Genomic DNA, 119,049 nt, shown 5'->3' with positions numbered 1-119,049 from the left:
TGCTTGACAGTGATACAGCACGGATGGCTTTGGGTCTGGACTCCCAAGACGTGCTGTGGGAGGGGGACAAACCCTCAGTCTGCTGTGAGGCGAAGGCTGGAACACATCCTTCGTGTTCAGATCTGGTTTATGGATGTGGTCCACTGTGAAAAAGGCTGTGACTGGGCGGCAGACCTTGTCCTGGCTCCTGTGCTCCAGCACAGCTGGAACTGCTCTGGGGAGAGGGAGAAGGTGCAGCTCTCTGGAGAGCAAGGGGCAGGCTCTGCTGGAGAAGGCTGTGGGGACAAGGGTGGGTGCAGCAGCTATGGCAGAGTTTGCATCGTGAGAGCAAGCCAAGAAGCAGGAAGCCTGCTTGTGGCAGGGACCGGACTTACAACCAAGCCTCGGAGGTGATGGAAAAATGGAGACTTTCTTGGGAGCCAGAGGGGACCGGCTGGCACTTGTGCAAGCCTTTGAACAAGCCATTGAACCTTCTTGGGTTGCAAGAGATCCCCATCCCTCCCTCAGAGATCATTTTGGGTTTTCAGTGCTTACACCGTTTAAAGAAGCAGCTTTGAGTGCTCTTGCTCTCGTTCAGCATTTCCGCACTCTAAGAAGACATCAGTGTGGAAATGGGGAATCTCCTGGTGTCCTTGCTGCAGCAGGGTCCTGGCCAACTCAGGCTGGATGACAGCAGCCTCAAGGCTGGCTCTCAGCATCCCCGTGCCCTCAGAAATGGGTGCTCTTGTTTGTCAGAGTGTGACCTGCTGTCGGAAGGGGGATGATGCTGTGCTGCCCTCGAACTCATGGGGACCATCCCTGCTCCACAATGCACCGCACATGTGAGCGTGTGATGCATTAATCTCAGAGTAACCTTGGCCAGGCCAGCTGAGGTCAGCTGTATCCCATATGCAGTTACAGCTCCTCTCAGGAGCTGCTGTCAAATGCTACCACAGTTGGGTTGGGGGCTGCATGGAGTCTGACACGCTCCATCAGCCAAAGCCCCGTCAGACAAAGCACTAGAAATGGGAATGAGGGAGATTTCCAGAAGTGCCTAAGTGCTCCTGGGGACAGTCGAAGGGATTAACGGTTGCAGAACCAGACTTTCAAAGGTCCCTAAAGATACAAGAAAGCTCCAGCTGGCAGTTCATAAATGGGTTTCTGGCCCTTGAAACTAGTGATAGCACACACTGGACTGGATGTCCCAGGAGCTCCACTCCCAGCAAGTCTCAGTCCCTCACTGTAACGGGTGGGACCGATGGCCCAGACGTATGGATGCCCACTTCCCCAATTGCTCTGAGAGAGGTGGGCAGCTTGGTACTTCCAAGAGTTAGGAGTCGAGAGTAAAACCAACAATCAGAGCTGGAATGGGCAGAACTGATGTAAGAGAACGGAAAGAAAGTGGGAATTGTGCTTCAAAACTGGAAAAGTATTTTCAAAAAATTTATCCCACATAATTTCAGTCCTCTAAATACCAGGCTGTCCTCTCTCCTTTGCACAAGAAGTTGTTTTCACAAAACCTGTTAAAAAATCTCTTGCTACATTCTGAGCTTACAAGGATGCTGCCCAGACCTCACTTGTGCTTATTGCCAGAGGAGTTACTGAATAGACTTGTGCCCTGAACTGACAAATTTTAAGCCAATATTGAAGAGTCTCAGCAAGCACTGATGGACACCTACAGCCAGGTGTAAGCATGGGAGAAACCTGTTTCCGAGTACTGCCTGCACCCTTCAAATCAGGAGGTCCACTGCACGTCCCGGGGCCCGGCAATGCCGGTGGGAAGGCTCCCTCCAACTTTAAATGGACTTTAATCAGGCCCACGTGAGCTGTGTGCATGCATGCAAGACAGTCTGGATTTGGACTATCAAACACTTGCAACAAACAACTCACTAATAAGCTGCAGACCAAGATTTTCTTTTTTTCAGAGATTATTCAAAAAAAACATTTACAAAAAACAACTTTCTCTGGGAAAAATCCAGCCTTTTCATACAGACAACTCGCATACTGGAAAAAAGGCAGCATTACTCACATAAACTATTCATTACAAATTACTCACCCGGTTCTTGCAGCCAGTGGTGCTTTTCCTATACCTGGAGCTGTGAAAAAGCCAAGTTAGCGTCACTTCGCAGAGAGGGGAAGGGTCGTCACAACCAGCCGTGTGACATCCAGCCACGAGGTGATCGTGGGACCTCCTGACACAGCGCTTGCCATCAGGATGCGAGGTTGGTCCCCCCCTTTCCCCTTACCCCCTCCAGCACACCTGGGCCAGCAGAGCGGACTAAGGCAGAGGGGCAGCTCCCGAGTTCAGCTAAGCCAGGCTGGACGGCTTGTTGGAGATCACGGGGCAACGCGGGAGCGTTGGCAGGAGAAGGCACAGCTCTCACATTTGCACTGCGCTGCCAAGTGAGAGAAGGGTTTGACATGAAAGAGAACCTGTGGCTGGGAAAGGGACTAGCTCCGCTCTCGGCTCCTTCTCAAAGCTAGCTATTTTGCAACATTAATAAAAACAGTAAGTCCATCTTTTGCCGTACATGTTCTATTTTCTCTAGCAAACCCAGCAGTAGACGCTCTGTGACTGGGGCATCAGTGAGGCTTCTTCAGAGCTTTTCATCTGCAGAGGAATGAGCAGGTGCAACTGAAATGAACAATAAAAGGAAAAGTCACAACGCAGACTGCAGAGAGGCGTTCGGGGAGTAGCTAAAGGTATCGCACAAGTTCGTGGAGAAATGCTTCACCAACGCTGCACCACTTCTGTGGGGCTGGGGTGGCCTCAGAGCAGCGACAGACTGGGTCTACATCGATACAGAGATGAAGGCATCTTTGGGACCCAGTGTGGGAGCTTCCTCGCTGCCCCTTCTGTGAATCCCACTTGTATAAGGAAGGCACAGGGTGCTACTGAAGCCACTGGACGGTAGCTGGTGTTTGTGTGCATGATTGTACACAGACACCTTATTTTGTACATCTACAACGCATTGTTGTGCACCAAAATCCTCCTTTCTTGCCCAGCAGTGGTTTGCCTGCCCACCTCTAACCTTCCATCCACATCGAAAGGCAATCAGAAGCAGCCATGTAACATGTTCCCAGCACATCATCATAAAAAGAAAAAAAAAAAGAAAGAGCAGGCAGCATCAACCCGGGTGATAAAACACCTGTTTATTGAGAGCTTCCCAAGGGTCAGTGCGAGCAAAGCAATAGGACTTCATTGCAAAACAGAGCAAAGCTTTGTAGGTTTCCCCTTTGAAACACAGGTTATCTGCAAGCAGTATCATCCACATTTACTAGAATAACATTGTTCACTGTCAGCGCCAAACATAACAGAAAACAAAACAAACAGGCTGTGCACTGGCATGTCACAATGTCCATCTCCTGGTCGATTTGCTGAGCTCCTGTGTACCATCGATGACACGAGGCATGCCAAAGCTTCAGTGCAAACACAGACCTTCCTTGGGGTCACAGCATTACGGTGCATTAGGATTTTATAAAACAACAAGGCTTGTATAATTTCGGAACTGTATTCTTCCTTGTTCGTGCATCCAAAAATGTCTTATCTACTACCATAAATCTATCACACACGTCTTCCAACCGTGAAACTCCTAAGACAAATCCTCCCATCAGGTAACAGTCTGAATGCACGACAGTTGAGGAAACCATAGAACCAGGTGTTATTCTGCATCTGTTGTCCTTCTGCATTTCTGCAGTGCAGCCACGGTCAGGTCCTGCAGTGTACGTGGGTGTACGTGGCTGCAGCTCCGCGGGTTGAGTGGAGCCTGGGCTGAGTTCTGCACGTAAGACAAAGCAGCACGTCATTATGTACCCAAAAACAGGGCACACACTTTTCTGACTGACAGCTCTTCTTCAGTGTTAAATGATTATTATTTTTAGCACTTCAAGTGTATACTTTAACTAGTTTAAAGTAATTACTGGAAGTGAGGCAGTTGTGGACTTCAGCATTTTTATTTTGTCTTGCCCTGAAGCTCCCAACAGAACAATGTGGACTTTCAGACTTACCAGACAGTTAAGATCCGTGTGCCACGGGTGTACATGAAATCCCTTTTGAGGAGACTAAATGTCAGTTTGAACCAGCAATTCCTCGGAACTGATGTTCTCCTTTGGCAGAGGCCCCTCCAGCAGAAGACACGAGTGCACATTCCAGTACATCTGTTCCAGCAAGCGACTCTTCTTGCCATCTTCCTCCTACTTTCGCATCTTGCATCTGCTTGAAATTGAGAGGCTGATTTCGCAGACCTGACTTTAGCTCCTAACAAAGGCGTTCTGACTTGTCAATCTCTGCAATGGCTGCTGCGAGAAGCCTTGATAACAACTTGGGTCGTATCTACTCTTAGAAGCCAGCGCCTAATGCTAGGCCATCTGGACACTCACAAAGTGCCAAACACTGTCGTTCTTATTTAGTCCGGCTTCCTGCTAAAGTCAAATGGTATTTTGATGAGTGACTGCTAAAACGCTCAGGATTTGACCTTCGCCTGTTTGCCTCGCCGTCTCCAGGCCCTCTCCAGCAGTGATGATGGTCTGCTCATCAGCTGTTGACTCAGTTTGCAGTAGAGCCAGCTGAAAATTTTTCAACAGAGCAATTTCTCATCCAGTTAAGTCTATTCAAAAATCAAAATATTTCTCGGCAGTTTGTCAATTTCAATGAAATTTTACAACAGGAGTATGTCAAAACATGGTGTTTCATCACCGCTGCAGTGGTTCTTTTCAATGGCATTGACGTGCTTCTTTTCATTATGGTCTTTTTGCTTCCACTCCTGCACATAGTTGAATATTGAGTCAAACCATATACAGTTTTTATGTTTTGCACTACCTAATGTCTTGGTTTTTCCATTTTTGTAAGAGAGGAAAGTAGAAACAAGACCAAAGTCATTTAAATAAGGCTTTCTTTTCCAAATAGTTTCTGAATTTACATTTCATGGGAAACTTCCAAATTTCACCTTTTCATCTCGATTCATAACAAAAAGAACTGGGGAGTGTCAGAGCTTCTCCTGGAGTGGAAATTCCACCTTCTGACCAGGTCTCATTACCACTCAGCCCTCACCCAGCCGAAACCCTTGGCTCTGTGGGAAGGTCCGAGGTAGATCTGATTCACAAGCCTAGCAACAGCCGGAGAACACAACTGGCAAACCAGCCCTTTGCGAAACTCAGTGAATCATCGTGGCTTTGATGCAGCCTGCCCTCCATGCAAGGAAAATGTACCTCAGCAACAGAAATAAGATCTTAAATCAAATCAGATGCAGCCTGAAATATTTATCTACTGTTCTTCTGGGAAGATGAATTGTAGTGGAATAAATCCTCGGAGTTATTTTACTCCTAAGATGGGAAAAAAAAAATATTTCTGAATGTAGTTTGACCAAAAATGAGGGACATACAGGAATGTGAAGAAATTCAGGCCGCTGAAGTAATAATACCATGTGACACTGGACAGGCAGCCTCCCACAGGCTTTGGCTGAGGAGCTAGAACCCAGACCAGATCCAACCACAAGCAGAGGAAACCCTTCTTGGAGTGAGGCACATCACAAGTGCTTGTGAAACATGAGAAACACTAACTGCAGAGGGGCATGTCTGGGTGAGATTCAGCCAGTCTCTCCTCTTCCAAAGGAGCACTCCTTTGGGCAGAGATGCTCCTTTCTCTCTGAAGGTACCTTTTTGACTGCTGGAACTCATCTGCCATTTGCTCAAGTTTACTGGTTTCAGATGATGTAGCTCCTTCCTGTGTATTGGGTGATCACCTGACGGCGCAGTGAAGGAGAGCGTGGGTGGCCATATAGGCTGGTGCAACACAAAGTGAAAGTCACCTGCAGAAAGGCAGAGGAAGCGTGAGTTGGCAAGATGAGATCTGACCCAAACCAATGCTGACAAATCAACCACCATTTTCCCCTTTGCTTTCCTTTGTTGTCCTTGCAGGTTCCACACTTCTCTAGAGGAGCCCTCCCAGAAACCCAGTAGTACCAGGGGAGTGTTTGCCTTAGAAAAAAACTTTGGATCTGTTCTAAGGGTTAGGACTGTTTCTAAAATCACTTGTAAAATGACTTCACCTCTACAAGGCAAACCAAGGGTGATGTTGTAGTCCTAAGAGCTGAAGGATCTTGCCCACTGTTGGTAAGAGAATTTAGAAGATCAGGTAGTTCCAGGCTGATCTTGACCAAATTGTTGCAGTTCCCTCAGCCTTTGCTCTTACACCCACCAGTATTCCGTCGTACCTAAACTACAGCCTTTGGATCACACTCTAGTAGAATGTGTCCACTCTATGACCTACTCTTCTGTCCGCTTTCCTGAGGGCTCTGCAGCCTTTTCCGCTTGTCATCGAACTGGAGATGAGTCCAGTTGCAAAATGACCACACTCCCATCACAAGAGCAGGTCACTGAGTTTTTCAGCCCACAGATGCCCACCCCCAGCCAAAGGGTTACAAACTACAAGGTGAGATCATAAGTAAAACAGGGTGGGAACTTCCTAGCAGAACTAGGAAGCTTCTTAGGGAAATTTCAGTGCAAGTAAACAAATCACAATATATTTCAAATGTGACTGATGTGGAGCCCCAAATATTTGAGGCTGGCTACCCTCAAGCAGAGCCCTGAGGACCAGAGGGTTCCCCCCCCTCCCCAGAGCGCTGTGATTAGAGTGCACTGACCACGTACAAGTAGGGAGCAAAGAGACGGAGCCAGGCTGCGGTTTCGCAGCTGCACGGCGCTGGCCTGGGGCGATGAAATAAGGCCCAGACAGGAAGCAGTTTTCCTCAACAGTAAGCTGCTATTTTTACCCATCTCGCTTCTCTAACCAAGGAGACGCTTGAAGTCAGTGGGCTCTGCTCTGCTGCAAGTCACGCCAGCACCAAGCTCCGGAGGTGTCCCCTCACCCGCTGCGAGGCTGGGCAAGGAGCACTGCTGGCTCCCCGCTCTATCAACACCCCTCTGACCATTAGCGTTGCCTCCACAAGTCAGACCGCTCAAGCCAAAAATCCAAGTGGACGTATCTGCCCTGTGAAAGAGGAGCAAGATGGGTTGTGAATGATCTCCCATGGGTCAAATAGCTCACAGTGAGCAGAAGAGCCTGCGGCGGGGCAGCTAGAGGTGTGATGGAGGCTGCTCCACCGCCTCACCAGCCACCGACCCTGCTGCTGCACCACGCAACAGCCGGCATTAGCCGCAAGGAATTACAGAGGAGGAGCTGCAGGGCATGGACGTGTCCAGCGCTTCACTATTGCAGCTGCTATGTGAATATCTCTGAATATTGCTGTTTATACAGAGAGGCGATGGTTTCCTATAGCTTCCCGCACGCTCCTGCCCCTCGGTCACAGCCCTGTCCCCACCCCGGGGGCTGCGGCATGGCCAGGCGGTGGAGGAAGGCTCCATCTCCCGCTTCGTGCAAGGTGACAGCCCTGTTTATTCCCCATTTCTCCTTCTCCCCACCCCCACGGCGGCGATGCGGGCTGAGGGAGTGGCAGCACTTCCCAAATCCCAGAGCAATAGATCTGGAGTGAAGTCACAAATAACTGCAGCTTCACGGGAACGAGCTGGAAAAAAGAGCTACGAGGGGGGAACATGCTGTTTATGCCAGAACCACTTGACATCTCGTATCACTGAAAAGTGAGGAGGGAGAATATTATCGTCCCTTCCTCAAATGGCTTATTTTCCCCCTATTTCAGTGCCTGGGTGTGGGAAATCTGAGCTCGGCTGGAATAAGACGGAGCGGGACGGGCAAGGGTTTGCAGCTTTGGCCAAACAGAGCCCCTGGCCCAGACTCCTGCAGAGGGATGGTCGGTGGAGGCTCCCGTGTGCAGCGGAGGCAGCTCGCTGCGGATCTGTGCCATCCTCCTCCCCGCTATTCGACATCACGTGCATTATTTCAGCGCTTTGCAGCCTTGCTTGCTGTATCTGCACGTGCAGTGACCAGGACGTCGCGTCGCATCGCCGTGACACAGACAGTCACTGTCCTTTTTAAGCAGGAGATGTTTCACTCGAGAAAATGCTCTGATCTCAAACACTCTTGCCAAAGCTTTGGTCCCACCGTTGTCTTCCCTGTTCACCGAGGACCCTGCAATGCTGCACACTGCACAGACAAATCAAGAGGCTGAAGACTAGACTTAATGAAAACATATAAATTAACATATGCCTCCTAGGGGGGTTGTTAGGCTTAGCTCATTAGCGGTTTAAAGCATATCCAATGCTCTATGTTATTTGTTTGTTTGTATTTTTGCAGCTGTCCTTAGTTCTCTTAGGTCAAGTAGAGGTGTGAGGTCCAAAATAGCATCAGGATAGCTGAGCTTATGTTTCCAGCCCTGAAAAAACAATGAAGTGATAATAAAAAAAAAAAAAAAAAAGCCTTGTGAGAAAGATTTCACTCCAAAGCCCTTCACAAACAACACACACAACAACATGGAAATGCAGGAGCCTTTGCTCCCCGGGGAGGGGAGCTGCTGCCAGCTACTTTGGGAGGAGAAGTGGAATCTCAGTGGCCTGGGGAGGAAATTTTGGACACGGATACCAGAGTAAGAGAAGTGACTGGATCTTTGCTCCTTATCTGCAGCGTTGCAGCTCGGCTGAGCGGCTGACGTGTGGTCAGAGGAAGTTGTCCATCCGATCTGGCTGGTCGTTACCAGGGATCCAGTTCTGCCTGCACTGGTTCCCCACGGCTCCATGGGAGCATCTCCAGGTCCTGCAGTGTCTGTGCCTCTCTCAACTGGAGACACTTTAGCCCAGGCTCATTCTCAGCACATAACCCAGTGAGGGGGTGCATGCTCTCAAAATATGGGGAGCACGCTGAGGCTACGGGGAGCAGCTCTTCCCCGAGAGAGCTGCTTTTCCCCCATCACCTTGTCCTTAAAGAAGTTCTCAAAGCAGAGCCAATCCTGTTTTACAGTGTTACTCCTTTTTCCAGCTGAACATAGCAGTACAGGTCTGGAAGTGCATGTAAAGGCATAAGTAAGGATTAGAAGCCTCAAAAAATGATGTAGAAGTGCCGTCGCTCCTCTCTGGAGTGCATTGAGAGCTCAAAGCAACTCCTGTGCAGTCTCTGAAAGTGAAAAGCTCTGATTCCGTCTCCAGCTGGTGATGTCGGAGCGGACCTGCATGTCTGCATCCTCACATGGACAAACATCAAACCAGAGAAGATCCACACTTCTGGAGGGAGCGGGGCCACTTCTCCAAGGGGCTTGGTCTTGTTTGGATGGGTGGCTGCATGTCGCTGGTTTGAGATCTGCTGGATGAGAAGCAGCGCTGTAGGGAAACAATGACTCAGAGCGGGCCAGGGCAGCATCGAAATGGCGTGCTAACTGCAGGGCAGCTCACGGCTCTGCGCGGCACATTCACCATTAGATGATGTAAAATCAGACTGAGTGTTAAGGCAAAGCCTGCACACCAACAGAAAGGTTACATGAGGACCTCTCCGCTTGCTTTGGTTAACTCCATCAGGGACGTGCCATCGTTTTTTAGCAAAGAGACTCCACTGAAAATGAATGAGCCCCTCGGCTCGTGATGTACTCGCCGTTCCTGGGTATAAACATTGCTGGGAGGTGATGGAAGAACAAACCGCCAAGCAACACTCCGATGGAAACCTTATCCCTGAAGATTACCCTGGGCACAGCAGGACTACTGCTCGGTATCCTGCCTTTGAGAAGAGCTCAGGGAGAGTCTTTCCACAAGATCCTGCTCTTCGTCATTAAACGCAACCATCTTTGCCGTAAAGAGAAAAAAACTGCATCTTTAGAGCCTCAGAGGTAAAAGCCAGCCTTTCCAGAGAGGGTTCATGGCAGTATCTAGTGTGGGGTGATTTCTGAGCAGCAGTGAGGCGCTTGGACCTTCCAATTTAATAACGGCATCTTAACAATCCCCTTCCCTCCCCAGGCATTCCTTTCATGGATTCCTCCTAATGGGTTTAATCTTAAAAGACACTAATGGTGAACTCAGCCCGGGCAAAGCCACCAGGACTTCCAGTTCCTTTGGTGGAGCCAGAACCCCACCAAACATATTTAGGATGGGGCAAGAAGAGGTTCGCTTCCGAGCACAGGAGATGCCGTGCGGTTGCAGGAGGAGTTGAATGCAACCCCAGCCAAGGCGCGTTCGGGGGCTGCACACCCAGCGAAGGGGCTCTGCCTGTGCACCTGGCCGCTGAGCCCCGTTCCCGCATGCAGGACAGAAGTCGGAGGCAGGGTTATCTCACGCCAGTCAAACTGAAGCCCATTCCGGGAGAGTTTTGTTGTTTTGTTCCTTCTTCGAGGGAATGAGCTCAGATGAAACTGAAGCAGGTGCTAATTAAAACCAGGACTATTCTTCAAACTGGGCTTTTAATTACTGTAAAAATATGTCAAGGAAAGTTGCAAAGGGGAAGAAAAATAGTAATTTCTTGTGCTACCTGCCATTTTCACTTGATTACCATCACACTTCTCTGTAGAGCAAAAACATCAGTCCTTCATAACAAACTCCTCTCTTGGGGGCTAGTGTGAATTGAGAGCTGTGAGGCCCTGCCATGGGTTCCAAAACTAGCAGCATAATGTCTGTAACAGACATGCTACCTAATTAAATTGTTAGGGAACAGGCTTTTATATCTTTAACACCTAATTTACTATTGTTTCTTTGAAAGTGTTTGGCTTCCCTGTGGTTTTTTGGGCCTCCCTTCTCAGTTTTATGATGGCTTTTAAGTTTTTCGTGTGTGTTTCAACTAAATAACCATTTTGGAGGTTTTGTTAGGGTCCCAGCTCGAGTCGGACCAAGGGAAACAGGGGTTTGTTTTACTGTTGTTCATGCTGGGCGAGTTACCACTACCGTGCTAATTATGTAATTACCCCATTTTAATAGCTATTGTATACTGCTTTATTGCTAACAAATCTTATTTCCTCTTTCTTTGCTCACTGATCGAACGGTAAAAGTATAAGGACACACACAAACATTATACTGCGCTATAAACCGCAATACAAGCCTTGCAAGAGTTAGCAGGGCTCTAACCGTGAACAAGCATCTTCGAAGCAGCAGCGGGTTTATCCAAATCTGCACGACAGTAATGCTGATATCATTTTTGCTTACCGGGAAGACACAAAATCGGATTCATTTCTTAAATACCAAGCACTACGCTGCAATGGCCATCAGTCTCTTAATGTGAGTTTATGTGGCACTCACCGCAAAAAACATGGATTAAACCTAAGATGTTTAGACTGTGCTGTACCAGAAATGAGTAATGAACATGTTAATCAATTACTTCCTCCCTGATATTTGAAGCAAAATGAAATATTTGGCCCCGGAGAGGTGGAGGAACATATGTTCAAAAATATGCCTGAATTCTGCGTAGTTGTTTGTAGCCCATGGCTGACAGGACGCGGTAGGGTACTGTCCAACACACTGACGATACCAAAATGCAGTGGGGCAGGATGAAAAGGGGAAATGTTACTAAATTCCTAGGAGGCATCCGAGCACCACTGAAATCAGAAGATGTGAAGAATTATGCTTGAGGTAGGAAAAGATGAAAAGCAGCAACCCAGGGTATGGAGAGGAGAACAGAATCCATGACAGCATCTGTGCTTAGCAGGTCAAACCAAACCAGCTTGCAGGCTCAGACAACTAGGACAAGAGCTGGAAACAGCTGCTGAGATTATACCAGAGGCCAGCACAGCCCCGGGAAGAGTTAAATATCCTCACAGAAGGTGCAGGTATTTAAGGGAATGAGCTGCAGGGTGGTGGAAAGGGGGCATGGAGAGCTCCTGGGGGCTTCTCCTCCGGGAGAGGAGGCTTTCATGGCAGAATCCAGCCCAGGCAGCTATCCCTCATCCTGGGCCCATTTCATGGAGTAAGAGCAGGAAACACATCTGGGGGGAGCTAAAAGGTCTGGAGGGCTGAAATCTCACATAAAGGATGCTGCGGTGTTCCTGAGACGGTACCAAGATAAAGCAAAAAGCATGAGGCATCTGGCACGCACAGCGATGAGAGAGAACCTCTCTGGGATGCAGCATGCAAGTGGCTGGCAGGGACGGAGGGGTTTCGCTGGGCATCGGAGACCCCGGCACGTAGGGCTGAGGAGTGGAACCGAGAGAAGGACACTGTCCAGGGAGGAAATTCGCTCGTATCTTGATTCCTGAATGCTAGGCTCTGCCGTTATATTCTGTATTTGTAAATACATATATGTACTGATGCTGTGATCTTTTAAGCTTAAAACAAGTCTATCCCATACGAAATTCCATCGTTACAGCAAAACCTTCTTATTTTTCTCTCTCCTTGTTTTTCCCCACAGCCAGCTCCAGATCTCATCCCCCCAGTTTATCTGAAGGGCATCCAGTCTCCAGGCAGGTACAACGCACATAGAATTCAGCTGGACTTTCACCCGCGTGATGCTGGTGTCGAGCACTGTACACCATTGCGCCTGCTCATTTCCAGTGACCCTGACGGGCCCCAGTGCCTTCCTCCAGCCCACCCTCCACCCCGGGATGATCTCTGCAAACAGCAGCAAGATCCGCCGCTTCACATTCCTCCTTAAATCTGTCCTTTGCCAGCATATCTACCGAAAAATTGACAGCAAAAAAAATTGAATTAGGCTGCTGGTGTGCTAAGACCACTGTCTATCATGCTGAGCAATATTGGCTCATCGTCTCCCTGCGCTCGCTCTCTGTCTGCACCCATCTGCTGCCTTTCCTCTCCTGCTCAGGCTCGGAGCGCTGGTACTGCACGTCGCCTAGGTCAAGGACAAAAGCTTTGGGATGCTGTGGTGGTAGCAATAAAGACAGAGAGGCACGCACACATGTATATGTATATGTATATGTATGTATATATGTGTGTATGTGTATGTGCATGTGCATGTGTATGTGTATATTTCTATTTCTACTTCTGTTCAGTGACGTCCAGCCTTTGATAGTCAGTGCCTTGTTTCTCCTGGCTAGGTGGGAAAAAAAGAAAAAAATCCCATTAGAAAATGGGACTTCACTGAAATAGAAATATCTGCAGAGTGCACTCTGTTTGAGCAGTTTCTTCCAGCAGGAAAATCGAAGTTTTTTTCTTTTCGTGCTGGACCAAGAGACACTTCCAGCCATCACGGTGGCTCTGGAGACACAGTGAGTAATGTCAGTGTGCCCGGACGTAGCACAAGGTAATGGAATTTGTCGAAGCTCTTTGTGTGACCAGAAGTTTCAATATTCTGAATTTTCCCTGCACGTACCTACTGGCATCTCTTTCAGCATGGCGACTGCAGCCATCGCTCCTCGGGCTGCGGACAGGCTGGGCTGGAGAGCACGAGTGTGAGCTCGCCGTCGTGCACCCCCTGCCATCACGAGGCGGGCAGGGGAGCGGGGCTGACTCTGCCCTCCCCGCGCAGCACCTGTGCTCAAACCTGCAGAGCCAGCCTGCAAGCCTGACCTATCATTCCGTTATTAAATTGTCCTGAGCAGGACAAAAAGCTGGGCTCTTGAGAAAGTCAGCCTTGATCAGGAAAAACCTTTTTAACGTGAGTTTCACCCAAGCAAGGGCTGACACCGGATCCGTGGCACTGGACATGGCTCCAAGTGCTTTGGCAGAGCCGTCGGTACGGCGCTGGCTTTTCACCCCAGGGTGGCTTTTTACTCACTTGGTAACTGTGTGCGTTAAGGACTATCCTGGCTTGCCTTGGTAACTGTGTCCGTTAAGGACTATCCTGGCTTGCCCCTCTGACCAGCACATCAGGAACAGTCCACTATCATTTAATGGCTGTATGAGCCAAAACACACAGTGACAGCCTATTAACCTGTGGTCATTAGTGATCCAACCTCATTCGTGCTGGTATAAATTCAGGACTACGTTAATTTTGAGAAGTGCCAGGCTAGCAGAGCAGAAAGCAGAAGCTGATCGCCTCCGTCTCCATTTCTGATACCCAGCTCACTCTCAGCCACTGTCACTGCTTCTAGGACACATGGTGAGTTTTCAGGAGAAGGTCTGGAGTCCTTTACTCATGGACTGTCTCTGTCATCCAGCCCAAACCAGGTCAGGAATTGCTGGAAGCCACCTTTGGAAGACCCAAAAGGCAAGAGCTGGTGCATGGAGCCCAATGTTTCAAGCCTTTGGCCAGAAGCATCACCTCTGTCTGCTCAGGGTGCTTCTCTGCTTAGTGCTTTGCTGCCGAGGCATTTCGTACAACAGCCTCATCACCCCATTTTGGTCTGCAGGGCATCACCGCGCTGACAGCCATGCCATCAAGGGGCAAAGCCCCATCCAACTTTACCCAGAAGCATCTGTTCTGAACTGATGACCACATCTTGATAGCTGACCACTATTTTGCAGCTGCTGGCCCATACCCAGGCATAACTCTGCGGGCTAGTCTGGAAGAGCAGCTTTCCACCAGCTACCGCTGTGACAACATCGACCGAGCTCTGCCTGCAACCTCTGCATTTCAGACCCCTCTTTCATTTCCCAGCCAGGCTTTTAGGATGCCCCTCAGAAGGGTCAAAACCTGATCAATTTGTCACAACCTGTATTCCCAAGAGCTGTATGGATGTTAGGTCTCTGAGATGCCACCTGCAAAGCGTCATTCCCCATTTCACAAATGATTTCCACTGGCTTCTGCCTTCCACCCGCACATACTGCCCTGAAAGAGTTAAGAAGAATTTACAATATTTTTAACTTATATTACTCACTTGTATTGAATTATTCTTGGATCAGATATTAAATGGAGATTTTCCATATAATATCTGTCACAGATGGAAAAAACCCCATCATCTATGGATGAGTGTAATCCATTCATTGGTTTACGGATACAGCCCTCTCCAGGGATTGTCAGAAATAAACACGATGTCCCTGTTTGCCGGATTTTTGCATTTGGATTGCTGAGCTAGCTGAAAAAATGTGTGAAATCGCATGTAAGCCGACAGCTCCCTATTGACTAGGCATATGAACAAGCTCCCATGTGTTATTTATTCCAGCAAGCCCACGGACTGTGTCGTGCACATGAAATGCTAGCCCGCTCTGAAATTCGAGGGGATAATAATCAATAATGCTTTGTTCGTAACGCGGCTTTCATCTGCAAAGCCCAGAGCGGTGTCGGGGGGCATGGGCGCCGGGGGCTTGCAGGGGAGGAAGCTGGCGTGGAGGGGGGGCTTGAACAGACCCTCACTCAAAAGGCAGAGCTGGAACCGGTCCCTCCAGCCCAGCAAACACCAGGGGCAAGCTGCGTGCTGACAAAGCACCTTCGGCATCTCTCAGATATGCAAAATATAGGGATTTTTTGTTTGTTTGTTTGTTTGCTTGTTTGTTTGTTTGTTTGTTAAGGAAACAGTCTCTGCCAGAGCATCTTTCCAGTTACCTGCTATAATGCACTGCAGCGGTTAAAAGCTACTTGTTCTTTTGGGAATTCCCGGGAGGAATTAAGGATAGCGGTGTGTCCAAAGCAAGGGTACGGCGAGATGGGAAAAGCCAAGCCTGTTTCCACCCCGGCCCCGCTAGCACCTTGCTTTTATTCCTGCAAGCAGGGTTTGCAGCAGCATCCTCTTCCCAGGCGGCTCACACCGTGTCCCCACGGGTCACCCCGAAACGGCTCACCCCGCTCTCGCCGAAGCGATGCCTCCACTCCGCGGCATAGCGTGGCACAGCTCCAGGATAGCATCGCCCTCACCGCACAGCTACCGGCTTGGGGGATAATTAGTATCTCCCCCATCTGCTAGATTAGCTTGGGGAGGGGAGGCAGGGGACCGCTGCCAGGGTGCGCTTAACTCTTCCGTCCTCAGGCGTTTCTCTGCTGCTCCCCCCTCGCAGGCTCCGCGGCAAACCCGGCCGGACCCGGTGAGCACCAGACTGAGCAGGTCTGGGGAAGGTGTCCAAATCCTGCCCTGGGTTAGGGCTGCTCCCGCCTGTGGCACCGAAGGGGTGCGGGAATGGGAAGGGTCCGTCCTGCTCCCGAGGGGGCCACCCCCAAATCCCTGCCAGAGCCTGTCTGTGGCAAAATACCCAACGTTGTGCCCACCACCCGCAGTCCCTGTACGAGCAGATTTGGGTTCCTCAGCTGGAAACCCCCTCCCAAGCCTGGCCCCCCTCCAGCCGAGGTAGGGGCCATGTGCCCAGGGCAGCATCCTCCGGGCACTGCTTTAAACGGGGCGCTTGCGTTTGGGAGACGAGGGAGGATGCTCACGACTGCAGCCCAAACGCAGACGCAGGATTAATGTCGCTCTCGGCAGCAGACTCCTTTCCTGCATTAAAGTCAACACATCACCCAACACTTACTTCACACGCTCCCTGGGGTGGCCGGAGAGTTCCCTTCATAAGGTTAATACCTTCTCCTCCCCCAGCCCTCCTAAAGAAACAGGATATTTCCTAGCTAATTTGTATGTGTCTAATTTTCATATCAACAAAACCAAAGTCATGATTCGGGGCTTTTTCGGGTTTCCTTTATTTCTCACTGCATTCCTGCTCCTACTGAGTCCGTTTCCATTCCTCTGCTCCTTTCCCAGATTCCAGTACCCACAGGTTTCTGGGTTAACAACAAAATAACACAGGCTGGAACCTGTTCAGATGATTTTATTATCTATCTATCTATCTATCTATTTATTTATTTATTTTCTTGCTTGGAAAACCTTTTCCCCTCTCTTTCACCCTCCCCGCTGGGGAGTTCAAAGGGACATGTTCGCAAACAGGGGCAGCGCTCTCCACACCCACACTTGCCACCTTGAGGGAGGGAGCGGCACGAAAACTCGCTGGTGAACATTTGTGCAAATATTCATTTGGCATCTGCTAATGTCAAGTCTGGCTGGATTGGGGCTAGGAGCTGCAGAAAAGCATAAATGAGTCGGGCAGACAGCAAAAGCCGAGCTACTTCGTTATGCAAACAGGAGCCTCTCGCAGCAGCTCTTGCTGCACAGAGAAGGGGCTCGTGCTCCGTGTCATTTCTTCCGCGCTCTGTCACGATGACTTTTCTCATGCTAAGACCCTGGTGTGGAAATGTTGCACAAACCTCCAGCCCAAAAAAAAAAGCTTAGTCTCAGTTAACCACAGCGCAAAGCGGAGAGCTTTGCACCCATGTGCAAGCAGCAACGGGCACCTGGATGGGGGCTGCTCTCGCCCCTGTCCTCATGTCTGTCGGCTTTATTGCTCTTATTGCCACGTAACTCTGCAAAGCCTCGCAGGACTGAGTTCCTATGAAATGCACGGTGCCACGTGGCCCTGCCAGCTCCCCGGCTATGGCAGGCGATGCGCACCGCCGCTCTCCTTTGCTTGCAGAGCAGGTAGCAACGGAGGGCTCGCTGCCAGCGTGAGCAAAACATTCAAACAGCAGCAAATAACCCCGCTATCTCAACCCCTGGCATTAACGGGGCAGCCACAGCTGGGCTGCGTGTCTCATTAATAAAATGTCCTCAAGTGATAACAGACCCAGGCCTAGCTACAGGGTGCAACCGAAAAGGCTGGAGTCAGTTCCCCAATCTATAATTTACCAGTAAATGAAATATGACCAGTATTGCTTTCGGGAAGTGATGCCCGCAGAACCAAGCACGTGGGTGCGGGGGTCACAGCACACCCTGCTCCGGGGCTTCAGACGGGCAGTTTGGAAACAGCCCAATGGCAACAGCTGGATTGGCCCATGTCAACCCGGTCCTGCGGCACTCACAAGCTGAACTCCTCGCTTGCGCCCTGCTCCGTACGCGTGCCGCCCTGCCGCGGGTGATGCAACGCTGGCGGCAGGAGGTGAGGGCCTGGCACTGCGCTCCTAACCACGGGAAGATTCAGCATTTCCATTTCAAAATTTACGAGCTGAATAATCTGTGTTAGAGATGGCTAGATGTTTCCACACATTTACGGATAAGCAAAAACTTTGCATTAAAGGAAACCTTTATTTGTGTCACAAGTAGAAAAACTGGGACCTGAAATGCATTCTTTTCACATTTCAATATTTCTAGACTTTGCTTCTAGGCTGGAAAAATGCAAAAAACTTTCCAAGAAGAAAAATCTGATTAAAAAACACAAAACTTAATCCTTTAGCTGTGCTTTTCAAGGCAAAAAGGACCAAAAAAAATCCCAGTCACATTTCACCAAACCCCTAGCTAATTCCTGATTTAATGTTTAGTCCTTGTTTTACCACCCCAGTCCAATCCCAGATTCCGCTCTGGCCTTGACGAAGGCATCTCCCAAGGTGGGTGCCAGCACCAAGCCAGGATGCCACTGCGCACCCCGGGCTGGCGGTCGCTGGGCGCACGGCAGGGCAGGAGGCTGCTCCAGGGCGCAGGCTCCCATCTCCCCGCGTCACCCCGTGAGTTGCCAGCAAGAAGAGATGCAGGCGGCAGCGACTCCCCCAGTAACTGGGGGTCCCTCTCCGCTCCTGTCACCCTGTGCAAACAGGGAGGGCTGTGGCAGAGCTCGGAGGCAGCGTGGGCTTGCCACTGGGGATGAAGAGTCAATGCAGAGAAACCACCTCGTTTTCCAGCTTTGCAAAGGGAGGATGCTGAGGAGGTAATGCCACTAATAATATTCCAATTTTGGGGTTGGAAAAGCCAAAAACAGGCCTGCTGCATTCATCATGGTGCCGCATGGGAGACTCCGAGCCACCTCCTGCACCACATTGCTGATCCCCATCGGCGCAAGGTTCTGCAGCGTCAGACGTGAGTCAGGAGGCTCCTGCCCCAGAGCAGCAGGACACAGCCCAGACGGAGAAGCCCTGGTAGAAAACCCAAGCTGCTCCAGCGTGGCACAGGGTAGGTGTCGTGCTGAGAGCAGAGGCTGGTTGCTTAACGATGCAAACCACTAACAAGCCTGTGGAGCAGGACAGGCGGACAAGGCGAGTCTCCCGTTTTCGCCGGAGCATCGATCCCCAGGCTCCCCACCGTCATGCCTCCCCACCCCGAGAGCTTCCACCCAAAGCAGCAGGGTCTTGGATTCCTGGTTTTGACTGGAAACATCAGGGAGATGAATCTGAATTCCTTTGCATCAGCCTAAAGACTTCTTTATTATTTATGACTGGGAACGATTCCCACCAGAAACGTGTAGCTGGTTATAATTTAAATGTTTCTTCTAACTCGGGAAATTTCCAGGAAGGTCTAATAGTAAACACAATAATGTGCCCACAAGTTACTAATCAGCGGTCCTGTTTGTTTAATTCATTTGCCCAGAAAACTAATTAATGTAAAACTGATGGTGTTTTTTGTTTGTTCCCTAAAACAATGTTATCAGTACATGCCCTCAGTGCATTTTTACTGCTTTTATAAAGGTTTTTCCAGCTGGAAAGTGAGTCGGCTTAACTTTTTTCTTTTAAACTAATGACCATTTAATGTCAGATAAAAGGTTTAGAGGAAAGGATTAAGTACCACTTTCAACAGAGATGGTGGGAGATAATTGACTCAATTTATCCCTGACATCGGTTCAGGGCACCCACACGTGTGTGTTGAAATACGGCAGAGAGAGGGACCCCACCGGCGACCCAGCGCTCTCCCCACGCGGGTGGGCGCTCACGTTTTCCCCTCCATCATTTGAGCGCATCCGACTCAGCATCTCTAGCAGGTGTCCCTGTGCCCTCCGGGAAGATGCAGCTATTTCTGGTCTGGAACTAGCAACACGCTTCAAACAGCAGAGAAGTTGCAGGACAGATGTGAAGCCGATAATAACACCCCAAAAAGTAGATTTTTGGATATTTTCCAGCAGATGCAGGCACAGCCCTCCCCTGATTCTCCAGCCTCTGGCCACAGACGCATTTTCACTCACATCCACCACTTCTCTGGAAACTTCCGGACCAGCTAACTTCTGCTAATCCTTCATCTCTGCATGGTCCTTTGATCCATTTTTCTTTCCCCTCGTCGCAGCCAATTTCAAGGACGTGGGGTGATGGCTTTTGCCATCTGCCTGCACGGGCAACCCCTTTGCGCAGGACGGGCTCCTGCAGCAGGGCTGCTCCAGGTGCCGATGCTCCCATCCACTTGCTGCCAAACCTTCCCCGGAGGTTTATCCCCACGTCCCAGGGGACAACGTGGCCCTTTTTCCTCTGGCTGGGAAGCTGCCAGGAAAGGCTTTGGTTGCTGTTCTGGTGTCCGAACCGCTTGGCGTGGGTGGAAAGGTGTTTAATGAAGCACATACCGTAAGGGTATGCACCCCGTCACAAAGTCCTGCTCCCGGCTCCCTTGCAATGCAGCGCTACACAGAAGCCACCTATAAATTTACATGCAATGACTTCCACCTAAAGGCAGGGGTTTGGTGTTTGTTTACTTATAAATGGTTTATTTATTATTGGTCAGTCACTTTTCAAATGCGATCCCTGCCTCCCAGAGCAGCCGTGAGCTGGTATCTGGCTTGTCCCACACATTTGGAGAGCGATTCCCGGGGCAGGGAGAAGGGCTTCTCCAGGGCTTGTGGCTGAGCCGGCAGTGGTCGGTCCCACCACCTGAGCAGAGCCACTGTCTGCTTGGTGAAGCCAGCTGGGAAGGGTGAGGGTCTGTTTTCGTTGCCTTCTTTCAAGAGCATGACGTGATCTCAGTTCACACCTTGAAGAGGTACAAAGCAAACATCCAGCCCTGAATCACTTGGCTGCTACAGCAGATGGTAGATTAGAGCACCTTGGGCCGGGTTCAGACCACCTACCGCGATGTCTGACGGCAGCACCCCACAGCTGGGCTGGCCAGGCCAAACCTGCTCCCCATGCGGGCGATGGAGAGGACACCCAGTTACTCTGCAGCACCCCGGAGCTTTCGGAGCCAGACTCGCCTCCCACCCGGCAGCTATTTGTGATGCTTCCCAGCAAATTGCGCCTTGCAGCCGTTCGGGTTCTCATAGCAAAGGGCCTGCTGCATGCATGGATCTCCTCCTGAAATCACGGGAGAAATCTGGCTACAACATGCCAAATGGATGGGACTTGAACACCCAAATCCTCCAGGCGACGAAAGATCTCAGCCCGAATGTATGCGAGGAGCTTGTACAATCAGGCTCCGAAACGCGGAGCTCAAAACTTGCCATGTTCAAGATCAAACGAGTAATCTCAACTTCTCCACCCCTGGAACGGGACCGCTTGCACTTAGTTGCCTGGCATGGCTGGTATGAAAGGGAGCAAGGGCTGGAGAAGACCTGGGTGACCCTGCGAAGGCAGGGGCTGATGGTTCTCTCCAACTCCAACCAGCTGGAGCGTATGGGTGTGTGGAGATGTATGGGTGGCCATACAGCACTGCCACGTGCCAGCGCTGGCACTGTCTCGGGGTGAGCAAATGGGATGGTGCTGGTGCAAAGTGGAAGGGACTTCCAAAAAGCAAGCTTGGGTTTGCAAGCAGGGTGGCTTCCACCTGGGCACAGGTCTCCTTGGGGAGAGGTGCCTCTGGAGCTTCTTGTAGGGTTGGAAAGGTAATGGGGAGAGGACGGACCCTGCAAGGGTCCTATGAGGCCACCACAGAGCGTCTTTGCTGCTTCTTCAGCCAGCACAGCAGTGTAAGAAATGGCCAACCTATGTGGTAGGACCAGGAAAGGACCCCAAGCACACCTGGAGGTATCTTGTGCTTTCCCCAGAGCTGTTTAACATGGATGAAACAAGGACGAAGCACCATGGCTTTCGCTGGGTGGGATGGGAGAAGCACCAGTCCGTAAGGGGGTACACTGCCCAAGGCCCTTCCCTCCCGAGGCCGGTCTCCAGGCTCTCATAGTCTGAACTCAAAGGTTAATCGCCATGCCGTATGCTAATTTTCCCAAGTCAAGAACCGCTCTCTTTCACCAGTTTTGAAGTTTGCTGCCTTTCATTGAATTTCCCCGCCTGTGTTAGGAGAGCAGGTGAGCGGGAGATCCCAATTTACTTTCTCTGCAGTCTAGACTATTCATTACTTTCCTGTCTCTAAATGAAGCAGGCGCAGTCCTTTCAATACTTCCATAAAGAATTCCCTCACCAGGCCTCTAATCATTTTCATTGTCAGCCTCTGAACACTTATTATTTCCACTATATCCCCTTTTGAGATCAGATATCCAGAGAGGAGCTCGGCATGTTAGCAAGGGTCTCCTCCGGATCTCTGCTGTGAGCAGGCAGGCTTTCAGGAATATTTTACATCCCTCTCCTTAACCATCCTCATATTTTGTTTTACTTTCCCGACAGCAAAAAGGAAAAAAGGCCCTGGAGTCGTTGCGGATAGCTCAATAAAAGCGTAAATGATTACAATTAATTTGGAGCCCAACGACGTGCGTGCATAGCTGGAATTATTCCTCACCGTGCCTTGCCTTGCAGTCATCAAGGGTGAATTTTATCTGCCATTGTGCTGCCCATTCACCTAGCTTTGTGTGGTCTGACAATATCTCAACCCAAGGTGGTATATGGTTGCAGGCACTGCCGCTCTCGTTATTTACAATGGCTAATTAAGATCCTGCTACAACCTTCATCCCACCCTTAATTCTTATGAAGCAGCCAACAAAAGGTTTTGATTTCCTTTTTGGCTGGAAGACCTTTTGGCTTCTGCAAAAAGGGGATTAAGAATGAAAGCACATAAAGGTATGTGCACAATCACAAAGTCATAACAGCTCTCTGAGTGCAGTCTCCCAGGAATGAAACGCAGCATTAGCAAGAAGGGCTAATTGGGACCGGTTTAAAGAGTGCACATTGTGTAGCCGAGTCCGGTAACACTTTTGATCAGGCAGACAACACAGCCACAAATTGCTTTCTTCCCCCTCCAAAATATCTTACCCCGCAGGAAACGGTGTTTTACCTTTCCCAAGCAACCCAGACAGACAGACAGGCAGATGGATGGTGCCCCCGCGCTGGGTGAGCGCCGTGGGTCACGCCAGCTGCTCTGCAGGGCACAGCCCGGGCGAGCCCAGCTCTCTGCGGGCTCCGGGCAGACGCAGGGTCCCCGTCCCCCCCGCGCGCAGCCAGCGTCGCTGTTGTTGTGCCTTTAGGATCGGACGGAGCTGTACGCACGCAACTCACGCAGACTTTTCTCTCCGGGGAGTGTTTTGGGCACTGCCGTCGGCTGCGGGTTTCAGAGCGATTGCTCTCCATCACCTCTTTGCCTTCAAGCAGAGGTGGGCGCAGTTCCTCCGTCTCAGATTGCCTCCAGAGAGCCTCCCCATTGCAAACCTCGCTCCGGAGGAAGCAGCCCTCCCTGCTGCCCGGTCCTCCTGCGGGTGGGCACCCACTGTCTGCCCAGCGTGCTCCAGTCCCCGGAGCCTGTCCCCAGCCCAAAGGCCTCCCCTCTCAGTGCCCGTGTCACCGAGCCAGCTCTGCGAGCCAAGCTTGGGAATCTGGCTCGTTAGCTCTTGGCAATGCCATCCCCCAAAATGTCATGGCATGCAGAAATCTATGAAAACCAGAGACCCGAGACATGTGTTTTTGTTTGTTTGCATGTGCCAACATTTCCAATGGCTCAGAAATGTGTGCCTGTGAAGGCTGCATGTGTGTTATTCATTTAGGATCATTTTCAGCCCTTATAATAGGAGGCTCATTTTATCCTTTTGAAAGCTCTCGAGCAGAGATGATCACAGCCCTAAAGCCTGCCATGGCTGTAAACAACATTTAAGCTCCACATAGCTGTCTCTCCTTGGAAAATAGTCCCACGAAGGAGTGGAAGGGTTTTCACTATGTGCTCGTGTCAGATACATAGCTAGATAGGCAGCTCATTCCTCTAGGCTCCTTTGTAAACCCCAGCCAAGATTTTTACATTCTGATTCATGCAAATACGATCATATGATCAAAGTAACATGTGCTACCTCCCAGGAACTAATGCACTAATCGTTGGTGTGCCGCAGGCCATGGCCTATCTCACACCATCGCTTTCCCTCCTTGTTCCTGACGCTGCTTCCTCCTGTCCTTGTACACAACATCCCTCAAGCAGACAGCTGGCTCGGAACCAGCCGGGATGGGGTCTGCTTCGAGACAGCTCTCCACACAGCCTCACAAAACACTCGGAGAGCCTTCCCTCACCTCCTTTCCGCTCTGCCCACGGCAAAGTTTCTGACGGTGCATCTCTCCCGGCTACCGATGGAGACGCGGTGTACCCCAAAATCGGTGTGTGTCTCCAGATCCCCCAGCTGGGAAGTTCTGGGGTGAAATCTTCCAATTACAAATTTATCCCACGATTTCTATAGCTCCTTGCAGTTACTCAGGGTGGAAGCAGATTCAGAATTGCCTCTTTTGGGGGGGGGGGGGGGGAAAAAAAAAAAGCCCTTCCAAGCCTGGGACTGCACAAAACGGTGGAAACGCGACCCCGGGAAGGAGCGGGTCCTCGGCACCCGGCTGGGAACGGGGAGCTGCAGCATCACCTGCGGTGCTTCCCCCGGCCGGGCCATGTCCTTCACCCAGGACATCCCTCGAAACGCACCGGGAACCTCACGACACTTGCACTGCTCAAGCAAGGAAGAAACTCCCATTAGAGGCTTCGATGCGGTTACATCTTGTTATTCCTGGCCGCCGCAGTTGTTTTTTTCAAAACAAAGGCAGTGTTTTCTATCCTTTAGGCCCAAGCAGACCAATTCACCTCTCTTCAGATCGGTTTGATGTGGCTTGGGAAACTCAACCGGTCGTTTCCCAAGCCCGGCATACCACGGTTATGCTTCCTGTGGCTCAGCCACGGGTCCCCCAGCCTGGCAGACACCAGGGATGTGCAGACAGTTACCCTTCTGTCTGCTCCCAAACTGGAAATCAGCTCTCGCCCGGGGAGGTGTCGGCCACCTTTGGGCTGCCCTGGTTGGACTACAACTTTCCATAACTTTCTGAGTAGAAACAAGTCCTACCCAAAACAAATATGGCCAGGTACTGTGGCGCTCGCCACCAGCCCAGAGCTCACGGCTTGTCTTGTCTCTGCTGGTAACCGCTAAATTCGTGGATCTTCCCTGCCGGGGACACCCCGGTGCGTGCCAGACCTTGCTGCGGGACAGGGACTCTGCAGGTGACACACCGAAGGGGATGCTCGTGGTCTATGCCTCCTTGGGTTGGCACCTTAACGAGGGTGTTGTGAGCTTAAAATGCCATGGGAGGAAAAAAAAAAAGTGTTATGAGCTTTTTTTCCCATCAGGCAGGATTCAGCCTCTGGAGAACAGGGGGTGGCAGCAGAAATGGGTAAGACATGATCAACCTGGAGAAGGTTTGGGCTCTGGACCCCTCAGCAGGCTCCGGGGAAAGACGGTGGGAGTCATCACCCAGGGCCTCAGCCAGCGGAGCAAGGTGGCGTTTGGTAAAGAAACAGTAAACTGCCGCAGAAGTGGGGTTTTAGAGGGGGGCTCAGATCTATTCAAAGACTTTGAAAGCAGTGTCAACTGAGAAATAGGCAGGCAAGATTTTTTTTTTTACATATCAAATATTGCTTTTTACTTTCAAAGTGAAGCTTGTCATTTCTCTTTTTTTTTTTTCTCCTTTAAAATTACCTATATTGAAAGAGATGAAGTAAATTGTGAAATAGGGTGAATTAAATGTTTTTGGTAAACCCAAGTTTCTCCACCCAGTACCTTGTCTCACTTAAAAAAAGAAAAAAGTTTCAGTTTGACCTGATTTTTCCTCCCTAATTTTTCAGCTCACACCGTTGGAAATAACAGAGTCTACGTAGGTTACATCATTCGTGAGGAATCTCCTCTCATCCGTCTCCAAATGAATAACAACAAACATTCAAAAAATAATTGAAGTTTTATATATATCCCTTGGCCATTCAGGTGGTATGGCTGGCACGAGACATAGGCACTTTAAACAGCTGTTGTGAATCTTAAGTATAAACTTCCACCCTTTGGCACTACACCAGGAAATTATGCATAGGAATATACCTGCTCTCCCTTGCAGCAGACAAAAATCACAATGTTTAATACCTTGAGAGTGGACAGGAGAGAAATGCTTTTTTCCTGGGGGACACCCACACTTTGGCCGCCCCTTCCAGCTACGTCGGACGAGCGGGAGCGAGCGGGGCTCTGGGCCGTGCCGGGACAGGCGAAGGGCTTTGCGGGGGGTGTTTACAGCTACACCGACATACACGTGCCTCCTCCTCCTCCATCGGCAGATACCTGCCTTGTAGAGTAATTCAGTGCCCTAAAAAAGAACCACCACCGCTCCACACGCACACTTTAATGCAATCTTATTTTTTAAAGGTAGGTACGGTAACATCACACGCCCTTAGAGCCAAATTCATGTATGTTTTCTGTTACCCACCCTATCCCACCTAGGCCCGACTCTGTTTGCTCAGTCAGCTCTTTGATGGACAAACTCTCCTAGACAAGATAAACTGCTGAACCATCTTCTCCAGCTGGCGGCTGAGGTCCTGGCTGAAATCTTATTCCACTGCTTTTGTGAAAGTACGGAGACACTAAAATGCTCAGTGAAACTGGAAAAGGTGACGGACGTTCACGGGGCAACGCATTGCCCATAGCACAACGCACGTGCCTGTCAAGCCTTGCTCCAAGAGCTGGCATAGGCTGGGCGTTTGCTTAAACCAGACCTAACTTCCACCTTGCCGTGTTTTTGTGAGCCAAAGTAAATAAGCTATTGCAAAGACCAAGACGGTTCGGGGCGGTGCACGCAGCAGGGGCGAGCCAAGCTCAGGCCTCACGGTGCCTTCCAGGATGCTCCCCAAGCTCTGCTCCGCTCCTGCGTGCATCTCCCTACAGACGCGCCAGGATCACAGGCACTAGAGCACCCAGCTCGTTTGGGCTATGGCCTTAACTCCACAACTCATGGACGTAAAAACTTGGTCTTCTCATCACTGGGCAGCATCCCTTCCCCAGGCTTCATTGTTTTTGTCCTGATTCCTTCTTCCTCACCTTGTGACATTTATTGGAGGGGTGTATCAGTTATGCTCCCAAAAGCTAATATTAATTGTGCAAATACCAATCACATGGGTGTGTAAGAGGTGATGTAGCATAGGTAGGCAAGTGCACTTGCAAATGCCCTGTTTGCAGAAGGGCACAACTAAAACAGCGAGCGTGCTCCTGGAAAAGGCTTCTCCACTGCTTCACATCTGCAAAAAGCTCATCCCTGTGAACCAGCGCTACGGAGATGATCCTGAGCTAAACAAGATGGCAAGGACAGCCCAAGAAAATGAGCACCGAGTTTCATGTGCTCGCATTCCTGAAAGACACGTTGCAAAAAGCCGACTGTCGGCAAGAGGGGTGGATCAGGCTCAAATGGGGCAGATCAGATGCAGCGACAGCCCGGCTTCACGGCATGGAGCCTGCAGTGGCACCTGCATTTGCATTCAACAGGGCAGAGGCAGGAAAAAAACTACTGGCTGTTGAGCAGGAAAGACCACACCAGCTTTGGGGGTCCAGCTGCAGGGATGTCAACTTGGTCAACTGCTCCCACTCGCTGACAGCTCCATCGTCCAGGAAAGATCCCTGGTGAGCTGGAAGACACCTTGCACAGGGACCAGGACACTCTGTCTTCTCAGCCAGTGGTGAGCCCCACGCAGGTCATGACAATGCCATGACGAAAGGTTTGTCCTACTTGGATCAGCTGCAGAGCCTGGCTGAGCTTTGACTGCCAACCCTTCACCACCACAGGAAGAGCATGGGACACCCACCACCTGGAAGGTCTCAGCAAACAGTGGTCTGGTTTGTGCAACACAAAGTATCGACAAGAAACTTCCCTGGACCTGCAGAGCTTCCCTCCTGGATGGACTCATTTTGGTGTGCCCGGCAGCACCTGCGCCCAGCTTCATGATAAAGCCAACCATGGCGTTATCACAGCGTGCCACTATCTGATCTCAGCTATGAAAAGATTGCTACAAATCTAGCAGTATTTCTGAAACAGTAGCTACAATATGCTTTTATTAAATCAAATTAAGCAGTGTATTTGTTTAAAGTGTGCCCACCCAGAGCTCCAGACAGATTAATGCCATCAGTTGCTTCAAGCAACCCCTCACTGTTGAGGTTATTTCCACAATAGTAATCAAATCCTCATTAACAATTTTCACTTATAAAGTAAATCAAATGTAATAGCCTACATGGGGAATCTCAGCTCATATTCAGGGAGCCCAGAGACTTTCTGAAAGGAAGAAATGTTAAACACCACAGACAAGCTGCTGCTTTAGTCTGGAGGCCAGCAGAGAGACTTGTCCAACGGGGATGTTGACAACCACTTGCAACCTCTGGCCTAACCACCAGGCATGACCCAGAAACACCCCGTGCCTGGTGGCCACAAGCACAAGGCTGTCCACCACTGGGCACGTGATGGATTTCCCCTATTTCTGTTCATTTCTTGAACGTCTCCTCCCCAGAGCACCCTTTTGCCCAACGTGAAGGTGCTCTGAAGGGAACCTGGTGTGAATTCTTCTCATCTTTGCCCCTGATTTTGTTGTTGTTAATAAAGCCCAAAGAGCAGATGTTCAAACACGAATATTCAACACATACCATTCTCAGCCAACAAACCTCTCCGACGGCACCTCACCGAGGTGAGCACCACATCTCCTCACCACACTGACTTTTCACAGCCCAATGAACCCTTCTCACTGCTGCCCAGTAAATATTCTTGTAAACCAACACCACAAGTGCCAGAGGCCCCTTGTGACAATTGCACGGCCCCCGGTTCCCACGTGCCAGTCTCCAAACCCAGTGGGCATGCAGGACAGGCAGCAGCTCCTCCCTGGTTGCTCTCAAGCTCACAGGAGATCCCTTCTGCCCAGTCTTCTCCAGCATTTACCATCTCCACCCCTTTGAACTACCCTGATGGCAAACCAACCCTGTCGTTCTGACAGTGAAACCATCAGTGCCATGGGCCATGGTGATATTTCAAGTAGAAAAAAGGCACCCATAAATCCTTTCTCACGCTGGAAATCAACAGGGTTTCTCCTCTTGGAGGCACTAACACAGCAAATCTTCAGCCGCTCCCAATCCCACACCCCCAGCGCTCCTCTGAACTTTCCCCAAATCTCTCCCACATGAATCAATCTGAAGGCAAAGCTGGCAAAGCCTTCCAGCCCCCACCAACCAATTCCACCACCACGCCATCAGGTCCTGCTTCCGTGCTGGTCTCCAGGTGCACCAGGAAAGCAGCTCCCAGTATATTTACTGGGAGAGTGGCTGCTCGAGCGACCGCCCGTGTGTAGCTGGGGTGAAGGCATCACCTGTAACGCTGCCCAGCTTTTTGTGGAGCAGCACGAAGTGACCCTGTTCAGCACTGTTCATTTTTCTCTAGGCTTGCGAGGTTTGGAGATTGGTTCAGATAAGCATCCTCAAGCTTGCATGCTTATCTGCACCATCTCCCAAATGGCTTTGATCTGCAGGATTTGGCTGCAGCACTCAAAGTTATCTTGAGAAAGCTTGTTCTGGGGAGAGTCGTTCTACTGATTAACAAGAAAAAGCTTTCTTAGTGGTTTTGAGCATTTTTAGCCCTGGCTGGAATCAGGGAGTGTAGCAACGTCTGCACACAGAGAGAAGGAAAAAGTCAAGCGAGTGTCTTCTTGAAGCTTCACTTGGGGTCAGTCGTCATTTCAGCTAAAATTTGAGGACAGTTATTTCATCATCCTTCTTTTTTCCCCCACTGTTTAACGCTGTCTCACCCAACCCACCGCGTGGGTCACTCCATATACAGATTCACACCTCGTGGCTTCGCATCGCCCAAGTCCTACGCAGAAAAGCTGGCTAGACAACGAGGAGAGCGAGTCACCGGAGGGCCGGGAGACCTACGCAGGGCCAGGGATTTGATCAGTCTAGGGCAAGTTTTAAAAGATACAACATTGAATTAAATAGCTGAAACAAACAGCCCCTCTCAAAACCTCCAGTGAAGGAAACACAAGCCACGTGTAAGTACGTGTTAATTTGAGTCAGAGGTTAATTTTCCAGTTTACCTTCTGCTTGGCCAAAGCTCTAGGAAATATTCGTTCGACTGAAAAGTGTCAGATTTAACTCCTGCTCTTAAAAAACAGCAGCGTGGATTCCCCCACTCTCAGCCCATCATCACCCCACGCAAGATTTCCTCCTTATGGGAACAACGAGGGAGGAGGAGGAAGACTACCGTCTTAAGGAAAAGGAGGAATTACAGAATTAGCAATGAAGTTTGCAGTGGGGAAACTACCCCAAACATATCCTGCTGCCCTCACATAAAAGATAAATATGCGTTAAAAAACCACTACTCAGGGAGGGGAAAGAAGTGTGAGCAGCAAAAATATGTACATGTGTTTTAAATAATTTTTTTAATTGTTGAGGCAGTAATACTTGGTTCATGGAACTGCAATATACAGAGAGGTGAAATAAATAGCTTATATATATATAATATATATAATATAGCTGGTTTTAAAATATTCCCTTATCATTGGTGTACTAGGTCATCTTGTAGTCACTTGAATGTATTTAGCAGCATTCTCCAGAACTGAGCATAATGCAGGATCACGGAGCCGTGACACCTTATGTCGTCAGAAAGGTTACAGAAGATCGATGCGTCGAGAACTCCACGGAAACTCAATCACTGCGGCACACACCATCTTGTCTTGGGCCGGCGTGCAGCAGACAATAAATAGAGTACTGCAAAACCGGCACTTTTCGGGGCAGGGTCTCAGTAACTTTGGGAAAGAACTTTGGTTTTCTTTGGTTTTATTTTTTAATAATTACTTTTTTTTTTTTTTCCTCCTCTGGGGATATGCTTGAAAAGTTGTCCTTTCCAAAAAAGCGAAATAAGCACCTGTGTGTCATCAACAACAAGAAGTCAATTTAAATAGAGCAGTTCATTTTGTTTTTCAAGTCACAATAAATCCCTAACAGCTTTTCCCCAGCGTTTGCCATCTAGTCTTTTATTAATTTTTTTTATTTTTATTTTTTTTTTTAAACACAATGTACAAAAATAGAGCTTCTTCCTTATTTTTAATGTAAAAATATTCCTCTGGAGCAGTTTTTTTTTTTTCTTTTGTGGTTTATTATTGTGACACTGTTTTTGTCTATTTTTAACTGGGGTTGGTGGGTCGTATTCTCTTAGTCCTCTTGGTGACTGTTGTGTACTTGAAAGGTTTCTGTATCTCCACTTGCCCCTTTGGGTACCGCTTCATAAAATGTACATCTTGCTGGTTTTCCCGGGTCTTGGGCCCTTTCCGTGGCCTCCCTTTTTTGGTGAATCCAACATACCAGCCTGAATATTTTGCTGACATCAGTGCCGTATAGTTGTTTTCTAGGACTTTTTCAATGAAGACACACTCCTTGCTGGTGCCATCAGGCTGAAAAAGGGAAAAAAAAAAAAAAGAAAAAGAAAAAAAATTCATTATCCAAATGCAAGCTCAGTGACCAAAACCCAATTTGGCATCAATAAAATCATCACATCTGGATCTTGTTTTTGGTTCAAACATTGTTAATAGGAGCCGTAACAAACATCAGCTGAAACAGAAATGAATTTAAAAAAAAAGCACGAAAGCATGAGGTCATCATTTCATTTTTTTTTAAACACTCCTATCCAAGGAGAGAAAGAATTTTCAAAGAAGAGTTAAATTTATCCAGTCCAGCTCATTCTATTGCAAGCAAAGCAAGACATTTAGCTTTGCTTTTTCCATTAGGGAAGGAGGATGAATTGGACTCATGCCAGGGAAACATCATACTTAATCAGAAAAAAATTTTAAAAACCCAGAATCTCATATGGGCCAAACATCAGCATTGCCACTTCTACCCCTCATTTTTGATATGTTTTTCCAAAATATCTTATGGACTTGCATCCATAACTACCCAAATCCCACTAAAATCATTACAAGCCTTAGTCTAAGCCTTCCCAGTCCTTTGAGAACTCTCCCCTGCAGCACCCTGGGCGCTGACACCTGGTAAATCAACATGCATGGAGCTCCAGGGAGGAGCCAGAGGGGTGCCGCAGGTGTCGAGGTCCCCAACTCCATCCCCGAATCCAAGCGGTTATTTCGGAGCCACATTGCACACCCCAGGCTCAGCTCCAACTCGCATCCCTGAGCGACATCAGCAGCGGAAGGCGCCGTTCCCACGCCAGAGCAGCTCCCCGGACGGGCCAGCATCCCACCAGCATCCCGACGCGACTGCAGCTGGAGGAATACGGGGCAGCAGTGTCCTCAGGCACCAGACCCACCCCAGCCAGAGAGGTGGATGCAAGCGCCCGATTTTATACCTCTGCGCTCTCAGGGTTGGTTTTTGTTTGGAAGAGGGTTTCGTTTCTGGTGCCAGAGGGGACGTGGTCCTTCCTTTTTCCCCCTTCAATCTCAGCCTAAAAGCAGCCACCCAGAGCTCAAGTACCAGGCTTGGGAAACCATTTCCCCAAATGACATTCTTCCTCGCAGAGGGAGCCAGGATCAGATGCAGAACTGGAGGTCAGAAGCTCCTGAGCATGAGTGCTGCCCCCCCAACCACCCTGCAGCAAAATGCCCCCCCTCCACTTCTGCTGCAGCCTCGTGCAAACCCACCTCCCCATCACTGCCTCAGACTGCTGGTTCCCCACCTGCTTGCTGGGTCAAGACACAACCATGGAGAAGAGCACGGTGAAGCAGGCTGTCCCCCTGCAGCCCATGGAGGAAGGATGAGGGGGTGTAGAGATTCCACCTGCAGCCCGTGGAGGACCCCACACCGGAGCAGGTGGAGGCACCTGAAGGAGGCTGTGGCCCGTGGGAAGCCCACGCTGGAGCAAGCTCCTGGCTGGACCTGTGGACCCGTGAAGAGGGGAGCCCACGCCAGGACAGGTTTGCTGGCAGGACTTGTGACCCCGTGGGGGACCCCACGCTGGAGCAGTTTGCTCCTGAAGGTCTGCACCCCGTGAGAGGGACTCCATGCTGGAGCAGTTGGTGAAGGACTGTAGCCCGTGGGAGAGACTCACGTTGGAGAAGTCCATGGAGGACTGTCTCCTGTGAGAGGGACCCCACGCTGGAGCAGGGCAGAGTGTGAGGAGTCCTCCCCTGAGGAGGAAGGAGCGGCAGAGACACCGTGTGAGGAACTGACCACAACCCCCATTCCCTGTCCCCCTGTGCTGCTGAGGGGGGGGAAGGTTGAAGCCGGGAGTGAAGTTGAGCCCGGGAAGATGGGAGGGGTGGGGGGAGGTGTTTTAAGAGTTGATTTTATTTCTCATTACCCTACTCTGATTTGATTGGTGATAAATTAAACTGATTTTTCTCAAGTCAAGTCTGTTCTGTCCATGACAGTAATTAGTGAACAATCCCTCCCTGTCCTTATCTCGACCCACGAGCCTCTCGTCGTATTTTCTCTCCCCAGCCCAGCTGAGGAGGGGGGTGACAGAGCAGCTTTGGGGGGGCACCTGGCCTCCAGCCGGGCTCAACCCAGCACGCAGGGTTCAGCTCAGCTTGGAGATCTAGGCTAACAGACCCAGAGCTGGACTTTGAACACTGCAGCACGTGGATCTTGGGCTGGATTCAGGACTAATTTACACAGCACACGTAGCACCGGAGGGAGTTGCAGCATCACACAACAGCATCCCTAAGTGGTTTGAGACAGAGGAAATTCCTCTCACCTGTAATCTTCTGCCAGAAAATACGTTTTGTCCTTTAACTGGTGAGGTACTGGTGCTGCACCTAGAACATCGTGCATCGTTGTACACACTGGCACTTTGTTTCATGCCTCAAAAGATCCTAGGGAGTAGATACAGGCTCCTGTCAGCCCTGGATGTTGTCTCAGCTGTGGGTGTTTATGGATTCCGGACAGGGATAAGCGCAGTATGGAGCATCGTACAGGACTTAATCTAACGGTCAGCGAAGCCAAAGGAAGGATTTCCATCACAGTATTAGCCCAATCCAGCTCCCCCCTGAAGTCAAAGAACGAGTTTTTCAGTACTGCAGGCCTATGCTTACTGCTCTGCTTACTATTAAACTCTCTCCATGCAAACTAAACAGTATCAGCCCCCCCCAGTCTGCAGCCATCCCACCCATTCCACCCCGGGGGACAGGGAAGCCCCAGCAGCGTGCCCAGCACAGCACCCGCAGCCATGGTCGGTGCCCGGCTGCCGTGGCTCTGCGCAGGGGCTCCACCGGGCACGACGGCTGGGGCGAGGAGCTCAGCCCTGCACGCTTGGCACCCCTGCCCCAGGGCCAGGTCAGCCTGCTCTCTCCTTAAAGCCTTTCTAAAAAGTCCTGCACAATCACAGCAGAGTTTGGTGAGGTTTTTGGAAGCGCAGGGATCGTGGGACAGGAGGGAAGCCCCCCGGGCCAGGCTGGCTCAGGCTTCCCCGCACCTCTGATCCCCAAAAAACCACGTACGAGCTACAGACGGAGCTGTGAGATGGGAACCATCAGGCACGACAACCCAAGCTGGCATCACGCACGCTACAACAGGCGAAAAGCTTCATCATCGCCAGCCTCCAGGACCAGCCACCCCTCCCCGGCTTCATACCTTTAGCAGAGCTTCAATTCAATCGGTGCAAGTATATGCGATGTTTACCCTAAAATCATTAACGCAACCATCCTGCCTAAAGGGCTTCGTTACCACAGGTAGGTCCCATTAAGAGGGCGGGGAGATGACAGTGACTTCTGCATCAAACGTGCTAATCCGGGGTCCGTGTTCCCTATACGTGCCCCCTACACAAGGGCAAAGCCAGCTCTGCCATAGGACCGGCAATCTCCACGCCGGGCTGGGCACAAAGGTCCTGATTTTATCATCTGCAATTGGAAGCTCACAAACGCTTTAATGAACGGCAGAACTGGGCAAAGCTCAGTGATTCCAGTTCCTGGGGGGGGGTCGTTCTCTGAGCCCTGGGTTTGATCAAAGCCACATGAGCGAGGAAGGGGGAAATCAGTCGACACCACGGGGTTCCACCAGGTTTCAATGGGAAGCCATAAAAACCAGCCCCAGGTTTCTCAGGGCTCAGCCTGCTACAAACCCTTCCCCAATGAATGGAGAATTTTTAAACAATACCATGGCTGAGTTTCAAATCCACCCAAACCCAGGTGCTGATGAACCGACCGGATCCGTAGCGCAGGGGGAGCAGGTAATTGGAAGGGCCGTTTCCCCCACACTCATGGAAAGGTCCTGGATTTGAGCCCTGACCTTGTTGCTAGGAGAATTAAGGCGTTTTCATGCAATTTGGGAGGTTTCCGCTTGTACTGCAATGTGAGTTTCTCATGGAAAACGAAGACTGGAATGAAAAGAAAACATGTGTGTAGGAGGGGGAAGTTATTCTATTAATAACAAAAAAGTATTTACTTATACCTTCAAATTTGCCGACAGAGCCTAAGACGGAGACAGGAGGTGGAGGAATAACAAGGTGCAACTTCAGGCCAACCTCAGGGCTAATTTGAAGTAAACAAGGTGCATGAGATAAAATAACTTCGTTCTGGAAGAGGAAGAGCTAAATGATTTGATAACATGAAATTACAGTAACATTTACAAGCACCTCAAGATAAATCAGGATAAGGGCCTCACTTCCCCAAACAGAGCATTCCTGTACGTGCTAAGACACGCCAGAGACAGACAGATGATTTTCAAATCCTCACAAGATGATTTTACAGCATCTGTTATAATCCCCAATAGAATAAATCACTCGCACATGTTACCTACACCATGGAGAGCCAGACCCACGGTAATTATTAGGGGGAAAAGCAATTTATGAGGGTTTTCAATAATTTTTAAGCGTCACCTTGTTTCCACCAGGTGCCCATCACTTAAAGTCTAATCACGTCCCTATTTAAATGACAGCAAAACACTCATCGGGTCTGTCACCCATCCCCTCACTCCTCCAGAGAGAGGAGGATGGAAAAGGAAAGGGAGACAGCTTTGGCCGAGCATCAGCCCCCGCTCCAGCCGCCTGCTCACCCTTCCCCAGGAGCTCCCGGTGCAAACGCTTGCTGCCGATACGGGGCTGCACCCTCTGCCGCCGACATCAGCCTGGAGACGCTGCCAAGCCGCATTTCATACATACTTAGCTGTCAGGATGCACCTTGCAGAGCGCTCGCCCTTCAAGACGTGGAGGTTTACGTTTGGAACTGATTCTTTAAAATAAAGAAGAGTTCTGGAAAGCCTCGGAGCTGTGCGGGAACCGCTGCGATGGCACTGCCCCTCAATGGGGGAGGATCTGCACCCAGCCCCGCATCCCCATCAGCCCCGCAGAGCGGGGCAGGCACAAGGGCTTTGCAGCCCCAGGGGTCCCACACGTGCTCGGGGGTCCCACTTTTGCTCACCACCGTCCCACAGGCAGCATCTCCGGCCAAGCTCCCCGCTCAGGGCAGGGCGAGAGCTGTCGCAGCGGCACGACTCTGCTCCTGCGAAGGGCACAGGCTCTCCAAGTTGCCGCCACCTCGTACCTGTGACGAGCCACCCCCGAATCACTGATTTTGCTCCCGGGAGGCGCTGCCTGGCCGCGTGACAAGGCCGTGCCACCGCAGAGACGACAACTTGCAGCTCAATTCCTTGCTCAGAAATAATTCAGAGCGTTTTTTGTTTAAACACCCCCCTAATAGCCGTGGGAAGATGCAGTAGCTGTTAGCCAGGCTTCTGATCGAAACACCACCTTCCACCACAGAAAGCCCTCGGGCATCACCCAGGTCTGCGCAGGGGCGAGGGAAAGCAGAGCCGTGCCGGTACAGCCCGGGCAGCGCGAGGAGCCAGGGGCTCTCCGAGCGCCCCGAGCTTACCAAGGAGCAGCGCCGGATTGTTTGTGCAGAGCATTTGGCGACAGGCTCTCCAGTATTAAACGTGAAACACGCTGAACTGACACTAAAGCAGAATTAAGTGCCAAAGCATTTGCTGCTTCTACAATTACACTCCGGAGCGCTTTGGTGCTCCTGCTTCTCCTTTTTATGGCCCAACTTGGTCTTATTGTAGTTTGGCTTTCTCATTTTAAGTTCTCCAAATGGAAAGGATCAAAGGGCTCTTTGTTGTCGTAGCAGGAGCGCTCCTCCGAGCGAGGCATTCCTGCCACTAACAGCTTGCTGCTCAGGGGGAATTCGCGGCAGCCTCTGTGCCACCAGCCCGAGCCAAAGCATCAGCAGGTGCAGCGGCCGCCTCCGCCTTCTCCCCATTAGCCTGTCGCGCTGAGCCACCTGAGCAGCTTTTTATGGGAAAGGGAGGCCAGGGCAGGTTTTCTCATCTACGCTTCACAAATCTGGCTCAGTGGGCACCGGCAAGTCCAAACATCACTCGGCTTTTACGGTAACGATAAGCTCGCGCAAGCAGCTCGGGTAACGCCGCGGCGCGGGGAGAGATGCCTCCAAGACTGAATGGTTTCTCTGTTTGCAAAGATGGGGGCACACATGAAGCCCTACGCGCGATGCTGTGTTAAGCAGTTGTTAGCTAAGCTTACGGTAAAACGCTCCCCCCCTCCTCAAACGATGCTGCGATTAGAAGCTCTCTGGGTAAGGTGACTCAACTCCCGCACTGGTGATGTGCTGCAAATAAAAACAAACACCAAACCGTAGGAGACACCTCTGTGATGACCCAGGAACGCCGGCTTGGCACAGGGCGCAGCGAGACTCAACCTTTCAAGTAGGATGGGGATGACTCTCCTGTCTAATTAGCACCTCTCTGCAAGTTCAGCCCCCCCGGCTCAAAGTCAAACTGTGGAGCTACAAGCTCTCCATACAAGCGGGATCGCTTCCCTCTGCGAGGAAAGCAAGCCCCCTCTGCCTAAAAATCCCGGAGCAGGCAAAGCTACTGCTCAAGCAAAAGGTTTCCAAGAGGCGTACGCACCTCGGTTTTTTGCAAGGAAAAACCCTGAAAATGGGCCCTTTCCGCATCCCTCCCTCCCCCTCGGCAGACAGAGGGGGTTCCCGAGCAGCGGTACCCCACCGTGCTGGATCTCACGCCACCCCCACGCGCGAGGTACGCCCACTGAGCTCAGCAAGTATTTCAAAGGCTTGCTAAAAATTTCCCCCAAACGCTGGCACTGTTATATTCACACACTGCACTATACGGAAGAAATCCTGCCCTGTGTTTCCTACGTTTCGGAGCAGCGGCGGCATGGAAGGCTTGGGTTTTCAGGAGATGTGTGGCTCAGCGGTCCCAGTAAGCCACTCCTGAAGCATCCCCAGCTGAGGACCAAGGGCTGGTGCACCCAGCAGCACTGATACCCCCTATAAAACCCCAGAGCTTGTACACAGCGTGTACCTAGTGACGTGATTTTGATGAAGCACATCACTTCTCTGTGGTTTTGTGCCAGCTCAGCTCAAAGTCAGAGCTCGGACTCACTCCGTGTGGCTTGGAAAATCCCAAGCGGAAGAAGGTAAGGCAGGAGCTGTGTTAACGTCGCAGCTTTTAGCACTGCCACCTCTCCCCTTTCGCACGTACACCTTTTAAAGGTAGGTCAGAAAGTGTGACAACGGGGCGGGTACGGCAGCTGCCAGATCCACCGATGCCGTGGGAAATGTTATTTGCAGCACGGCAAATCTGAGTGCTCTGGCCACCGATAGCCCAGGCTCAGCCATCCTCGTGCACTTTATAGGCATTATCAGGACAGACCCATCACAAGCATCCTGATGTTCAGCATCCTGGATTTACGGCAAGGCATCCTCACCGCAGAGACACCTCTTGACCCAAATGCACATTCTTGCTCCTAGAAAATCAGGGAAGCTGCATCTCTAACTGCCAAGAGTTACTCAGCTTCAGGCGCGTTTCCTCCAGCTCTCTGGCCTCTGAACCTGCGCAATCCTCCGAGGAAAATACTTAGGAGTTATGACGGGCAGTTCAATAAAAGCGTCTGCCAGTGCAGCGGCGAGGTTAATTATGTATACAGGACATCTAAGTGCAGGGGAAGTAATACAAAACCCACGTGGAGGAGATTCTCTGAAGAGCGAGTACATCTCCAGAGGCCCAGTTTCAAAGTAGCGCTGCCCGGTTTTGCCCCCGCCGGCCCACACACACTGGGGGTACGTTCCGTCTCTCCTGAGAACGTGCAAAAATGGGGACAGTCTTGCGTGCATAGGATGGGACCTACAACAGCTTCGCAGAGCCCTGTCCCTGTTTGTGCCGGGCACAGCACGAGCTGCAAGAACCAAGGAAGAGAAAGGTTTAAAATTTTTCTTCCCTTCTACCTTTCGTTCAAAAATTCCACTTTTCTAACTACTATCTGTTCGGTAAACCTCACACTGCCCTGGAAGAAAGAGCATTTTGTCACAGGATGAACAGCAGGATGCAGAGATGAAAGGAGCGTTCGTAGGGATGACCCAAGCAAGGCTGAGGCTGCGCCAGGACGTGCCTCCTAACCTGCTCCTTCCGTCACATTTATTGCCAACAGGACGGCACGTATCCACAATTAGAGCAAACGAGGTTGGCTTCATCTGGAAAGAGGTACCTTTGGTTAATAGAAATTCCTAACGGCATCTCAGAGAACTATGTGTACTTACTATTAATGATTAGAAATGTCAAACACTTTTTAAAGTTATGAAACCAATAGAAAATTTAGGAAAATTTAATTTAAGTCAAAACTGCGGGTTCCTGCAATGGGAAGGTACTGCTTCAGGAGATCTGAAACCAAAGGCAGGTTTCAGACGTGACATCTGAGCAGCTCAAAGATATCTACCGTTGCCTGCACCTACCAGATCCAGCTGCATGTATGCTTCCAGGTGCTAAGGAAAGAGCTGGGAGGGCATTTTTACCCATCCATACAGGCACAACCGGTTGGTTAAATGCGCTGCCGGGGTTCGCTGTGTTTCCTTTTAGAGCAGTCATTTTCAGCCTCCACCGAGACTCACAGGCTCATCCTGAACTTTCTGTAAAAGCCAACTAAGACCAGCAGCGTATTTCATGTAGGCTTAAATTCATTATATAGGGACCTATGCCACTATAAGAATGTTAAAAAAAAAAAAATTAAAACATCAGGTCTAGACGATGAGTGGAGCAAGAACATGGACTATAACAGCTGCTGATCCCATAGCAGGTCTGGTAAACCCCAGGTTTATACACATAAAACAAACATATGCACTGACTTCTTAAGTTATCATTTCAAACGAGTGCAATCTCATTCAGCTGACATTCTGGTAGTGACACCAGTTTCCCTGGGGCAAATTTAAATCAGTGGAATTTAAGACCAAGAAAGGTCATTGATTGTCTGCAGGATGGCATTAATTCTCTTCATGTCAAATTATATTATGAAGAAGAAAGAGAAATCCATGATCAAATCAAGTGCCATCCATAAAAAATGATCATCAAGAATTGTTCCAGCCTGTGAATGACAAACATCCTTCTGTAAACAAGTGCAAGGCTTTTGAGACTTGTCTTCCTTTAGGAAAACCTAATATCTTTAAGTACCCAAAAGACATTGTAAGAAAATGTCAAGAACAAAAAATATATGTAAGCAAGATCTACTTTTCTTTGACCTTAAATGTACTGTAATGGCCACATCAAACGGACTATCTTTTGCTGCTGTTGGAGCATAGGTTTTATTCTCCACTTCAAAATTAGCCTCCATTCTCACTTCATCTCCAAAAATGACTTGAGTCAAGTGGGAACAGTCCTTGAAGAGCAGGATCCACCTGGATGTGCATCTCAACTGCATCCAGCTGAGGAAGACAAGGCTGCATTGCTTTGCTGCTTGCTGCAAGTCAAACACATCAACCTATTTGCAAAGTATCATTTAGAAGAAACATCACCCTCATCTTTGAGACGCTCAAGACCAACAAACATTGCACTTTGGAGGTAAGATGCTCTGAGGAAAGCAATTAAATTCAGCTTCATACAAGGGTCAGCACAAGATGTGTACAGCACACCCTCTCTACCCAAAATGGGTGAGGCATGACCAGGGCTCAGGGATCCCCTCTCAATAATTTTAATTAACATTTAACCTTAGGGAACTGAAATATTCCAACATGACGCACAGCTGCAGCCACTGAGAAACACAGGGGACAGGATGTTAGCAGCTTTATGGTGACACTTGCTCCTTGAACACAGAAAGGATTGAATTAAATTGTCATGTAGCTTTCAAGAAGGCGGCATTTTTTTTCCCTGGAAGGGGATACAAAGCTTCCAGCCACGGGATAAGAAAAAGCTTTAGAGGTCAAGCTTGGTCTGTAATGTGAACCTTGACTTTGCAAAAACTCCAATTTGAGAGAGAGAATCGGTGCTTCTTAAGAATTTCCAATTGAAGTTTGCTAAAGAGGAACCACCAGAAATCCATAAACCTGTTACACAGCTCTCTGGTGACCAGACACAGCCCGGAGATAAAGTCCAAGACTCACATCCTCAGCTGAGCAACTGTGACTCCCTAGCATAAAACCAGTAACATGAAGAAATTTATTTTTTAAAACAAAAGACCTTTCTCTTTATTTTAGAGCAAACACTTAAAGCATTGTGGCTGTGCTGAGAAGCTTAATTTAACTGGAGATGTTGATATATGGCTAAAATGTGACTATGAGGACCTCCTGACCACCTGGCCTGGCCCATGAAATGATGGATTAAGCATCAGTCCCATCTCAGATGTTCCCGCTACCATCCGAGGAAGCCCTGCTCACAGGATTCACAGCTCGTGTCACACACAGCTCCTCCACCCACAGCGTGGTTAAAGCCAAACCTCCTGTCCTTGCTCAGCCCGAGAGGATCAGCGTCCATCAGCGCTCAGAAGATCGCAAGAACTGACGGTAGCACAGGAGGACTTAGCATAGACCTTAAATATTCACATTATTCTTAGGTGATGTCCAACGAACACTGTGAACGTTCTGTCTGGCAAAGCGGCTAAACATGAATCCAACCTCAGCAGCACAGCGTGGGCTTGAGTGTGCTTAAACGATGTGCTCAATTTACAAAACCCGTGACCTAAATGCATCAGCCCATGCAGGTAAGTGTACACACAGCACTAACAACTGACCAGCGAAGGGAAGACGTGGGTAAATCCCCTGTGTGGTGGCACAAGCCTCTCTCCCCGTTCAGTGCCACGAGTACCACAGTCTTCTGACTCGGACAGCCTCCAGGCCTTGCATCCAAGCTTACACACACCCCCCACCCGAGGCCATGGTCCTTTAAGAATTGATGCAGTTTCTAACCGTTTGTGAAATAAAGGGGTCTTCTCCACATAGCACGTTTCTTGCATCTCCTCAGCCTCTCATGCAATGCGTGAGCTCCAGCACCACCAGTGTTCCCCAGCGATCCCCGTTCCCATCCCTCCTTCCCAAGCCTTGAGGCCATCCCATGTTTATCAGTAGACACCAAACTGCTCTCCTCCTCTAAACACAACGGAGCTTCAAAATGACCCCTACGCTCCCTGCAACACCGAGATCAGCCGCCTGCTATCCCACACCACCACAAAACATCTAAACTTCTTCCACAAAGTTCATTCAACCATCGATGGCTTCTTGGGGATCACTCCACGGTTGTGCCATCCAGAGTGAGGACTCTGCGAAAAGCCAGGTAACACTCAGCTGCCTCTGCTCAAGGACAGGAGCTGTTCCAGCAGGGCTCCTGCTCGCCAGGTGTGCAAACCCAACACAACCGTACCCACCTCCGGCTGTGACACCCCAGCCCTGTGCTGCCTACAGCTTCAGGGCAGAGGCACCGCAGCAAAGGTGCACGATGGAGTCCGGCCAGCTCTTAGCACATTACACCTACCGAGAGGTAACATGACAAATCACTGCATCCACATACCCTGAGACCGCGTGATAACAACATCCCTACCGTAACATCTAGCAGCCCCTCCTTGGGGAACTCTTCTGACATATTTTCAGCACTGTAAAGACTTGAAGCTGCGACAAATGAACCAGATGATACAAATTCCACCAGCATCCCCAGAAGTTTGAATGTGATACTTCAGGTAGCCCAGCAACGGGGAAAGGAGCAGCTGTGGAAGGTTGCAGTGTTACCAAAAGCCTGATGATATTTGGGGGCTGAGAATGCAGGAGGGTGATTGCCGATTTTAGCTTCTGCTTCTAATTTCATGAGAATCTCAGCTTCTAAGTTTTCAGAACAATAATTTTTTTTTTTTTTTTTTTTTTTACACTGGTTGCAGGGATAAAAGCCAGATTAGGCGAATGCAGAAGATTCTAATGGCTCAACCGAAAGAAAACTGGGTTTGCCATTTCATTGCTTTTGAGACCTTTGTGATCCTGCAGGCCCTGATTCAAGATTTTCAGACGCTTGAGGCTGGTTTCGAATCAGGTCCCTGTTCAAAGTATGACAGGGTCCAAGACTGCTTGGCTCCAGGTTCTACTGAAGGCGTTTATTTAGATGACTTAAACTAAAACAAACTCACAGGGGAGCAAAAGCCTGGGAACAGTTCACTTCAAAAAAGGACCAATCCCATCCTATAGGAAGAACCAGTCTACAGTCCAAACTGAGATCTGAGCAATCTGATCCAGCAAAAGCCATGTCAAGTTTTGCTTTCACGTGAGATGCCAAGTCAGAACAGTTTATGGCTGAACATGTCACAGAGAGATCCGCAAAATGCACGCTATTAAACCCGACACCCCACTAATTCTGGTCGTCTTTTTGTTGCAAATTCAGCATTCAGCCCCAGAAATTGTTAGGTTTTACAAGCCCCTTTCAAGCAACCCAAATACTGCGCAACTCCGGGAAAAATTCTGGATAAACATCAAACCCCTGCGAAACTCAGAGTTCTGCCTCAAATCCAAGATGCAGTTAGGCGTGGTTTTAAACATACAAGCTGAGGAGTGCAAACACCTCATCTACTGCATGGAAGTTTCAAACTGCAAACCTCTGCGCGCCCCTCTGCCCTTGCTGCCTCCCGACATCTTTGCAGCACGTTTGGCTGTTGGGACAGACCCTGGCGCCGTCAGGCACCAGGGAATACTCATGGCCAAATGCCATGCAGGACTTGGGCACGCAGAGGGCATCAGGCTCGGAGCTCGTCCCTGAGTCTCCTTGTCTCAGGCTAACACAGACCCCTGGCTTTACAGCAAGGCCCTGGTGTCCCAACCATGGGTGTTTCAAAGGTGGCTTTTCAAGAGAGCTCAACCTCAGCCTTGACCAAAGTCAACTGATGACAAAGCTGGTCCAGATACACCGATAAGGCTCTGGAGAACCCACCTGGTGTCCCCTACCCAGGTAAGTCCCCTTGTCCTACAAAGGGTGGCTCCCACTGAACCACCTGGAGCCCCTGTAACACAACACGCTCCTTCTCCTGTACGGCCAGAGGTATTATAAAGGGCCAAGACCGCAGCAAGCGCCTTCGCTCTTTGATGCCGTCAAAGTTTTTTTAGCCAACTTTCCTGACTAAACACACACATGCTTCAAGAAAACCCCTATTTTAAAGCTGTAATGTAAACAACCCCAAATTATTACTATCCCCTAAAGGCTACTGCTGGCAGGCATCAGTGATAAAGCTCTGCCAGAGCAGTCTGGCATCTAGCAACAATTTGTTTGTTGTCCTGCAAAAATACAGAGAGCCTTGCCATATGGTATTAGCAACTTTCTGGTAACATTAAGAAATATATTGGCTTGGAAAGCAGTTATCACACCAGAAAAAACCTTACATCTCAGAGGCAGGTCTATGCTGTAAGTGGTATCAGCACAGCGGTGCTGGTCAGGGGTGGGGGAGAGGTGATGGTGGCCAGCGGAGCCGTGCCACCTCCAGCTCCCAGCGCAGATGACATGCCCCTGGCACAGCCACGCTCCGGCTGGCTGAGCTTTTCTTCAAGAGCTGGACGGTGCTCGAGAGCACAAGCTCAGCACCGCTCGTCTGTGCTTCCTGAGCGCCAGGAGGGCTTCAGTGGTACGGACGTGGCATCAGCAAAGCTGTCCCCGGAAAGCACCCGAGTTAGCCGTCATCAAGCTGAAGCAACACCTCAGCCACACCAAACGGCCAAGGGGTTCCTACCTTTCAACCAACAGCTTTTTCCCCCCACATTAAGCACGGAGAAAGCAGAAACAGAACCAAACTCATTAAAATGTTTTCTTTTTAGAACAATGCATATATATTATAATGATTTTCTGAGAGTGTGTGTATACCAGCTCACTGAGGACTTTTGAAAGAAAACCCAAAGACAGACTGTGCAAATCAGCATGTAGATTTGCTGGGAAATCACCTATGTGAGTGAACAACTGCTCTGAGTTCTGCGTCAGGTTTTGCCACCAGGAGCATCTCATGACACTTGTCTCATCCCTGCCTCAGCATCCAGGTTAATACCTACAGTATCGCATGCTCTCAGGCTTGAATTCTTAGAAGAAATTGAAGTGATGCAATGAGCAAGGACTTCTTGGAATACAACTTTACTGCTCTCACTTTCTGTAGAGGGACGATACCTGTGATAGACCCCATTCTATCACTTTTCTAACTCTGCCCCTATTTCTGGAGTTTTCTCCATAGCCACATCCTACCTCAGAAGAACTCGCCCCCATTCACAGCGGTGCAGGAGTTTCCTGCAGACTCGCAGCATCAGTATTACAGCCACATTATGTGGAGCAGCATCACACGGGAGCCCAGCACACAACTGACAGTCACCACACTGTCCCAACTCCACTGGCACTGAGTCTCATCCCACCCTGAGGAGATGGCTTCAGCACCCACCACCTGCTTCTCCTCAAGAAGCAAGGAGTGACTTAATGCACTGAGAGATGGAGCTTTTTCTCAAAACGAAAACCAACAGAGAACAACAGAGAGAACCAACAGGGAACAATATTGCTACTGGATCTGGCAAAGATGTAACCCACCTCACACCATGAAAGAACATTAGTGGGATTGCTTGGAGCATCTTCTGAAGAAATTTCTGGATCAAATCAAAGATGCGCTTAGCTCTTTCCCCATTCTTCTCAAATCTTCTGGATTCCTTCCAGTCATTACTTACCTTCCCTGCTTCTACATCTTGCTCTGAAAACTGATGTCTCCCTTGCTCTGGTCTGCAATAAGCAGCCTCTCCTCCCACTTGGCAGCTTTGCGGGAAGCCAAGGTCCATTCTCCTCTGCCCGTGGTCAGTGCAGAAACACAGGCCTGTTCTCCCCTCTCCCTTTACAGCCGGGGGTGCAAAGCACCCCCCGTTACGGGTACCTGCTATAACCTGAGCGCTAGTGCCGACCAGACTACGTGATCCCACGGGTGGCTGGTGGAGAACCACGGGAAATTCCCTGGGAACAGTGCCTGGGGATCAGGGGATGCTCTGATCTCCACGCAGCGGCCACTAGCCCTAGCAGCACCTAAAGGAAGGGGCAGGGCTTTGGTCGTCTTGTAAAGGTGCCGACAGATCCAGTTTAAGCTTCACAGAGATCGCTGACCTCTTGCAAATGCTCTCCTGATGAGGGGACGGGACAGGGCAGGGAAAGGAGATCTCCGCAGCGTCCTGCCATTCCAGATCACGTGAATTTGCTGTAAGGAGAGGCGCAGCAAGAGCAGTTAGAGGTGGCCAAGCTAAATAACAGCCACCTGCTCACACCCTGGCTGCTATTCCTTGCTCCGGAGACTTAAAAGACTTATGTTTGTAAAAGGCTGTCAAAGATAAGTCCCCACTTTATTGACATCCTTATCTAAATGCATGAGATAAGAGAAGCTGGGGGAGAGAGAAAAGCCACCGGAGGACTCACCAGGAGAACCACGAAGAAACTCAAAGCTCCTCCAAAGAGACCACTAGCTGCTCTTCTCCCCTAACACGGAATTATTTCAAATATTCAGAGTTTTTGCGTTCAAGGCGACCAGTCTCACTGTGCCTTGTCAGAAGTGGGCAAGTCACATTGCGCCTTTCCCTAGAAGGAGAGCTGAACCTTTCAGAGTCCCCTTCTGCCCTGTGTTTGTAAGAAGCCTGAGATAAATAAACTGTAACAATAATTTTAAAAAAGAAAAAAGTTATTACCAAAAGCACTTAGTATTCCCGTTCTGAGTTTTCATATTTTAATCTTTCTCCTTGTAATATAACTCCACCAAAAAGTTCAGTGGTCCATAAAAAAACCTCCAGCAAAATCAGAAAACTTGGGACCTACAATTTCTATACATGCATACACAGAGGCACCAAAAACCCACAGGCAAAAAAAGATATGGTCAGAAGGAAAAAAATGAAATGCAATCTTTCTTGGGCCTTCTTCAACATAACACCAAGAATCAATGAAGAAACACAATCCAATTTGTTTTCCCCCGGTGCTGGTCACCTTTAACAGAAAAGTCACTCTCTGTGCAACACCCGCCCTGTCTCCTGTTTTCATAAGCAGCACATAGAACCTCGGTGACCTCAGCAGTTGCATGCTGTGACAATAAATAAAGTTAGAAGCCTGTGCAAAACACCTCCAAGCCCTTTGGCCAACGTTCGCCGTGAACACACATGGGGTAACAACCAAGCGAGGAGGAAAACACAAGGTTTGGGGCTCCTGAGAAAGCTCCATCAGACTGCCTCTGCTCAGAAAAGCTGGCGTAGGTGCAATTCCTGATAAATTAGTAAAAAGATGCAAAAGCTGCTCTTCTCAGCCCGGTGAGTTTGTCTGTTGACCTGCAACACAACCGGCTCCAAGGTGGGGAGCAAGCCCCGGCTCTGGAGCTCCTGCATGCATCACCAGTTCTAGCTGAGAACAACAACAACCTGCTCGGGTCTGTAATACCCTTTGTAGGTGATTATGGGAAACAAAAAGGACTAAATTCAAAGCAGGTTTTCAACTGGGGGGGATCCAAAACTGCTGACTGAGGAGGAGAACAAAGCCAGATGGCATATGCTGGTATTGTTAGGGATTATGCAGTGTAAGGCAATAGGAAATGAGCAGAGAAAAAGACCCGGTTTGGTCCCATGGCTCCTCTCTTGCCAAACGAACATACCGGGGCAACCGTGAAACAATCAGTTTATGGGTTTCATTCCCCTCCACCCCCAGACTGAACTTAAATATTTGTATAAGCCCAGGCGTAACTTTTATCTAATGTTTTCCTTGGGGTTTACTAGCTGTTTAGAGCATTCAGGCTAAAAAGCATTCCCTCAAACTCTTGCCACAAAAAGAGCTGAAACTATGATACTAATTAAAACCACACTCTTTGGTATCAAGAAGACATGCTATTACTTTCTTTTTTTGCTCATGAGAAGCTGTTAATATGGGCAACGCATCTGGAACATTTTCCTTCCAAACGCCATGCTCGGTACCCCCTCCTGCTCAGGTCGGCTGGTTTATGAACTTGTCAGCAGTCTGGGGTGGGAAGGCTCATATTTACAAGAATAGATTTATTTTTTTTTTTATAACAAACCGTTTGCCAACTTAACATTATGAAAAGCACATCAAGAAAAAAAAAAAACCCAACACAAAAGCTTGACGCTGTATGAAAGGTAACAAGCTAAAGAACTGTCCTGCCTTGGTGCCCAATGGGCCAAGTCAAGGGATGAATCCTGCCAAAATACACTATGCATTTTGAAAAACAGCCTCTGACATTGCCAGGACGCTCCCGGACACTCAGCGCAGACCAGGCAAAGATGTGGGTTGCACTGTGCACCACCGCTCATCCGCCCCAGGGTAAGGTCCATTAAAGAAAAAGGTAAGATTTCATGCTCATTTTACCCCATCTAATTTGGATGCTTCTAAGGTTGCCGTTACTGTGGTATCAGCACCTCATAAACATCAACAAAATTATCCTTATAACATTTTGGGGAAAAAAAACTCTATTATCACATTTAAAGGATGGAAAATTAAGGCCAAAAAAAAATAAATATCCAGGGCCAGGTTTGGGTTCAGCGCAATATTCAAAAGCGTCCATGTGTATGTATCCTGAGAAGTCTAAGGCGGTAAAAAACCCATATTTCCTTGTCCAAGCCCAAACAATGGTGCCTCATTCAGAGCAGTAATTGCACCGCAGAAGCGCAGGAAGCAGCGAGAACCGGCTGCGTTGGTCCAACCCTCCCGGAGCACCGATTTCCAAGTCCCCGCCGATTTCGAGCAGCGTCCTGGATGCTGCCGGCCTCGCCAGAGCAGCTCGGCAGCGGGTCAGGCAGGCTGCCACGGCTAGCGGCTGCCTGCGAAAGATCCGGGCTGAAGTCTCGACAGAAGCATCTGCGCTGCTCGCGAGGAAAACAAAAGTGGCAGGAGGGATCCTCCCGGGAAGGCGCTTGTCCCACAAGTGTCACTCTCGGGACCACAAAAGTAAATAATGTTTCATCAGAGCAATTTGGTTTCTGGTTTCTGTTTGGGAGCGTGGCTTTTGCTGTGTTGACTCAAAACAAAACTCAGCTTCCCTTTTTGACAGCCACAAAGATGCCAGATTTTAATTCCTGGTGGTGCAAAGTGCAGGCAGGGGAGGGAGGGAGCCTTCGAGGGCTGAGATGGTTTATTTTATACTTATTTTTTGGTGATATTTTAGCTTTGAGCAAGCTCCCGCCTGGTTAGCAAGCTTCTAGGCTCGCCAACAATACAGAAGAGCTGCCTAAGTTACAAAAACAAGTTAATACATAAAAAATATGACTTCAGCAAAGAAGTTAAGCTAGATGGGTGAACAGGCTGTAATTTGTTGCATGCTTCCATTGTGCGGGGATCCAAAGTAATAAAATATTCCTGTAACGCTAGAACTGTGAGGCCCGGCCCCAGCACGACGTTGGGATTCCAGTATTAGCCGTGCCACGCCATCCCCCAGCTCACCACCGAACGGAGCTTTATGTCACCTACCGACCTCCCCAGTGCCAACCTCCGCAGCGCAGCGCTCCGCTGGCCCTTTTATTTTGAATTTCACCCCAAAGCAAAAGATCAAGTAATGAAGTTATCGCGGAGGTGGCCGCGGCAGCGGGATGCCGAGATGACATCTCACGTCAATTTGATGCAAATCCATCCGCATCCGAAGCGGCATCAGAGAATCCCGGCGCTGGCCGCAGACCTCGATTTTATGGGCGCGGGGGAGGGCTTGGAAGGGCACGGGCTGCCTCGCAAACCCCCCCATCCCCCCCCCCCGTCCCCCTTTTCATTTGAGGCTGACAGGCAAAGCTTGAACACATCGTTACAGCCTTGAGGAGGCTGCTAAAGGTAACACTCACGTTACAAATGAATTAATGGGAAACACTCACCTTCCCCACGAGCTTGCCTTTCCTGTTCATGCAAAGGTAGAAGTCTGTCTCCTTCCCTTTGATCCGGACTTGACTGCCAAAAGTGTCTGTTTCCACTAGAAGCTGGGCTTGTAAAGGAAGAAGAAAAAAAAAAAAAAGGCATTTACCAATACAGCCCCGTTAAGTCAGAGTGTGCAAAGCTCATCAACGTGTTGTCCCGTTACCTCTACCCGAACCACACCACGCGGGGATGCTCTGCAAGGGAACCACCCAGGAACCACCCTGGGCTGAGCTCCAGGCTTGCTCACAGGTGCAGCGCTGACACGTCTCCACCGACTCCTATGCGGATGCTCCAGATTTAACGCCAGTTTAGCATAAAATATGCATGTATACGCGTGTGTTCCATCAGACCACACCAACCCCACCACCCCATCAGCAGTATAAAGCTAGATGCTCCCCTTTGCACCACAGGAGGGTTCTCAGAGGGTAAGAACATGGATTTTGTTCTCACGCAAATAAAAGATTAGCGCAACAGGAATGAAAATCCTTTCCCCACGGCCAGCAGCCCTCAAACACTTCACAGAAGCGGTCCAGCCACACAGTCACGGTGCAAAACCTCACAGTGATCTCCTGAAGATCACCACAACAGCTAGCAGGGGAGATATTCGTCGCTGCTTGTTCCCTCTGATGAACATCCGCCCTGCAGACATCCTCTGTGCGTCTAGCTATGTTCCCAGGAGGTCACTAATTGCTTTCTGGCAGTCCAGGTCTGCGACTCCTGCTCTAGCTGGGAGAAATACAGCTGATCTCATAGCACCTCGCACGTTTACTGAGGCCAGAGCTGGTCTGCAGCATTGCAGGAGCCACGGGAGAGGACAGATTTCTGCTGCATCTCCATAAACCACCTGCCCCGACACAGCTGTATTCGCAGAAGCGGCCGAGCTGCCACCCAGATGTGTAGCGTGCCATCATCACCTCAAAAACCTAGACACGTCCAAATTCAGCATTTTATTCCGTCTCTGATCTAAACACAAATTCCAGTCATGCTCGAGATTCGGATTCCAGGAATTTCCCTGGAGAGGCAGGAACAGGCAGACTGGACATTTTGGTTCAGATCCATCTCCGATACGGAGGGGGAGAAAGGAGACATGGTCGAAACACAATGCAAGAATGTGTAAGCGTCAGCAAGTGCAAATCCACGGTCCTGCTCTGGAAATACTCACGCTTGTAAGACCCGAGCCTTACCGTAGAAACACGGCTTTTGCCAAACTCTGGAGAATGTTTGATCTGTGCTGCAAAAAGTCACATTCTTTTTGGCATTCATATTTCAAACTTTAAAACCCTCTAAGAGCAAATATGTTCACTGTAAGGATTTACCATGGGGATAGAAATAGGAGTTTGTTTCATTTAAACACATTAATATTTTTCCCACTTGTAAAGTCAGCTTTTGGCTTCTGCAGCAGTGCAAATATCACAAACGTTTAACTCACAAGGGCCCTAAACAGAGTTTTCCCTTTGCAGCTCACTCACACATGCAAGTTCAGGGTTTCCCAGTTACTAGCTCTTTACATTTATTTAGATACATTTGCTAAAGCTGTTATCACAGGGGATATTTAAATAATAACTACTTTCTGACAGCGAGTGGGACAATGCCTGTATTATAGCAGAACATTACTCGCAATCACGCGTAAGTACGGATATTTATCTAAGTCTTTCAGAAATGCACCACGTTGTTGGGTATCTGCGATGGAGAGCAGCTTGCCAGCGACAGCCGGGTGCTGCAGGCTTCCCCTCCCCACCTGCCAAGGTGGTACCGAAGCAGTGACGACCCCCGCACGCCTGCGAGGAAGGGCCACATGCACCAGGAATATCCCATCGTCGTGAGGATATACGGATGAGTAAAGCCAGGATGGGGGAGGATGGCACAGGGTCAAAGATGGGTCGTCAAGGGGAAGAGGAGCAACATGGTATGTAACTTGGTGAATGCCCACTGCTTCAAGAAGTTCAGGGAGGCTCCTCAGATGCAACGCAGCATTAACGAACCAGGGAATGGCCAGAGGTAGGACTATCTTTAATGAGGTGACTGTGAAAGGTCTTCCTCTCAAATGAACAAGGGCATCAGAGAGGACTAATGGTCAACCTCAGATGGGGAGAGCAGCAGCCTGCACATGAGGGAAGGTCATGGAGCCAGCACAAGAGGTCCCAAAGACTGGCCCAAGAACCACAACCAGCACCCGAGGAGCTGCCCACAGATCCACAGTGTCAAACCCACCCGTGCAAATGGACCCAGGGCCACCCACCGAAGGGGTCAAGCAAGAGCTCCACAGCTTGCACACGGGCAAGAATAGGACACGGCAAGTTCCTGTCTAAGCTGCAAAGCATTCCCCGTCCGTTCCAGTCTCAGCGCTGCAACTAAAGCTGCTAAGACTAACGCTGAGTATCAGAGACGGGTTTTGGCCAGCCAAAGTAGCAGCTCACGTCGATAAAGCATGCCAACGTGACAACCTCAATCTGTGGTCCCGCCGGACAGTCGTCAACCAGCACCTCTCCGACGCAGGTCCCCCCCCAGCAGCCACGCTCAGATGGACAAACACGGGGCATGCCGGCTCGTGTTCCCCACCCCCTCGCTCTGCAGCCAGTATGAGTAATATCCAAGCTGATTTTAATTTGAAAAATATCACCTTAAAAAGATGCCGGTTCCCTGCTGTGAAAATTAAAACCATCTGGATGGAGTGATTTCAAATAATTAATCTAGGTCTCCTTTGACACCGCTACTAATTAAAATATGATACCTTCCTCCCCCTTTTTAAATAAAGAATTTAAATAAAGTTTAAAGATCTAATAAAATAATATCATAATTTAGAACTAAATGGAAGTCACCTTTCCTGCGGGCTGCAAAGGTTACGCTGGCACTGAGATCCCTCCCGGGCTAGTACCACAGCACGGACCGAGCAGCGGCAGACAGGCAAGCACCCAGTGCAACACCCACAGCAGAAAAAACACCGGCATATGTACCCCAGTGTCCCAAGGAGGCTCGCGAGCCCCGGAGATCACCCTGCACCCAATGTCTAGGAGTGGGGAGCAGAGAGAAGGAGGTTCAGCAGATGCTGTCTGCTCCCCGCTGTGATCCTAACTGCTGAAGTACAGGCTAAGGCCACCCGTAGGTACCCGCTTCTGAAAACCCTGGGTCTTAAGGTGTTGGAAACGATCTTATTTCTACGGATCCTTGACCTCTTTTCCTACAAGAGACATCAGTGCGGCTTTAGGGTTGGGTTCATAACCCAGTTGGCTTCCAGCCTAAGGCACCCCTTACAGCTGATTCTCCTTTTCACAACAGGCATCTCCTTAAATTCTCTCAGGAGCTGTGACAGGGACCTTGGACAACACGGCTAGTCAGCTAAAATCAGCTGGGAGACATCCTAGTCCTGACTGCTGCAACAAGAGTTCCTAGGGGACGGCGGCTGCCCCAGCAGAAGGGGCTGCTGAGCTCTCCCACCCCACTCCCACGCGGCAGGAGAACAGCTCAGTCACCACCACCAAGATTTAAAGAGATGTAAGCCGAGCTCGGCTTGCTGTCTCGTTTGCCTCTGCGATAAAGACGCTATAGCCACAACAAAAGCGCCAGGGAAAATCCACGGGTGAAATAAGTCCCACCAAGCCGGAGCAGTGTCCCCACGGCAGTCTGCTGCTCAGGACACCCGACTTCAGCGCCACCGGTCCCCAGATACACCGCAGAGAGATTACAATCTTTGTTTTCAAAAGCCCTGCACTCTAGCCTTCAGATCAGGTATTATTGTTTAAATTCTTTGACAGCTAGATATTCTGATATATTTTCCACGGGGGGGGGGGGGGGGGAGCTAAAGAGAAAAGATGTCTTTAGAGGGTGAGATCTTCTGCTACATGCTTTTGCCTTATTGGCCCATTTAACCTAAACCTTCCTGAAAACTCCCACTGGAAGAGACTGGAATTCCTCACATGTCTAGGTGAAAAGGATTACATATATACGTTGAAAAGCTATCTTCCAGCTAAGAAAACACCAAGTCAGGGAGATATGTGAAGGTGGCAGAAAATATGCCAAATTATCTTTCAAATATTTCCTGGGAGTGGGAGGACGGGAGCCAGAAAAGCGCAGGGAAAGAAAGGAGAAAGAGGGCACCTGCGAAGTGTGAGGTTTACATGTACCTATCACAAAAGCCTAGCGCCAGCCAGGTTCAGATAAATGAAGAGATAAAGGGGGAAAACACAATGAAGGTGCAGAAGGACTGGTTACTTTAGGTCTATCCACCATTGCTTTTTTTTTTTTTCTAAAGGTATAAATCCTGCAAAAGGAGCTGCAGAGAAAAAGAAACTACAGCCACTTACACTGCCCATGGGCATCCTGAAGCAGGCCGGCTAAAACAGATTTTTTGGGCAAAAGGCGCTCAGAGGGCACCAAGATTTTGTTGCTTTTATTGTACTTTTTTTCTGATGCAATTACAAAGTTGGGGAAACCATTCTCAGCACTTGAAACAATTTCCAGTTAATGAAGAGGAAGGATGTACAGGTACGCCGAGGCTGGACCACAGCATTGGTGATGGAGAGAGGCTTTCCAGTTTATTAATTCTGATGCTATCAACCGAGACAAAATGCATTTCCAACGTTCACGGTATACATTGCATCTGATGGGAGAGTAAAATTTACTCTGGAATCTTCCAGTGTGAACCCCAGCATGGCCAAAGGTGTTTAAAATAGTTGAAACCTGCTCAAACACAGCCTGCCCCCACCAAAACCACGGGAATCCTTTACACGACCACAACATAGGAGAGAACGACCCTGTCTCCACTTCACATCCATGACATAACGACAAGGGAATAATGCCAAAATTAGGTCAAGTCTGGAGGGTCTAATAAAGCCCGCAGGCTATGAACAAGCGAGGGAATCTAGGCTGCATCCTCAAGTTTTATTTACACACTTGTATGTTCCTCCAACCTGTACCATTTTAAATAGTTATAACCCATACAATCCAATTCCAGTCTCAATTATTCAGGTGCGAATCAGGAGTAACTACCAAAATCAATAAGGCTGGTGCTCAGGAGGGCAGAGCTCTGATCCACATACCATTGCAATTAGCTCATCCAGCCTGTCTCGAGCGAGCATAGGATACGTATGTCAAATTATTAAAAGGGATGGTCATGGAGAGATGGAGTAAGAGCAGCTCCAAGATCCAGGCTCCAGGTATTATCTTTTTTAAGCCATTAATTTGCACAAGCAAGGGAAGTACCCAGTGTTAGAGCAGGGGGACCACACCGGGAACACCCAGTCTTAACCCAGGCTTTTAAAAACACCATCTCTCAAAACAAGGTTTGCTTTTGAACCTCATTTAAACATCATATCTTTTACTTGGTCAGCCGATGCAGTTAGGGGAAAAAGACATGATTTGGAGGGCATAAGCCCCTCAGAGCATCAACACTTTAACATACACCCAGTGCCACGTCCCCTGCGGCACTTCTCCATGCCCAATTTTGGGGCAGGGAGGGGAGCAGGACCGAGGGCTCTGTGTGAACAAAGGAAGGACTGCAGAGACAACCTGCCACCCGCGTAACAGCCTTAGTAGCTCTCAGGAACCAGACAGGTTAAATATTTGCATGGGAGACATCAGAAGAAAATCTATAATGCAGCAAAGACCTCAAAGGCACTTACAGCGCAGCAACCTGATCCCGCAAATACTTTCACACAAAGGACTTCGCACACATCGGAAGGCCCTCGAGTGCTGATAAAGACCCTTACACGGCTTCAGGGTCCTGCCTCTGCCACCGGTTGCATGGTTGGACATGCCGGGAGCATGGCTTTGGACATGGAGGTGCGAGCTTCCCCCCTCGCCAGCCCTCCGCAGGACTGTCTCCTCGCCCTGCCTACCTGCAACCTCCCCAAGGGCTCGATGGATGGAGGAAAGCGCAGGATCACAGCACTTTTAACAGAGAAATAAGGGCTAAAGTTCCTGTTCCTGGTGTCCTCTGGGACACCTTCCCCTGGGTTTCACCTCTACACTTCAGAGGTGAAAGAGCTCCAGTCTCCGGGAGATGCTCTCAGGCACTCTCATCTGCAAACAACCACCTAGCACCGAGAAGGCATCCTGTCCCATTTCCAAGGCGCTGAGCTATCCCCTCGGCGCTCACTGGGCACGTCTACATGACACGAAGCCAAGACATGCGGAAATATCCCACGCCGGTGCCAACCACGCCAGCCCGAGTACCCAGCCCAGGACAGATGTGCAAGCATGACACACCACCGCAGCAGTTAACCCCACGCAGGGCACAGACCGAGATATTCGGGCAATAAAACATCACTCGCACACTAGTGAAACCGTCACTATTTAAGCCTGTCACACCATCACGGTGGTCTCACCTGTCGGGACGCCCACCCAAAAAATTCCGTTTCAGTAGCGGGTAACAAAACACGCCCAGGGAACAATGCTGAGCTGCTGGTGTTCCCCAAGCATCTCAGGGACCATCTTGGGGAGAACCTGCCTCCCAACTCTGTAGGAGATGGGTTGCTTATGCCAGAATGGCAATATCAAGGAGAAAAAAAAAAAAAAAAAAAAAAAAAAAAGAGATTCTAAAATAAAGAAGTACTCATCTCAGGACTGCCCAGGCTCCTAAAGGATGACAAAGCTTCCAGACACAGTCCCTGTAAACTAACTCTATTCACCACATCTTGGGAAAAGCTTTAATGAAAATTCGCTACTTTGAGGTCTTTTATCAGCCCATGCATATGAAAATTCTTTGATAGTTTAGCTGCCATAAGACCAGAATAAATACCGAGGTAGGTCTTAGAGATTTTGCCCAACTTAAATAAAAATTTAATAAATCCCTGAAACTGTGATTCTGTGAAAAACAGAAAAATAAAAAAAAAAAATATCTGAGGACAACATGAAAATTTTAAGTACCTTATTACTGGCCCAAGACTGCACTACCCAGAGTCTGGTCATCGTTTACCCACGTGAAAAATGAATGTAAAATACTGTCATTTTGACACGGAGCCATTTGCACCCATTTGTAGATCTAAGAAAACAGGATTAAGCAGTGGGGAATCAGACTTGGCCTCTCGCAGATGTTTTATACATAATTCACCATAAGAGACACTAAAAATATTTTGGCAGTTGCTTCAATGATGAATAAGCTTATTTAGACAAGATTCAGTAAAACTGGAGGCGATAGGTTGTGTGCTTTAAAAACGCCTGGGCGGGGAGCAGCAGCAGCGAACAAATTCTTCACTGAACTTTGCCACCTGCACGCTCGCCATGACTAAGAAGGAGGCTTGGAAAGAGAAACGTTAAAAATGTTAGCACAGAAATTCCTCTATCTCACCAGGGTGTCTTGCTGCCTCCAAACACAGCTCAAGTGGACAGTATTTCTACAGAGGCAGGAAAACTGCTTGACAAGCTGCCAGGCTCCGAGTCTGGAATTAGTGAAGGATGAGCCTCAAAAAAGTTCAGAAGCTCTGTTATGCTTGAAAAAGCACCTAAAATGAAAAATAAAGGGCCAAACCCTGATGTCTTTGATCATTCTCATTTGAATAAATTCCTACTGACATAGTCAAGCCCAACAGACAAGGACCTCAGAACCTGGCCCTGAGCACCTAGCTGAAACGCATCCAAAGCACTGGAATCTCTTGGGTCTGGAAATAGCGTGAACCTTTCCCGTCCCGCAGAGGGTTAGAATTACCACAAGAACAAACCCTGCTGAAGTTATTTTGACTCTCTTGTTCCCAGGCTAAGCTGAACCCAAAAAAAATACTGATGTACACAAAAATAACAATAAGCGGAGAACGACGACTACGGGAACCCCACGTACTCTTGCTTTTCCAAAGCTGCTTTATCTGTGGCCAGAAGCGTAGGACAGACCACACTTACTCTGAAGCACTTGCCCACCTCTCTTGGGCAACCTGGTGGCTGGCCGCTCATCCTCAGCAATGAAGTAGGTGTGATGTTAGCACCACCGTATCTTCTTACCAAGGAGTCCCAAACACATAAATCTCTCCCGTATGCCAACACCATGATGGTTGCACTTACTCCAAAAGTCAGTCCATCCAGGTTCCACTGTTGGGTTTGCAAGTGCTCCAAAACGGGGCTACTCAGGAGAAATCCATAAAGCATTTGCAGCGTTAGTTGAATTATCAGCCGCGCTTGATATACAAAGATGCTATGTTCTACCGAGCAGGTTTTACTATTCTGTGCCCTCCAGTAAAAGTTGAAATTACAACAATTAATTTTATGGCTAGGAATATAAGCATGCATGTGCATTTTCTCAAAGGGGCTCACTGGCACTTTCCCTTCTTCCAGCAAGTAAAAAAATATGCTGAAAACAAAGTTGCAGGATGCTCCGGTATTTTCAATGGGATTCTTGTGGCTCTGGAACCCGGAGGAGCAGAGGCAGCAGCGCAACCTACCAGGAAAAATGTTCTGGCACACAAGGAAAATTTTTAAGATTTTTAAACAGGGTTTGCTCTTACAAATGGACACAAACACAATTTCAAAGATATCTGACTTTTTAATGCTTGTGCTGCTGAAGCTCATTTTTGCCAAACAAAAGACAACATATTATTAAATTAAGTACAGAAAGTTGTCACTTTTAGATAAGAACATGAGAGCATGACTGTTTTTTGGGTAAGGGTTGAAAGAGGTGGACAAGAACTGATCTTCTACAGCACCTGGGGACACGCATCCTCTGGAACCAACTGCAGCCAAAGCAAGTCCCCAGGTGAAGCACCTTGGAGGAGAGTCCTCTGCATCAGTCCCTTTGAAAAGGTCTCTCCCTACAGACATGGCACAACTCTTTCAACTATTCTCAGAGCAGAAGCAACAGAAATAACAACAAAAAATCAGATATCACATTAACTCTGCTTTCAGCACTTTTGGTTTTGGGGGGTTTTTTGTTTGGGGTTTTTGGGGGTTTTTTTTTTGTTTGGTTGGTTGGGTTTTTTTGGAAACACATTCATCACGGGGCTTTTCTCAAACTGTTACCCCCAGTCCACAGCATAGGTAAGACTATTTACTTGCCTTTTACTGCATTTTAATTGCATGAGAAGTTTTAAAAGTCTTTTTTTTTTTTTCCCCCTAGAGTCATTTGGGACAAAAGGCATCTGGCACTGGGTATTTAAATAAGACCTGTCAGAACTGTAAAATTAGTTTTACATTTTAATAAAGGTACTTTAAAAATCTCAAATAAAATTCTACATTCAAATCATAAGTGTTTGGACTAAGAAAAGGAGATCCCATGTTAAATCTTAATATAAAAAAATAAATCAGGTACAGAAATAAGCCAGTCTTCATCTGCGGCGTTATAAACAAGAGCAGCAAAGAGAAGAGGCAACATCTCTAATAGCTTATTTTGAGGTATTCTGGGTTTAAACAATCAGCACTGACAGTGTAAAATCTGTATTATATTATTTGTTACTTATCCCGCTTTCAGTTTATCCAGAGACCCAGGTCACCTATAAAGCTCAGTCTCAGCCCCATGTTTCCAGCCAAAATTTTCTCAGCCCCTTTCTCCCCTCCCCGCCCCAGAGCATCCTCCCCTCCCCTCCCCGCACTGGAGGGGGTGGCCCTGTGGACCTGCGCAGGGGATGACGGTGCCTTGATGCGGCGGGTGGCAGGTGACACCACCTGTACCCATCCCAACGCGGACAGACAGAGCTCGTTTAGCTTGGAGGGCTCTTCGGCCAGCTCTTTAATCAGCACATAATTCGCTTTAACAATCTTCAGACATACAGACAAAGGACAAACCCTCCTTCCGGCACTTGCTACCCCACGCCAGCGAGCATGTCCCTCCTCCCCACCATTGCTCTCCTGGTTTATCTCCCTCTAGAATCTTTGGAGCACACAGGAGAAGGAAATTCCCCACCGCTATTTATACGTAGCAGACTTGAAACACTTACAGGCAGTCCTGACTTCTCTGTGCCAAGGCCAAGGAGCAGGGCTGCCCCTCGTTCACCTTTGCCATGGAAGGGCGAAGCCACCTAAGGAACCCGCCGAGGTGGCCAAGTCACCCCACGCTTGCTGCCACCCCCCCGCTCCGCCAAGCTCTGCTGCTGCAGGAGCCGCCCGCGGCACCCCTCACCGCCAGGAGACACCACACAACCCGCACGGCAAGAGACAGCCCTTAGCAAACACCACCTTATCTGCAAGGGCCCAGCGCGGAGTTGCAGCCAGCCTGGGACCAACCCACGGCAGAAGAGAGTAGTTTCTCCATCCAGGGCCCCAAAGGACCCAGCAAGCTTGAACTAAGGAGCTTCTGTGCGAGCTCCTGGTGGGGAAAGCAGGCAGCTTTCCCTAAATCCCGGTGCCCACCAGGCCCGGCCCTCCACCGAGGTCGTGAAGTGAGCTGAGACCCTTTGCAGGCCAGGGGAGCGGGCAGGGAAGAGCCGCAGGCGCAGGGGGGGGCTCAGGCCAGACTCCCCCAGCGACCGCCACGCTGCCTTCCTCCCTGCCGCCAGCTGCCCCAGCCTGGCGTTTCACCGCAGGTCCACCTCCGGTGTGAAGAGTTAAAGCTCATCCCCCAACGGGCAGGAATGAAAAGGAGACAAAAAAGCAGGATGCTGGTGAATGACAGCAGTGGGTGGCCGACGGCCCCTGCCCGGCGCGCTCCGCATACAACAGGCACAGCCAAGTGTGTCTGGCACCAGACAATTATTTCGCTGGAGGTGCGTGAGGCGGGAGCGCCGAGAGCCATTCTCACAGCGAAGCAACCAGCCATGTCGGCTAACAAAACCGCTCGCCGTGAAGCGTTCCTCTCCTTGCTCCCATCTCCTCACCGGGGTTTGGGTTTGTGGGTTGGGTTTTTTTTGGGTTTGGGTTGGGTTTTTTTTTCTGTGTTGTCCTTCCTGCTGGGGCATTTGCAGCTCTGAAAAAAAAGCAGGTCAAACATCCTCAAATGGTGTATTTAGTGCTTCCCCTCGGGTTTCCGTGGCTTCCCTGCCATTTTCCTACCGGACTCAGGAGCGCAGCAGTATTTATGGGGTAGCACGCTGACCCCTCTGCTGCGGTGGGCGAGAGTGCCTGACGTTAAGTGCTGCTAATGCGTTTTGCATTTGTGCTCGGGGGCAGGAAATCTCAACTTCCAGTGCCAAGGGGTTAATTATAATTTATATAGCAAGATCTCAGGCTGTGGTGGTTTTTTTTTTTTTTCCTCCAGCTAATTAAGAGGTACAATTACCTTTGAGAATCAAAGGGATATTTTGGTACCCAGCTCTTAGAAACAGATTACGGGCACTTAAAACACAAGGACATCTTTGCTTTTCTACACATGCTTAGTTTTTGATTTAGATCATTAACAAGAAACTGTCATATTCCTGATCCACCATCACAATGCACTGCAGACCACCTATAGAAGCCATTGCAATAGGGTAATGTATAGCATTGCTGCTTTCCCAGTGATTACCTACGTTCTCAACGACATGTTTTACTGACACATCACCTGCCACTCAGGGCTCTGGCAAAACTCTCTGCTTATTAATTAACGAAGCTTCACGATAACCTTGAGGTGGGTAATACCTAAACAGACCAGCCTGTGCTCAGACTGCAAGCCCAGGACTACTTACTCCCAAGACGAGTAGCAGGTTGATGAATATTATCGCTGTATTACTAATAATTATTACTAAATCATCCCAGACAGCATGGCAGCCCCTCTCATTGCCCTCTTCTGCCCAACAGCCCAGTGCAAATGGGAGGACCCCTCACCACGCAGGCCTCGGGATCTGGAGCCAAGGGATGATTTGCAGCTCCCGGGGTAGACACGAGCACACGAGCACCCAGCATGGCTGGGCGGCACCCATGGGACCCACCTCCAGCAGCTCCAGCCGTGGGGACGCACAGGGCAAACAGTGCTGGGCTCTGTTGGGCAGGATCACACCCTGCCTGGGGCCGGGGCATCGCTGGGAGCGACTCCATCGCCTCCCACAATCTCCCTCTGTCGGCTCCTCGCCTTCGTGTTTGTGCAGAGGTTTAACAGCACCAGATCTCTCTTTCGTCCCGCTCTCGGAAGTGTTTGCTGAGCCATTTGCAAACAGTTAACGTAACTGAATATTCAGATGTAGGGAGAGGGGGGGGTTGGGCTACAGACAGCCAGCAAAGGTTTTGGGGAACCCTTAAAGTCCTGCTCCAGGGAGTCCCTCGAGTTACGCACGCAACGCAGGCTGCCACCTCAGCTTGACTTGGCACAGCCTGTGCAAATACATCTCCCACCATTCATTATTTTTTAGGGATGCAGTGGGCTATTACTCCTTGGGAAATCAAGCACTTAAGTTAGAAAGCGATGCTGTATACTTGTCAGCAGACCAGACGCGCCGCAGCCTCTCGCACATCCCTACCAGCAGCCTCCACCCCGACCCAAAACACGGCTAGCAGCAGGCGTGAGGCCGGCAGTGGCAACGAAGACCGCCCCTTTCTCTAAAGAGGGGGTCAGTATCAGGACCAAGAGGAACATCTGTCCGCGTGGGTTAGAAATGAAGCTCGTGCTGCCAAAGCCAAGAGAGGAGCTCAGCAACTGGTATCCAGCGTCAGCGACCCTCTGCGTACAGCTTGATTACATCGCGGCGGGTTTATCGGGCAGCCCTTTGATGTGCTGACAGCAGCCGACTTGCTGTGTTGAATTTGCCGCAAAGCGGGCGGAAGCACACAAACTAAAAACACGCCGTGTGAAGCATTATTGTTAAATTAGGAGGAGATAACGCAGTCGACACCTCGGCCTGGAGAGATGCCGACTGGTACTGCTCATCTCAAAAGAGCATTTCATTTAGAAACCTGACAATCAACACATCCTACAGGTATTTCCACCCCTTGAAGCCACTCTTTGATAGGCGATTGCCAGAGAAAGGGCACATTGGTCGTCATAAGCCATTTTACAAATTTCCATCTACAAAACCATGCAAACCCGTACCAAGCAGAGCATTTCCAGTACTACGGGAGTCACTAAACAAAATATTCTGTTTCACTGCAGAAGACTAAGTGCAAATCCTTTCCTATATGTAGGAATAGGTTTTTCCTACGTAAAGGTCGAGAATAATCAGGGTAGAAGAGGGGATGGTATTTTTTAGAGGGCTTATTACTGCGTACAGAAAGGCGTCTCTCTCCTCCCGCCAGGTACAGCGACGGTGCTGGTGCAGGCAAGAGGCTGGGAAAGGACCTGTCTCAGCACCGGAAAAATCAAGACAGGGATTACGAAACTGTTGCTTGTAGTCCCGGCTTAAGCCACTAACCTGCAAGATGTTCAGTGAAAAGGACTTGTAAATGCTTTATCAGCAACACGACCGAGTGGTATAGGAGAGAAAAAGAAAGGAAGAGCAGACCCAGAGGGAAATACATATATACCAGCATTACCTTTCCCTACAGCTTGCTATTTATTGAAGAAGCAGCAAAAGCTCCAGTGCACTTCAGAATACAAACGCTGACATGGAAATTCAGAACCCTGAACCACTTCCAACAGGGAAAATATACTGACCGCAGTCTGTTTGGAGGTCAAACAAAATCAATAGCCTTTCTCTCCGGTCTGTCTCTAAACTAAGCTTCTTTCAAAGACACCCAGAGAAAATGGATCATCTTTTGTTATTGTGTGTGGTTTTGGGTTGGGCTTTTTTTGTTTTGCTTTTTTTAAGTGGTCAAACATTCATACGAGTATAAGAAACTCCTTCCTCCCTCTGCAGACTGAAAGGATTGTATAGAGGTCAAAACTGCCCATCAGTTTTACTACACAATAGATGAGTTATCCAGTTCTTGGGGAGGAAACCAAGCTGGAAGCCGCTTAACACTCAGTAAGAGAGGAAAAAATAAATCAATGTATTTGCTTGATCGGGGTACGTTTAAAGCTGGTTGTCAATTAGTTCAACACAGTTTGCTGTTACAGAGCACAACAATTTAGCCCCAGGAGCTGAAGTTTGCTGCGTTTCCTCACGTTCCTCCTGCTGAGAGACAGATATTGGCTGCAGCCAGGTCAGGCACCGAGGAGGAGGGAGGCTGGAAGGCACAGCCGCAGAGCGGGACCCGGTGAAAGGGAGCCTGGCATCGGATGCGGCAGGGCTGGGGACTCCTTCCTTCCATCCAAAGCATACAGTAAACCGGATTCGTGTCCAGAAAGGAGTAGAGATGATAACTGGTTATTGCACTGGTACAAAGCGTGCCTCTCCGCTCCGCAGCACACGCCTTTTAAGATAAACTACAGTTTATATACCCTTGTGCAGATGGTATCATCTTTACAGATGTAAGTGGGTCACCCCAAGCTGAGGGAAAGGGCAGAAGGACTAAAGTGGTAGAATGGAAAACATTGCCTACATCCAGCTTTTTAAATAATATAAATTCTTAAAAATCTCAATACAAAAATCACAAGGAGAAAAGGGAGAGACAAACCATGAAAAGACACTTCCTAAGGGTCCCACTGAATGCATCCAAAGGAGAACCACTGCCTTCAAAGCAATGGATCATTGATGACTTTATCCACCAGTTCTGTTCTGACAATCAGTGTTGAAAGACACTCAACCAAATCACAAAATAATTTAGGCTTGGAAGGTTCTCCAGAGGTCATCCAGCTCAACCCTCTGCTCAGAGGAGGTCCATCAGGGCTAGAGACCATCGCTCCTTAGCTGTGCTCCAGCTCCCCTGCAACAGGTTGCTCTTCCCCAGAAAGCCGACATCCTTGTCTTGATTTAAGCACACCTAAGGGTGCACAGTCACTGCGTCAGAGATGTGGCTGGAGGGGGGCAGACACACCTGCAGCTGACTTGGGCCCCAGCACCAGAGAAACTCAGCACCGACCTCAGCAGGAGCGAGCTGCCCATGGCCACGAGCCTCTGCTGCTCCTGTAGCCACAGTCCACGGAGCCACGCTGAGTCACGTTTACCTAACGGGAATCCCACACCGCTGATGTGCGCTGCTGTCGGTACCTATACTAGCTATACTAAAGCTGCTCTATGTCTCTAACTCTCCTTCGAGTGCAGCACACACGCAGCACGCCAGCACCGGCAGCGACGCACATCCTGACTCATCGCCGCCCTGCACTCACATATGGCGCAGGAAGAAGGGTTTGTTCCACCAGCCGCCATAAAGGGCACCTCATTTCTGAGTGAACATATTTAGCATCTTCTAATTAGGATCTTAGCGTCTTCTCATGCCCACGTGGGTCTAATAGTTCCAGCACTAGAAAATCCTGGCAAAGCTCAAAGCAGGTTACAGCAATGGTGACCGTCAAATGTTCACCCAAACTCATTATGGTTGCAAGAACAATCAAGGCACGTAGCTAGAAACAAAAGCGTGGTTTCTTTGCAATGCTTTTTATCTCCCCTCCTCCAGTCCTCCCAGGTGGAACAATTTACCCAGTGACTATACAGCTCTTACATTTGCTTGTTAGCACCCCCAAATTAGTAGGTGTAAAGTCAATATCCTTTTGCCTATTTACTCCTAATGAGTCACCAGTCAGAAACTTCACTTGAAAAAATCGGTTACAAATGCAGATGCAGAAGCAAACTAAACGAAGGCGAGAATCACCGCTGAGCAAGCATCGCACAAAGGCAAGGGGCTGGGCACACCACGCAGCACCCTACCATTGTCACAGGCTAAAACCTAACAGCTTTGATTTGCCTCCCACCGGCTAAAATGGTTTGAAATGCAAGGTCTTAACAAAGGTGCAAGACACAGGAGGAATGGGAGGCACTGCTGGGCACTTAATCTCCTTTCAGTCTCACACAGGAGCTCCAGGAACGGCTCTGCTGAAGTCGGCGGAGTTTCGCGGGCATAGGAAAGAGGATAACGAGGCCTCAGCTGTAACAGAGATCCAGCCCTGTGATCCCTCCGTGCAACCAGCAGAAACATTATTTGGGATTTATACCAAAGTTACCTTTAGGCAAGCTCCTTTGCTGCTGGAACCTGGGACAACATCACTGATCCCAACAGGACAAGACCAGCTTTCAGCAGCTTGCGGAGTTCACCCTCTGCCTGGACACGATGTGTGACCTGAAACTAGGAACCCAAAGCATCCCTCAGTCTGCTTCAGCATTCACCCCTGCAAAAATCTGCCAGAGTAGTAACGGGGTTTTTGTGGTGAGGCTACCCCTCACACCCATGCCACATGGGGGGCATGGACACACTGTGAGCCTCGTGACTGTCCCCAGCCAAGCGCTGAGGCCATTTGGACATTATTTTTTTAGATTTATCTGGTGTTTACATGCCATCCTATTCTTAGCCCTGCCCTGCTGCTTCTCCATACTGAGGTCTTCACCAGCTCCGGCGGCTGTGGGTGATGTCCCCTGCTGATAGAGCTCCCCTCTCACATCTGACCACCTGTTTCCTCTCCTGCTTGTCCTTCCAAAAGCACTTGAGAACATCAGGTATAAACCAAACCCTACCAGCCACGCCAACTTGAAGCCAGGATCCCAACCGTATGTCGCCTACTGTATGCTCAAATGCCAATGGCTTGCGTCACCATCGTGCCACTCAGGCACAACATCCGCTCCTCCTCCGTCCCACCAGCCCAGCTCTTGGATGAGGAACAGAAGCAGCCGAGCAGCTGCCAGAGAACCAGGACTCCTCTCCATGGCACTACCTGAAGCCAGATCCTTCCAGCCAGCACAGCTGCCATCCAGTTGTGATCGCTGGGAAACTGCTTGTTGGAGAAGACCCAAAGCTCGTTACAGCTAGAAGAAGGCAGGGTCATTGCAGATGGCAGGGTTCGTTCTTATTGCTTTGGGAAGAAAGGCACCCCTTTTTGGCAGCCGCAAATGCAGAGGAGGAGATGGCCTTTTAGGCACTCATTTCAGCTCTCAGACGAGGGCAAAATAAATCTGAGCACTACCCGGTGATTCTTCAAGCTCAACCACCTCCAGGTAGCATCAGCAAAGGACAAGCACATCCCCAAAGTGACTACAGCAGAAGTCAGGGACACAAAGCTCAGGAGACATTTAGAAGGTCTCAGCTTCTATGTCCCCATAAAAGCATGAATCATCTGTTACGGGCATTCAGAAAATACTTAAAATTCATCCGGGACCAAAGCGCGTGCTATTTATTGCTAGCACAGCTCATTGCAAGGGATGCTCAGAGTGCAGCCACGCGACCACCTCCCTCCAACCCCAACACCCCCTCTCTTCCTCAGAGTAAGAAGAAATAGGGGTTTTTTTACTGGGCCTTCTCACTCCCTTTACTTCCAGCTCGCCTTCCCCTTCTTGCGAGCGCTGAGACCGCAGACGCTCTACACGTGTTCTCCTCTGCATCCGACTGGCAGGCAGTCTGGAAAATGCCAGTATTGGAACGGCCTGAATTCAGCGGTTTCTGAATGCTGATCGGACACTATTTCGTTCAAGCCACAGATAGTCATTTTTGGGGGGTATTTTCAGCTCCCTTTTTGGACTCTTCCAGATTTCCAAGCGTCATGCATCAGCAATTTCTCCTCTTCGGAGCTTCATTATTTTTCACCTTTCCGCCGAGCCTGAGCCTCGGTGCAGTTTTGTAGGGGACCGGGCTCTTCTCTGCTCTTCCAGACGGCCACGCAATGCTCCTGGCGTTGTTAATGTTTGCTGATCTCCACCTCGCAGCTGCGGAAATTCCTGACTATCTGGTTTTTAAAAGAGCTGAGGTGAAATCTGAGCGATTAAAGTGCCTTATTTTTTTATAAAGTCTCACACTTTCTTGATGAAACCCCAACCTGAAAACAGGAATGGTCTCACAGCATCTAAAAAACACCAAATAATTACTTCTAACCAGGCTACCGATGTGGTCTCCATTACCACTGTATCTTTAGCATCTCTCCATTTGCAATGCTTTTATCCTGACGGCACACCTACGAGGTGAGGGAATGGTGCAACCCTTGTTCTGGAGATGAGGGACACACGAGGAGATTGAGAGGATGAAATTTGTGCCACTTCATTATACGTGAGGAGCAAAGGTCCTTCTCTTTCCGCTGTGTGGAGGGTCCAGCCTCAGTGTCCCACCACCTATCCTGGGCAAAGTGGACTGCAGGAGATGCTCCAGCTGAGCGACTTGGCTATCACCACCACCATTAAGTCTCCAGCAAAGCAAGCTTCTGACGTTAGGTCTCTCAAACGGCGACCTAGCGAGATCCCACGTTATCTTCAAGCTGAAGTGTGCTCTTTACGCACCAACCTTTCAATTTCCCATCCTGTCTTTGATTAGGCATATTCTTAATAGGTTTATCGACATTTTTCATTTCCTCCAAACATTTCTTACGAAGGACAAATCTCAGTGGCCACTTGACAATATGCATGGCAATGTACACCAAAGCCAAAATTTACAAGATGATTTGTTGACGATGTTTTCCTTCTCCCTCTCCAACGTAAAAGCAATTAAAAAACCCTTTCAGAAATGCAGACTAGCCTATTCGCAGGGTACTTTAACTGCATCCCAAGAACAGACTTGAATTCATGACTGGCCAAATACTTAGATATGGGAAAACCTCAAATGCCACAATACGAGGCTTGATAACAGACACTAACATAAAACTGCGATAAACTCAAAGGAGCTCTCTCTGAATTTGCACACAGAATCACTCATGACGTAGAAATATATTGAAAATTATGCAAACTTCTTCCAGAACTTCATCACAGAATTATGGAATGGTTTGGGTTGGAAGGGACCTTAAAGATCATCTCTCAGTATTCACCCGGCAGTCCCCAGGTACAAATACCAGATAAAAGTAATCTTTGTACTAATACGCACAGCGCATTTTCAGAGTCACGGAGGAGAAAGGGAAGCCTTAACTTTGTTTCTGCATTATTTCATCACAGCCAGGGAAGAACATTTAGCAAAGCAGCTGCTTGAGCTTCACGGGAAAAAAACCCATACCCACAGCAAGGCAGGAACAGATAATATCATATTGACCTGTCTTCAGGGTCTGGCATTCACATTTTCATAAAGTGTCTCAGAAGATAAATCACTATACTAATAATATTTGTATTGATTATCTAAACTGAAGCAGCAATCGACTCCATTGTCTCACTTCCTCTTAAATTGCTCACAGATGGGATCCTATTTCCTATTCTGCATTTCTAATGGGAACACTTAAATCACAGCACAGAATTATATACACACACAAACTGTTAACAAAAACCCTTTTACGACTTGCATGAAAATAAAGATTTTTTCACTTTGTAGCTCACTTCCCACTCCACGCAGAAATTAAAAATGACAAATTATCAGCAGATCTCTAAATTACTTCTTCTCATTATTTCTGGGTCCCTAATATTTCCTGACAGACAGGCCTATGCTTTCCAAACCCCGATCAATGATTATGGAGACCTGAAGTTTGGACACAGAGCTACAGGGTGATTTTTTTTAATATTTTTTTTTTTCCCTGTGAAAGTCAAGGCTCTTTAAGCTATCTCAAGGTCCAGAAGTAGGGAAATCAAAAAAATCACTGCAGTGTCAAAACAGGGACCACTGCAGAAAGAGCTGAACTTCAGGTGCGAAGCTGGCCACAGCGGGAGCTTGGGGTAGCTGCTACCAAAACCAAAAGTAAAGGAAATTGCCAACAAATACATTGTTTGAAATAGGTTTGTCATGAATCAAAAAGCAAAAGGCTTGGATTTTTCTTCCCAAACTTCTCATCCCGCCTAAGCAGGGCTTTCCCTTACGCTGGCACAGGCACAGCATACAGCAGAATAAAAAATAAAAATGCCTTAAATTCACGGTAAACGTACAGATGGTTCGTATAAGATGCTTACAGCACATTTCAAATGGCTGCCGAACCTTTCGGAGTCGCCTGGGAAGGTGAGGGCAGCCGAGGCTCCTCGCCGCCAGCGCAGCCTGGGAGCTCATCCCCCCCCCGTGCTTTCAAAGGAAAACTTCCCCGCTGCAGATGAGACGGGGAGATATTTGAAGGGAAAAAAAAATAATTAAAAAAAATAATAAAAAAATAAAGCAATCAGGGGATATTGGGCAAGAAGGCGGGGGGGGGGGAAACCAACCACCCAAGCCACAACACAGCAGCTGGACGGCGAAGGCTTCTCCGGCTCAGGCCAGTCCCCAGGACCCATATGACTGTACAGCTGCCATGGTGAATGATCATCCCTTAGCTGAGGTCAGCTCTGCCCCCGGGCTAAGTAAGTGAAAATAAATGGTTTAGAAGATAAAAGGTCTTTTAAAAAAATTATTTGTCTTGTTGTCACGTCAAAACTGTAATGGGAAGAGACTGGAGGCAGCAATAGGTCGTTTCAATAGGAAACAGCCATCCTGATGGTTCAGCGGAATAAATTACAACGCAAATCACAGTTCACGCGGGGCATCGGGCTGAGCTGCACCGGGACGGACAGTCCCTTCGCACATACCTGGTTCCTGGGAAGAAAAGCAGGTTTCCGCATGTCCAGCCTGTGGAAATCCAGCTATATTTAACGAACCCCAATTGCTACTCGGGCTACAACCTCCCGTCTTTCTCGCAGGTTAATTCTGCGCCTTCCAGCCACAATGAGTGGAGTTTTTTTTCTTCCCAGGAGGGGGATCAAAATTGATTTTAACTATTCTAGGGAGGGAAAGGGTTAATCAGGTTTCCCAAGGCAGATTGCTGTTAAGGTGCCAGAAATACTGAGGGGAAGGAATGACTTGCTAAAGATGGGACAATGGCACTGGTATTTTGCATTTGTTTCCAGGCTTTGAGATAGAACAAATGGGAGTCATTAGTGAAATGAGTTTAGGGAGTTCTAAATTAGCTGTCAGGCTGCCAAACCCAAAGAAGTGCTATGTCAGCTCATTAATTCTGGAGAGCACAGGATTACCCAAACCTAGGAAGGAATCCTGCAAAATTTAGAGTCAATTAAAGGAGACTATTTTGCTATAATAATATTTTCCACACATATTACACCTCCTCATGGAACAGAGCCCACTTCTACCACAAATGAAATCTCTGGCGGGATGGTGTGGCTGATGTCTAGACAGCTGTAACGTGCTCTCCATGGGCTTGTCCACTGGCATCTCTGGGAAGCTCCAGCTAGGGCAGAAGGCGGGGGCTGCAAGCTGCGGAGCACATCACCCAGGCTGGGGTGGCCCCAGGAAGGAGGCACCCGTCTCCCCAAGCTCTTTGCTTTCCCCGTACCACCCGAAAAAGCACATCTGTTCTGGTGCAGGAACGCCCATGACACGCGGAGGGAATGCCTGGCATCACGCATGCACACCACCTCCGGAATTTGCTCCCCTCCTTGCCCGACCCCAGATTTGTTGACACCCTGCTAGCAAACCCACGCTTTAAGCTCCCCAAACCTCCGGTCTCGGGAGCATCGCTTGAGTCCTGAGCTAAAACCCACTGAAGTGAACTCGGGGGAGTCATCGAGAGGACCTCCCTGGCTCAGGGTTCATCCCCCCGCGGGGCTGGAAACGCTGGCAGCGACGGGATGCTGAGCAGGAGACACGCCATACCTGTGCGCTGCCCCTTGCGTGGGGCGTCCTCAAACAAAGCCTCCCACGCTCTAGACGAGAGGGTTTATAAAACAGATGGTTTAAGAACCTTTGAGGGGACCCAAGAGGCTTTTTGAAGTGCGATAGAGTAGGTCAGTGGACGAAATACCACTGGCCAGCAACCTGGAACACACCGACTAACAATCTACCTACACACGCTTCATCCCAGCCCTCAGGACACCCAAGCACTCGCCGCAAATAAAAATTCCCTCCGCAGAGAGGGCAAGCCCAAAAACCTCTCACACCCCCCTCGCCTCTCTCCTGATGGCTATCACTGCTCATCGCCCCGCAGGACAGCAGTAGCCGGGGACAAATTAAAACAAAAATCACATGGCTGTGAAATACAAATGAGGCAAAAAAATGCCTTCACGCAACCAAGAGAGCTCTGTCTCCCCAACTGCGCCGGATACAAAGATCATGAACAAACAGGATAGAATGTCTTCTGCCTTTTGTGAAATGAAAATAAATGAAAGGATCTAAGGTTTCAGGTCACTGATCCCTCTCTTCCCTATCTGTACCATTTATCGGAGGTAGAATATAAAGGTTCCAGGTCCTTTTCTTTTTTTTTTTTTTTTGTCAGCACTTTAATGGTTGTTTTTTCTCCTTCCTCCTTTCATTTTCTGAATGAAAGGACCACTTAGGAACCTGTAAAGTAATAATAAGCTTATAACAGCAATATTGTTTTTCTGGGCCAGTGCAAACTCCTGAATAGGTTGAAGAGATTAAAGTAAAAATGCAATCTGTAAATAGATCAGTCTTTTAATTAGTTTATAGTCTGTTAAGAGATAATATTTTGCTCACATAGATCGACTGTTATCTAAAGATCTCAGAGCACTTTAGGAACATCAATTAAGCCTTAAAAAAAACCCAACCTTGGGAGATAGGTAAGTGTATTTAGATTAATTAGTGTTGCTGTGAGCAGCAGGCATTATTATTAGATTTAATTTAGTCCAATAATTGACTTATCTGATAATGGATTCTAATTCATCTGAGAAGGGATCAAATCCATCTGATTAAAAGGATTACATCGACTCAATTAATTCTATTAACTGACTTAATTTGCCATTTAATAATTTGACACATGGGGCCAGATCTTGTCCCCAAAGAACGCATAAACCAAAAATTACATACCAGAATTATTATGCCAGCAAAACTATGCACTGCAGAGCACGCATTTTTTCCTTGCACGTGGCATTTGCAGACCCGGATAAAACATTCAAGGGGGCTTCCTCCGTCCGGACTCCCCCAGCCCTGCGGTATCTTCTCTCCCTGAACCAGGGCTGGGCGGTCATTTTGCTGTACTCGTGGAAACGAGCAATTCCCTGCCTGAGATCTGCCACCTCCCCTCTTTTCTGGGCATTCTCTTCAACCAAGAGGTGAGAAGTTTTACAGAAGTCAATAAAAGCTTGCAATAAAACTAATCTCCCTTCAAAGGCAGGACAACCCTCTCACGCCAGCCATTTGGAATCTGTGTATGTGCAAAAAAAAAAAAAAAAGGAAAAAAAGCATCTCTTCGCTTGGATGCTGTTCCTTAACCAGTTGTGAATGTATGGGAGGAGAAGGGAAAGAGGTGCTAAAACGTTATTAGTTCCCCCATCCTTAAAACTAGCTAGCACTAATTGCTGGTGATGAGCACTATGGACCTCAGCCACAGCCAGGCTGCTCCACGGAGCTTCCCACGTTAAGACTGAGCCTGCCTTGCCCTTGCCTAACGTTAACCTTCGCTTACTGGGGCTGAGTTTGCTGGGAGCATTCGGGGCTGGAGCCAGCTCACGGGCACCTTTCCCCACATCCCCTGCCTCTTCTCAGACGCTCAGGCTCTTGCTCGTCCTCCCAAAGCCTTCCCCGGGCTGTAATCCTTCGGACGTCAACCCGCATGGGCTCCACCATCACCCCTCCTGTCAGCGGGGACAGGGTTAAGGCACTGGAGAAGCTGTGGGAGACTGCACCGTCTGCGAGGGACACGTAGCCAAGAAGGGAGCTGGGCACTCCCCAGCGCTGAGCCTGGCTCAGACTCACCGTGCCAGCGTAGAGGCAGCAAAAGAGGGAGGAAGAGAAAAAGGGCAGGAGGAGAACCAGCCATCTGCCGCCTGAGAGGAAAGGTGTCCTCCGGAGGCAGATCCGACCAGCAAGACAGAGACGTGGATCAAAAGTTCGCAACTGTTGAGATCCCCAGACCTGGTTTAAGCCTCTCTCTGGTCTTGATCAAAGGTTACGCCATGATAATGCCTCGGGGGGAGGGGTTCCCAGCACATAATGAATCCTGTGTCATTGCCTTTGTATCCAGTTTTGGCTGTAACACAGATGGTTCTCACTTCAGTAACTCTGACATCTCCCCCCCCTTCATTATCACAGCTAGGAGCTCTGCGTGGTCACATCCTGGACCTCCACGTCCCACCTCACTGTCTCCCCGATTATCATGCTCTAAGCGTTCCCGTGCCAAGCAAGACGACGAACAGATTTCCATAACCTTTCAGCACGGCTAGGGACGGGAAGGCTTTGCGGCTTGATGCATCAAGGAGTTTTATTAGGAGGCACGGGGGGGAGGGAGCAGGAGGGGTGTCGGCAAACGGCCCCCACAGCCAGAGCACTCCGGGTCCTTCGAAGGACGCCGGCAACCAGGAGCAGAGAGGATTTGGCGGCGAGCAGCAAGGCAGGCACCGGGGAGCTCCCCAGACGGGAAATCTCAGGCTCTGCGATTGTGCGGCATTGCCACCGGTCACGAGCACGCTCCCGCGCAAGGATTTGTTGTTCAGACACGATTGCATATGTATGAAGGGGACAAGATGGGCTTTGACACATAAATTAGCACTTGTCAGCTGCTCACGGGCACACTTCCCTGCTGCACCCCACGGTAAATGCTGCCTTCTTTTATGGCGAGGAAAACTGCATCACGTTACCTGACAGGCACCGTGGGCAAGAGCGTTTCCTGGGAAGCCAGCACGCAGCGACTAGTTTACATATCAAACCTTAAGAGGATTAATGCAATAAAATGACACAATAATTAGCAGCCATGTGGCACTTTCCACTCCTGTTTTATCTGGAAATTTGGGAATGACAAAGGACAAGGTTGATAAGACCTCGGGGCAGGGCTTTCCCCCAGGGATTGGGTGACGGTACACAACAGCCGTGGGGGTTCATTGCACACCAGCCAGGCGCTTTCTAGCTGTCACCTCCCGGGGCGCGGCAGCAGGAGCTGCCCTCTGTGCGAGGCACGGCGTGTAGCTCGTCCTGCCTGAAGCTCCCCGAGGGAACAACCCTTCCCAGATTTTGACCTGCCATCGTCATAGCCCACCTTGCTGGTGCTGCACGTGAAGTCGACTCACGTGAACGTGCACGCTAGCCAACGCATGCACACACCTCTGCAGCAAGGCAGGCGCTCACGGGGCTGTACGTCCATAAGAGAAAAAGGAGCAGTTCTCTGAATAGCCCTAAAATCCTTCCAGCAACCAACTTGAGCAAAAGCATCTCTGCTGCAACCATCTCAAAATGTACCAGAAATAGGGTTTTTCTGTAATTCAGCAGCATTTCTAGGGTGTTGCTTGTGTGCAATCACAATGAGAATAGCTGAACACGCTGCTAGCCCAGGGGAAGTTCAATTATTTGCGTTCCCGCAGGACCCACACGCCCCAAGATTCAGCTTGAGTTTCTGGGGTACTCTCAAAGCTCCGAAGTCTGCTTAATTTCAGCTCAAACCAAATATCCTCCCCACCTAGAAAGATGAGAGTGCTTCACTGAAGCACTGGATTCACCCAAACTCGAGCCCAGAGTTCACAGGGAAAGAACATCCCCAATCACCAGCCTGGGTATCGCTTATGAATTACAGTAGATACACTGTGAGCTCATCCGGTGGGCAGAAAAAAATCTTTTTCTCTTCAAGCACCATCATATATTAATAAATTGGGACATGACACTACCGTGGGAACTGCCTGCAGCCGGGCACCGGGCTGACAGCCTGCTCCAACACACCAAATCCCACGTTCTTAACCTGGAAAGGGTTTTTTGGGGTTTTTTTTCCCCTTTTGTCCTGTTTTTTTATTGCTGCTCATATTTTTTCTCCCAAGAGGTTCTCAGCCCAAACCACAGGATTAAAGCCTTTGACCCAGAGTCTGGGGGATCCCAGTAAATACTCTTACCATATTTATCTCCATCTTCTCCTTTGGCGCTGATCCTCCTGCCGAGCACTTGGATGTGTTTCCCACTTGTCCTGCTGTAGAGCTGATAGAGCCGAAGCTGCTTCCTGCTCACGTCGTCCCTCGCTCGCGTCTGGTTCTCCACGTGTATCCGAAAATCTACATTCTCCTCGGCAGCAAACATCTGAGAGGGGATGGGGATGGGTGGGGGGAAGAGAGAACAGACCAGACCATGAAACAAAACGAGCATCTTGGGCAGAAAGCCTGCACACCAACCTGCCAACGGGCACGTGGTGCGAGAGGACTCGGATTTGGCTGCCCTTCACTTGACAGCTGCAGCCACGGTATCAGGCACTCGACGTGTAATTCTAGCCAGAGCTGGCTCTCGACAGTAAACCAAACCTGGGTTTTTTACAATCAAACTGTGGGTTGTCGTTTTTTGGGGGGTTTTTTTGAGTAAAAACTTCTGCTTGGTCCTGCTTTGATTTAACCCTGGTCAGCCACGCTGGACGTAAATTAGGGTCTCTTTTGCATATGCACAGTCTCTACCAGGTTACACAGACAAGTATGGGAGAAAGGGGATGGACAACTGTGTTTCAGAGAATTTGTGCTTCACCTTCAGTAGGTGCATTGATTCCCCAGATTAGTTAATCCAGGGAACAAGCCAAGAGAAAAAATTATTTCTGCTGACATTACCAGACTGGACTCCAGCTTCGCACAGGCGTAAAATCCACTACGATAAAAGCGTCATTTGTATGTGGGCACTCTTCAGCCTAACTTTTTTGCCAGCTCTGCTTTTCAGCGAAGCCAGCTCCTTGGTGATGGTCTATGGATGCATCTCTCTCCGCCTCAACAGGACCAGGGCCTGGGGAGAGGTCACAAGGACCAGCGAGAGCCAAACCAGCACGTCCAGCCCGCCATCAGCAGGGGTCTGATCGCTTCAGCCACTTCTTCTGGATTTTCTGGCCAATGGATTAAATTAGCCTTAGTTCACTACAGCCTGAAAATATTACCAGAAACTTTCTCTCACACATCCGCCCTTCTCTGGAGGTCTTGTTTCCAATCTTAACTGTTCCCAAGAAACACCAAAACAGGATCCCTGCTTTTGCTTCCAAGGAGTTGTCCCGCCTTGCTCAAGGTCAGAGGACCAGACAACGCGGACGTTCTCATCTCAGGATGCTCTCTGGAAGGGGAGGCTGGGCAGCACGCACCCAAAAGCACTTCACTCCCTCACAATACGAAAGCCCAGAAATGGCTCCGCGATCTGTCCCCAAGAGCGTTTGAACCACAACATCCACGCTGCCCACTCCACGCTCACAGACAGACAATATTTTGGTGGCAGACTCCCTTCGTAGGACAATAAATCATTTGGAAATCAAAAGCAAAAGATTATTGAGTGGCACACACGTGAAACCACCACACAATAGGCAATCTGTAATTTGACCAAGACAAAGACCATTCAAAGTCTACTCGTCGTTGGTGAACTCTAATGCTGTCTACCACTTGCATGTGAGAGACAAAACCCACCATAAAATAAGAATCACATGGGAATTTAATGATGCCTAGGGTTGGGACTGGCTGAGGAACAACATTTACTGCTAGCAGGTGTGCTACTTCTCTTCCTAACACGTTCCTGCGACGGCACGCTTGTCCTCCTAAGCCTGCAAGCAGTGTTCTGATATACTGGCGTGGGGATGGAGCTGGGACTGCAAATGGAAAAGGGTCAATAAATCCTCGTTCAGGTCCACTCCAGGCTAAAACACATAAGAATGAGCGGCCACAACATGCAAAACAGCCCCACTTCAGCCTTCTGCATATGTCATCTCATACCAGCAAATATTTCAAAGCCAAATACTCCCTGAAAGTCAAAACCTCAGAAGAACTTTTTAGCGTTTCCAATTATCGAGTAGACGCACAGATGAGCAGCAGGAGGAAAACTTCAGGCAGGCAGTGCTGCTTAGCACCAGACCTTCACTAAGCAACCCAAACAAAAACATTATATTCAACACAGTGGCAACAGCCATGAGGTTTACAGCGATGTTGCGGGATCGCCTTTGCTGCCCTTATTAAATGCTGGGATTATGCTATTTGAATCTCAAGTCCTAGGAGAGAAAGTGATTTAACTCTCTTATTTTGCTCTCAGAAGTCAGGAGGAGACTCCAGGAGCTAAACGCCCAGGCTGAGCAAAAGGAGCTTCAGGGCGACGCTGCGTCTAAACAGACATTTTAGGTGACAGACAAGAATTACACGATTCATCGTAGCGGTATTTCCCACTCTCAGAAAACAGCGCAGCAAGAAGCCATGACCTAAAACAGGGGATGCCAGAGGAGAAGCGGCCACGGCACCTGCCAGGAGGGTACCGCAGGATGCTGATGGAGCTCACGTCCTTCTCCTCAGCCAGGCTCTGCTCGATCTCCTCTCCCGAGGCACCACAGCAAGCAGGACTTGGCTTTAGACATGAATAATATTATTTTTTTTTTTCTTCCTACATCTCCTCTTGCCTTCTTTTCAAATGATATTGTTGCAAAGGATGCTAAACTACTAAAACCAGAGATGTTCAAGCAACGTTGATAGTCTGCCTCGTACCCACAAAAGCAAGGCTATTTGCAGTTAAGATTCTGGCTCCACCGTTTTTAAGATTTAAAATAGACTTTAAATCGAGATGACGTCGTTACATTGCTTTCACCACATGTTAATGAATTTCACATTTTTCTAGGAAAAAAACCAAAACAGGTGGGATCTGAAACAGGGGGAAGGGCAGGTTGCTTTGCTTTCTTGGAAACTTCAAACAGAAAAGGCAATCTGTTTTCCAAAACACGTTTGAATTCTCTCTTTTATTGTCTCTCGAGCACTCTCACCGCAGAGGCCCCAGCCCGTGGCCGCAGTGCCCGGGTGGACTCTGGAGCACCTGTGGAGCCATCCCGCGCTGCAGCCAGCTCCAAACATGGCACAATCCCGCCTGCGCATGTTTGTCACAGTTCTCCTGCCCAACATCAGCTAATTAAACGTCTCCTCCCTTCGCAAGAAGGGCACGCCGCAGCCCAGAGGGATGACATCTCCTCCTCCCCTGGCCGAGGGCCTGGCTGGCATCTCCCACAACCCCAACACCTTGTCCAAGCCCAGCAGCAGCCTGACATGGGGATTGGCAGGGGACACCGACCCCTGAAATAAAGTCATCCCAAGCACGTATCGCCTCATTGCTTCCCCAGTAACAGACCCAGCTCTAACCCAGGGGAAGAAATCCTGGAGGAGGAACATGCTACAGGTTCTCCTTGCAGTTGACCTGCCCCCTGGTCAAGATGCCATCGTCCAGAGCATCAGTGAAACCAACCAGGATTCAGCTGCCTGCTTAAAGATAAGCACGTGCTTAACCGCTCTGCTGAAACAGGATGCTCTGCTGGAGCATGGCCAAGGTGAATTAGCCGTGCCAGCCTGGGCTGCATCTGGCCTGCAGCAGAGAATATCCATACTCTAAAATAAAATTTCATGCAGTGTCGATTTCACGAGATAAAACCTATTTGATCAGCGCTGAAATCCATTCTCACAGTATCCCTGCCCTAAAGAGTATGCTCCCTCAAGCAGCTAACTTTACTGAGATAAGAAAGTCCATTTATATATACAGTAAGAGAGACTCTCTTTCATAAATCTCAAAAAAATTAGTAACATATGCCTCCTTCGGTAACCGATCGCCGAGAAGGTCACCTAAAACCAAGTTCATCCACCCTCAAATACATTTCCGTAACAATCACAACCACACAAAAACAAATGCAGAAATGTCTTCAAGTTCCAGAACCACTTGAAAACTTATGGGCTTTCACTTCTCTTCACCAAAGCCAAAGGAAATCTTAGGAATTTTTTTTTTTTTTTACTATTAATATGTTATTATTGTATATAAAAACATCATATGCAAGATGACCGCCTTTTTTTCTGCTTTCAGTCTGATCATCCACGCATCCTTGCTGTAGGTAGCAAAACCTACAGGCTGTGGATCCAGCATTCAGCACAACAGGTCCCTGAAATGAACGGCTGCTGCTTGCACCTTCAGGCTCCTGCCCAGCAACGTGCCCTGTGGGACACTCTCTAGGGACAGGAAAAGGATTTCCTGCATTATTTTATCTCCTCCAGCGTTTTGGTGGGATCTGGGGTTGTATCGTAGTCTGGTTTGGAAATCTATCCAACTGGTATGGACCGCTGCCTATACGGGACAACTTCAGCATCTCAGGACAGCGGGTTTCAGAGAACTCCATCTCATTCTTTGCCAACAGTTTATAGTCTGCAGAATCACAGTTGTTAAAACAGAGCATCAAATTTGCTTTCATTTTTATTCTTCCCCTCTTTTTCTTTCTAATCAGTTCCTCATCCATTTATTATTTATTTACCGCTACATCTTTCACTGATAATATACAGCTAGCAAAGCCATCCTAAAAATACAGCTGGCAATACGGAGCTTATGCGAGGGAATAAACAGCATTGCTTTTAAAAACAACCATCGTCTCAAGCAACCGATGCATCAGAAACACCTCACTCCTGAGAAGCAGCAGCTCTCCCTCCTCTGTCGTACTTGCCCCATCATTCAAGGTAGGTGGGTTGAGCCCTACCTCCTTTCCAAACAGCCACAGAGACCAGAAATGACATCTGTCTTCAGACGGCCCACACTGGGAGATTTTCAAGTGGTTTTTTGCCAAATGATTCTCAAACAACGAGTGGATTTCATTTTAAATGGCTTTCCTTCAGCCTAAAGAATGACTCTCCTATTTGTTAAATCCCAGGTGGAGGGCGAGGGGAAGACCATTTTGCTCCTGCATCCTAAGGTTTCACCGTTAAGCAACCCCAGAAACGCTCAAGCATGGCGAAAGCCTCTGACAGCAGCACAGCGACGTCAGTCCCACACAAGTTCGTGCAAACACCGATGCCCTGTTGTGAACAGAAAGCAATCACAGCCCCGCCGAGGTCCATGAAATACTCGTCTTTCAAAATAACACAACTTAGACCTTTGGTCTGGTGTTTGTTTCTTCCTGCTATCCACAGAAAAATATTTTTTCCCTTGAAAAATAAATAGCCAATCCAATGAAACGTTTACAGGATTTGGCTTTCCATCCGGCCAACATCTCCACGGTTCCAATTTTCTATTTTGAGCTTTTCAGTAAAAGGGGATGTTAATCTGTTACTGTTCATGTCATAAAGCGTTACAGCATGAGATGTCCAAAGCCCACAGCATGGCCAAGTTAGCTGGGAGCCGGACTTCAGAATTTCCTGATTTTTTTGCTTTTTATCCTATGGAGCCTCCAAGCCTCATCAGAGAGCAAGCCATACGTCATTCCCCGAAGTGAACTAGGAACAGAAAATCCCTCTCACGAAGGGCCGTACCGATTGCAAAAGATAAACAAAGCAAGCTATTTGAAGTCCTTTCAAACCCCATCTGATAAGCAGGAAATACTTATTACCTTTCAGCCATCAAATCAACCTAATATTAATGATTTTCTCCATGACCTTCTAAACACATGAAAGTTAACTCAGTAAGGTCAACAAGAGGATATCCAAGACAGATCTCTCTCAAGTCCGCGAAGGCAAGTAACAAACCACTTTGCTTCCATGACTTTGGCAAAATTCCTCTATGCCACTTACAGCGGGATTTGCTAGCTCGCCACGACAGCCATCCTCGACGCACAAACACAACGCACTCCATATTTCCTGCTTTTTCCTCCTCTTCACCGCAAAGTCAATCCGTCGCCAGGATATTGTTACCCTCAGGTTACAGAGCCTAGCTCGAAGCCAGACAGAAGCGGACGTGCGCCACTTTGACGTATTCACATCTTTTGGCTTAGAAGCACATCTGGAAGTTTATCTGACACAAAGCGGCTCCATATTCAGATGCACAGCAGGGACCCGGAGCGAAGGGCAAGGGTACTTCGGAGTGAATCCTTGTGCATCCAACGGGAGAGAGGCTGTGGCGTGACAGTGCCGGAATTGCACAAATATAACTAAGCCTTTCAAAATAACAGAACTTAGACCTTTGTTTTGGTGTTTGTTTCTTCCTGCTATCCACGGGAAAATATTTTTTCCCTTGAAAAATAAATATCCGAAAAGCTAAAGTTGCACTCGCAGTCTTGGGAAACGTCACCTTGGATGATGACTGCGTACCCTCCGGGATGCACCGTGAGAAAGGGCAACCTGGTGCACCATGGAAGACGTTGTTCAAAACAATGCAGACATGAGACTCCCAAACGCCACAAAAGAGTCCACCAATGGCATTTACCAAGTATTTCACTTGAAATGGTTTTTGATAATTTTTTTTTTTGAGTGGGGGGAAAAAAATATTTCATCTGACAAGCACGAATGTCCTATTTAAAACCCAGATGCCAGAAGATCTGGCTCTACAAGAGCTGTACCACTCTACAGCCCGTTCATAAATTGAGTCATTCAAGCTGCTGCAGTATGCGAAATTCAATGATGTTTGCTCTTTGTTTAATGCACTCTAAGCGAAGTGCATGTAGGGATGGAGCTGGAAAGGAGAAGGAAACGGGGTGATGAGGGGGTCGAGCCTGCCGTCCCTTTGGATTTCAGAAATGTTAAACAAGACCCAAAGAGAAGACATTTCCAGGGCTTGGAAGAGGGGACATGCAGCTCAGTGAGGTGACACATACTTGGATCCAAAAGCTGCTCTGCAAGCAGAGCCTCCTTTTCTCCGGAGAGCTGCCTGTCTCATTCAGAGAGGCCATACATTAAATCTCCTCGGGCAGCGCCAGACCTTCGCTCTCTCCGAAAGACGTGGCCCCTGGGGAATACAGCTATCGCTCAGCCAAACTCCCCAGCATCTCCCCAAGATCCTGCCAGCCTGCCGAGCCACGCACCACCCAGCTCCCCCAAAGCACAGTGTCCATGGACCCTCGGACGGCAGACAACGGCATTACTGAGCCTGGTACGAAACCGCGAGGAAGGCGGGAGGCAGTGCCGAAAAACTGGAACCTGAGAGAGTTTGAGGAAATGAATGTTTTATGGCCCATCAGTCAGTATTTGGCCATTTTCTAGAGAAAGATGATGCCGCCTTCGAGAAAACCAAATTTCTCCTTTTGATGATGGAGTGAGCCTTGGCCAGAACTGCGAAAATGCACTATTTGTGACATGGGGACATTTTAAACTTGTTCCACGCTAGGAAATGGTCCAGTCTGGGGAAGAGCCTTGACTTCAGCCTTGATTAATGACTTTTAAAACCCCCGCCGTACTTGCGTGCAACCAGAGGAAGGGAAGGCACCTCCAGCCAGCGCCGGTGCAAAGCCCAGTGCGCAATGCAGCTCTCGGAAACATTCTCCAACACCCCTGTCCCCCACATCTCCACCTGCATGTGCCCATTCTCACCGGTTCAGAACCAGGGCGCTGCCTGCAGCCCCCAAGTCACATTATTAATATAATGACCATGAGCAACAGCAGCTCAGCAGCCTGCAAGAGGGAGCTCACCCCTCCGGCGTCCACTTTCCCCCCCACAGGAGCCTGCGTCGTGCCGTGGCGCAGCAGCGACAAAGGGGCCGAGACCGAGGCACCTCCCAGCACCCAAAGGCACCTCTTTCCCAGCGGGACCAGTTCTGCTACCTGCGCTAACCAAAGCAAACCAACCCCGTGCATCTCAGCTGCAGGGGTATCTCGCCACAAACTCTTGACGGTTTTGGTTCTCCGGAAACACAATTCAGATTTTAATCCTTTTTCTTATTTTTCTCCAGTTGGGACATTTTTTTTTTTTTTTAAATTCAGGGCTGGTATTTTATCACAGCTATCAATCAGGCAACAAGCAAGCAGGGCTTTTTCTTTCTTCCTTTCTTTCTTTTTAATGCTTGTTATATCTCTGCTATATACTTCCTCTCCACACAGAAATATCCCTTCAAAGCTTGATATTATTGAGCAGCTTTCAACCATGCCCAGCAGAGCCATGTATTCTCTGCATTTGTCTGGCCTTTGTTTCTAGGAATGAAATACCAATGGCTGAACAGTGTGACTTCATTTCACTCCTTCATTCCAATACTTGTTCTATTTCTATCCCACTGGGTCAAACTCACCTATTGTGAGACCTCACCGATTTCAATTACATCAGGGATTAATTTGTTCCATTGCGTTGAAGCTGTTAATACAATCCTTGCTGGCTCTAGATTAGAAAAGGCACGGTGGAGACCTCCCTCGCAGGCAGTGTGTTTAACAGCGGTCTTGATCTTCATTTTTGTTCAGCGGTGGGGTGTTGTGTTTTTTTTTTTTTTCTTCCCTTTGTGCCCCTTTGCCCCTCTTTTCACAATCTTCCCCTTCCTTTCTAAATTGCCCTTATCAGAACTGGGTGGTCCTTCTGACTTCCACTGCGCCTGGCAAAACGTCGCCTTCCAAAGCCGCTGCCCAGGGCTTGCGAGGGAGGTCGGCGCTGGAAGGAAGGTCCGACCCGACGCCACGCAGATGTGACCACTCCAACTTTGGCACCTCATCTCCCCCAGGATGGTTTCGAAGGGTCGCTGCAGGTCCCCACGGACCCAAAGGGATCTGCAGGTACTCAGTTCTGCAGCTCCAACCGTTGGCCAACTGAGGTCTCAAGGGGAAAACGGAGATCCTCCATGTATCAGATGCATGTTTGTCAAGTAACTCTGGTTGTCCTTTCTGGGGTTCCCAAACTGGGACACAAGATCATGACAGAGCTTTAAAATGTCCAGCCCTGTGGTCTCGTAGGACATCTCTGATACCAGTTTAAGGCCATCTCAGCAATCTCGACTCAAAGTTGTCATCGATCCACGTGATTTTGTCTCAGGAGGAGATTCGGACACAGGGAGACTTGGGGCCCACACGGTACAAAGCAGTTTAGCTTTGCTCGAGTGCTACACCTCTGTCCCACAAGAACCACTGCTTTTCCATTTTAAAAAAATCCAACAACATCTCAGTGAAACTACATTTTTAGGAAATAGCGTGATGATTCCAGAACAGTAAGAACAGGAGTTTCAAAAAGATAAGTAGGGAGAAAAAAATAGAAGATATTAAAATAAAACCAAAACCAGCTCAACAGATTCCTCCCTTGCTTACTGAAATACATTACATTTCCATGGTGCTTTCACGGGGCATCTCTGTGCAGCCTGGGCTGCAGAAGTGGCAAGGGTTAATGCTGTAGCTGTCAAACTCACCAGACAGAAGTTGGATAGGCTGGGTTTCAGGGCTCCAAATTTGTTCCCATGTTCAGCGCTCGGTTTTCCAAGATGTACAACATTCCCATTTACTACTGCACTAATGGGGTTTTTTATTTTATTTTTTTTTTTATTGGAAGAAACGTAGGAATAAGCTGGACTGGTATCACCCAACAGTTTACGTAGCTCTGCCACTCACCTTAGACCTTGGCAGAGCCCTCCAGGGCCAGGGCGAAGCCCCCTGCCCCCTCCAGCCCCCTGCTCAGGTCTCATCCCCTTTGGCGCCAAACATTGCCTGAACAGCACTGCCTTGTAACTACACGGCAACCCAAACCTTGGTGCCAGCAGAAACCCTCGCACCTCCCCAGGACCGAGACCTCACTGCACAAGCGTTGCTCCGGACACGTCCTACCACACGGATCATGAGACACACAACCCATGGAGAGAAGACAGGACCAGCTCTGGAGGATGTTACACTACCACAGCCTTCGCAACAGTCCTGATCCGCAAAACTCACTACTGCCACAAGCCTAACCTTTCCAAAACAGTCCCTGTACAGCTGAAATCTCCTGTCATGGTTTCTCCCCAGATGGTTTTGCTGGGGAAGAGCTAAGCTCCCATTGTTGCCACTTCACCACACTTCTTTCCAACACCATCAAGTTCAGTGAGGCCAAAACGAAACCCAAAACAATCCCCCCCTTCCCGCCGTGCCTCCCGAGGGGTACACTCTCTGCTCAGGGGGAAGTTTCAATATTTATTAACTCCCCACACGCTCTGCTGACCGGTGACACCGTCCCTCAGGCTTCACATGGGCCACACATGACCCAGGATCCCTGCAATGCTCTGTGCTACTGCCACCGCTCCTCGCTGCTTGCACCAGCACGTAAATATTTTTCAGAAGTAGTTCCATGCCCGTGTGCCTCCTCATGGCATGAGTATCGCTGCAAAGAAAACTGCACCAAGGCTTTGCAGAACAACCCCCACCAACCTGCAAAGCCAGCAGCTGGATTCGGGGGGCTTGGCATGCTTCTCTGCCTTCACAAAAAAAAAAAAAATTTTCTTTTCTTTATGGAGAAAACACTCCTGCTGAAATAAACAGCCCTGATAGGCAGGAATTAACACCACTCAGCAATTCAAACTGTGACAAGCAGTTGTCTATTTGTGTTGCTGAGCAGCTGAAACAGGCATTCAAGAAACAAAACCTCTAAAGGAAACCCTGAAGTCTCTCCAGCCCAAAACACACTAAGAGCAAACCCGGTCCCCAACGAGGCAGCAGCACAATAACCCGTGTCTGAGCTGCGGAGGAGGTCCCTTCTGAAGCAGACCCAGCAGCAGCCAACTTGCTCCTGAACAAGTTAAAAGCCTTTGCACAAAGCACAGGGAGTTCTGCAAAGGTGAGAAACAAGGGTGAGGGGCTGCCCCCCACCACCCCCAGGGTGCTGCCAGGCGAGCACACGGTTTGTCCCCATCGCCCTCTGCTCCTCGCCCCGTTTCACACGCAGCGGTGGAGGAGCCCGGCTTGGCCACACCGGTTGGGTTGCAGCAGAGACCGGGGCAGCTCTCCCAGCGGGGTGCTCCTGGGACAAAAGCTGCATGCACCCCACTAAAAATACTTACCGGCAATTTGTTGGTCTCTTCAAATGAGACCTGAGCCCAATTACTGAAAAACCTGCCAGGTTCAAAGCACTCCTGACCTTTTCCTTCCGTCAGCAGAACCTCCTCCCGGGGCAGATGCTCCAGCTGCAAACCCGTTTGGCCACAGCAGCAGGGCAGAGCGGAAACCCCAAGCCCACTCCTCTGAAACCGGTCGGGGGGGGGGGTTTCCAAACCCTGGAAAAAGGCAGAGTCGTTCACCTCTAGGACTTACGATGCCGGCTTGAAGCATGGGCCCATCAGGTCCAAGGTGACATCTCTGGCTCTTCTGCTCCATACCAGCCCAGCCAGGACACACACGAAAACAGGAGCAAAAGCACAAGACATGGGAAATCCAAGCGATACTCCGGAAAACACCACCATCAGAAGGAGACAGAAGATCACCAGAGACCAATCTCCCCATAAAAGAAACAAACATTGGCAGTGGCAGCACCGCAGCAGTGATCCGATGTTTACCCTGGTAGCTCCTTTCATCCCGGTCCCCTGACATCGTCCAAGGAACACACAGCTCCCTGCTCCCACTGCAGAAAAGCAACTCCCTCTAGGGTAAAACATGGCAACTGCCGAGCAGCACACACAAGCTCAGGGCAGGAGTTCCAAAACACCTTTTTCCATTGCATTTGCAAAAAAAAAAAAAAAAAAAAAAAAAAAAAAAAAAGATGTGGCTAACGACCATCTCCCCAGACAGTAGCTCCCAAGCACTGATCTCATGTGAAAGGTGGCTTCTCCAAAAGCACACAGCTGATTCAGATGCCTGGAGACCCTATCGAATTATCCCATGCCACTTTTCCTGTGTCGAGTTTCCTCTCTGGAAACCTTTTACTAAGCTCCAACCGGTCCCGCTCCTGCTTATTCTGGCAAGGTAACACCTAGTGACCCCACACGGGAACGGTGCCCAGGGGAAGGGACCTCCTCAGGTGTCACTGCTCACTCATCCCATGATTTGGCAGCTCCACACCGTGCTGGGTTATAACAAAATGGTTGTGACCGAGAACAGGGAGGTTAATCCATCTAACAATAACCGGAGGCCAATCGGGGGATTTACTGACATCGCAGGAGTCATTCCGCTGGGAACGTCTGTGCTGCCGACACCTCACTTCTGCCTTGTGCTCATTCCCACCAGCCTCCAGTTTTTTCATGCCTGCTTTTAGGACTGGCTGACATTAGCTGTTTGAGACCCAAAATCCCTCGCATAGCTTGCACCTTCCCCTCCTACATTTAAAGTTTGTCTTCGCCATCATTCAACTGAGCATCTTCTTTAGCCCCACCATGCCCAACAGCACCGCTCTGAAGGGAGACTTTTGCAGGTTCAGGGCAAGTATCAAATCCATGTTGTGGCAAGTACCAAAACATCACTGGAAACTGGTAAATACACAGCAGCCTCAGTGGTTACCCGCCTCCTGAGTACCAGCCTGCTAATACTAGTTACTGAGGGGGAAAAGTCCTGTCCCTCTGGGCTGATCTCTCTTTCAGAGCCTAATTACAACACCCGATGGAGATGTCCAGCCTCTCCGGGCTCTTCACCCCGAGCTGGTGAAACAGAGCTGTGACGGCAGGGCTGGTGCTGCTGACGCACGGCAGCATGACGAGGGGTCGCCGCGGACCTGCCCCTCCCCAACTGTCAGGCTGATCCGAAGCTTTTAGTGTCAAAACAGGAAAAGGACTTGTACGTGAAGGAGATCTCTGCAAACTTCACGTTATGATTCACAGAGGCAGTGACTTCTCCTCAGGTCTGAAAAACCCAATAAAATACCAACCGCCGCTGGGCATTTCCTTTTCTCCTTCCAGTTCCCACTCGCCAACGACGCTGGCAATAGGTAATGACATATTCTCTGTGCTTGGACTTCAACCACCATATCCAAATAGTCTACCTGACAAGCCCTGACTTGAGATCCTGTTGGAAGAGGCAGGGGCACAACCCTTCCTTTTCAAAAATCAAAGTACACAGCTGTATCAAACCCCAAAATTCACAGAAAGAGGGCAGAGGGGATGTAAGATTCATCTGCCCTGTTCCTGCAGGGGCCCAGAGATGCCCAACGCTGCTGTTCCACGAGGAAAGCTTAGGTTTGGAAATGACGTTGGAGGCTCCTGAACAGGAGAGAGCAGGGAACTGGGACAACAGCACAGCACAATCCAGCAGACCAGCTCCCAGGAACAAGCCACCGGAGCTCTCCAAACGCACTGGGACTCGTTAAAAGCAAGGTCCCGGGCTAAGAGTGTTGAGGAAGAGCAATCAGGGTGAAAGGTGAAGTAGGCCAGCACATTACCTAAAAATAAACGGCAATTTGTGAAATCACAGCCATGGAGATGAGCACCCCCTTGTCCTTCAAACAGCTTTTCCCCATTTCAGTTGCACACTTTGCCGACGAGTTTCCTTTTCCTCTCACCAAGTTACTATGACCAAGCATCTGCAATATAAGAGTTGTTCTCTTCCCATGTACGTGACAAACATCTTCAATCACAAAAGTCTTGCAAGCTATTTCTGGAACAGGGTTTTCCAGAGATAATTTTGATCAGTAATTCACTTATTAGAAACGTAAGATGCAAAATTTCGTTCATCTCTGCAAAGGAGGTATTTTCTTTTGATCTTGCTTTATGCTTAGCTTGCCTTGCAAAATCCATTTCATCAACCGTAAGGCAGGACGGAGCATTCTGGATGTCCTCTGAACCCCAAATACTTCACCACAGGAGCCCTGCTGACATAGGAGGCAGACAGAACCTATTTCCATTTCAAAATGTGCTACTTTAAATAAATCTCTTCAAATCAGCTTACCTGGGACAACCCACTTTTATTCAGCAAAACTCAATTAAAGTCATCATTAACAATAACCTTTTCCATTTCCTACCAATTCTCCAGGGTGGCCCTACCTGAAACCACTGTCTGAGACGCTGCACAGCAACACGTGGCAGAGCTCCCAGGAACGATCAGCAAAGCGCGATTTCACACTGAAAACACCCCCAAAGTAAGACCACAAATGGCTTAGAAGTTCACGTTCTGTGAACAAACTGTATGGCCAGCTCCAAGAGCTTCAAGGGAAAACAGAGGAGATGGGAACCACCTCTGTTTCAGTGCTGGTGCCCAAGATGCTCCTCGTCAAGCCCGGCGCTCTCGCAAGCCCGCAGAGAAGCTGCCAACCCTTTCCCCCCATGCCCTGCCAAAGGCGCTCAGCAAACCGAGGACTGAGAGGCAGACGAGCACCGAAGCCGGGTATCCCCCGGCCCCAGGCACGTTTGAGGAGATGTATTCCCACACCTCCCAATTCACTAATGCCCTCCCCAAAACGATGCTCTGGCACCATCACTGCTGCTGTCAGCCTGCTGCACGCTCCCCTCGGCTACACGCGGTGACGTGCTGCCAGACCTGCCGGCACCATCCCAGAGATGAGAAAAACGGCTTTGGAGCAGGGCCTTAGGGCTGCCAGTCACGTCAGCTCCGTACCTGCTAACAAAAATGGTCAAGAACCTCCTTGGCACTCCCGGTTTCCCTTTATAAACCCCTGCTGCCGCAGCGTCCCCGTTCCGAGGGAGCCGGAGGGTGCTTCATCGCTGCCTGCTCCTGCTCGTGGACACAAGTGGCCAATCCATTCTGCTTAAACCACTCACCCCGATGCAAACCCCAGCCTGCTGTCTCGGGCTAACGGGCTCCACGAGCGTTTTCACTCTGACTTATCGCTCTGCTCCACGGAGCGCCCACGAAATCCACGAGCCGCTAAGAGGGAGCAGTAGAACACATCTCCCCCGCTGGGTCAGGCTGTAAAGGCTCTTCCTCCACCACCGCCGCCATCACCCCGTACCCGCCAACGGCCACGAAACTTCTCCTTCCCCCAAAGTTCTTGGGAACGCATTCTCAAGCCCTATTATCTCTCCTTTTTATACCACACTCCCTCTACTATCGAGAAATCTCCATGTAATTTATAAGCCCACAAGCTCCTGCGCTAACAGGGCAATAAATCACATTTATGTACCCCGTCGCCTACTGTTCGGAGGGCTGCGGTGCCGAGCTGGCCGTGAGACCGTGCAAAGCGAGGCGGCAGGGAGCAGCCACTGCCTTCCCCAAACCCTCCGCACCGCTTCTCCAGAGGAGAAGGCACTTTTGTTCCGCATCGGCCGGATGTTTATTTTTTAAGCATCCAGAGAGGATTCCAGCCCGTGTCCTACCTCACCGTGTTTTCCCCATCCGACACCAATACAAGCACACAAAAGAGGGTTTTCTTTTTACAAAGTCAAACCAAAGGAGGAGGATGTTTTTGGCTATTTTCCTCAAGGAAAGAGGTTGCCCATCTAATAATCCCTAAATGGGCAGTGGGTTGTTGGGCTTTCATGTGTGCCTCTGAGTCTCCCCTCGCCGTGCCAGGTCGCTGGTTTTCTTTTCCACGGAGTTGCAAAACCCCTGAATAACAAGGTTTGTGCATGGAAGTGCTGACACAAACCTTAACTACAGCATCCTGAACACGATACCAGAATAAGGACGCTCCCTGTGTGGCCCAGCGTATGGATAAATAAAGCATTTCAGCAGCCAGCGCCGACAGATCATAAACCTCCACGAGCATAAATACCAACAACAACCCAAAAAGATTAGAGGGCTTACGGGCGAGGCAGGCTGGGATGATTTAGAGTTGGGGTGGAAGGGTCATTATTGCTGAAGAGGTGGGGGCGAGCGGGCCAAAGAAATCAATAAACCATTCTGCTCCCAGGGAAGGAAGGGGCCACGCTAATTGTGCAAACACACATTTTCCGTTTGAGGCTGGAGATCTCCGGGCTCACCCAACACGGATGGATACAGGGAACTCGCACCGTCTTGCTGAGGAACAAGGACTTCGCCCTGCGACACGCGTCCCGGGAGCTCCATCACTCAGAGGAGAGCTCACCTAAGCACCTCGCTGGGTGCAACTTGCTGCTGGAGGCAGCTTCAGATAAATGCAGACCTGGGCAATGTTCATCTCCAGCTCCATTAATTTCATTTTTTATTAAGTTAATATATAGTTGGGATAAGGATCTCAGTTGCCTTCAGCATCACCGTCAAGTCAGAGCTTTTCCAGCGCCCGGTTCTAGCACCGTACAACCAAACGACAGGTCCTGCCAGCACCGGCTGACGTCAAGCACCAAAGACAAGCTTCAGGACCAACCTCGCCCCAATAAAATAACCACGTCTGCAAGTCGCCACGCTTGTGTTAGAGGCGGCCCCAAAATTAGCCACAACGGATCGCTGCATCCTACAGCGAGGACGGACACAACGCTTTGCAGCCGAGTTTCCAGGCACAAAACGCTGAGCCACAAAGGCGACAAAGCAACTCCTCCTTTGCCTCTGCTCCTTCAGTCCTCCCCGTGCCCAATTCTTCTACCTTTTTTCCCCCACTTTCTTTCTAGGGATCAGACAAAAAGACACCAGCTTTGGAGAGCGAAGCCCATGTAAACAGAATAAATATATATTATACAAATAAGTAACTTGTTTGTACCTACTGGGCCAATGCACCTAAAAGCCCGTCTTTGGGACGTACCGCAGGAGGTCGTTCAAGGAACCAGCAGACACTGGCAATGCTCATTATTCCCGGGAAGAAGCCAGAGCTCACAAGCACATACAGGTGCAAATGGTGACAATCCTCCTTCCCGGCTGACCAGAACCGTGAGCCGGTGCTGGTGGTGCAAGTACAGGAACCTGCCCTGGTCCCTCTGCAGGAGCCAGTCTCCTCCTCTGCTGCCTTTCCAAAGATATTTAAAGAAAATGCTCTTTTTATCAGTCAATAAAATAGCTCAAAAGCTGCCCAGGTCATGTCAAGCTTACTGCCTGCAGTTAATGAATTTCAACTTTACTTGGGACCTTGAGAGTTTTTAAAATCAGTAATTTTATCTTCCCTCCGGAAATAAATTCCTCAATGGTTTCACTGCAAAAATATTCCTAGGAACGGACAATGCTGCTGCTCATGTACTAAAGACTGCACAAAAAAAAAAAAACAGATTACTATTGAGCCTTATCAAAAGTATTGGCATAAACCATGTGTTGAATTTAATCCAAACCAAACTGTCAATCTGCCTTCAGGATCAGATATAACAAACACGCGAACACAGGGCCAGAAATGAAAAGCACGGTTTGTTTTCTAATAGAAGATTTGTACCGATCTCTATTAGCTGCGCTTCTGCGTGGAAATCTTTAGGCTGCAAATGCTGGACAAATAGGATTTCTTATCTTTCTACTTTGAGTTAGGGAAAAGTTTCATTTGGTTTTAATTTAGATTGCAGGTTTCCCATTTTCAGGGAACGATTCTCAACAGTTTTGGAAAATAAATCCTTTTTGAAACATTTTTTTAAATAGGGGGGAAAAAAGAAAAAGAGGCATTTTCTTTCACTGAGAATCATTAAGGTGATTATTTAGAATCCCTAAATCACAAAGGCACCTTCTGAGGTTTGGGCTGCTGCGTCCCCGCACAGCCTGCGGGTACCCGGGAGATCCCAACACGCTTTGCTGCGTCCGTCACCAGTCACCAGCAGCGGGGAAAAGCGCTGCTGGGGGGAAATTCAGGTCAGCCGTGGGCAAACACAGAAAGGAGACCTTATGGCACGAAGCTGGAGATCCCCCAACAGCCCGCTCCTTGAACCGCCAGCATTTGTGCCCACAGCACCGGGATGCTGTAAAGCACCGTGCCTCGGTCCCGACATTCCCATCCCCCTGTTCTCTGAGCACCCCTCTGCAAGGGGACCTGCAGGAGCGGGTCAGAGCCCCGCGGCACCCGAACGGTGCCAAAGAAACAGTTCGAGCAGTTCCCCATTTGATCTGGGAACGCCTACAGCTCCCGTTTGGTCTGGGACCACCTATAGCTCCCCACGTCCCCGGGCCTGCCACCCGGCTAACGGAGCAGCCCTGCGAGCGCAGCCTCGCCGGCCCCGCGTCAGAGCTAGCACGGATCTTCTCTAGAAGTGAAGCCCCACAACGTAACGCGGTGGCGTTCAGCTTCTCGGCACGCACGGCGATGGCGCGCGCTGGGGAAATCACGCTCCCAGAAAGAAATGCAAACTGCGCAAATAAATTCCGTTTTCTTGTTCGCTCAATTCAAACAGCAATTAAATTCACATTACCTACTCTTTCAACATAAACAGCACAAAAGCAAGCCCTCTGCCTCTCTGGCAGACTACTCCCGTTTATCGTCTCCCTCTCCGTCCCCCACCTTGCCCGTGCTTTGGTGGCTCAGCTGCACCTACGCAGGTCAGGGGAGCAAGCCCAGCAAAGCACCGGAGCTGGCACCTCATTCACTGCGTCCGCGGGCACCTTGCGCATCTCTAAATATTCAGCCCTGCAATCTAGCTACTGGTTTTGCCAGAAATCAGTCAGTTTGGCTTGTAGGCGAGAAGAGCTCTCTCCCAGGGGCTGAGATGATGCTACTTTGAACTCACAAAATAAATACACAATATAAGCAGGGCAGACCCTCGGTGCCTGCCCCTCGCTCCTCCCTTCCAAGCCGAGACGTACCGGCTTCGCTGATCATTGAAAACCCCGACGCAGAAAACGCGCGCGCTCCCTTCTGCGCCACAAAGTTTTCCATCCCCGATCGCCCCGTGGTTAGCCTGGCTCGGCACACGGCAGAACGCCCAACGCGGAGTTTCACATCTAATTCTAGGCGAAGTCTGTAGCAAAACCGCCTGTTCCCTGGGATCAAAACACCACGCGTACGCAGCATCGAACATTCTTCCTGTAAAAGGCCCCAACAATCAGACCCGCTGGTTCTTCTATCGATTGCTGGGGGGCTGTTTGCTATTCTGATCTCAGCTGGTCGGAAGTCTCCCCAATCACGGCGAGGTCGCGACCACGGGGTCAGAAACCCGCACTACATACATCATAATTTATTTTACAGATAATCAATACCGCGCTGCGCCGTGCAATCTTACAGTACAGCCTCCCACGGAGGGAACCGACGCTACTCACGCAGGATTGTAACCTTAAGGCCCGGCAGCTTAAGGGGGTCAAAATCAGCTTTAATTTTATAGTTGGGGATCATGGCTGGAAGTAGAGCACGCGCCCCGCTCGCTGCTAGTGAGTCAAATGGACTGAGTCAAATTTTGCCTCTGGTTTGAATCCAACTTGGGAAAATAAATATTAGTATCTGTTCGGGATCGTACCTGACAATTCGGCAGGAGCGGCGCAAGGAGCAGCGCAGATAGCGGATCGCCCAGGGTTTGCAGGGAAGGGGGTGACCCCAGACCCACCTGCGGGAGAGGGAACCCGTGCGATCGCAGCACTGCCGCGCCAGCTCTCCAGAGCATCCCTCTCTCCCGGGGGATTAACAGCAACAGAGAAGCTGCCAAACGCCCTTCTATCAACATTGTCCTTCATCCCATTTCTAATTTATGTTCCCAGGGCCTCATATCCCGCCGGCCGTGCCCACGGTCACCCAGCACGCACGCTGCAAGCCCAGTTATTTACCAGGCTCACCACCGCTCCCTGCGTTTTTCTGTTCATTCTGCATTTCTGCAGAAGAGTAGCTCGGGGTGTTCCAAAAGGTACAACAGCTTTTTAACAAGCTGTCCTTAAAAATGATGCCAAAGATAGTATTTTAGCAGGAAAGAAAGGGATTTGAAATATGCAGCAGGAGAAAAAGGCACTTGGAGGAATAAGGAGCGCTGGAAATACCTTGTAGGAAGAGCAATCCGTTATTAATTAATTGCTCTGTTATTAATTAATTGCTGCATTCTGGTATTTGTATCCATGCAACATGCAGTTCCCCGGGACCTTCCCCAAGGTTTAGTGCTCATCAATCTCGACGTGATTTGGATTATAAAACATTAACAGAAGAGGAGGAATCATGGGGCACACCCGGCCCCTCACCACACTGCTTTGCCTCAGCACCATCCCCTCGTCGTTGGCAGGATCCGGCCCCCTCAGCCTGGCCACCGCTTGGGGCTCTGCCTCCACCCGGGACGAGCCCCAGCACCCCCAGTGTGCCCCAGCGAGCCCCGGGCAGCACCGCCTCACCTTCCCCTCAGCGCGGGGTGAGCCCGAGGGCCGGGCTCTGCCTCCTCTCCCGTCACGACCGGCCATACGGCGCTGAGCAGGACCTGCCGCAGGTTCCCCCCTGCCCGCTTTTTGTCCTGTGTCAACTGCCCCCCGAGGCAGGGGCTGTGATTATCCAACACCGCAGCTTCGAATCTTCCCCCTTTCCTCCCAGCTTGCCCCCGAAGCAAAGTTCACCTCGGCCGGCATCAAGAGCGGGCTCGACGGGCACGCGCTCGTGAAGCGGGAGCGGCACCACACTGAGACGGGAGCTCTGTGCAGGAGGATGCTGCTAGATGCTGTTACTCCACTCGAAGGTCAGTACGTTAAAGGCATTTCGGATTTCCCGGCAGCACAACCCCTTTTCCGCTGGCTGCAGCAGAATAAAGCAGATAACCTCACGAAAGAGCAAACGCGCGCGGCGAGCAGGGTGGAAGTGGAGTTTGGCAGAGGGCACGGTGCTGCGCCGGGGAAAGATGTGCTGTCGCTACGTGGAAAACACCGCCCTGAGGTTGAGCTTGACATCCAGCTGTTTGCGCGGGCAAAACAGGCAGGGAGGTGTCGAAGCGCTGCCCGCGGAGCCCAGCCCCGCATGGAAGCGAGCCGGGGGCACGAGCCCCGCAGCCTGCCCTGGCCAAGCGGGGAAGATTGGCACGTCGGCTCCCACCCACCGCAGCCCCCAGCGCGGCAAGGAGCTCGCACAAAGGGAAACACGCAGACCATGACAGGCTAAGCCTCCTCCTTCCTCTCTCTGTTCCCCTTTCTTTCTCTTCATGCTATGGCAAGGCTGCTGAATGCCCACAGGAAAATACTTTGGCAGAGCCAGACAGTCTATTTTGTTGGGGTGGGTTTTTTTTTTTCCTTACTTTCCCTCCAGCTGCTTCGCTGGATGCCTAATCCTCCATGGACATCTAGAGAGGTACCGGGACACAGAAGCGACATACCAGGTAGGCAACGTCATGCACAGCTCTGCATAATTTCTGCCTGTACCTGCTGTTATGGCACAGCAGGCGATCAAAACACAAAAACCTGGGGAAGGCAAAAAAAAAATAAAATATGATACCGACCTGTCGGGGCCACAGAGTCCCAGATGGAGCCCCCCAGTCTCAGGAGCAGAGCACGGGAAGGTCACGCTTTGCAGCGGAGCATCTCTTTCTGAAGCATGCTGGGGGCTCCTGCCCGCCAGCCGCGCCGGGGCTGTGCTGGGCTCACAGGCAGGAGGGGATTTAGGTGCCTCCCTGTGCCCAAGGCTCCCACCCCCCAGCGCGTGCGGCGTGCCCTACCCCAGCCTTCCCAGCACCGCAGCAGCTCGCGGAGACCCGAGGCAAAGGCCCTGGCAGCAGGTATCCGCCGTCACATACCCCTGCCCCGGCACCACCAGCAGCCACTATTTCTGTTTGGTTGGTTTTTGACTCACACCGTTCCCTGAACACATTTTTCACCTGCTCTTATCACAACCGATATCGAAAGTGTCTGTATCTGCAGCAAATCAAAGCAAAAGCAGCTATTGCTCAGGCAGGGTGGAGGGAAGAGAGCAGACACGACGACATGGGTTTTCCCAGCTCCTAAGGAAAGGAAGAGACCCATAAAAATACTCCCAAGGATCGGGGAAGTAGCTTTATAGATCAAAAAAACCATTTTTTCAGCCCCAGGGGAATCTTTCTCTTGAGCTCAGACTCCCGCAGCGGAGGCAGATATCCACGCGACCAGCTTGGTGCGATCAGCTCACAGCAAAATCAGATATTCTGAGCGGCCACCTGAGCCCCCCGGCGCTGCTCACCCTACCCGAGCCCCCAGAAGCCCTCAGCAGTCACCCCCGCCTCCCCCTCGCCAAAGGGCCCACCACCGGCCCCAGCACCACGTCCCAACTACGCCCATAGGGCTTGGGAAGCGTCGCCCCTTCCCCGTTCCGCTCGCCTCCTTCCTGCCTCAGCGCGCCCCGGCTAAGCTGCTCCACGAGCTGAGAGCACGCGAGGTTCGAGCGGGCATTCCTCCCGCAACAGCCAGCGCTGCTCCAAACCCAGCGCCGCTCACCTCCATCCAGTCTCGGTGCAATAAGGTGCAAATAAGGAAAGCAAAATAGAAATTAAACCACCACGATGTGTCCAGCTATCTCCAATGGGGAAAATCCGAACCCTACATCTACCGTACCCTTCTAAGTGCTCTCCTCAACAGCACCTGCGTCCTTCTCTCTTTCTCAGATGCATCCTGCACATCTCCAGAGCCTTGAAAAGACAAACTGCAATACACGCCGGTGTGCGGGTCGAAGCCTCCAAGCAGCAGCTCTGCCTTGCTGCCCATTGCCACAACACCCAGAAAACACCAAGCCCCCAAAAGCCGAAGGAGTTCACCTCTGTTTCTGCCTCGCTGGGATGGGAATCCGGAACCAGCTTTGTCCTTGCAAATCTTCCTGCTAAACGTGGCTTTGAGGGGTCTTTTGGCAGAGGACCCGTCCCAGCACGTCGAAGGGCTGGGGGCCGTGGGAAGCAAAGGCAGCACGTGCCCAGGGCAGGCAGCCGCCGGCCGCCGTGGGGAGCATGGGCTGCGTACCCCCACCCGTGTAGGAGCAAGACCCCCGTCCGCACTCACCCCATGCTAATCCCAGCCTCGCTTCTCCCATGGGAGAGCCGGAGCGTGCACCAGCACAGGCGCCGGGCCGCTGCCGCTCAGCAGAGCCGGGCTTCCCCGCTCCAGCCCAGGTGGCTGCTCCAACGTGTCTCCTCTTCCTCCCCGAGCCTGAGCCCTCCAAGGACCGGGAGGCAGAAGCAGGGTGCGAGGGGCAGCTTCAGGCCACAACACTTCGTAGATCAGTGCAATGAGTCAGCAGCGGGGAATAAAAAAATCCCTTGAGGCAAGCAGCATGGTTGTTTCCCAGAGAGCAAGGGGGTTTTAAATGGGGGAAAACCGATTTAATACACAACCGAACTCCGCCTCTGTGGCTTGCAGACTAGCAGAGCCGCAGGAGCAGGCATGGCACCCGCCGCCGCGAGTCCAGCAGCAGCACAGACCTGGAGCCATGGACCATTTCAGCAACTCCGGCCCGTGATGGGGTCACGCGCTTCTTCAGCATCGCTGAGCTCCTCCTCCTCTAATTAAATCACACTTTGCTTATGCAGTTTCTCCTGCCTTCTCACTGCCTAATAATTAAGAGTCGGCTGTGATCAGAAAAATCAACAGAAAACTTCCCAGCCTTTCCCAGACTACCTTTCCCACATTTTGTCCTTCGCAGCATCGCTTCTACAACCCGCGCGTTAGCAGCCCCACACGAGCGTGGGGTGGGCCAGCTCGGGCGGGTATTGCAGCGTGGCAGGAACCACAGCGAGACAAGGCTGGAAAGCAGAACTCACTTCAGACGTTTTCGCGGAGGAGCGCTACCTCCATCTGAGGGGTTCGGACACCCTCACAGAGCAGGAGGCAGGACGCTGTGCCGAGGACTCGGTGGTCCCGGTCCGGGCTGAGCGGAGATGGCAAGCACGGGATCTCCTAGGCTGGCAGCCGCAGGGCACCGAGCCCCCGCCGAGTCTTGGCACGCAGGGCTTTGCCGCGGGGAGCGGAGCGATATTCCGCATCGAAGTAGCACCTGTGCTATCCCACAGCGTGGGCTTCAAGAGCGATGCAGCGATGTCCCAGCGCCTCCGTCCCTGGCAGCACACGCAGCCTTGGCTGCCGTCTCAAGACAGATGCTCGTGCCTCCCGAGGAGGGCGAGGGCAGACATGAGAACAACCCCACCGGGGCTGCGCGGTCCAGCACCCTGCCTGCGGTGCCGGCCACCGGCGCTGCCGCCAGGAGGGCGAGGGCAGGGCGAGCAGGGACCCTTGGCTCCAGCACCGCTTCAAGAGCCCCGTGGCGAGGCAAGCCGGGTGGGCTATGACAAGGACCACGCTCTGGCTTGTCCGCAACGGCGTCCCCGGCACCGTTCGGTGTCACTTGTGTCCGACCACCCCCGGGGAGGACGGCTGCGGAGGAGCAGACGGGGAGAGGGGAGGGAGCCGCTCAGCAGGCTCACGCCTCCGACATGTGCTGCACGCAGCTTCGCCAGACCGCAGGATCTGGCTCACTGAACGTGTGGAAGCAACACTTCTCTGGGTCTCACTTTACAAAGCCCCAAACAATAACTGTCTGTCGCTGCACAGGAGCTTAGGAGAAACATAAGTTGCTATTGGCATGGCGCACGGCAGCCTTCCTCTTACACAACACCAGCAGATGTGAAAATAGCCCGGTGCTGCCTTGTGCGCTCCTCTGACCTCCTGTTTGCTTCTGGATCAGATTCCAAAGCTGGATCTTAACCTACAAGAGCCATAAAAGCAAAGGATTTGGCCCTATCGGGGACCTCTTCATAATCTAAGACAGATGCACTTCATGTGGAAGAACACGCCAAGGTTTATCAGGGCAGGGAAGAGGCTGAGGCAGCATCAGCCTCGGCTCCACAGCGTGGCCGGGCAGCCCGTGCCGGCGTCGCCCCATGCTCCGGCTGACGATGCGCTGGAGGTGGCCCAGGGACAGGAGAGCTGGAAGCTCTTTGCAAACCAGGACGGCGCCCAAAACCTCACATCCTACTGCTCAGCCTACACTGAAGCTGCCTCCAGCCCCCACCTGCCCCAGCAAAGGGGAACCTCTGAGCTCCTGAAGACCCGTGTCCCCGATCCCGATGTCCTAAGGGCCACCAGGGCTGCCAGAGCCAGCGCAGCATGGGAGATCCCCTCCATCCAAGCAAGGTCCTCCTGGGGTTTCTCACCCGCATGAAGAACAGGGACTGACTCCAAAGCCAACCCCAAAACTGCTCCAGGACACACGGAGGGAAAAAACCACACAGAGAACAAATTGCTCCTGGAATTGTGAAAAGGCAGTGGGAGAATTAAACTGAAGGATGCTAAAGATAAGCGACAGAGGGACAGTTTAGCGACCAGCGGTGAAAGGGCACCCCTAAGAACAACCTGGATAAATAAATTTACCTCTCCGGTGTCCCCAAGGATATCCAGTGCCCCTGCTGCCTTTGGGACTGCAGCAACCCCAAGCAGCAGAGGAACTTCCCAAGATGCAAGAGAACAAAACAAGATGGGGACAATGCTGCCACGGGGGAAGGGACCGGAGAACGAGCTCTCCTCCTTGCAGCCCCGTAAGCTACAGGGCCGTTCTCACAGCCGTGCCATCGCACAGCCACCAGCGCCCATTGCCCACGCCCCAGCAGCGCTCCCCCCTGACCCCCCAGGTACTATTCCCTGGTGTTCCTCGGTGGAAGTGTCACCCCTGGAGGACTCCGACTCACCCAGGAGTCCAAATCCTGCTCCTGAAAACTCCTGTCCCTCCGACCTCCCCACAGTCCGGGCTGGGGAACGTCTCTCCAGCGCTGCCACAACCCACCCACGGGTGATGCTACACCCGACGGGGTCACCTGCGGACGGCTGCAGAGGAGCATCGGCGTCTACGAGAAAGCTTTGAGCCAGCAGCTGAGCTACCGCACCACCTAACCGCGGGCAGCTTGCACATCTACGCGCCGCAGCCGTAACCAAAAGAAGATGCAAAATACCCGAGCCGTGGTATTTTACCCCAGAATACGTCCAGCCCCAACGCATGCTGGAGGGATTTTTACCTTTGCCTGCGGAGCCACAGGGTAACAGTCAGCAGCAGAGGAGCGTAATTCTAAGACTAATACGCGGGACAACCCGCTGATCACGGCTTGTACGGGAGGGCGAAAGGCGGCCTTAGAATATAATCCATTTCAGGCGCTCTTAAATCTCCCCAATACAACACAGAGCCCTTTAAGCAAAACTAAACAACTTCCTTTAGCCTAAATAAATATTAAACCTAAGTGATGCATTAATTTACTCCAGTTCACCAAAGGCTAACTCCTACCCAAACTGATCATTATAAAAGAAATCCTATAATCCCTCGCTCCCATTCAGGCTCAAAACATGTAATCCCATGAATAAATCCAGAAAGAAAGTGTAACAAAATGGGCAATAAAAACTTACAGCATTCACATCTTTTCATCTACCATTAATACTGTAAACACTCACTCGAAGGCCCTTGAGTATGACTAATCTAATGTTTTGGCTCCCAACACTAATCGCCGAAAGAGCTCGCCTCTCGGTGTAACACCCAGCGAGATCCGCCACCCCTCCAGCCGCAGCCCAGGACACCTCCACAGCGCCCATCCGCAGCGAATCCCGACCTCAAATCCCGCAAAATGCTGCAAAATCAGCACGAAATGGAGCAAGTATGGTTCTAATAGCACCAGAGCCCAGAGCTTTTTTTTTTTTTGGCTTTTTTTTTTATTATTTTATTGCTTTGGAAGCCTGCAAGCTCCAACTGTATAAATGCCAATAACTTCCCAAGTTTTAAGGCTGCTGAAGTAAGAGATCAGATTTTAGCAAGTGCTTTCCAGGCAGCCAGCCAAACTTTTTCTGATTCACTAAAAGCACCAAAGGGAGGGGGAGAGGGAGGGGGGCTGGAGGGCTGATTAACTTCAGTTACCGCACAAGCGCAAAAAAATGTCTCCCCGTTGCAAAGGGTGCCGTCGCTGCGAGCCCTGCGCAGCCTGTTATTCCTCGGGCTTGGAAAAAAAAAAAAAAAAAAACACACCAAAAACCCAAAAACGCACCGGAGAAATACAGCAAACGCCTTCCAACCGCAGGGTAATTTACAGCTGTGGATGCTCTCCTGACGAGGAGGCTGCTCCGCCGAGAGGAGGCTCTGCTGGTGTTAGGTTCGAGCTGCAGTTTTCAGAGGGGATGAGAAAAAAAAAAACGTGACCGGGGATTTTTTTTTTTTTTGAGGGTGGGGAACAGGGGATGGGGCTGGTTGGGTTTTTAGCTTGGCCGGAGGGATGGAGCCTCCTCCAAGGCTGTGGCTGCGCTCGCCCAGGACCGTCCCTCGCTGCCGTCCGGTATCTGCGAGAGGACGAGCAGGTGCAATTCCAGCCAAAGCACAACGCGGGGCTGAGGGGGTGACATGAGCAGCCCCCAGCCCCGGCGGGATGGGGGGGCTGGAGCCACCGGGGCAGCGGCACCTGCTCTGCCCAGCCCCGCAGGTGGGTCCGCTCCGGGATGCCCAGCTAAAACCCCCATCCCGGGGAGGCGCACGGTCCCGGGGGGCAGCGGCCGCCCCGGCACCCCCAGCCGCCGTCCCCGTCCCGCAGGCGCCTTGGCTGCAGAGCCTTGCCGCTCGGGGTGTTCCTCCAACGGCTTCATTCCTGCCGAGGCAGGATCAAAGGCAGGATCTGACTTGGATGGCTTTCTACTGAATAATGGGGAGGGAGCACACAGCTTCCTTCTCCTGGCTAGGGAAACTCGTGTTTTTCAAAGTATCAGTTTTTTGGGAGTAAGTTCCCTAGGAGAGGAAGGGAAAAAAAGAAAAAAAAAAGAAAAAAAGAAAAAAAAAAAAAAAGGAGGGCGAACAGGAGAGCGCCTGCTCTTCCAAGGCAAGTGCATCAATCAACATTGTGCAAAAGGAGGAGAGTCCAGCACTCCCTCTCACATCATTAGCCAGGCTAATGCACTCCAGAGGATCCCGCTACGGCAGGCTACCGGCGCACCCGGCTGCGCCCCAGCCCGCACCGGGCGGCCGAGCGCCCGCAGAGCGGTGCCTCAGCACAAGCGGTCATTGAAAAGGAGCTCAGCGAGAGGGGCAGCCCTTTTCCAGGGCCGGTGACACTCCAGCATCTGGCGCGGGGATCAGTTTAATACGGCTATAAAAACTAGAGGGAAAAAAAGTGAAAGCCCTAGCCAAAACTGCCTGGCACTCCGAGGTCAGCACGCCGCCTTTGTTTCTATTTTACAACCAAAAGCGAAAGAGGACAGAAAGGACACGTACCTGTACCTGAAAGCACAGCAGCAGGAAATGTAAACATCTGGAGAGGAGAAAAAAAAAAGGCAACAAAAGATCAAATGATGCAGTAAAATGGTTAAAGTTGATTTTTTTTTTTTGCTTTGTTTTTGTTTGCAATTTTTTAAAAGGGCACAGAGCGATGCTCTGCTTATAAAAAGGCTCAGGTCCCTATTACCACCTGATTGCAAGGAAAACGCAACCGGAGCCTCCAAAATGAAAGTTTAAAAAAAATTAAAAACAATAAAAAAAATCCTAAAAATAACAAAAAAAATATTTAAAAATATGCCATAATCCTTACAGGCAAGTGCAGGCTGAGAGCAGTGAATACATCGCTGGGCGAGGAGAGGGGGGAGGTCAGTGGCTTCACGCTAGCGGAGTGCAGTCCCCCACCGCCGCCCTGACATGGGAGCGATCCGGCCGGCGAGCTCCGCTCCGCGCCGCTCCGCGCCGCTCCGCGCCGCCGAGAAGTTGTGGTACCGCCCGCTTTGCCTCCTCCGAGTGACTCGCTTAGGCATCAGCTCTCCTCTCCCCCTGTCTCTCCTCCTCCTCCTCCTCTCCCTCTCTCTCTCTCTCTCCGCCTTTGGGGGGGATGAAGGTGCTTATTGTCAGTAACTTCCGATCATCAGCAAGTGCCCCCCCGCCGCCCCCCCGGGCCAGCCCTGCGAGGCGGATAAAGCCTCTCCGCGGCCCCGCGCCCGCACAGCGCCGCCGCCGCGCCCCGCTCCGCGCCCCGCCGCTCCGCGCGGGCGGCATGGCGATGCGCGGGGCGCGGAGCGGGAGGCGGGGACCCGCCCGGGCAGCCCCCGCGGGGCTGGCACCGCCTGCGCGGATGGGGCACCGCCTGCGCAGCCCGGCCGGGAGGGCAGGGGCGGCGAGGAAAGTATTTTTTAAAAAAAAAAAATAAGGGGGAAAAAAAAAACCCACACACACCACGAACCAAAACACGGGAGGGGGGGGAGCGGGGCCGCGCCGCTCCGGCCCCCTCGGCGCCCTCCCCGGCCCGACGGAGCGGGCAGCGCCGCTGCTCGCCCGAAACGCGAGGGGAGAAGCCCCCCAACAGACCCCGCCGCTACCCCCCCCCCCCCCCCCCCCCGGCCGGGCTGCCGCCCCGCTCCGCTCCTCTCCGCGCCGCCGACACGTGTCAGCCGCGGCCGCTCCCACACCGCGCTCCGCCGAGGCGGGGGGCGGCGAGGGCCCGGCCAGCTCTTACCTCCGAGCGGGCAGGAGCGCGTCCCGTCCCCGGCGAGCCCCGGGCGGGCGGCAGCGGGGCCCCGCCAGCCCCGGGCACCCGCCCCCCGGCCCCGCCGCCGCTCGGGCAGGGCAGCGCCGCGCCCGCCCGGGTCCATTACCCCGGCACCGCTCCCACGGCGAGATATTTACACCGGGGTCAGGTTGTCGGGGTTTGCCCGGCACTTCCCCGGCCGGCGGCCGCCGCTGCCCGCCCGCTTCGGCACGGTTCGCCTGCCCTCCAGCGGCCGCTCCGCCGCTCCGCACCCCCGCCCGGCTCGGCTCGGCTCGGCTCGGCACGGCTCGGCTGGAACACTCCTGCAGCCCGGGGTAAAACCGAACGGGCTTCCCCCTCTTTTTTTTTTTATATATATTTTTATTATTATTATTATTATTATTTTTTAGGTAAAGAAAAAAATTCACACGCTGCGAGCGTGCAGTAAGTCTTTCCCCGTCTCTGAAAGCTCACTTAGAGCAGACAAAATGCCAGGAACTGTTAACCTCCACGCATAGTCTAACTCTCCAAAGAGAGCCTAATGTCAGTTAACACCTTATTAAGTGAGAACATAACCATAGCTCATACCTCCGAGCTTTCCAAATTCTCCACTCGAATACCAGCGCACGTTGGGCCCTGCTGCTCCCACGTCCGTGGGGACCGAGGTGGCTGCTCCCCCCGTTTTCAGCCACAAATCAAGCAGCATCTTTAATCCCTGGAGGCCATCACTGGGGACCATTCAGACACCAAATCACAGAGGGTTTCAGCTCCAATAATCCCAGAAAACATTAAGAAGTTTGAAAACAGTGACCAAAGCAAGTTCCTATAAACTCTCCAGCAATAATACACATATGTGGTAATTCTAATCAACTTTACGCTTCCGGTCTTATAGATCCACAAGTAAAAAAAAAAAAATCCAAACTGCTGTCAGTTACTGATGCCACGGACACCAGTGGCACCACGCATCCCCATCACAGCGGCCCCACAGCACCTCGCCACAGCCGAAGGCTGTTTCCAAGGATGGCCGAGACAATCAGAGCCACTTTTCCGAGCCCTGCTAGTTGAGCTCACCGAGATCCCCACACAGAAATGTTATGAGCAGAATCCAGAGACGCGCAGAATAAGCGCATTTAACTTAGGTGTGAAAATATTCAATATATTCCTAACCATCACCAATGCCTCTTTGCCTCAACGCGGTTGGGGTGAGGAGGAACCCAGCCTACGCCTCCTCCCATCATTGGGAGTCACCCATGGGACAGGCAGAACATAAAGCATAAAGCCCAGCATTTCCACATGCATCAGCCCGTCACCCCGCTAAGTCCGGTACGTGCCACCCAAGGAGACGCTGCACAACGCGCATGGCAGTTCCGCGAAGGCAGAAGGCCGTAATTCCTCCCTAACACTCGCGGTCACTTGTAGTCATCTGCGAGCATGAGTTTTGATTGCTCCTTCTGGGCTTACCAACCACTGAAACTCAGAGCAATCAGAAAAATGTATCTGAACTGTCTCAGAAACAGTCTGTCCTGTCTCCCAGGGCAGGAGTTGGGCCCCCATGGGTTTCTTTGACCCTCCTTAGGTATTTTTTTTCCCTTTAACTCTTCTTTAGGCACAAATGCAAGGCTGTAAAATGAATCTGCCATAAATAACGTACCGAGGGGGAAGATGGTAGAAGTTGGCTGTGGGAAGCCTGCGTGGACTGTCTGCCCAGCGGAACTCCTGAAAAGGCCACCGAGTCTCCCGCAGATGGCCACCACACCAGACCGCACCTGACCAAGGATGTCATCCTCACCTGCAACCAGATTTCTCCTGCTTCACCAACAGCCCGTGTCACCTTTCCCTCTTCCAAACCACAGATTTATCCTTGAGGAAGCAGGATCCATGCAGAAAACGGGAACCTGAACCTTGGTCCTCATCCTTGCCGTGATGGCGCCAAGCTGCTGCACTGTTACCGTTACATCCATCCCGCCAAGCCTCACAGCTCAACCTTTCATACAGGTGGCATTTTGTGCCAGGTGAAAGCATCGCATTTTCCTCCTTCCACAAGAACACAAAACACTCAGCAACCATAATACGGAAGTTAGAATTTCTTGATGAGGTTTTCGAACCTGAAGCATCCCACAGGCAGCCTGCCCCCCTCTCCCATACGGGCAGCATCAGCGGCTTTACATGACCAACACCAGGCTGGCCTCGAGAACCTCAGGGTCTTTAGGTAGAACAATGTTTTACACCTGTACACCCCAGTGATGCAAACGATATCTAAAGAAAAGTTTATGCTTTTCTACTTTGTGCCTTCATAAGACCAGTCTGATGTAGAAATGCTGTTGGCAACGCACTGGGGAAGGGATGGAAGTCCCTACAGCGGCCGTGAGCACCTGTCCCACCACTTTGGGACCTTGCATCGCGGCAGCCCCATCACCCACCTCCAAGAAAAGGCTCCTTAGACAGCAACAGATGGCATTGCCCAACACCCGAGCCAGCCCAGGGCCGCCGCACCCAGATGAAAATGGCATGGCTAGAAAAATAAATTTGTGAAGCTGCCGCTAACGTTTTTAATTTCAATTTCCCCAGCAGCAGGGAAAATTACAGCAGCTACAGCAGAGCTGCGAGCTACGCGTGGAAAAAACTCATCGCAGGCGATGCTGGCCCGGGCCGTGCCAACATGGTGTGTGCCAGCAGCACGGCCGCCTCCCGCTGCCGCATCCCAACCAGGGCTTCGGCTGCCAAAGGGACTGGATCCGCACGGAGCAAAAGGCACCTGGACATCTCAAACAGTGAGAACTGCCAGGGCAACACCTGGGTGGCAGTTTTAAAGAGGGCACATTGGATTTTTCTTTTTTCAATTACGAAAACATTTCATTTGCAATCACACAAGAGTTCTTTATTTAAACTAGATCCATGTTTTCTGCCTCATTGGTCTGACAAAGCCCTTTAATCTTTAAAACCCCAATAGTTACCTGGAGAATAACACCAACATTAAGTGAATCTCAGTCTACCAGCCTTGAAAAACACAGCTGAGCACAGAACACAGATGAGGCAGCTCTCACGTATCTGTGGAAAAATAGAAATATTACTTAGCTCCATGTTGTTATGCATATATGTGTGCATCCATATATATATATATAAAAGATTAAGAGCTCTGCGCCCCTGCCTGTTGCTTCACTGCTGAAGGCTGCTGTTGGATCCGATTCCCAACGCAAACCAGCCAGCACAGCCATTTATTTTTCATACGGCACGCTGAGGGCGCGAAGGCCGGCGGAGCGCATCCCCAGGAGTTCCCCAACGTTTAGGAGGGAGGCGCAGGCCGGGCAGGGTGTCTGCACTGCCGGGCACTCCCCGGGACCTCCCGGGGTCACTGCCTTCCCCTCACAGATGCAAATGCCTGAATTAAGACCGCGTCCTACAGGGCCTGGGTGGCTTATTGGATTAGCGCCCGCTCTTCAGCAGCTCAAATCAAAGTCTGCGCAGCATGACCTTTCGCTCGTAGGGCTGCGAAGGTGCCCCCAGTGAAATGAGTTTCCCTTGCCCTGCTCCAGTGGTCCATATCGCCCAACGAGCGGACATTTCACAGAGCATGACACCCGTTCAATGGGGCTGAGGACTTAGCAGCATGCTTGAGTGGGAAACCTGCCCACCCACTGGACGCCCCTTTGGAATGTGAATGAGAAGCCGGCAGCAAAGGCCGGCACAGGATCCGGCCCCGCTGCACCTGGCACACCAGGGCCCTTTCTCCTTTACAGCTGAGATTTAAAGGAAAAATAACCCCCCCAAGCTGACTTTTTACAAAGACCAAGTTCAGCTCTGCATCTCAGCCCTGCCGCTGGCGAGCGAACCCGTGCGCTGTTTGCTCCCATCATCTGCAGCTCCAGCCTTGGGTCATTTCAATAAGCAGTTCTTAACCAATTCTCTACATTTTAAACCCTCAGTAAAAGGAAAGACAACTTTTAGAAGGGCTGTCACACATCTTCTGTCTTTATCCAATTTCCCCACTAAAAGGCAACTTCATCCCAAGGTAAGAAGGGATTTTAGAAACATTTCTGCCACATAGCCCGGACAGGCAGGGAGGGGATGCTTTGCAGTTACTGCCACTGGACAGAAGAGCCACCTCCAAACAACCCTGAAGCAATACCCGTGAGGACAGGACTTAAGTCTTTGCACCATGACATTCAGCCACAACCTTGCGGGAGGAACATAGCGAAGAGCAAACAGTCGGGACTGTGATCCAACCAGCCACAAAGTGCCAGGCTAAAGCCCAGACTTGAAGCACAAAGCCATATATATACACACATATATATACACGCACACTCAAAACGCGCATGAAAATCCTGCGAGCAATTTGCAAGTCATCAGTATGGTAGGTGGCAGCACGGCCAACAGCCCTGCCGATACTCACGTACAGGAGAGGAGAGCGAAAGGCCATACAAAAGGTTAACGAGCAAAGCTGTAATTTCTAAGTGAAAATCCATCCCCCGAGACACAGAGCCCTGCAAGCAACCGCACAAGAAAGGTGCGGCCAGGAGCAGAGGTGCGCAGCTTTGCTCGCTTTCTGTAGCCCACTTCATCCGCTAACGCACCCCGCAACGCTTTCCCCACGCCACGCAGGCAGCAGAAGGCAGCAGCTCCGTACCTCTGCGTCAGCATGGGTTGAACACAAGGAGAGCGCGCGACGATTTGGCGTTGAGCAATTCCAATGCTCTGATGCCACGGGTGGCACCTTGCTTTACCGCGGGCCGTCAAACAGCAGCTGCGAGGCTGGAAAGCTGCTGGGTGCTGGTGCTCAGCCCCCGGAGCTCCCAGATTTCACCGCATACCAGGAGGCGTAGGGAAGGCTCACTTATCAGTTAGCTCCAGATGGAATTTAGGTTTTAGCACGCTGAAGTTTCTCCCTGGACATAAACAAACCACGTGTGGAGGAACAAAAGCAACCCAAGGCAGCTTTTACACTGGGATTTCACCGAGCCCCGAGAGGGATGAAGAGCCAGAGAGATCAGCACAGCCCCAACGCGTGTCTGCGATCGCTCTGCTGGTCGCCTGGACTTTGAAAATGCACGGAGGCATAGGAAACAAACTGAAACACCGAACAAAGGTGTAAATACAGTGAAAGCAGAAACACTGAATTCCCACACCAAGCGTTTGAAACACTAAGTCAAAACACGCGTAATAGCTTTCCTTCGCTAGAAAAAGAACCCAAAACAGCGCTTTTGCTGCTGGGTGCCTTATGCTCACCAAGTTTTTAGCTTGTGACCATTGAGCTGTGCGTTGTAAGCCCTACAAATCAGATGCCAACCCGGAACACGCGAACTGCGCCACACCGTGCCACGCCAGCGGGGATGGCACCAGGAATTCCAAACATTAATCCTGCAAATACAGGAGCATCGATCCCCTGCAGTGACCTGGGTGGGTCAGGGTCTCAGTCAAGAGACCTGAAGGCTGGCACCACTGAGACTCGGGTGCGGCGTGAGCCCACAAGAAGTATTTGCTATGTAATAGCTGCTGGGAAGCCCAGCAGGAAAGAGATGAAGGTCTCTATCTGGAGCCTGGATAAAGACAACGCATCCAGTGTTCAGCGTTAAGGAGAGAATAGCTGCGAGGAATGATCTGAAGTCCCCTAATGGTGAGCGAGAGATCACGCAGATCAGGCCAGCTTCGCCGGAGTTCTCCCTGCCATGACCAGGGAGGCCACCAGAACTCCTGCCTTGGAGAATGAAGATCGAAAAAAGCACATCACGCATGCCAAATATAAACGCACATAAAATAGCAGAATAATATAGAATAAATAGGAAATACAAATAATATACCAGGCACAGCAGCTTTCACTCCGTAGCATTAATAAGAGGGACAACAAAGCGCGGTGGCCTTCTGCGGACTGGGAGGGAGCTGGGGCAGGGCAGACAGAGCAGAGCCCTGGGAGGACAGAGGTGGCCAGGAAATCCCAAAAGCCGCCGCCAGCCAGCCCAGTGCTGCAGAGAGAGCAAGGATGCTCCCAAGGGCTTCTGCAGCCAACAGCCCTTCCTGGACTGCTTGGACACAGAGGCAAGAGCAGCATCTCTTCCAGCTCCAGCCCATAGGCACGTCTCATGGCCCCGTGCAAAGGGAGAACGCAACACGCTACAGCCCTTACTCTGATGTGTATCGCTACTTCATACGAAAAAAAGAAATTAACAAAGCCTTTTATTCAGCAGCCTGGGTTTCAGGGTTTGCAAAGGTTTTTCTCCACTGAAACACCTCCTGAATTTCAATGGGATTTGGGAACTAAAACCTCAGATTCCTCCGAAAGCTCCAGCACGCTCGTTAAACAAATCTCAGTGCTTTATCAGCAGAGGAATGAGGAAAACAAAATCACTGAAAGCGATGGACATCTCAAGCTAAAGGAGACACCAGAGGACTAGTTCAACATGCTGTTCTCCTGGGTAGCCCACCTCGGGTGCCCAGGGCCCCTCAGCCGGTGCGTGCCCCCACCCCATGTCCCCCACCCTGCCCACCCTTGCCCTGGTGCCCTGCCTGTCCGACACAGGGAGGATGCCCAAGGGCTTTCCTCGGTCCCACCACCCAGGAGCATTGCAGCTCTGTTCCGAAAGCACGTGGCAGCTGTTTCAACGCTTCTGAAGGGAGGCAAGAACAAGCAAACCTCTGCAGACAGCCCTACACGAACCGGTGGGAAATTCCACTTTCCAGCCTTTGCACAGCATTAAATCCTAGGGCTTGGCTTCTTGGATTTATATTCCTCCATGGTTTCATTTTTCCCTAAAAAAAAAAAAATATCACAAGCTGTTAAGCTTCAAAACTTAATATTTCCTTAACTTAGAGCTTTTCAGCTCGACAGCTCTTAAACATAAACCTCTTTGACTGAAGTCTCCTGAATTAAGCTGTCTCCAGCAAGTCACCATCTCCACTCCTGTCTGCGGAGCCTCCTTCTCTCTGGAATGACCGATCCCTTCCCACACCACCGTTGTGGGCTCCTGCCCACTGCCCCTGCACTGCTCCGGGCGCTATCTCACAGGCAGGACCTCACGTGGAGGCTGCATGACCACACATGTCCCACAGCTGGCACGTGCCACCCCTGGGGCAGGTCAGGGCTGATGCACACACAGCTGCAGGCACTGAGCAACTGGTGACATCCCGGACCTCTCGATGCCCCATGTCACTGTCCTCAGCAATGGCACAACTGAACGAGCAACTTGGAGTAACCTTGGAGAAAGTCAAAGGCCTTGAGACAGGACAGCTCTTTCTGAAAACAACGCTGAAAAAAGTATGTTTCTACTAATCCTTCCGAAGAGGGGCTGTAGGCCACACCTCGCTTCAGAGGAAGAACTCAAAAATAACAGATGGGTGGGTTATCTCTGCTGATTACACAAAAATACACCCAAAGGTGGTCTTTTTACAGAAAATCAGTGTCACAGATCAGAGACACATCTCTGGAAGTCCCATCCTCCTGAGGCATGCACAAGCATCTCGCAGCCCAACAAGCAGGTAAGGCTGAATGCTCCGTCCCCTTGGAAGTAAAGCAGCAGGGCTGGGCTTTCATCATCAGCCTTCTTCACCGTGACTGAAACTAGGGCACCAGCCCCAATGGGCTCTCAGGGAGACTTTGCCAAGCAACACAGAAGGGGGAAGAGATCCATGCAGGAGCACCACGTTTGCAATGGTGTTTGAGGTTTTTCTGGAGACTGAGCACGCCAGACTGGCCAGGGAAAGACAGTGCTGCTCACAACAGCAATGGGTAGAAAAGACTGGAGGAGGAATGGACAATTATCAGAAGACAGAGAGGAGAAGCCTGGGGGGCAGTGGTGGACTGTTAGCAAGGAGAAGGCTGTGGCAAGATGTAGAACTGGGAATGAGTTGGAAGGGACTATCCAGCCCATAAAGCTAGAGGGAACAAGTAGAAGCATCTCTCCTCATTCGAGATCCTAGAAGACTAAAAAACAAAAAAAAGAAGCCAAGATCCCCCAATCTCCGTGTCCTTCCGCAGTTTCTGGAGATGACAAGGGCTGGGTCCCCTTCATTACGGTGATCCCAGGACATGTTACTGCCCTTAGCTATGGGGGGGGGTGTCATTTGGTTAAAACTTATTTCCATGTGTAAAACTTGAAGAATATGCTTAAAAGTATGGGAAAAAGAGTTAAGGGAGAGGGAAGAATGTCCTAAAGGCCAGAGGTGGCCTCATTACTAAACCGAAAGCTTTACCTGCTAGCTGTAGTTGTCCGGTGTTCTCACTGTCCACACATTTCCATACAGGGAACAGCTAAAGCAGCAAGTACTTTGGGAAGCGACGCTCAAAGCAATGCTGGGATAATATATACTGCCTCAACATAGCGCGAACGTTCTCACTAGAAGCCTCTCATCAAGGACGTTCTTGGGAAAAATATCACAATTACGAGCTTTGGGAGAAACGTAAGGAGTAATGGGAAGAGTTACACAAAGCAGGCACGGATAAAGGTGGCTACAGCAGTGAAATGCCAAGTGCCTCAACAAGCTACAATATGCCTTGAACTCTCCCTGCAGTTATTTCTCATTAAAAAAATAAATTAAAAAACCTCAGGCTTAATTTGAAAATAGCTTTGAAAATTTATATCCTCATGCAAGAGGAACTTATTTTCCCCCTAAATATCAGATAAGTCAACAGAACTGGATGGCGCTCAGCAGGCTTAGGGCCCCAGCAATTAATTGAAGGGATCTTGAGTAAGACTGCAGGACCCTTCTAACAAAATTGCCTTCGGTTTAAAAATAGACTGCTTCTAGTACCAGCATAAACCAAGCACTAAGGCTACGATGAACCAGGCACGTCAATTCTATTTTGAGTGGCCTCATTACGTTCCCTCCTTTTGCCATTTGCTGTTCAAGCATGCCCACGTCCACTCCCTTGGCTGGACGAGTCTCTGGGCAGCAGCACATCCCTGCCTGCACGGCCACCTCTGGCAATGGCGGGCAGTTAGAGGTCCCCTGCTGAGCATCCCACTGAAGGTCTCCATTTCTCCCATTCTCTTTTGACCCTCAACCACCTTTTTTCCTCTTTTTTATTTATTGCCCTTTCTTGTTCTTTCTTTTCTCCCAGGATGCTTTTCCTACGAAGGCTCTTCTGGCTTGGTTAGGAGAGCCGATAGAAGTGGTGGAAGGGAGAAGAGAGTTTCTGAAAAAAGTAAGGAGCAGAGCAACAGTCATCCCTATACAACTGACACAGGCCACGTATACATACAATTAGGAGTCCAGTGGTCTCCACGGCACACTTACATCATCTTAATTAACAGTTTATATACTTGATCGGTTTATTTGGTCCAAATTAGGCATGGCTTAAAATCCACTTGCATAACAGCCCAACAGAGCCACTGAAGAGCTGATCCAACGCACAGAATTGCTCCCAGAAGTGTAAATGTAGATAAAAAACAAACAGCAAGTAGAGAGCAGGGGATTCCCTCTGCTGACTGCAGGAGGAAGGACAGGACAGGGCCTTTCAGCCACACCTCGAAGTCCTGTAGCGCTTCTCCTGTGCCCAATCACGAACCCAGCTCTCGTTCTGAATACGAGCGCCAGGACTCAAAGCAACCCTTAATAAATACCAGATCACAAAACCTCCAAACCTCACTCAACACAACCGATTGCACTCGCTGCTGCTTGCCAGGACCTACTGCCCATTGGACAAGGCCAGGGAATAAAGGCGCTCCATCCAACGCTTAGCTCCAAACCACCCCATTCATTTGCAGCTTTTTCTATGACATTTCCTAAGTAGGATCCAGTCTTTAAATCCCTTTTGGGAGAACGGCAAGAGGAATGAGGATCTGTGTGGTTGTGCCACAGGGAAAGAGGGAAGGAAAAGTTGGGAGAGTTTGGCTGCTGGTCAGTAATGGCACGCTGGAAGCAGACAGGACATAGCTTGGGGTATCTGGGTAAGATTTCTAGAGAAGGAGAGGACAGAGAGCATGTTCCAGCATGAACTTAGCCCCTGAGGGACTGTCTGGGTGGCAAGAAGCCCAGAACCACCACCCATCCTGGCCCTGTTTTCCATTACCTCAGCCCCTTCCACCCTCCTGCCAGCCATGCTCGAGCTGTTCCTCTCCAAAGGCTGCAACAAGCTGAGCGCTGGCAAAATAACAGAGCCCCGACCTCATCACGGCGCTTGGGGTGCAAGACACCATTTTGGCAAGCTAGTTTGATTCACAGGAGCAAAAAGAACCCCGAGACAGACCTAAGGTGGCCACAAGCACTTTTCTTGAACACCCCAAGGAATAAGCCACAGACCAAGACCTCCTGAAGCTGGAGAAGGTGGTTTTATTGCAGGACAGTATCCTTCTATTAGCACCTCCTCTGAAATGAGATGCCCAGAAACACCAGAGACTTGGAGACAAAGTAGATCCATATGGAGCAGCTGTAGCTGCAGCCAACACCACGAGCAATGCTGCTGCACACCCTGCGTGGTCCCCCCACACCCGCTCAGCCTTCCACTTGCCCTGCGTGGGGGAACACCACCGGCTACTTGTTCATTGTAAGGAACGAAACACAGGAGGAAACGAAGCATGCGAAAAGGAACAGAAGGGTCCTGCAACATGAAAGGCAGCAGGGAGAGAAATTTGTGGAGAAAAGAGAGGTCGAGGGACAGCCACCTGGAGAGGCATTTTACCATCCTGTAAAGGGAAGCTGTTTTCCCATGGTAGAGTGAGGAAGCTTGTATTTGCATCAATGCACTTGACTATGTACCTCCATGCTCTCAAGCCATCCTCAAGGACCAGGACCACAACCTTCAACTTGGCTATCGAAACAGCTTTGTTGCAATCATGCCATTATTGCCACGGTAAAAACACGTTTCAACTCTGCAGAAATTCAAGACCAGTACTCCCAATAACCCACATCTGGTATTCAGGATCTTCAACAGGCATTTTCACATCTGAGCTTTAAGATTTTTTTGAATTCAACCTTTGAGGCTCTGTTCGAAGCGAAGAACTAGGCAGCTCCATGCAAGTATCCTACAGAATATGGTTGCACAGCCCAGCAGCCCCAAGGAGTCATTGGATGGCCAGTCCCCATGGGAGCAAAGCCTTTGGAGGGGGCAAGGTCGGCTCCGGAGGAACGGGGCAGACAACCATGCAGGCAGGAGCAGGGCAGCAACAGCCACACCAGCCACATCTCACACCCAGAGCTGCCGGAACATCCACTGGCAGAAAACAGCCACCACGCTAACTGGGGCCAAGTGAAGTTATCATTTTTATGCTGTGATGCAGATGGCTCAAAAGACGCCTCCTGATGCAGCCCGACAGAGATTCGACTTACATTATACCTTGTGACAGCACAGAACACATTTTCTTTTAGAACTGCCCCCGGGGGCTCCATCTTCCCCTGCATCCTTGTGCCAAGCGTGGCTGCGCCCCACCGACCCGCTTTGGTCAGTGACCTACAGACAGACAACACCCACCCTGGCTTTTCTTAAGTTTAATACTCGGAATATTTTATTGGCTGGATAGCCTCTTACTGAAATTACTGTACAATTTTCACTTGTTTCAGCCAAAATTGAGGGCAATTTTGCTTAAATAAGCCTGTCTGTGCCATTAGCTCTATTTCACCAGGGAAATTTGCTTTCACTTGCACATATGACCTCATCTATTGACATAACCCCACCGAAACAGGCATTTCAAACCCCTTATACTCTGCCATTTCACATACTGCAATTATACTCAAGCTTAAATGAATCTTTGACACTAGACTTGCGCCTGTGTTTCACTTCTCTACCATGCACTTTGCTTGGCTTTGTTTTTCCAGAAATATTTGCTTCTGGAGACTTGCGTTGGTTTCCATCATGCCCAGAATCTCAACTATAGGAACTAATGTTTTTATAATAGCAAACCTTAAAAAAAAGTAAAGACTCCATGCCCCATTAGCACCACCCAAAGGTTTTTACCAGGTCTCGTGAAGGTCTAAGACCTCAACTGTGCAAGTCCTTCAAGGGGAAAAAACCCTCAACCTGCTGAAGTCTGCTTTAACGCCCTTCTGTTCTCAAGTAAGGTTTTTCTGCTGTGAAAAAGAGAAGCCAGTTGAATTCTCACACATAGCAAGGATTAAATCAGTTTAATAGTTACCATACAACTGCTTAAACATTAGTATTCTTTCTGTCTTCATACCATCACTGCAGTTACTACACATCAACATGGCATTCAAGCATTTGAAGTGATACAGCATTTAGACAAGAGCCTTGATGAGTTCAGTGCCAGGTGCGATATCCATGTTTTCCTTCCCTTCATCTCAAGAGCCCTTATATCTTGGCATTTCTACTTTGTATGACAACCAAGAATGGTGCAAAAATTTATTTTAACTCAGCCTTAGTATCCTTGGTAGGCAATAACTGGTGAAGGCCCAAGGAGCTGCGATAGGACTACCTGCCCATCTGAGCTTTTGGGATTTGCTGGATTAGCTCCTCATCATTCCCAGGAATGTATCCACTGGCATTGATCTCCCCAGGCACACCCTACAGCATTCGAGCTAATTCTCTTCTCCACAAAACCCTCACAGCAGTCATTATGCGAGACAACCTCAGAGGAACAGCACAGCCAGCAATTCCCAAATCAAAAGTATTACATTTTACAAGTGGAGTCACAAACCCTACAAATTCAGTTGTTAAGAGAAACCATAAACCAAAGAGTGATGAAGCAGGTCAGAAACTGAGAAGCAGGAAAGGCTGTTTTAGGCAATTATACAATTAGTGGTCACTTCCAGACAAGAATAAAGTCCCACTTACCATTTAAGTCTTCTCACCAATCATCTGCTCCGTAGCTGTAAAGCTCATAGAATTGGAGTAAAGTTGGTTTTGAAGTTAACCTAAATGAGACTATCTGATGTGTACTTGGTAAAGAGAAGTAGCTAAAATACTTAGCAGTAGCTCCTATGAGAACTTTAACACCCTGTTTTCTTCCGGGTTCAATATGCAGACAACCCCCAACCCATAAAAAAGAAACGATAGTACTTTATTAAAATACTAAATTTTATTTTTTTTCCACGTACATTTAGTCTCCCCACCATTTCCATTTGTCTGACCACCACCACCACCATGCCTTATCAAAACATTCCATACATACTTAAAATGAAGCTGAGGGTGGAGTCCAGTCTTTAAAAACTAAACAGGCATTTTGGACAACACATTCTTGGCAAGGTAATCTGGATGACATTTATCAGACACGGTAGGGAAAGCTCTTTCAGCATTTGTAAAAAGGACAGCCAAATAATGGTTACAGAAGTAAGAGTGCAGATTTTAATGAACTGTTTAAACTGTTTTCTTTTCTTACAGAGTCTGTCTCCACTGCCAGAGAGCTTGAATGACCTGGAAGTGTACACAAAAAATTAGAAATTGAAATCCATTTTTCTAGTTATTTTCAGTTTACCATCTTCACTTTACTCCACAAAATATTGACATTAAATTACAAGAAAAAAAATGCATTCCTTTCAGAGAAAATCAAGTCAAAAGCAAGACGTTAGGTCCTTCTGCTAGAAAACTTATTCACTCAGTCACAATAATAAGAATTCAGTGAAGGTATAAGTGAGAGGATGGGTGTGGACCAGCTAGGCAAATATTGGCTGAACTCTGCCTACCCTGGCTAGGTCAGACCAACTCCAGTAGCTGAGGCTAACTGCTTTTAAACATTCCTTCAAGAACCTATCAATTTGTCTATCAGACAAGTTTACTCTGAACCACTGAGGGAAGCAGGAAAGCATAAGGAATTCTGTCACTGGAAGAAAGTTTTAACTTACAGGAATTTTGATAGGGAAATCCAAGACACATTTTAGCCTAGTGTATGTTGAGTAATAACTAATTCAGAAACTTGCTTCCTGATACCACCTTTTGGCTTGCCCTCTTACAAGAGTTCAGTTGACTTTGGGAGAAAATGTAGTAAGAAAGCCATAATCTCAATCGCAAAACAGTTCCCCCTCCCAGACACCCTCCCCAACAAAAGGCTGAACAGCAGACTGGCCTAGGTGGCCAAATTCAGCAGCAAGGAAAACCACAGCTCATTTCCTTAGCCAATATGGTGCCAAAAGGAAAATTCTGTGGGTTTAGTAAGCAAGAGATAATTTACCAACCATATAAAAGCTGGAAAAATGTAATAAAATATTAGCTTTCCCATCTTAGCCAACTAAACCCTTAAAACCGTTCCCATTTATTTAATTTGAAGTATTGTTCGTGGTTTGTAACCCTTTGAAACAGTCCAAAGCTTGTAAAGATTAAGAAGTGGAAAAGAATCCCTAAGTCAGGTTATAAAAGTTTTTGGACTTTATCAAGTTCCAATAAATTCAGTTACCTTCTGGTCCTCCGTCCTGAAGCAATTCTTAACATAGTTGGCAAATTTAGGTTCCAGCTTCGGAAGGGAAGAACCCTATTTTGAAAAAAGCAAGCTTTAGTCTATGCAGGTCATTTAATGATTCCAATAAATAACTTACGAAGCTTAAACCCTTTGCAATACACATGGAATTTTACTGAACTCACCTTGCAACATCCCAAACCAATCTGCTTTTAAACCAGTTTTAAAAGTTTGCTTCTCTACAGTACCCAGGTATTTCTCACTGGAGTGAGTGCCTACGCACCAAAATGGCTGTACAAGCATCTTTGCTCATGCTCAAAAACCTAACAGCAAGCATTCACCACTTAAGATAACCTTGTTTATAGTCATTCATATTCTATTCAGATAAACTAGAACTAATTCCATATTTATGAATGCTTACTACAGCGTGCAACTTGAGACATTACTATCCTTCACAGGCTGGTTTTCAACTTCGGCTCTCTAAAGCAAAAAGTAACTGATCTCCCACCTACCTTTCAAGACACATTCTACTAGATTAGTTCTATGAATTAAAAGAACTGTTCTAGAGACATTTGCTTGTATGTCAGAAATTGTCTTTGGACATACAAAGCAGACTCAGGAGTTCATGGATCTAGGTTTACCTTCCCGTCTTTTCCTATCTCCAGGCTCAATAATACAGTACACTATTTTAAGAGACAGTGATTTACTTTCACATGCCCCATGAGTACTATTTCTCCCATTTTCAGGGTACATCAGTTGAGATATACCTAACCAAGTATGACAGTACACTTAGCTGCTACACAGCACATCACAGAAGACAGCAAATTTATG

At 49.9% G+C, this 119,049-nt stretch overlaps 2 protein-coding genes across 2 annotated transcripts in view; both read right to left on the bottom strand.

Moving 5' to 3' along the window:
* Nucleotides 1-29,959: 29,959 nt before the first annotated feature.
* FGF18 (fibroblast growth factor 18) lies at nt 29,960-104,033 on the bottom strand. Its single transcript, XM_054841848.1, has 6 exons — nt 103,937-104,033; nt 103,025-103,292; nt 102,712-102,748; nt 75,126-75,306; nt 49,593-49,699; nt 29,960-30,980 (listed from the first exon to the last, which is right to left on the bottom strand). The coding sequence occupies exons 2-6, from the start codon at nt 103,054-103,056 to the stop codon at nt 30,714-30,716; spliced, it is 624 nt and encodes a 207-aa protein (XP_054697823.1). The 5' UTR covers nt 103,057-103,292; nt 103,937-104,033; the 3' UTR covers nt 29,960-30,713.
* Nucleotides 104,034-116,885: 12,852 nt separating this feature from the next.
* Nucleotides 116,886-119,049, bottom strand: part of NPM1 (nucleophosmin 1) — a 13,015-nt gene continuing 10,851 nt past the window's right edge. The window contains exons 10-11 of the mRNA XM_054841946.1: nt 118,219-118,293; nt 116,886-117,242 (exon numbers count right to left, since the gene is read on the bottom strand). Of these exons, the coding sequence (XP_054697921.1) occupies nt 117,204-117,242; nt 118,219-118,293 (114 nt within the window). The 3' untranslated portion in view covers nt 116,886-117,203. The remainder of the gene's footprint in view (nt 117,243-118,218; nt 118,294-119,049) is intronic.

Source organism: Grus americana, chromosome 14, assembly GCF_028858705.1.
Source record: "Grus americana isolate bGruAme1 chromosome 14, bGruAme1.mat, whole genome shotgun sequence".
Taxonomy (NCBI): Eukaryota; Metazoa; Chordata; class Aves; order Gruiformes; family Gruidae; genus Grus; species Grus americana.
This window is presented reverse-complemented; position numbering and strand designations above follow the sequence as displayed.

Coding starts and splice junctions, on each gene's coding strand:
- FGF18 (XM_054841848.1), bottom strand. CDS start 103,056: ATGTATTCACTGCTCTCAGCCTGCACTTGCCT. Junction 102,749..103,024: donor CTCTCAGCCTGCACTTGCCT/GTAAGGATTATG, acceptor TCTCCTCTCCAG/ATGTTTACATTTCCTGCTGC. Junction 49,700..75,125: donor AGAAGATGGAGATAAATATG/GTAAGAGTATTT, acceptor TTCCTTTACAAG/CCCAGCTTCTAGTGGAAACA.